The sequence below is a fragment of the Notamacropus eugenii genome, chromosome 6, assembly GCF_028372415.1.
Source record: "Notamacropus eugenii isolate mMacEug1 chromosome 6, mMacEug1.pri_v2, whole genome shotgun sequence".
Taxonomy (NCBI): Eukaryota; Metazoa; Chordata; class Mammalia; order Diprotodontia; family Macropodidae; genus Notamacropus; species Notamacropus eugenii.
In genome coordinates, this window is record NC_092877.1 from 317,696,215 (window position 1) to 317,831,607 (window position 135,393).

Here is a 135,393-nt window from a genome sequence, read left to right on the forward strand (position 1 = left end):
AGGAACAGGGCAAGGCACAAAACATAAATACAGGCTGTCGAAAGTAACAACAATTGACTTCTGTACGAGTCTCTGGATCCCTCCATGGGAATAGGCACTATTAGAAATATTTATTGAATGGAGGCAGTTTTCATTACAGATCAGTTAAGGAGCATGGGGTAGATATGGAGATTAGCAAGAGTGAAGCCAAAAGGAGGAGAAAAGGAAAAAAAAATGTTTCAATTGCCTTTTTGGCAATTGAAACATTTTGTAAATTTACAGAAAAAAACAGAAGGGAATTAATACCTAAGGAAAATCTGGAAAATAAAATTGAATGTATGATATACTTTTTTTTTAAAGCAAGCTATATAGGTGTCTGTTAAGTTTAGAATAAAAAAATGAACTTAATTTAAAAGTTTTCAGTAAAATATGAGATAAGGTCTTCAGCCAAGACAGTCAAGGAAGAGGTAAGGAGAGAAATGTCTTAGACACCTCAAGCCCTAAATAGTATAGAGAGTCAGTCTGTTATTGTTCAGTCGTTGCATTCATGTCTGACTCTTCACGATCCCATTTGAAAAGCCTCACCTTGCCGTAGTAAGGCCCCAGTAGATAAGGGGTTAGTAACCTTTTTTGTATCATGGACCACTTTGGAGGTGGGGGAAGCCTATTAACCCCTTCTTAGAATATTGTTTTTAAATATATAGTATATCGAGGATTACAAAGGAAACCAATTAAACAGAAATTCAATTATCAAAAAATATTTTTTAAAAACAAGTTCACAGACTTCAGGTTAAGAACCCTTGGTTTGGAGAACATACAAATCAACTTCCTCTAGAGCCATTCAGCAGCATGTGAGAACGGGCAGTTAGTAGGAATAAATCCAGGTTTGAGCTTTGTAAGACATTAAAAGACCCTTTTAACTTCTGTCATTTTTTGATTACACATAAAACAACCCAAAATTTTCTCCAATATGTCCCGGTAATTCATACAGCATTCTAACTGGAGTTTCTCATTGTTGTGTTCATCCTTCGTTTTCAGAGGACCATGACATCAGAGAAATGATGACATGATTTGCACTTGACTTTGTTTTGAGTGAGGGAGGGCTGTGCAACCTCACTTTCTCCTTCTAAACCATCTGGATTCAGTGACCAGATATTCATCAGGATGACTGGAGATGGCCCAGCCTTTTAGGCTAAGGCCTCTTCACATACTCACTTAAAATGAGGTGACACGCATTCAGTGAATAGGCCTCTTTAAGAAGTAGTCAGAGGATGGCCCCTTTAAATAGAAAAAAATCAATAAATCAATAAATCAAGATGGGAGGGGCCTCAGGAGCCTTGGGTTGTTGTTTCAAAGAGAAACAGTTACTATTGACATTCACTCTAAACCAGAAGGGTCCAAAAAACAGCCATTGAATGGAGTTTGGGCCGGGACCCATCCCATTGTTGCTCAGTTTATGGGCTTCAGAGTACACTGAGTACAAGGGTTTTAGGAAAGACAAGAAAGAAAGAAGGGAAACGAAGGAAGAACACAACCTGTGAGTAGACTAAGCTCCCGAATGGGTACCTAGCTAGCTGGACAACTCAGTTCATCCTCTCTCTCAACCTCTCCCTCTCCCCTTCCTTCTCCTCTCCAAAAAAAGGTAAAATTTGATGGCCAGTAGTTGCCCAGTTAACTTGGGGTATACTGGCTACATTTCTTTCTTTCTCTTTCTTTCTTTCTTTCTCTCTCTCTCTCTTTCTTTCTTTCTTTCCTAACACCTTATACTTAAAAGAACAAAAAAATACATTTACACTAGGCCCCAAAGATGTGTGGATCTCCCCAAAATGGATTCAGAACCGGGGTTTGAAATCAAATCCTTAAAGACTGCCCCCCCCCCTCCACTCCTCCAAAGACTCTGGACTTATGTGAACCTGGGACTGATTTCCCAGGGCTTACTCTCTCTCTTTGAATCATTGCCCTTACCCTGGAGTAAAATTCTGGGAAAATCTGAATAAAGCTTACAAATAGTTAGTGCCTATTTCCCCAGCAGTGAGTAAAAGGCTCTTCAACTCCCAGATCAACACAACATAGGAACAATGATTAGGTAGGGGATGAAAAATGTTCATTTTACCCACCAAAGAAAATATCCTGAATTAAATGGACTCAAGGTACCCATGAACAAATACGGAACCTAAACACTCCAATAACCCATCAGCTTGAACAGACTTCTCTAAGAAGGTAAAGACATTGTGGGTCTGTTGGGCAAATGCTTCCTATATACCTTGGATCTGCACCACACAATTCACAGAAATGTTATGAAGGGTTGGCAATGTCCAAGTCTCCTGGCTCCTCATGGCATGACATTAATCCATCAGGCTCAGGGCTAGTCTTTACAGAGGATGCTCTTCTCTGAGATTCACAATGTTAAGGAAATGTTTTTCCTTTTGGAGGCTGCTGTCCAAACACTCAAACTCAAGAATTCTTAATCTCTTGGGAACTCTCAAACTCAAGATGACTCATTGTGTAGCCCCACCCCCCAAGACTAGACTCATCCATTCTCAGTGCATGAGGGGTTGGACTCAAGTCTTTCCTATGGAGCAAAGCATACGGTCTGGTCCTTTCATTGGCTCAAGTGCTCCTGCCATTTGTTAAAGGACATACATGACTAGCAGCTCCTGATTGATCCCCATGTGTCCCTGTGACTGGAGACTGGGTTAAAGATTATTGTTAACTGAACCAGGAAGAACCTCACAGTGAGGAGGCTCTAAAATGAGAGAAAAAAGGCCTCGTTTCTTTTTTTCTTCCTCTCCTTTGAACACAACTTCAGACACTGTCAGATTTCTCTTGGATTTCCATTCAGCAAGGAGAGGGGCCTTTTCTCCCCTTTTCAGTCCCCCCGCCTCATGGCCATGGCAACTCTAAGCACATGGCAACCAGAATATGTGCTTGAAGCCCAGTTCAGTTAAGTTTAAATTTCAAGCCCATGACTGCCTCTCTTTTTTGTCTTTCCTTCCCTGAGAACAAGTCATGGATAGGGATCACAGAAAATAGATGTTTCCTGCCTTGGTAGATACCTCATGAACTCAAGGCTTCCCAAGTCTTGAGTTGGTACAGGTTGACTTTTGAGAAAGGCTTCTTGTGTCTCTACCAGATACACCACTATCAGGAGAAGCCAATCGAATAAACATTTATTAAGTACTTACTATGTGTCAAGCACTGTGCTAAGGGCTGGGGGTACAATTAATAAAAAGAAAGACAGTGCCTGATTTGAAAGAGCTTACAGCCTAAACAGAGGCAACACACAAAATGAGGCAGGAAAGTTTGTGTGTAGGATGGGACACAAAGGGATACTCAGCCCTTGTTCCATGGAGTTGAAACAAGACAGGGTAGCAGAAGCAAAGTGGAGTGAGCTCAGGGTCGTTTCTGTCCTCTATAAAGAAAGACACTAGGAAGAATTTGGGTACCTAGGTGGTGCAGTTGATAGAGTATGCTGGCTAGAAATCAGGGGAACCTGAATTCAAATTTGACCTAAGATATGTACTAGCTTTGTTACCCAGGCCAAGTCACCCAACACTATCTAGTTTCCTCATCTGTAAAATGAGCTGGAAAAGGAAATGGGAAACCACTCCAGTATCTTTGTGAAGAAAAAAAAAAAAAGCCCTAGTGGGTTCAGATTTAATCTACCTCAGACTCTATCTGGCCTGCTTGTCAATACCAAACGTCACACATGCTCAGATTTCTTAAGAGTCTAGCCAATATGGTGAATCTTAAATAGACTTGGTTTAAAAAAAAAAAAGTCCAAGTGAGGTCTTGAAATCAGACACTACTGAGAAGACTAAACAACAAGGGAAGCTCTCCAGTCGGTGGGGAGAAGAGGTGCTGAGGGAGGTAGTGTCAACCAAGGCTTGAGTGAGCCGCATGATGGTGGAATAGAGGATGCTGCAGCTGAAAAAGCTAAGGAAGTCCACCTAGGCTGTAGTTCAGAAGATCCATACCTATGAGTTGTACAGAGTTGTCAGAGATAAAAATAGAATACTAATTCATCAATACTGCAAAGTGTTTTTCCCCTTCTGGAGAGTAGTATTTAAGTGATGGATTCGTTTCATGTTTGACTATTTGCTAATGTGAAAGTGTGATTTTTTTTGTGTGTTTTGAGAATTTGTTTTTTGCGGTGGAGAAAACAAATAGCTGTCCAATATTCCATATTGATTTTGTCCCTTTTCTAGAAGAGACCCTGTAGTAATCCATTTTAGACACGACCCCAGAAAATGTGCCATACTGTGGTGGGAGCAGTTTTCTAAGAAGGAAGTCACTGACAAAAAGCATGGTTCCATATGTGGCAGATTTTTATAGCTGCATTTTTTGAGGTAACAAAGAAGGAGAATGCCTAAATACACTGTGATACATAAGTGTAATTGAATATTACTTTATTGTAGGAAACAACTAAGATGAATACAGAAAAGCATTGAAAGACTTACATGAACTGATGCAAAATGAAATATGCAGGTCAGAAAAATAGTAAACACAGTAACTACAACAATGCAAATAGAAAGAATGACAACCATGAAGTAATTAAAACTGAATATTGTAGAATTATGAAGAATAAACTTGGCTCCAAAGAAAACATATGAGACAAATCCTTCTTTGTGGAAATTAGAGTCCATGGGTGTGGAACACTTTAAAATATATGCAATATATTTTATGTTAATTTATATTTTATTAATATAGCTAATTATTACTAAAACATTACTATTAATATAACATTAGATTTTTTTAATATGTTGATCAGTTTTGCTGAATTTCTCTTTTTTCTTTAAATTTTTTTTTTTCAGTTAAAAAGAGTGTCTTTCTAAGGGGCCAAAAGGGAAGGGATATAAGGAAGAAATCTAAATGATGTAAAAATAAAAATATCACTAAAAATTTATTTTTTAAAATGGAAATGGTATTGAAACTATCCTTGAGATTTAATTGGTTTCTATGACTCTTGATGTTGATGTGGCTTCCTAATCACCTGAGTACAAAATAATTATGAGGTGCCTTGCTTGACCAGCAGACCATCATGGACGCACAGAGGCAGGACAATTGAGCTGAGTTCAGTCAATGGTGTCTTCATTATACATCCTTTGCCCTGCTGTGGAAATCTTTTTAAAAACTGCTAAATGTTTCAGAGATGTCTAATTCATTCCATTATTTCCCCTAAAGTACCAGGAGACACAGGTCTGTGTTTTCTACAACACATGACAAAGTCTGGTTTAAGAGATTTCCATAAGAAGTACATAGTGGAGGAATTATAAACCAGGTCGTGTGAGAAAAGTCTGACTTCTCTCTCCTTGGGACTACGCTGAATCCAGACTGTATGAATCAACAGCAGGAGCCCTAGGAGAGGGACAAATGATGTTTAGAGGATGAAGAAGCTAAGGGAATTCCTGATAGATCTTCTCAGTAAGGGAGAAGGATAAATAATGTTTGAGAGAAATTATTATTAACAACCAATGATTTTAGGAGACTCAGACTTCCTCCTTTTTCTTTTCTCATTTCAAGACAACAGTCTCCAAAGGTTGAGCCCCACTCAACCAAGTGGGGCAGCCTTTATGTTCCGCTCAGGTTTGGGTGGAGATAAGTTCTTTGAATAGATTGCCCACAGCTGGGGTAACTTAGAAGTAAAGGATGTAATCAAAGCTCAGGTCCAGCCCCTCCTTGCAATATGCATTCTCTCATTAATTGTTAACCAGGGGGCAGCTAGGTGGCATGGTGCATAGAGCACTGGCCAGGAGTTCAAATCCAGCCTTAGACACTTGTTGGCCGCGTGACTGTGGCCAAGTCACTTCATCCTCGTTGCCTCAGTTTCCTCACCTGTAAAATGAGCTGGAGAAGGAACTGAGCCTAAAGTTACGCTTTGGGATGTAACGACTTTCAGGTTTGGATCTCGGACAGCACGCCGCACTTCTCCTTCCTAGGTTCCGTTTTGTATTCTGATGATTGGACCGTCCCTCCTCGGACGCTGCAGTCTCCACGAGGGTGCAGCAAGCTTCTGGGCTCACTCTCCCGGCTCTCGTTGGCCTGCGGGTTGGTTCCTAGGTCAGCGGCCACTCTTTTATTGCCCCGGACGGCTTTCCGGCAGTGCCACCCGCGCACCTGTGCCTGGCACGCTCCGCGTGCATCAAGCGGCCAGGCAGCATCGAGGAGCTCGGGCACGGCCACTGACGACGCCCGTGGAACAGCTCCCACGCACGTGTTAGGGGCTCGCAGGTAAAGCGCCGTTTCATCCTCAGGACGGCTCTGGGAGAGTGCTATGACCTCATGCTTCCAGGCGAGGAACAGCCACGGAGGGGATGTGACCGTCCTAGGGTACCCTTCCCCGTTAGGAGGCAGAGGCGAGGAAGGATATCTTGGCGCTAAAACCTGTGCCCCGAGAGCGGCCACGGCCGGGGGAGCAAACGGCAGCCTGGCGGCCGCTGGCCCGGCTCTCCCCAGGCGGGGATGTGCGGCAGGAGCTGGGCACACACGCCGCCTCACACCGGGCACAACGAGCCGGCGATCCGCGGCCCGCGTGATATCGGAGAGCGCCTGGCCGGCTCGCTCGGCGGCTCAGCGTTCGCTCTTTCAGCCGCTGCCGGGTCTCCCGACCCGCGCAGGCTGAAAAGCCGGGAGTTTCGAGGGGGAGGCCGGGAACGCGCCCGTAGCCGTGCGTGCCGTGACGTCACCGCGCCCCGTGGCGCGGAAAAGGGGCGGAGCCGAGCGCACGGAGCCCGCAGATGCTGGAGGGTCGCCGGTGGCTGGGGCACGGAACGGACGGCGGTGGGTCCGACCGGCACGGAGGGCACCGAGGCGGAGGAGCCCTCGGGGGCGTGGTAGCTCTGCCCAGGTTTGAACCAAGCGCCATCGCTACGCTCCCTCTTCGCTTCCTCCACCCAGAGGCTCCTCCTCCCTCCGTCCCCGGCCATGGAATTCCCGGACCTGGGAGCTCACTGCTCCGAACAGACCTGTCAGCGCCTGGGTGAGGGGCGGGGCCTGGAGCCCGGAACTTGGGCCGGGGCGGGGCTTAGGAGATGACCGGCGGGGGCGGGGCCCGAGGGGCGGGGCCTGAGTTAAGGGCCGGCCTGTAGGGCGGGCGCCAGAGGCTGGGGACCGTGCTCTGACATGTAGGGGTACTAGGTGGCCGAAGCGCTTACCTGAGCCCCGAAGCGGAGCTGTAGTGCGCTATGTGTGCTACCCAGGCATGTGTGTATATATGCCCATAGACGTACACGCACACTGTGCGCTGTGTGTGCTGCAGACGTGGCACAGAGGGAAGGAATCGGGGCATGGGGGCGGGGGTGAGAAAGGATGCGCCTAGAGAAGGGAAAGGCTGAGCTTAGCGGGGAGGTGGGGGTGGAGAGAGATGGCCTGAAACTCGGGGAGACTGAAGCAAAAAAAGGAATTTAGGTTATGGTGGGAATGAGGCATGACTTAGACGTCCAGACACCGTCCCATCCTCGCAGATTTCCTGCCTCTCAAGTGTGATGCCTGCTCTGGCATATTCTGCGCAGACCATGTGGCCTATGACCAGCATCACTGTGGCTCTGCCTACCAAAAGGTGAATCTCGGGATCCCTCGGGGCTTCTGCCTTTTGTAGGGTGAAACAACCCAGGACCCTACTGACACTCAGACTGGGCTCCTTCTGCAGCATTAGGCATGGTTAAAACACCTCCTCCTTCCATTCCCGTGACAGTTCTGGCTCTTCTCTGTGGTCACTCCTGTCTCTGAGGGCTTCTTTTCATCCTTCCCCTCCCTAATCAAGGCTTTTTCTCTCTGTACTTTGTCCCTTGATAATTTCATCTGGTCCCATGCCTTGAGCCCTTACTCCTGTGAGAATGAATTCCCCATCTGCAGCCTCACATGACCTGCTGAATAATTTCTCCATTTTTCTCTTAGCCACCCAAGCTCAATCAATCAATCAGTCCTCTTTGGCTCTACCCTCTCTAGTCCCTCATGTTTATTCAGTCTACAATCGCCATCAGTTCTGCTTCTAAAATCTCTCTCAAGTATCTACTCCTTTTGTTACTCCCACCTGTTCAGACCCTCATTGTTATTCCACTGGCCTAATTGGTCCTTGCCTTCATTATCTCCTCCTTCTACCATCCTGCACCACCTTTTGCCAGGTAAGTCTTTCCTAAAATTTATTACTAATCATGTGTTTCCCATAGCCGAGTCAGTTGCTCAAAAGCCTTCCAACCTGCTTTCCTAGTCTTGACTTCTACTAACGTCACACATCTTAAAACTTATCTGACCTATCCTGGACCTTGACGTGTAAAATTGCCTCCCCCCAACAAAATTGTTTAAATCCTGCCTTCCCTTCAGTACCCAGATAAAATGCCATTTCCTAATTTGAGCATATTGACAGGGACTGTCACTCTGACCCAGCACAATGCAAACACAAGGTGTGGGAATTCTGCTAGCTGTTCACCTGTGAGGGAACCAATAGGAAGGCCTGGGAGGTTTGCTCAAATTTGTTTTGCATCATGGTCATTTGTGTTTACGTGTCTTCATTCGTTCATGTCATATAATAGCTAGCATTTTAGGTTTAAGGTTTGCAGCAAGGCTTAACAAAGATCATCTCATTCGATCCTCACAGTTACCTTGGGAAGTTGGTGCTGTTATCCTCATTTTATAGGGGAGGCAACTGAGGCAGACAGAAGTGAAGTGACTTGCCCAAGGTCACAAAGCTAGTGTCTGAGGCCAAGTTTGAACTCAGGAGTTTCTGACTTCAAGTCTAGTGCTCTACCCACTGCACCACCCAGACACTCATATTCCTTGATCAGTGTCTCCATATATACCTAGTATAGTTTGTCCTACATGGTGGGTGCCCTAGTACCATAGTAGATAAATCTCTTTACTTTATCTAAGTGAGGCTATGCCATGGCTGTTGTTTGATAAAAGAGGGAAGGGTTCCCAGGGTCCACAGTTCACATCCTGGGGCTTTACTAGACTTTATTCATTGCCAGAAACATAGTAGCATAAACAGTGGTCCCCAAGATGTGCCTTCCCTTCTCTTCTTCCTGGCTGTAGGATGTACAGGTGCCTGTGTGTCCACTATGCAATGTACCAGTGCCTGTGGCAAGAGGGGAATCACCAGACCGTGCTGTGGGGGAGCATATTGACAGGGACTGTCGCTCTGACCCAGCACAACGCAAACGCAAGGTGAGGGAATTCTGCTAGCTCTTCACCTGTGGGGAAACCAATAGGAAGGCCTGGGAGGTTTGAGAAAGTTAGCTTTTCAGCTGACAGCCAGGAATGGTTGGGTGGGAAATAGAGGTCTTTGTTGTAGAGTGTCTTGTGTCTGTCCCATTAGATCTTCACCAATAAGTGTAGCCGCCCCGGCTGCCGGCAACGGGAAATGATGGAGCTGACTTGTGAACGGTGTGGCCAAAACTTCTGTCTCAAGCACAGGCACCCACTGGACCATGAGTGCTCTGGGAACAGAATGCCAGCCAGCCAGACTGGGTAACTCTAGGAGTGTGATTTTCCTACCCTGAATTTGGGAATTGCCCTGTACTCCTGTTGGGTTGGAATGCCCTTAGTGTCTTCCTAGAACTACAGTCCCCCCAGTCTGGTGGAGGAAAGCCTTTGTCTTCCCTTAGGTTGCTTGCTATCATCACTATCTCCCACTAACTCCCCGGAGAAGAGGGAAGTGGAAGGGAATTTGTTCTGGGGTGTATGTAGAAGGTGTCTCTCCCCTGCAGACTGGCTGCTATCTCCAGAGCCCAGGGCTTAGGTTCTAGCACAACCCCAGTCCCTGGCCCAGGGTTGGGTAGGACCTCACCCCCTTCTCACAGCAGGTATGTATATCTCCACTTCTCCCTGACCTTGTTTCTCATCTACGCTTCCATCCCCATGCTGGTTTTTTCTCCTTTCTCCTAGAGTTGCTGAGTCATCAACTCATGCCTTACAGAATGGCCTGGTGAGTTTAGATAGGAACAGAGGAGGGGGAGTTGAATGGGTGGTGAATGAGAGAAGGCTGGATAATTTGTCTTTCTCTGTAGAGTGAAGATGAAGCCCTCCAGCAAGCACTGATCCTGTCTCTGACTGAGGCCAAGCCTGTCGCTCCCAGGTAGCTGCCCTGAGGAGGACTGGGAAGGTGGTAGAGGTGGAGGAGCTGAGTTTGGGGATGAAGGGGCTAATGATACTGTCTCAAGCTACTCTTTACTCTCAGCACTCAAGAGGAAGAAGACTTGGCTCTGGCTCAGGCACTGTCAGCCAGTGAGGAGGAATACCGAAAACAGCAGGTACTGTGCTCCACAGGAACAGACGGGGAGGGCTTTCTTCACAGGCTTGACCCTAGGGCTACCCCTAACTCTATCCCTCTCTCTCTCTCCCCTTCCCTTGCTCCAGGCCCAGAGCCGAAGCCTGAAACCTTCCAACTGCAGCCTTTGCTAGGACCCTGGGAGTGGGGGGGTAGGCTTAGCTGAGAGGGGCTGTGGCCCTCACACTTCCAGTGTTCCCTGGAAGAAGCTAGAAGCTCTGAACAACAATGACAATGGGAATCCAGAGCTAAGAGTGAGGAAGACCACACCAGGAGTGCCTCTGAGTTCAGGGTGGCAGGAATCTCCACTGCTTACCCATGTCTGAAGGGGTAGGTGGAATCTGGCTTGCAGAGGACCAACCATCCTCATCCCTTTTTTCTTCTGTGTCCCCCATGGAGGGGTCTTCCCTGGAGCTGTCACCTCTGTACCTAGAGTTGGTGAGCAGGCAGAAAGGACTTGGAAAGGAATAAAGCATCTTACCAAACAATGGTACCCTTCTGGCTATGACTATCTTTCTCTCTCGGGAGGGTATAGGAGAACCAAGCTTAAGAGTCTATCTCTTTAATTGCAGAATGGAGCTCAGGTTTCACTCCAAACTTTTATTTCTGAGGTCCCATTTCCCTTGATGGGTGAGGTATACCATTCTCACAACTGTACCCCAAGAATAGGGTAAAATGGAGTGAGGAGCTGGGTCTCATGGTTGTATGGGTCCCATGAGCCTGGAAGGATGAGGACTCTTCCCCCAATCTTTATTATGGCCCTGGGGGCTGAGGATCGCCTTTTGGTGACTGGCTCTTTGTGACGTCAGTGGCTTCCTCATCCTGTCCCTGTTGCTGCAGGTGCCACATGTCAGCATATACCCCTCCTCGGGCCAGCAATGCCTCATGCCTAGGAGAGGGAGGAAAAGAATAAAAAGTCAAGGTTGATTATTGCTCAATCATCTTTTCCCATAGAGTCTTCTCTTTTCTTCAATCCCCACGAATGGTCTTAGGAAAGAGATTCCACAGTTAATGTATTAGTTGGTTCTACTGAACTTATTTTTCTAGATATTTTAAACTTTGTTACAAGGGATGGCTTGATGGGGAGGGGAGGGATACAACTGCAAAATAAATATATCAATAAAAAATAAGATCTTTACCTCCCTCTTTCTACAATGCAACCATCCTTGAGCACTAGAATCTGGTCAGCACTGACCACCGTAGACAGCCTGGGAAGTCAAACATACTAGTGAGCATGGCCCCCTGTCCCCAGGCTAGTGAAGTCCTTGTGCCATGTTCCGTAGGCCCCAGTTCCATACCTGTGTGCCACCACGATGGTGGTCCGCAGGGCACAGACTTTGGCTAGGGAAGCCTGGATGGCCCTCTCAGTTGATGTGTCCAGTGCTGATGTTGCCTACAAACAAAAAGCTGTCACACTAACCTCTGCCAGACTGATTTTAGGGAAGCTGCCCACAGAGGCTGGAGCTTTTGTGATAGGAAGGAATACTGAGGTCTGAGAACCAGAGTGGGCCATGAGTCATGGAGAGGGGGGTGGTCAAGGACCAAAGAGGACTTGGCTGTCTAGGAGTCTTACCTCATCCAGAAGAATGATGTCGGGAGCCTTGAGGATGGTGCGGGCAATGGCCACACGCTGCTTCTCCCCTCCGCTCAACTTCAGCCCTCGCTCGCCTACCTGGGTCTCATAGCCTGCAGACACCCCCGGCCAGCCTCTGGTCAGTGTCCCACTTTCCCCAATCAGAGGCAGAATCATGTGCCTCTCATAACTCCCACAGCAGAGAAGACCCAGAGCAAAAAGCAGAGCTCTGCTTGGGTCGTGTGCCCTTCTCACCTGCTCCTCGTCATTTCCTTGAAATCTTTCAAGACTCAGCTCACATCTCACTTTTCCCTCTGAAATTATCTTTCATCCACTCTGTATTTATCTTGTATCTATCTGGGTATTTATGTATTGTCTTCCTTCTTATAATGTGAACTCCTTGAGGCAGGAATTACTTTTTTATTTATTAGAAATACTAGGAAATATTTATATAGCATTTACTATGTGCCAGAAGTAGCTACGTGGTACCATATAGTGCCAGGCTTGCAGTCAGCAAGACTCATCTTCATGAATTCAAATCTGACCTCAGACATTTAATACCTGTGTGACCCTGGGTAAGTCACTTAAACCTTACCTTCTTCAGTTTTCTCATCTGTAAAATGGCTGGAGAAAAAAATCGCTCATCTCTTTGCCAAGAAAACCTCAAATGGGGTCACAAAGAGGTGGACACAACTGAACAATAAAACTGGCCAGGCCCTGTGGTAAGGATTTTATAATTATTACTTCATGTGATCCTTACAACCCTTGGGAGGTAGGTACTATTGTTATCCTCATTTTAGAGATAAGGAAACTGAGGCAAACAGAGGTTGTGACTTACCTAGAGGTCAGATATGAACTCAAATCTTCCTGACTCTAGGCCCAGCTCTCTATCCACTATACCACCTATACCCAGCCCTCAGCACAGTGCCTGGCACATAGTAAATACTAATAAAGCCTGAGGGCTGACAACAACAGAAGGCAGGGGGGTGGTAAAGCCTTTTAGTGGCTCAAAGCTGGTGGGATACTGCGCTGGGCTGGGCAGGGGTCTGTGCTGGGGAAGAGCTCCCACCTTCAGGGAAGGTCAGGATGGCATCATGGATCCCAGCAGCCTGGGCAGCAGTTTCCACCTCTTGGTCTGAAGCCATGACTCGGCCATATCGGATGTTGTTTGCAATGGTGTCATTGAAGAGGACAGTGTCCTGGGGCACAACTCCAATGTGGGAACGAAGTGAAGACTGGGTCACCTGAAGCCGAGAGAGCGTAGCTGTCCTGACTCTCTAGGGCTGATCCCTCAAGGTCTTGGTCAGCCTTGTTCCTAGTCAGACAATGCCTCTAACCACCTCTGTGGGAAGCCAATAGGAAATGACTTCCAGCTCCTGGTTCAGACCCCTCTTCTGAACTCACCTGTGAAATGTCTTGTCCATCTATACGGATGTGCCCAGAGCTGATGTCGTAAAAACGGAACAGCAGACGCAGAACTGTGCTCTTTCCTGCCCCTGAGGGCCCCACCTGGCATGTTAAAAGTGATAAAAACACACTGAACCCCACAGAAGCTGCCAGACCCACTGCCACTGCCACCCTCTGCCCCTACTCCCCCAAATCAATCACCTGATTTCTCCATTCCCCTCCCAAGAGACCACACAAATTCTCTCCCATTCCCACCCAACATATCTCGACCCCAGGAGGGAACCAGGGACTGTAGTGTGTACTCTTGAGAAAGACTTTCTTTACCACAACCTGGTGAACAGGTGTGTATTATTCCCATTTTACAAATGTGGAAGATGAGGCTTAGAGAGGAGGCAGTATGCTTTGGAGTGAGGACCTGTTTTTCCACTGTATCACAGTGGACAAGTCTAAGGAAAAGGGGGTGAGGCAAGGGAGAAAGAGGACACATCTCTCCTTACCAAGGCTAGTGTCTGTCCGGGCATCACAGCAAAGGAGATATCTTGCAAGGTCTCCCGCCTGGGAGAACAGAGATGGTTAGCTATTGGGTCATAACCTTCTCAGTTCACTCCTCCCCTCTCCCTTAAAGAGAAGATAGGGGCAGAAAATGCCGATGAAGAGGGTGATGGTTGGGGATGCCACGGGAATGGGGGAAGAGATAGAGGATCTCCCTTTCTGTGGAGGCGGATGGGGTTAGGACAGCAATGTTGGGGAGCTGTGGAAGCTTGCTTACCCATCTGTGTAGCTGAAATGCACATTCTCAAACTCAATGTATCCTTTCTGGAACTGCAAGGGTGGGGCCCCCGGGATATCCTTCACCTAAGAACACCATGAACATAGCTGTGGCTACAGGATTCCTTACAGAGCCCAGGTGACTGTCCCCTGTCCCTCATACTAGACTAGTTCACTCTACTCACTTCAGCCTCTTCTTTCAGCAAGTCAAACATGTTCTCCATGTCAATAAAATTGGTCTGAATCATCCTGGGAGAGGGGGAAAGGAGCATAGAGAAGGGGAGAGGGATGATGAAAGAGGTGACCAAGAGAGCAAAGGTGACAGATCTGGAGGCAGGGACCATACTACCTGTAGTAAGTGCCAAACCAGTTGAGAGGCATATAGAGCTGGATGATGTAGGTGCCAAACAGCACGAAATCTCCAACCTTTAGACAACAAGGGGAAAAGGTGTCAGTGAGCAAGGAGGGTTAAAAGCTATCTCCCAATTTTTTAACCTGTTCTTCACCCACCACCTAGATAGAAGCTCCCTTTCTGCCTTTCTTCCTTCATGGTCATCCTCCCATAGCAAATTCCTATGTTCCTCTTCCTTTAAGCCTCACTCACCTGGAGCTGTTGCTCACTGACAAAGTAGGCACAGAGGAGAGAGCCAGCCAGGAGCCCAAGCCCAATAACCAGATTCTGTGTCTGGTTTAGCAAAACCAGTGATGCGTTTGACTTCCATTCCAAACTCTGAAGGACAGGTGACAGCAGGGGAAAGTATGTCACATACCCATGTAACTGTGACAAGATGATCTCTACTGCTAGAATCCACAAGCTGCTCCAGTCATCGCTGGTGTCCCATTAAGTGATCTGAAGTGTCCACCTGCCCAGACCTCTTCCCTGGGAACCTTACCTGGTACTTGATGATAGCTTCTTTATATCGCTCCACCTCGTAACTTTCTGCATTGTAGTATTTCACCTATGGAGGGCAAAACCTACTGTAGCACCTGGTGCTTAGCTCTAGGCTCCTACCAATGCTTCCCAGAATCACACCCACCAACCACGGCTATAGGATGGTAGGAGATACAAGCTGGAAGGGACCCTAAAAGTCATTTATCTAGTCCAACTCCCTCATTTTACAGATGAGGAAACTAAAGCCTAGAGGTGAAGTGACTTGTCTGCAGCCATGAAGAAATGAAGGGGCAGAGCCAGATTGGAGGCCAGCTCCTCCCAATGTTGCCATCATCCCAGGCTCTAGGACTTGCTGACTCCACGTGTACAGTCCTGAGTGCTAAATATGCCCCATTACCGTCTCGAAGTTGAGCAGAGAGTCCACTGCTCGAGCTCTGGTTGCATTCTCCTGTGTATTCATATCACGGCGAAACTTGGTTCTCCACTCAGTGACTAAAATCGTCAAGGCTGGAGAATGGTAGGAGCAGTTGGGGGAGGGGAGAAGATACAGCAGTTTCCCCAAAAATTCAGGCCAGGATCAATCAAGTGTATTCACCACTTATCACAAGATTAAATTGATTACAAAGCTAAAACAAGCTGATGCTCCAGAGAAGGCACTAAGCAGACACCGCTGTGACTTTGTATCTCCCACCCCCAATGGTGTCTCACACATTTACTGAGCACCTTTTATATTTTTTGAGTAATTTCACGAATGAACAAACACATGCTGTTTGTGAAAATTGATTCTCCCTGACCCTATGCCTGCATCAGACTTGACAGCGAATGTATTCATTATCTCTCTCTCTCTCCCTCACTCCATCCCTGAATTCAACTGATGATAATCAGGAAAATCACAGTGAACTACCACAGTGACTTTTCCTTGAGAGTAAGCAATAAGATCCTATTGGAAACCACTGCCCCTCTGCCCCACAGGGAACTTGAGTCAGGGAATGGGAACTCACTGAGGTAGAGAGTCATGCAGACGAAGACGATGAGGCCAAACCAGGCATTGAAGAACATGCTGAAGTAGATGATGCCAATGATGATGTCCGCCAAGGTTGGTAAGATGTTAAATATCAGGTAGCTGCCCAATGGGTCCAGAGAGAGTAGAGGATGAATGGAGAGAAAGGAGGCAGTCCCAAAGCCCTGCTCTGCTTCTTTCAGGGCCTCTCTCCTACACTTCCTTCCTTCAGATCCTGCCCATTTCTCTACCTGAGCAGCCCAGTGACGCTAGCTGTGCCTCGGTCAACAATTCGGAGCACTTCTCCTGTCCGCCTTCCCAGGTGCCACCGTAGGGCCAGCCCATGCAAATGGGTAAAGAGACGAAGCTCTACTTGACGTGCTGTGAATTGCTGTACTCGAATCCATAAGAACGTTCGTAGGTTGCTCACAAATCCTGGGGAAGGGACATGTACATGAGTAGGAAAGGCCTGAAAGCCAGGAAGTAGGGTACATTTTTTTTAAAACCCCCCCATGAAAATGAGTTAAAGGGAGAAGGAAAGGGCAATTATGGGGGAAGGTTTGTGGATCCTAAAATTGGAGGTAGCTTTAGAGTAACTACTGTACCAGTACTGCCAGTGCCACCTCCTTGCAAGAACTTGAGGAAGACGTAAGTGCAAACAATCCAGACCAAAGAGCTCCAAGGGGCCTTTGCAGTTAGTGCATTCACTATGAAAAAAACAAAAACAAGTCAGTACCAGGTGTTAGCCTCTCTAGAGAAGTCTCTTGAAAAACTAGCCATTCCTGCCTCCCCACCACCAAAGTGCCATGATGGACTCTCAGTTATCCTCCCCCCAGCCCCAGTTATTATCACAAGGACCCTACCCAACATCTAATGTAGGACCAGGACTCCATTCCTACCCTATATTCTAGACATACTGGATACATTTGGTGCCCTTCTGCCCAAATGCCTTCACCCATACCGTTTTTTCAGCTTCAGGTGTCCTCTCCACCAACTATGATCATTTTTCAAGACCCAGTTCAAATTCCCCCTCTTTCAAGAAGGCTTTGCTGGTCTCTATGGCCAGAACTGATCTCTCCCTCCTCTGGAAACCTGCACCCCTGGGTTTTTATGTCTCTTCCACAACCTTCTGATTTACCTTATGTTTTGTAAGGAATAGTACGTATTTGATACAGGTTTCTAGAATGGAACTGACCAACATGTTCAGTTCAATTGACTTCTACAATTAAACGGCTACTATGTGCCAAATGCAGTAGAATCAGAGAAAGCTTAATTGGTCTTGGGGTGGGGGGTGGGAAGGCCAGGATGTGTGTGAGACAGAAAGAGGTGTACACAGAAAAGCATGATATAATGGGGCAGAGAGAAACATTTGAAACACTGGTGGGATGGGAGTGAGGGGGCACCTTCCACCCTCTCCCTAGGCCTCCCCTCACCAATGTCCCTGTAACAAATTGGGACTAGCACGTTAAGCCCCCGCTCCAGGCCCATGAGTGCCAGGCAGACCAGCACAAGGAGCTGCAGGGCCGGGCTCCCTCGAGGCCACAGGTATCCACTCAGCAGCCGCAGCTTCCGACCAAAGTCTCGCCATGTGGAAGGGCGTCTGGAGGAGTCTGTAGCTGGTAAAGGCTGTGGAAAGAAGTTGTGGAATTGAGGGGCGGCAGGAGGTAAAGCTGGGGCTCCGGGGAAGGGTATCGCCAGCTTAGGCCCCCTGCCTCTCCTCTGCTCCGGGGACAGATCAGTGGCCTGGGCAGGGACTGACTGGCAGCGGGAGAGAGTTCAGAGTGCCCCGAGGGCAGGCGCGTGCAGGCACCTGGCTGCTCTCCACGTCTCGCTCGTCTCCGTTGACCTGCAGGGCATAGGTCCCGCGCCGAAGCCCAGGGGCGCAGAGCCCGAGGGCCAGGAGCCCGGCGAAGACCAGATAGCGCAGCACCCACAGGCCGAACTGCACCTGGAGCGGACACACACACACACAGCCGGGCTGGAGGAGGGTGCGGAGGCGCGGCGCCCCGGAGTCACCGTGAGTCAGCACTCCCCTCCCTCCCCCGCCCCGCCCCGCCCGCCGCCCCACCTGTTGCCCCAGGCTCCGCCGGGACCACCACCACAGGGGGCTGTTCCAGGACACCAGGGCCAAATTCTCAGCCGCCAGGGCCGCGGCCCACAGCAGCAAGAGGCCGGCGCTGTGCCCGGCCCGGCCCGCGGGCCGCGGCCGCTCCAGCAGCTGCAGCGCCAGCGCACAGGCCCCGGCGCCGGCCCCGAGCAGGCCCCCGAGCAGCACGTAGCCCGGGAGCGGGGCGCCGTTGGGGGCAGCGGCCCGGGCCGTCAGCGCCGCCAGGGGCAGCAGTGGCTGCAGCCCACCCAGCAGCAGATGCAGTCCGGGCAGGAGGCCCCGCGCGGCCGGGCCCGGGCCCGGGCCGGACACTGGCTGGGCCCGCGGCGCGCACGGCCACCGCAGCCGCAGCCCCAGGGCCGCGGTCCCCAGCCCCAGGAGCGCGGCGGGCGCGGCGGTGAAGAAAAAGCAGGGGCTCAGGCCGCCGCTCTCCCAGCGCGGGCTCAGCGGCCCCTCGGCCCCGCAGTAGCTGTCCAGCCTCGGCATGGCCGGGCTCCGTCGGTCAGCGGCAGCGCATGCACCCGGCTCTCAGGCCCCGGCTCCCCCCGCCCCGGGCCGCGTTCCCACTTCGCCTCGCCGGCTCCCGGGACCGCCCGGCCGGGAGCGGCGTGGGAGAGGCTAAGCTCCTCACGGCCACCCCGCCCCGTGGCTCCACCCCCAGGTTCCGTTAGAGACATCCTATTGGCCAATTCTGCCGGAGGAGCGGGGGTCACGCTGCACGCGGCGGAAACAAAATAAGGAGAGGAGAAAGGCAGCACGTGACGGAGCTAGTCTAGAGCCTGGGGTCCCGGATGTGAAAACCGGCCGATCACAAATCCTCTCCGCGACGACGTTCCCCCGGAAAACAGCTAGCCTTCTCCCGCCTGCGGGGGGAAGGAGGGGCGGAGAGAGAAAGAATTCGGCGCTGGGCCAGGCACACCACTGAAGGAACCACAACCGAATCAAAGTCCCTCTTTTATTCAATGCCGTCCAGCTGTACACGGCCCTACAGGGCGAGCTCCGCCACTCCGGACCCAAAGTCACCCTAGCAAGTCGGTCGGTAGATACAGGTGCCCGGCGTAGCGACACTGAATCCCAGCATGCAACGCGCCAGCGAGGGGCTGGAGGGGAGCGGCCACCCCGCCCCTATGCGTTGCATGCCGGGAATCGTAGTCCTGATGGGTAGTTCGTCCGCATCCTGAAGCAGAGCCTGCCCCACTTCCAAAGCAGTAGATGGGGGTAGGAGGAAAGGGGAGGTGGGGTGGAGGCAGGGCAGGGAGCGACCAGCAGCAGCAGAACTTAGAATGGAAGGAGCTACGCGAGGCCCCAAGGGGCCCATCAATGACTGGGGGAGGGCCAAACCCTGGGAAGTCAGGAGCTCCAAAGTCCTGCTCTTGTAATTAAACAAAAACCAAACCCAAAACAAAAGGCAGCCTTCCCCCAGGGTCTGACGGCCAGTCTAGGCCAGAGGGAGCTGTGCAAAGCAGAAGCCAAGCCCTGGTAGGGGCAAACACACAAGCCCCGGGGGCAAAGGGGCAGGCAGGGCCAGGAGGGAGGGCAGGACGCTTCCTCAGTCACTCAGCTCCCCTCCTCCCACCGAAATGAGGAGGGGGAGGTGCCTAGGCACAGCCTCCTCATGGTTGGCACGTTCTGGGCAGGCAGGGTGGGCAGCAGCAGGGGAGAGGTGGCAGTGCTGTGGCCGGGGACTTGGGGCTGGTTCCTAGCACCACACTTGGAGAGGATAGGGGTGAGGGGCCAGCAGTCAGGGCCCAGTGGTGGAGACAAAGCCAGCGTCCAGTGTCCCTGGGCCCTCCAGCTGCCAGGGCCGGCCTTCCACTCTCTGGAACTACTTTTGAGTATAGAGTTGGCACCTCCCTTGGCCCCACTCATAAACACAGTGCAGAGCCAGGCAGCAAATCCTGAGGGAGTCCTCCCATCTGATCTCAGCCACATGGTGGGCAGGGACAGCTTCTGTTCAGTGAGGCCCTGGGGCCTTCCACAGCCATGGCTACACCTGCAGGGAGGAGAAAGGGAGGGAGATTGGCTCAGAGGTAGGCCTGAAACTCTCCCACCCCTTCCTTGCTTCCCTTCTTTCACAAAACTTTAAACACAGTTCACTCCAAATCTCATAGATTAGACCACAATAGGTCCCAGCCCAAGCTCCACTAAATGGCTATATTTTGGGCTCTCCAGGCTTAGAATAAATGAATGTCAGTGGTAACTTCAGAACAGCAATCCAGAGGGTCCTTTCCTGCCTGGGAGGATTTATTTTTCTTTCAAATTAAAGGGCCCTTGACTCATTTCTTAAAGAAACCTAGTCACTGAATGGGCTTTACCTCACTCAAAGTGAGAACCTGAGAAGGTCTTAGCCTAAAAGGGCCAGGGTCTCCCACTGTATCCTGGGCCATCTCCAGTAGTCCTGATGAATGGAGAAAGTGAGGCTGGTGACCTTGCACAGCCCTCCCCCTCCCTCAAATCAAAGTCAGCTGCAAGTCAAGTCATCATTTCTCTGGTGTCATGGTCCTTTTCAAAAACGAAGGACAAACACACCACAACTCCTTTGACAGAGACAAAGAGAAAAGCTATATCCTTCAGTCTGTGAAAGGAAGCGAACTGGCAGCATGATTTTACGGTACTGCTAACAAACAGTGTGCATTTCCTGTGTGCTGGGCAATCACTCTGACTGGAAGCACTTGTTTTTTCTCTAAGTGAAGAAATCCCCTGCCTTAGCCTCAATCCTCTTTTTGTTCTGGGAACCTGGTGGTACCTTTTCTCAAGGATGTCTTTTTATCTGGGGTCAGCCTTTACCTTGTGTACCTGGGGTGGCAGCTCATCCTCAGAGCCCTCCTCTGGCACAGGCTCAGGGTGCCTTGCTGCTGACTGCCCATCTTCTGCCCATCCCCCAAGGGGGAGGCGGGAAAAATGAGAGGGAGCCCGGGGTATAGTGCCTGAATCTAGAGAAGAAAACCACAGCTAAGATGAAGGAAAATGGGGGCAAGGAGCAGTATCACTGATATGCACAGCAGCATGATTTAAGGCTTTCAAAGTGCTTCATTCACAGGCTCTTACTTGAACTCCATCCCGTGTGGTAACTATTCTATGAGTCATTATCCGGGTTTTGCCATTTCACAGATGAAGAAACTAAGGCAGTAAGTGATTTGCTTATAATCTTGGGATGCTCAAGTGTAAGAAACAGAACTGGAATCCAGGACTCAGTTTTCTTTTGTCTCTTGTTCCCAAATGCTCTCCTCCCACCAAGGGCTTTGTCTCCTCACTGGACTCTCTTTTTCCACCTCACCTCAGGACATCTCATACCTGTGATCCCCCCATAGCGTCGCTGGAAGGCCCCTTGTAGAGCAGTGGTCTCTGGGGCTCCAGGCCGAGGAGCAGCACAAGGGTAGCTGGCAGAACGAGGCAGAGAGGGAGGTGCCCGGGCCCCCTCTGTTCCCTCTTCTGGGGCGCTTTCTCCACTTTCATCACTCTCTCGTCGGTGCCATACATGCCGCTCTGGTTCTGCCTGGGCTTGCTGTTTGTGCAACTACAGGCATTACGGGACTCAGTCAGCCCGGCCTCAGAGGAAAAGGCCCATTCCCAATGACCCTTCCGTTGTCAAGTTTGGTGCCTCCAGTCCCGGCGTACTAACCTGGTGCATGTAGAGGGCATGAAGGCTCATCTCTGTGGAAGCATACTCAGACAACACAAGGCTCTGCAGCTGCCCCTCCCACACGCTGCTTCCAGAACTGGCTGTCCGGGCATCCACTCTGTCCCCCAGATCCCCAAAACACAATTCTTACCATGAGAGCCTGAGAAGTCTGCTTGTCCAAAGCAGTGCCCTCTTCTTTCCCACTGGAGACCCAGACAAACTTCCTATAGTTGTCTCCCTCTCCTCCCTTTTCCTTCTCAAAGGAGAACCTTTGGATGTGCCCTGCCCCTCACCCCTGCTCACCCAGAGCCACTCAGAGTACCAGGCGCTCGGGCTGTGGGGGCCTGGCTAGGCTGCAGTGGAGAGAAAGAACGAAGGGCGGAAGCAACTTCAGCCCGATGCCTAGAACCCTGCAGCTCTCGGGGTAGTGGGGGTCCTCGGCATGATGAACCTGCCACCACATTCGCAATCAGGCTTAGTGGCTGCAAAGGAGATGAAAAGCAAGCGTAGAAGATTCAGAGGAAGAGATGATCCCCTCATTCTCAAGGTTCCTTCCCCTAGGAGAATGTAGGAGGGCCTGCCTCTAATCCTGTCTTCCCAACTCTAAATGTCACAGACTTAAGGCCCGGATCATCCTCTCTACAATGAAGGTTGGACTGGATGAGGTTCTGATGCTGTGTGCACTGGGCAGGGTCTGTGAGTTTCTCTGCCACCCCAAACCACATGGGGCCCATACATAGACACCTTCATGCTAAGGCCTTATCTCTCCCACTTTCTTATCCTCCAGACATACCTCTGACTCAGATTGTAAGGATTGGATAGAAGTGAAGAGGGCATTTTCAGGAAGGGGTCCCCCTGAGGGGATCCCAGCTGCAGCTCCATCTCGCTGAACCTGTTCCTTGAGGAAACCCAGGAAGGCTGTGCTCTCACGAGGTGGCTGCCAGCCAGGATTAGTGATGGCAAAGTGCATAAGTGACAGCTCTGTCTTCCCATCCTCTGCCTGTTGGTAAACTGAGGCCTCTGTCTGGCCCCCAGACATCCACTGCAGATGGAGGAAATTGTGATTTAGAGAAGCTATGGGTATCCCCGGGAAGGAGCCCCTTCACTTATCCCTGCCATGATAGCCTTCCCCTGCCCAACAGGCAGCCATTCGGCAGCTCTATAACTTGCTGGGGAGGTAGCCTCACCTGAGGATGGCCATGCTGTCGAACATCCATCTGAGCAAAAGAGCAGGTATCCCCAACTCCAACGACTTCCACAGTGAAGTTTCGGAAGAAGTCAATTATTTCCAGGGCACGTGGGCGCAAGCAGAAGATTAAGATGAGAGGAGTGACGATGGGACTCAGCAGTTCCTCCACAATGAATACCTGAAATGGAAGAGGCTGGATCAGGTGCCAGGAAAGGCTCAGGAGAGACCCAGGGGCTCCTCCACTGACCACTAACATAGCCCCAACATCAGCTCTCCTCACCGCCTTATATTGAAAAAGCTGTGCAAACTCATCACGGGTCTGAGAGCGGTGGGCATTGCCCTGCCAGTGGTCAGGCATGTAGTGGATGTGAGCCAAGATCACTCGAAGCAGCTGCTCCGGGCAGAACACCATGTGCTGATCAGGTATGAATGATCTAGAAGAGAGATGAGTTGTGGTAATCACTCTCAGAGAATCAGGGGGTTGGTCTATTCGCCTGCTTTCCAGCAAACAGGGGAGACCTTCCCCATTCCAAAGCTCCCTCTGCTGACATCTCCTCCCTCAATCCTGGGCCCCCCCACTCACCTGCACACAGTGACAGCAACTCCCAGGAGTGTAACAGTTGTGAGCACGTGCTCCACAGCCAGCACATCTTCATCATAGATGGTGAGGGCAATGAGCACGGCCAGGATGGAACCAGCAAAGAAAGCACCATTCTTGGCCAGCAGCGTGAGAAGAGGAGAAAGAAAGCAGTTCATGTACTTAGAGGCTGGCTTGTAGCCCCTGTTGAGGCGTGACTGCAGCTCATGTTCCAGCTCATTGAAGTGGCGAAGGTAGCATCGACCATAGAGGGACCAGCATCGGGCACCCAGAGCCCCTGGCTCCCGTTTCAGCACCTCTGTGTAGCTGAAGAAGGCATAGAGAATCTGCCAGATCAGGATAAGGGGGCAGAGCAGGAAGTTGGCAATGCCAATCCAGAGGATGCGGGTGCTGAGCCGCTGGGCCAGCTCCAGACGCTGACCACTTCGCTTGTACTCAGCCTTAAGGCTCCATTCATTAAGAAAAAGGGAGCCAGGTCCCCAAAAAAGAATGAGCTCAAAGTTGTACTTGAGGCCACGAGTGAAGAACACGGCTTCTCCCAGGCCAGGCAGCCGGAACCGCAATGGCAGGAGGGACTTATTGACCAGCGCCACCATATAGTTTTGGAAGCGTAAGATTCGGTGGTAGATGTCTAGCTCCGTCAGCTCCCGCTTGTGGATGCAGATCTGGTGCTCCTTCTGCGTTTGCACAATGCGAGCCTGTACCTCTTGCCATGTGCAATACGGAAGTGTGGACTGAAAAAAGCAAGGGCAAGAGCCCAGGAGCCTGAGTTCCTTTGTCTCCTCCCACTATCTCCCCATCTCCACCTCCCCTCCCTCAGACCATCTTACCATGGGGATGCGCAGTGCCTGCAGGTAGAAGGAATGAATTTCCCAGTAGCAGCAAACATTGTAGATGAACTTGATGAGTCGGTGGATCCAGAAGACGCCAGCAATAACCAGAATGGAGATGAGTGAGCCATTCTCTTGGATCCTGGTAAGGAGGGGAACAGGCACCCTGACCCACCTGCCTGCCTAACTTTTGTACAGACTGCCCTCAAAGGCCATTCTGCAAGCCAGTTGCTACACCTGAACTTGTGTTCGAAGGTCAGGCTGGCATCCTACACACACATGTTCCCCAGAACTGACTGTATGACAGTAGCCACTGCAGCCACCATTTTTAGCCTCAACATGTACTGAGCTGTGCTAAGAAACCAAAGTAAAATGTGCTTGGGCACACACACACAGACACACAGACAGACAGACAGACAGACAGACACACACACACACACACACACACACACACACACACACACACACTCTCTCTGACATTTAGACTTAAAACTTCTCTTCCCAAAGGGCAAGTTTATATATGTTACATACAAGAGAAATACAATGTCATCCATTAAAAGCAATTTACAGAAAAAGGGCACCTTCAAAGGAAAGGAATATCAACTAAGGTGTAGCAGTCTTTCTGTTATCAGCAGGGTCTTCCATAGTTAGGACAAAAAGTCTCTTAAGCTTAAAATGCTATTTTGAATTCCTGAAGCTGCTTGCTGTCTCCTCCAGCTAATGCACATTATCCAAATAACAAGTGAAACTTAACAGCACTTTTATCACCTTGGGTCCTTACCTGGCACTGCACACCTGGGCAGGCAGGAAGGCATCTGGCAATGTGACTTTGACAGGATCACTAGGGTGCAGACTGTGATTCACCATCTTGTTAGCAAAGAGGATGTCATAATCCACACAGCTGACCAGAAAGGTGGTAAAGGCCACCACAAAGAGAAACTGCCTAAGAGAAAAAGAAGTAGGAAGGTGCTTGGGTGTCTCCTGGTGTTGAGGAAACAACAGTGAGACATAAAGGAAATTAAAAGGACATGTGGGAGGTGAAGGATAGGCTTTTGTTGAGAAAGAGGCAGAAAGGAGCTAAGTGTGGCCCCAACTCAAGGCCACATCCGCTTCTTTAGGCTCAATGACCTATATGAAATCACTGAAATGGAAGCAGGAGGATGAAGCCCTTCCCCCTTCAGTCTACTTACATGAGTTCAAACACATCCCCAATGAGCATGCATGTAAAGCCATTCTTCTGGTGCAGGTTATAGACGTGTGGCCGTTAAGAAAGCACTTGGGATAGGTGAGGGCCTAGGATCCCATAAAGAAGGTAGGTCCCAAACACCCTACAATAAGGACATCTTCCTTAGTCCCTCTTAACCCTTCAGTATTCTCCATCTTTGTTCCTAGGAGTACAGTCTCAATCCCATCCCTACTTCCCCCCTACCCTCTCAGGACTTTGCTTAGAGAGTATCTGAGTTTGGGTACAGTCACCTCTCCTGTAAACAACAACAAAGGATATCCGAGAGAAAAAGAGGTCAAGGTTTTCAATGTGATGCCAAGGGGCTGTGGAAATAAGGAGAAGGAAGTCAGGACATCCCTTCCCTGCCCACTAAGGGACATCCCAAACTGCCCCAACATCCTCTTTCCAGGGACTCACACTTGCTGCCCTCAGGGACATGTACTAGCAAGTCCTCTTCTCCAGGGGGTGAGTCACTGTAGGAGGCCTCCAGCCGTTGGTACTCTGTGTCAAACTGTGCCATCACCACCGCCTACCTGCCTTGTCCACCTCAAAAGAATAAGGGAAAAACGGGGGCTATTTTTGATTCAGCACATGAGCAAAGAGTGGAAAGACTTTCAACTCAATCTTTGTCACCAGCTTTTCCTTTTGGAATGGGGCTTTATTGTGTAGCCTTGATTTAGGAGTTATGATTCCTAGCTTCAGCTAAATCATTCAACAAGACTTTATGGAGTTTTTACTGGTCTTTGCTAGGATACGGATGATTTTTAGGTGTGGCCTGTCAAGTGGGAATGAGTTTCACTTTCACTTAAGGGGATGATTCATGTTCCCCCTCCTCTAGCAGAAGGTATCCCAGTCTTTTATAAGAATAAAAGAGGCAATCCAGATTGTGCTTGATTGATTGATTAATCACTGGTAAGGAAGCACGTCGTGAACAAAGGGTTTATATAACTCTCAGGGCACCTACCAGCTCCATGGACAGCATTTGTTCCACTCCACTGTTGGATGCCCAAGTGGTTCTGCAGCTGCAGGAGGAGGTGTTAGGCAGACAATGGAGGTGGGAGAAGGGATGAGACTAACAGAGGAAAATGAAACTAAGGGCAGATCACCCCAAGATGAGGCCAGCTGGGCACTGGTGGTGGTGGTAAGTACTTCCTCCGGCTATGTGGACAGCCCAGCTAGCTACTCGGAGCTTCGGGGCCCCAGAACACGTTCTACCCGCCTTAGGAGCACCAGGTCAGGGTGCCCAGGCTGCCTCTTCTCCTGACCCTTATTAACTGACCTTCTAGGAGCCCTCAGACCAGACCCATACGGGGCTAACGCGAAGCCCACTTGGAATAGGCTTCCCTATTCCCTAGATCGTGACGGCGGCCGACCCTCCCACGGCCCCGGCAATGCCTGCCAGAGCAGACCCAGAGTCAGCGGACTTGGGGCTGGCAGGCTCAGCCTCAGGGTCACCGCAACCACGGGGTCAGGTTTCCCCGGGGCCGGCTCCCTCCCGGTTTGGCCTTACAAGCCCGACGAGGAGGGGCCTTTCCCATGGCCGCTCCTGGGCCTCCGGGCCGCTCGGTCGCGGACAACTGGCCGCGCGCTCCCGGACCCCCACCTCCCGCCCCCTTCCCGGAGCGCGCCCCCGCCCGCGTGTGCCCAGTGATCAAAACACCCGGAGCGCGCGTCCCCGCCCGGTTCCCCCCAGTTACCGCGCCCCCGCTTCTCCTCCCCCACAACTTCCCCCCCTCCAGCCTCGGTCGTTCCAGGCTCAGTGGGCACGTACGCCCCGTCCTGTCCCAGGCCCCCCGTCGCCGGTTACCGGTCCTCTGCTCCTCCTTAAGCCCAGGCAGCGGTGGAAGTGCTGGCGTCCAGGGCTCCGACTCCGGCCCCAACCCGAGCACTAGGCCGGGCGGATGCCACTCATTGTCTCCCGCAGCCAGTCGGACCAATGACTACAGGGGGTGGAGATGCGACAACCAATCCCTTGCTGCGGGGGTGGGACATGTGGCGCGTAGCGGGTGGAGCTTTAGTGGGACCAATACAAGGCTCCTTAGAGGGCGAGGCTAAGAGACGGCGCCGCGGAATGTCCTTCTTGGGGCCCCGTAGTGACGGACCCGAGGTGATGTTTCTGGGAGCTGAGCGGGACTGAGACGGCCTCGGCGCCGAGGGCCTTCCCGTGGGCCGCACCGACACTGTGCAGTCACCGCTGGAGCCAGTCGCCCTGGTAACGCGCAGGTGGCCGGGGGTCTCAGTCGCGCCCCGACTGCTGGACGTGGAAGCCGAGGCGCCCGCCCGCCGCCGCCATGCCGCCCGGCCCAGTTCGAGCCCAGCCTCAGGCCTCCGTGTCCGTGTTTGACCTCAGGGCAGGCGACTCGCTCCTGCAGGGCCTACGCCTGGTGGGCCGGGCGCAGGGCGCGGCCTTGCCCCGGGCCCCGGCGGGTCCAGGTAGCCGAGGGCCCCGGGGAGGGGCGGTGTGGGAGGGACTCCCCCGTGGGCCTCGGCCTTTCTGTGACTGCCCGGGGAGGATCCCCCGGGGAGCGCGGCGAACTTACTCTGCGCGGTCATCTGAAGTTACCACGCGGGTGCGCTGGGGTTTTGTTTTTGTTCGGCAAACCTACAGAATTCCCCCTGAACTGCCGGCAGCCACAGTGCTCGGATTTTAAGATTGTCCGTGGGCAGCGCCCCTCCCGAACACCCGCAAAGCCATGGCCTTGTGTGGGTGTGGCAAAAAGGGCTGGAGATCCAGTTGGCCCCGCTGGTTTTAGTGGGCCCTGGCCGCCCCTGAGGTTCTCTCCTTCCCTTCATTCCAGACTCCGAGAAGGAGACCAGCCCCGGGGGACAGGAGGTCCCCAAGGGGCACGCTGAAGTCTCCGATCGCATGTTTTGCTCGGCCTGCATCCAGTCCTTCCAGAGCCGCCAGGATCAGGTACCCGGATCGGACTGCAGTGCGCGGGGCAGGACTGGGCAGGGGCAGGGGCCGGTGGGCTGGAGCTCATGCTGAGTCTGCATTCCACCAGAGGGAGCATTACACTTTGGATTGGCATCGTTTTAACCTGAAGCAGCGCCTCAGGGGCCAGCCTCCCCTGTCTGCCCACGAGTTTGAGAAGCAGAGCTGTTCAGGTGACCAGTGGGGACAGGTACAGCCCGTGGAGGGGTTCAGCCAGGGAATTTGGGGAAGGTGAGGGGTATGACATGAGTCCCCCCACCTTGTCCCCAGGAGACTTTTCCAGTATCTCGGGTTCAGAAGAAGACTCGGACTGGGACTCCGAGGCAGAAAAGGCCAAGTTGGAGGAGCTGGTGGAGCTAAGGAGACCAGACTCCCACCGTGGCTTTCACCCACACCGTGTCCTCTTTTGTAATGCTCAGGGCCAGTTCCTCTCTGCCTTTCGATGCCTCCTGGGTCCTCGACAGGCAAGTAACCTCCTCAGTTTCTTTGTTTGCTCCAACTCTTTTGTCCCCTCTAGCCTAGACTTCCATTTTGTACATTTGTCTCTCACCTCTTCCCTGAGTTTGGATGGATAGAACAAACACTTATTAAACACCTGCTGTGTGCCAGGCACTGTGCTAAAAATGGGAACAAGTGCCATGGGTTGAGCTAGTCCAGGGGTGGGGAATCTACTACCTCAAGGTCACACGAGGCTCTCTAGGCCCTCAAGTTTGGCCCTTTATATCAAAACCTCACAGAACAAATCCCCAGTCAAAGGGCTGCACTTGAGGACCTAGAGGGCCAAAGGTTCCCTAGACCTGAGATAGTCTGTACTTTGATGGTGGCATGGTAATAATAATAGCTTGCATTTGTATAGCACTTTAAAGTTTGCAAAGCTTTTTCAAATATATCTATCTTCACAATAACCCTGGGAGGTTGATGGTATTATTATCCCCATTTTACAGATGAGGAAACTGAGGCTGAGAGAGGTTAGGCGACTTTCCCAAGGTCATACAGTGTCTGAGGCTGGATTTGAACTCAGGTCTTCCTCACTCCAGGGCCAGTACTATACTGTACTACCTAGTTGCTACTAAGGGTGAATTATTAAGTTCTGAGAGCAGACTGCAGAAGATACAGTAGGTTGAGCTAATGTTTTCTTCCTTATCTTTGTAGGACCCCGCCAAGGAGGCAGAATTGCTGTTGCAGACCCTACAGGGTGGGGGTCCTCAGTGCTGTGTGGTCCTCATGGCTGCAGCTGGTCACTTTGCTGGTGCTGTCTTCAGAGGGTAATAAGCAAAAACTGAACAGAGTGTTGAGATGAGTGCAGGATTAGTTTCTCAGAAAAGCCCTCTCACCTTCAGGACTGAATATACTGTTTGTAGGAGAGAAGTAGTGACACACAAAACATTTCACCGCTACACTGTCCGGGCACGGCAGGGGACAGCTCAGGGACTTCAGGATGCCCGTGTTGGAGGTTCTCGTTCTGCTGGAGCCAACTTGAGGCGCTACAACGAAGCTGCACTATACAAGGTGGGTCATGAAGCTCCTTCAGAATCTTTTCTCAAAATTTTCTTCTCCCTCAATTTAGTTTCTTCTAACATAAGTGGAATAGGAAGGATTTTGCCCCCACTCCCCCTTTTTTTAAAAATAATTACCAACATTGCTTTTTCCTAAGAAGAAATTTTAGAGTGGAAATCTCCAGGGGCATTACTCCCTTTAATTTTTAACCCTCCTATGTCTTCCCTCAATCTATGATTCTTGAGTCACTGCCTGGCTGGAGGATGGAACATAGCCTGTGGAGCTGAGCTGCTGTCTCTTCTAGGAGGTTCGAGAGCTGCTGGCAGGGCCAGGCTGGGCAGGGCCACTGGGGGAGGCAGGGACTATACTGCTTCGAGCTCCCCGGTCTGGCCAGGCTCTCTTCTTCGGGGGCCGTGAAGCACCACTGCACCGGGGGGATCCCCGTCTGTGGGATATTCCCCTTGCTACCCGTAGACCCACCTTTCGAGAGCTTCAACGTGTACTTCAGGTGCTGGCCATGGTGCACATTCATGGTGAGAGCTTAGCCCAGATCTTCAGGTTATTTCTTCCTACTTTCTGACCCAAATTCTGGTAAAAGGGAACCATTTGGTGCCTATGGGGCTCCCCAGCCACATCTTCATGGTGAGGACCTTGGTATTCCTTCTTCTAACTGAGCCTACTAGGGAGCCTACTGGTCACAGCTTTCTGTTTTGGTACAGGAGAAGACCCAAGGGAAATGACCAGATTGGATTCTCCTCAGACAGACTGGAAAGTGAAAAGTGAGAAAAAGAAGACCACCAGTCAGAAGGGTCCAAGTAATGATGATGAGGTCATTAGGCTGAGTGGTGAGTCTCTCCTTGTGAAGTAGAGTTTTTCTCATGCCTCAAAGAACTCTTCTTTTCCAGGTGTTTCACTCAAAAAGGTACCAAAATTTGAGTTCATCTTCCTCTTTTTCCATGAGGATATCTATTTTTCTGTTGCATATATTGGACTCAGTCCTGTGCAGATACTTTTCGATCACTAACTTCCCAACTCAAATTTGTGCTTTCCTTTGGGAGAGACAATAGAGATGGGTCATGTCTGCCAGGGAAGCTTTGGCTTCTCAGGGTAGACCTCCTGTAAAGTTTCTTAAAGTCCCTGATCAAGAGCTACTCTACTGACACGATGTTATTAAAACAAAGCTATGAGCTTTTGATTTTGCTAGTTTCTATTCTCCTGGGTTTGCCTCTATTATGAGTCACTTTCTTCCTCTGTCCTTGCTGGGCCAATCTTCACAGCGTAGAGTGGCGGTTTCTGTATTTAAAATAGTAGTTACCATTAATGATTGACAATGTGCTCTTTTTTTATGTTCTGAATTATAGTGTTTATCTATCTTTATACATTTTCATTCATCTAAGCAGCTCACAGATGCCAGAACCATATCTTTCTATCTGCTAATGTGACCCTCCATTTTTTTCTTCAGAGTCTGAAGGAGAAGGCAGCTCCCCTGTGGAGCTGGAGCTGGTAGAGTTGACCCTGGGAACCCTGGATCTTCGTGAGTTTGAATTACTGCCCAAGAGGAGAAGAAGAAAAAGGAAGAAGAAAAGCCAGGAGGTTGGAGCTAGGATAGAGATGGCTTTACACACCCCCCAAGAAACTGTGCCTCTTCCACACACAGCCCAGGAAAACATGGTGCCTCTGCAGCCTTCCCAGGAGGAGGCTAGGATCACAGGGCAGCGAGAGCTGTGGGACACTCTTTGGGCAGCCTGCCGTGCAGGAGACATTGGAAAATTGAGGCAGAAATTGGAAGCTCTCCCCTCTGACACAACAATCCTGTCTCTGCTCAGTGCCTCATTGGGCTCTGCTGGTTCCACCCTCTTACATGCAGCAGCTGCAGCCGGCAGGGGCCTAGTGGTCCAACTACTGCTGGAGAACGGTGCTGACCCCACAATCAGGTTTGTGAAGGAAAGTGAATTCCAAAACGGTGTTGGGAGCAGATCCCAACACTGAGAGCCTTGAGTTGGATCCTTTGTCTCCCTAGGTGAGCCTGGGGAGATTGGGAACTGACCTGATTTTCTCTCCACTCCACAGGGATTCCTATGCCCGGCCCCCTTATGCAGTTGCAGCTGACAAAATGACACGTAATGAATTCCGCAAGTTCATGGAGAAAAATCCAGATGCCCACGATTACAGCAAGGCCCAAGTGAGAGCTGGGAGGGTGAGACTAAGCTTCATGTAGCATTGGGATCTGAAAGCTGCTCTAGATCCTTGTGGAGAGTTTCCCCTGGGCTAGTGGGGTGGCTTAGCTTATACTTGCCTTGAACTTCCCCAGGTCCCAGGTCCCCTGACAGCAGAGATGGAGGCACATCAAGCTGCTCGTCGGCGTGAGCAGAAGGCAGCTCGGCGGCTTCGGGAGGAGCAGCGTCGCCAACAACAGGAGCAGGAGAAGCATGAGCAGGAGGAGCAACAGAGGTTTGCTGCCCTCAGTGACCGTGAGAAGGTGAATGGTAGCTTCAAGAGTTTTCCTTCTAACCAGCCCTGCCATTTCCTCAGAAATGTGACACTTTATCCATTCTGAAATTGTTTCCCCTGGGTCCCTTCTGCAGTGGTGGGTGTCTCATCCTTACTATGGCTTACTCTTCTTCTCAGAGAGCTTTGGCTGCTGAGCGCAGACTGGCTGCCCAGCTTGGGGCCCCAGCTCCTCCAATCCCTAGCCTTCCCAACATAAGGTACAGAGGATGGGGTGGGAGTGGGGAGAGCACAGTATCCTCATGACTGGTGGGAAGTGGGGTGAAAGGACAGGGCAGGGGAGATTTGGGAGGAAATTGTGGGGAGATTTGACTATCTGCCCAACTCTTTTTCTCTTCAGGCGCTGTTGGGGTTGTGGAGCCTCTCTTCAGGGACTTGTCCCTTTCCACTATCTTGACTTTGCCTTCTGCTCCACGAGATGCCTGCAGGAGCACCGCCGGGGAAGAAGGCCACTGTCCTGACCTTCCAGCAGCTCTCCCCAGGGAAATGAAGGGATCAGGCTGGTTTTCAGTCTTTCCCCCAACTCTTGCTTCACCCTCACTCATACCTCTGCTATGGTACCAAAAAAGGATTCAGAAAGTCAGAGGGAGGAAGTAGTGTCAGAAGAGTCCCAGCAAAAACAGGGACAGAGATGTGGAGGGAGAAGGGTATGGTCTTTCCGAAATTTAATGTAATAAAGTTGGATAAAGAAACAGTATTTCAGTTGGACATCACCAGCCTCTCTGCCAAACCAGGTGTCAGGAAAAGCTACAGAACCACCTCACACCCAGGCCTTGGGCAGTCAGCAGAAGGTCAGCAGCAGTATTTTAGTGTACAGTGGCATTGAGGAGAGGTCTGTCCAGAAACTGGATTTGAGTCTTAGGAGGTGCATGCTCCAACTCCAGCAGTTTGATGCTATTGGGGGCACCTGTGGGTAAAAGTAGGGGTCCTGGCACGTAAAGTGATCGTTGTGGGCCCCGTTTTGTCCAGTAACGGCCCAGATTAAACCCATTGATCCAGACTTGGCCCTGGTGGGGGAAGGGAAGGGTCAGTGTTTCTTGTGAATAGTCAAGTCCCCTCCCTGGGACTCCCAGATAAGGTAGGGAAGAATCTGTCCTTCCCTTCACATACCCCATCCCTCCCCGCCCTACCCTTTTCCTCCAATACCTTGGTCCAACCTGGAAGGTAGAGAAATGTGTCCCAGGCAGGACCAGGGAGTCGAAAAGTAGCAGAGTAGAAGGCAGGGCCAGAGGGAGACTTCATGTCACGCTTTTGGGTCTCAAATACCCTATTCTCCGAGTCCATAAGGTCATCAACATTCAGGGGAAAGAGCTGCCAGTCAGTGAGGACAACTTTGCCCAGTACCAAAGGCTGTACCAGGCCCTATGGGATAGGCAAATGAAACTTAGTCCCTACCTACCAAACTCCTAGACCAAGCCTAATCTGGCAATTCCAGGTACACAGGCAGGAAGAAGCATCTCTCCATGCCATTTTCTTTGCCCCACCTCCAGCTGCTACCCTTTCCCTACAGAATCTCAATGGGGTGAGATGCAGCCCTGGTTCCATATCCAGTCAGTGATGTGACTTTAAAGGATCTACAGGGGGGTGGGGCAGAGTGATTCCTAGCTATCCCACCTTAAAGTCCCTGGTGTTGAACCCGAAGCTGATCCTCCCCATATTCTCGAGCAGCACATCCAATGTGGATCCCGCCTGCCCCGTCAAAAGCAGTGCTTCTTCCCTATCTCGTTCCATAATCCCCTGAAACACCTGTGAACAGGATGGGCAGTGAGAGGAAACTAGAAGGTCCTTCACTGCTGTTTCTCTGCCTTGTCACAGAAGCCATACTAGGGCACCTCCCAGGGCAAGGAGAGCTTTCCCACACCTCCCAGTCACCCACCCAACGTACAACTTCCACCCCCTCAACACAAAAGAGAAAGGTTCAGCCTAACCATCCTGAAATAGGGAGGGGAGGGCAGCAAAGAAGTGTGGGGAGGTTTGCCACAGTGGGAAGCAGGTGGGCTCAGGAGGTGGAGACCTTGCAGGGTCCAGGAACTGAGTTCTCACCCCATCCAGCATCACATAGGCACGGTCATGGATACCATTGTTCTGGACCCAGAGTCGGGTTGGTTTTGTCAAGTTCTGGGGCAGCCATGTCCGGTACAGTAAGAAGCCATAATCCTGGTATTGAGGAAAGCAGAAATTAAGGTGGGCTATGAAAAGACTCATGGGATATTTTAAGGGACTCAGAGGAGATGGAGCAGGGTTAGACATTTGGGTAAGGCTGTTGAAGGGTATCTGGCCAGCTGGAGAAGGGTAGGTTACCTCACCTGCTTGACAGCCTCAAAAGTTAAGGGTAAATGAGTGCGGATAGGCTCATCAGGACATAGCACATGTAGAAAGTCCAGCAGATCACCGTCCTATTTAAAAGCAGATGGAAATTTGGAAAGAACAGAAGAGGGGAACTAGGGAAGAGGGTCAGTGTCCTCAAAGACAAACTAAATGAAGTGGGATGAGGTCTCACCAGCTTCAGGGTCACAGGTCCAAACTTCATCTTAGGGCTAGGGAGGGGCAAGGGTCCCAGGGGAAGTTCCTGGAACTAAGCCCAACATTGATTTTTGTCAGGAGCCATCAGGAATAAGAAAACCACAACTATAATGCCCCACCCCTCCCCAGACCTACACAGGATCCCTTTAAAATCTCCCCCTATGTTCTAAGCCCCTTAAACTCCTCAGGAGAGTATCAGGGATCCATAATATTGACAGGCACCTTGCTGATGACACTTCGGATGGCAAGTAATTTGGGTGTCAGGTCCCCAGCTTCAGAGATAGGTGCATCATAGTCATAACTGGTTGTGACTGGTAGGTAGACCTTCTTCCAATCAGCACCTGGGAGATTAGAAGAATAATTTAGCCCAGTCCAGCAGCCAGGGGAGCTCCTGCCAGCAGAGAGGAGCAGTAGCAATCAGCTTCGTCGTACTTCCCACCCTCAGCTTGTCCTTCAAAGGCAAGATTGTCTCCATTCCCCTAGTTTTGCCCCTGGTTTGTCCTGGACTCACCATTCCAGTAGCCAAAATTGGTGCCTCCATGAAACATGTACCTGAGACAGGGAAGGGCAGGGGTGGAACATGGTGTGACTTGCCTAAGTTATCTGCATTTGGAAGCTCAGTTAACCATCCCTAACCCTCTTCCACAGCCCACTTACATGTTCACATTTGCCCCCAACTCCAGAATGTCCTGTAGTGCACTGGTCACAGATTTTACATCCTTTGTCGAATGACTGCCACCCCAGTAGTCCAGCCAGCCCGTATAGTACTCTGAGTTCACCTGGAGATTTAGATGAAGAGAAAAGATGAGGGAGAAAGGAAAAGGGAACCAATCGAAGCCCTCTCTCATGGGCATTGTCTTCTGGCTCCCCTTCCCCGCCCCCCTCACCAGGGGCCCATGGGGCTCATATTTCCGTTGCATGGCAAAGATCTCAGTCATGTTGTCGGCTGCAGTAGGAATGAAGGGGTACATGATGTCACAGGTCGGAGGGCATCTTCCCCAGACCCTACCCATACCCACTCCTGAGGTAACCTGGGCCAAAGTCCACAGTGGAATAGAGTCCCTGTAGGGTGCCACAGCTGAGCCCTTGAGGCCCATCTGTGGTAAATAGGAAGATCTCATCCCCCAGCAGTGCCCGGAATAACCCAGCCAGGTGTCTCATATATCTGTAGTCACAGGCATAATAGCTGCCATATTCATTTTCCACCTGTCAGAGAGATGGGACAGTAAGTTTACACTGAAAGACCTTTTTCCCTACCCTCCCAGACACCTTTGCCTCTGCACCTGGACACTGATGATGTTGCCTCCATTGTGGTAGAGCCAGGGCTGCACCATGGGCAGCAAGACATGGAACCAAGAGTCCACTGCAGCAAGGAAGTCTAGAAGGAAAGAAGTCTGCCTGAGCTCCACCATGACCTTTCTCCCCAGTCAGCCTTCAGCTCTCCTGGAACAGAGATGGTCACAGACCCAGAGCATGCTTCACCTTGGGCAAAGGTCTCTTCCAACTCTCCTACCAAGGAATGTGGGAATCACTAAAAACTCAGAACCAAGCAGGGACCCACCTTACAGCTCACTGAGACTCTGACACAGGAAGCCTGGAAGTTTAGCACCTTGGAGTGCTACAAGAAGGAGGTAAAGCCATGCCCTTGTTATCAGTACAGGCATAAGGCTCCAACTGAGGAAAACAGGAAGGAAATGGAAGAGTAAAAGAAGAGAGAAGAGCAGACAAAACCCAGAAACACAGAGAAGGTGGCAAGGGTGGCATGCCACCAACACTGATGCCATTCAACAGGAGGGAGTTCCTTTCTTCTTCCCTAAAGACCAACCAATGCATCCTGTACAGAGTCAGATAGGACAGACAAGATATTGAGCTGATGGCCTTTGGCACCAGAGCCATTCTGTGTAAGCATTATAAAACCTGCTCTACTTAGCATATATATGCTTAATGATTTGCATCTTGGAAGTCAGAGACTACGTTTTGTCTGTTACCAATGCTAGCATTGTGCCTTTAAATACTTGTTGGACTGGATTGAAATGGACAGAATACTACCTAAGGAGGTGCTTAAAGTGCCACCATAAAGGAATATTAATTCAAGGAGACAGTCACTAACCCAGAGATTCTGAGCTTCAAAGAGGAACTTTAAAAAAAGGAACTATTAATGCCACTAAAGTGTGAAGAGACAGATTTCTCTCCCCTATGAACAATAAGGAACTGTTTGAAGACTTAAAATCATAAAATCATAATACCATCTATATTATTTGAATGTAGTATCTTTGAGTTTCCTAGGAAATTTTCCTTTAGCTCTAAAGCATGGAATTTTATGGTTAGAAGAGAACTGAGTTATCTAATCTGTTCTCGTTCCCCCCCCTCCCCTCCCATGAATCATAAAACTCTTGATAATATCTGTAACAAGTGATTGCCCAAGCCTGGCCTTGAAGGCCTTGAAGTGATGGAGATTTTCCCCAAGATCCACTGACCCACTTCTGGATGACTCTAAGGACGAGGTCTGAGTATCAGCTCAGGGCAGTACTTTTCAACCCTTTTGTCCTCATTCTTCCTTTTGTCCCCTTTTCAATACATTCTGTAGTACTTGAATATGACCTTAGTCAAGGAAACTTCCTAAGGAATTCTCCATAGGAAGGAACCTTATTTCCTGCCCTGCTGAATGACTTGATAAGAGCAACTGACACAGGTTCTGAACCACCATGTAAGGTGGCAGGAAACGTGATGGGAAAGGCCTCCCTACATCGAGGTTCCCTGCCTCATGCTATCTGGAGCAGCTGGATCAAAGCCAATTTCCTTTAGGTAGCAACCCAACTACATGAGGCTAAATGCCAAAAAGGCTTTCTTACTGGTTGAAATGTGCAGGTTAGGACCTGCTAACCAGGCCCATTTCAAAGTATCTGGGATGTCCTAATGACTTAGCAAACTTTTGCCGTCTCCTTCTGATTTTGTAGTGCCTGACCAGCCAAACTTCTGGTCTTCTATATGTTTTAACTCTGACCTTTAGTACCCAAACTCACCTGGATCTGAGGTTCGAAGGACAATGTCAGGTTTTCGAAGCAGCCAGGATGGGAGACCACCCTGAGGAGGACATAGAGACAAATATAGAAATAGATACAAATGGAAGTAAACAGTAAAAGAAGAGCTGATGAGTGAGGGTGGAAAGGAATGGGCTGGGTTGGTCGGTGAGAAATGACATGAATGATCTTTGTCCCGCCCCTTCTCCCACTCACCATTTCCCACTCTGCACAAATGTAGGGTCCAGGCCTCAGAATCACCAACAAGTCCTCACTGGATGCTGCCTTCAGAAAAGCCAGCAGATCCCGATTGCCGTGGAAGTTGTAGACTCCAGGCTGTGGCTCGTGATAGTTCCAAGGCACATAACTGGGGAGAAAGGGGTTAAGGGGCCCCACAGTGGGAAGGGGCCCAGGGAGGTTCCAGGTAATAAGCCCTACCCCCAGGAGCCAGGGAGCCTCAGGGGGTGAGGACATTCTACCATTCTTTTTCTCCTGTCACTACCATTGGGACAAGACTCTTAAGCATTGCGAGCCCCAGATTCCCCTCTGTGGATGCCTGGATGGCCTTCACAAAGCTGCAATCCTAGGAGCCTTTCTGCCACCGCCTGTCGTCGTCCCCTACCCCACGGTCCGCAGCCATCTCCCGCATGCATGCTGCTCGCCTCTGTCCTGCCCAGGCCCCGAAGAGGGGGTCTCAAGGATCAGGGTTCGGGGAGCCCCTTACACCTGCACCGCGTTGAGGCCGCTCATGCGCATCTTGTGGAGCCGGTCGGACCAAAGCTGGCTGGGGACCCGGGAGTAATGCAGGCTGCCCGACACGTAGCGGAACGGGGCCCCGTCCAGCAGGAACACGCCCCGCTCCCGATCCACCACGAAGGATCGGGGCGCTGCCTGGGGGGGCAGGAGAGAGCTGGGGAGCACGGGGGGGTCGTGCGCCGGGCCGCTCCTCCCCCAGCTCCGCGGCCCGCGCGGGCTCACCTGGGTCAGCAGGTGGAGCAGGAAGAGGAGCCAGAGCTGCCGCCCGGGGCCCATGGCGCGGCCCTGGCTTCCGAGCTCCAGGAAGGCCTTCGGCCACCTCTCGCGGCCCCGCTCCTGGGCGGGAGCAAGAGCGGCTGGGGGGGCGGGCCCCGAGCGGGAGACCTCGAGCCCCGCCTGTAGCAAAACCCAAGCCCACGCAACCCGAAGGCCGAGTAGGCCGCCCGTACTGGAAGGGGGATGAATGGGTGCCTGGAGCAAGGGATGAAGGCGCCTCGGGGAGGGGGCCGAGGGAGGGCGGCGGGAGGAGCCCGGGCCCGACCCCCGGAAGGAGGAGAAGGCGCTCCAAGGGCCTGGAGCGGAGGGGGAGGCTGGAGCCCAGCCCTGCGGCCCCCGATCCCTACCTCCGGCATGGGGGGGGCTGCCAAGGGCGTGGTAGGCTAAGGCCTGAGGCACCAGCACCCGGAGCCGGGCCGCCCGAACCCGGGCTCTGGGGTTCCAGGGGCTCCGCGGTCCCGGGGCCGCGCGGTTGCCAGGATGCGGGGGGGGGGGGGGGGGGGGGCCGTTACCGCGGCGCCGAGAGATGACGACACGCCGCCGCTTCCGGTCGCTGTCGCCGCTCGCGCGCCTCGGCCAGGTTCGCAGCAGCTCGGGCTCCCGGGCGGCCATCCCTGGGGCTGAGGGCCGCGGGAACTCGTCCCCCGGGGTGGGGAGGGCCCAGAGACGGGGGCAGGGAGGGGCCCCATCCCCCTCCTCCCTCGATCGCTGGCTGCAGCCCCTGCTGGGCGGAGAGGCACCGGCCCTCCTCCCCGCCTCCCCCACCGATCGCGGGGCGCCCTGGGGCCCCCCGGGAGGCCGGGGGACGGAAGGACGGGAGCCTCCGGGGGCCTCGGGGCCCGGCCTCAGCCCCCTTGTCCCGTGATCCCTTCGCAGCCCCTCGGACCGTCCCTGCCCCTGTTGGTGGGCAGCGTCCGCCCCTGCCCTGAGGATGACTGAGGCACCATGGGCCACACGCTGTGTATCTGCTCCCGAGGGACCCTCACTATCGACAACAAGAGATACCTCTTCATACAGAAACTGGGAGAGGGGTAAGTGCGGCCTGCTCACCTTCCACCCCCAGGCCGGGCAGACAACGTAGGCTCCCATATCTGTCGGAGACCCCCGCCGTCTCCTCCGGCTCCGCATTTTCCAGAGGACTAAACCTAAGCCCAAGGAGATCAGGTGACTTGACCAGGGTTCCATAGATGGTGTCAGAGATGGAATTTGAACCACCTCTGGCTGTTCTAAGTTCATCAGTCCAGTCCTAGAATGTAGGATCCAGAACCCGTTGGGAAAGCCTTACCCGGTCTGGCCAGCACAGACTCCCCTTGCCTACTGGGAGGGCTTGGTCTTGCCTTCAGAACTTCTGGAGCCCCCACCTAGGGAGGTCTCTGCTCTGGGGGGAAATATACCCTAGGGAACCTCTCCCCACATGGGTATTGTATAATGTGTCCATGGACCTTTGATTCTAAGTGGGTTCAGCTACGTGGACCTGGTGGAGGGACTGCACGATGGGCACTTTTATGCCCTGAAGAGAATCCTGTGCCATGAGCAACAGGACCAGGAAGAGGCCCAGAGAGAAGCTGACATGCACCGACTCTTCCAGCACCCCAATATCCTTCGCCTTGAAGCCTATTGCTTGACAGAACGGGGCTCCAAGCAGGAGGCCTGGCTGCTGCTACCCTTCTTCAAGGTGAGACTGGCTCCTAGTTGGGGACTGGGTAACATGGTTCTCTGGGGACTCTGAAAGTTTTAAGGAAGGACACTATGAGAAAGGAAACATGTGAATTGATGGAATCAGGATTTGTGTTTTGGGGCTTTGCCCATAGGCACTTATGGTTACTGAGTGAATGTGTTTGGCGTTTTGGGTTTTCATATTGAAGACCCTCATCACCTTTGGCAGAAGTCAGAACCCGAGCCTGGTAAATGGGGAGCCCCTTCAAATGAGAAGGAACACGTAGCCAGTCACGGTGGGAATTGGAAGAGACTTGTGTTTTGCAGAAGGGTACACTATGGAATGAAGTGGAAAGGCTGAAAGACAAAGGCAACTTCCTGTCAGAGGATCAGATCCTGCTGCTGCTGTCAGGCATTTGCAGAGGCCTAGAGGCCATTCATGCCAAGGGTTATGCCCACAGGTCAGTGGGAAGGTATCATATGCCTGCTGGGGAAAGGTGTGAGAGGAGGGATAAAATGAATATTTATCACGAGATAGGCCAAAGACCTTTTTTTTTCTGCTTTCTTAGCCAGAAGCCTGCCTGTGCTTCTTGAGTACATATGATTCCAGTAACACTCAACAGGGGGCCATCAGTCCTACTTCCTTTCTTACAGGGACCTGAAACCAACCAATATTTTGCTTGGAGATGATGGGCAGCCAGTGTTAATGGACTTGGGTTCAGTGAATCAGGCACGAATTCGAGTGGAAGGCTCTAGACAGGCACTAGCCCTGCAGGTGAATTCTGTTTATCGATGGAGATGGGGTGGGGTGGAACTAGCGCTGCAAGTCAGGCTACACTCCTCAGGATCTAACATGTTCCTTTTGAACATGGTGGTAGTATGACCCTTAACCCACTCCTACCTCCTGGGATCATTTTTTCCAGGACTGGGCAGCCCAACGTTGTACCATCTCATATCGTGCCCCTGAGCTCTTCTCTGTACAGAGCCATTGTGTCATTGATGAACGAACTGACATTTGGGTGAGCCTACAGGGAATTAGAGGCTTCTATCTACTTTGGAATGACTCAAGGGAAAAATGGGGAACATTTGCCTTACTTTCTACAGTTTGGGGCCCCAGGAAACCTGTCATGCTGGTCTTTTCCTCCACTTCCTTTCTATAAACTGGTGGCAGTGCACAGGAAGTGGTATAGCCAGGGTCTCTGAGCAGGAGTATGTAGGCCTGGAGGTGTTCAGCCAAAGCGCCATCTGTCCTCCACAGCCAGGGAAGATTCTAAACCCAAAGGGCAGCAGAGCTGAATTAGATCCCTGCTGCCATGGTGAGATGACTTGCAGCCCTTCTCACTTTGGCTTAAGCAGTTTCCTTTGCCCACATCAAGGGGCAGGAGGACAGAGCACTTGGCAGTGTCTGGCCCAGTACCTAGTAGATGATTCATAAATGGTTGCTGAGCAGTAGTTCCCTGGGTCCTATTTCCTAAGAAATCATAGATGTGTGCTTAGTCCCTAGGTTGTGTGCTGTATGCTATGATGTTTGGGGAAGGTCCCTATGATATGGTGTTCCAGAAAGGGGATAGTGTGGCCTTGGCAGTACAGAACCAGCTGAGCATTCCCCAGAACCCGAGGTGAGTACATGGAGGTGCAGAAGCTGTGGACTTTCTATGACATGGAAGACCTTATGCCTTAGGGGGTGGAGACAGAGAGAGAGAGAGAGAGAGAGAGAGAGAGAGAGAGAGAGTGTGTGTGTGTGTGTGTGTGTGTGTGTGTGTGTGTGCGCGTGTGTGTGTGTATGTGTTGTGTGTGTAGCTTGCCACATCTGTACTCCTCAGGCATTCCCCAGCATTACGGCAGCTACTGGCCTCCATGATGACTGTGGACCCCCAGTGCCGGCCACATACTTCTCTCCTCCTCAGTCAGTTGGAAAGTTTGCAGCCCACAGCTCCAGGCCAACATACCACACACATCTGAGAGAGCATGCAGTTTGAGAACACAGAACTTTCTATAAGAGGGAAGTATTTTGTCTTCAGTGGAACTTGGAGGATAGCAGAGTCCCAAACACAATCCCAAGAATGCATAGGTGCTTCTGAGCACAAAGAGAACAAAGAGGATTCTTGAGAAGGGACCTGGCTGACCCAGAAGTGGAGAAATGGTTGCATACTGTACATTTGGACCTGCTGGGCACACATCATGGTCTGCCCCCAAATGTGGGGAGTAAGGAACAGCATTTTCAGAATATGGAAATATAGAAGTAAAGCTAAAACATGTCCATTTGTCTCTTGCTTTTCTTTGGGTATTAAAGTCTATTTGTCCGTTCTAGTGATAGTAGATGAGAAAGAGTAAGGAACTTAGAGGGCAGGGAAGAAGTAGCACCCCCGTCCCCCTTAGGATGTAGACTAGGATGTCAGCCTTTTACATGGGTTGGAACAAGTTCAGGTTGTTCACTTGTAAAATTAAGGCCCCTCCCATCTAAAAGCAGTCATTCTTTTCCTTTCCTTCCCTGATCTCTAGGGGCGTAGCTAAGCCTGAGTGATTTAGCTAGTAGGCCAGCTGCAAGCTTTGGCCTAGCCCAGTCTTGACAGCCCCAGGGTGCTGATGGTGGCAGCCATTTTATCCTAGGCTTTTTTCTAATGTTTCTACCACACAGTTAATGATTAATAAGCAGGCTGTTGTGGCAGTACACAGCTGCCCTTCCTGCAGGGCCTGCTGAGTAAACAGGGACCCAACTTTGGCTGCTGCCTCTACTCTACTCTCTGAGGGAAGGGCACTGTGTCCCTGAATCACCAGAGAGGGCAGGGCTGGCGCCCATTGCCTTGTGACACAGGCTTTTTCCTCCAACTACACCCATCCCCCCTGGCTGACGCAGGGCTGGGCCCTGGGCCGCCTATTAGCGTAGCTGTCATTTCCCCTTGGGCCCTGGCAGAAGGCCCCCAGAGTCGAGGCTCAATCTGGAAAGAAAGCACAGACAGAAGGGGAGAGGACCTGACTTTTAATGCCATAGCTCAAGGTCCCCAGCAAAGCAGGGGGAGAGACTGCAGAGGCCATGCAGAGATGGGAGGTGCAGAAGGGACAGACACACAACCACTCCATAGCACCACTGCCCTGCCCATCCCCCAGGCTTGAGGCAAGGCACCACACCCTGGGACTCTAGACCAACCCTGCCCCACCTACACCCTTCCTATGCAGATCAAGCTTTTCTTCAAAAGCTGGAGGATGCAGAGGCCGCAGGAAGGTAGCAGGGACCTCTTTATCACTGAGAAGCAAAACCGGTCTTTAGTTTTCATTCTGAGGTGAGCACATCCTGCCAAGAGCAGGCAAGGTTGGCTGTGGTGGTGGAAGGAGCCCACACCCAAGACAAGTCCAACTTTTTGGTCCTCTTTGGCCAGATCTCTGTGCCATAGGGCCTTGGATGCAATAGACTAGGGCTAAGCCCTCTGGGCAGGGACAGGGATCATCAGCAGTCCTTACCTTCAGCCCACAGGAAAGAAAAAGGAATGGGCAGCAGGGAGGGAGGGCAGTGGTGGCGGCAGCAGCTCACAAATGTGGCAAGAGTGCACAGCACAAGGGGTGGGGACAAGTTTAGTTTCAAAACACAGAGACTCTGTTTATTTCGAAAGGATTTTGCAACAAACAGTAAAATGGCTTCAGGTGGCTGCTCTACTCTTCCCCCTCATCCTCATCCTCGTAGGAGTCGATGCCCACCTCCTCGTAATCTTTCTCCAGGGCTGCCATGTCCTCCCGAGCCTCAGAGAACTCTCCCTCCTCCATGCCCTCACCTACATACCAGTGAACAAATGCCCTCTTGGCATACATCAGGTCAAACTTGTGGTCCAGGCGAGCCCAGGCTTCTGCAATGGCTGTTGTGTTGCTCAGCATACACACTGCTCTCTGTACCTTGGCCAGATCCCCACCAGGAACCACAGTGGGTGGCTGGTAATTGATGCCAACCTTGAAGCCAGTAGGACACCAGTCTACAAACTGGATACTTCGTTTAGTTTTGATGGCTGCAATGGCGGCGTTGACATCTTTGGGCACCACATCGCCACGGTACAGGAGGCAGCAGGCCATGTATTTGCCATGACGAGGGTCGCACTTCACCATCTGGTTGGCTGGCTCAAAGCAGGCATTGGTAATCTCGGATACTGAGAGCTGCTCGTGGTAGGCCTTCTCAGCAGAAATGACAGGTGCATAGGTTGCCAGGGGGAAATGGATTCGAGGGTAGGGCACCAAGTTGGTCTGGAACTCTGTGAGGTCCACATTAAGAGCACCATCAAAACGAAGAGAGGCTGTGATGGAGGAGACAATTTGGCTGATGAGACGGTTGAGGTTGGTGTAGGTGGGACGTTCGATGTCTAGATTTCGGCGACAGATGTCATAGATGGCCTCATTGTCCACCATGAAGGCACAATCTGAGTGCTCAAGCGTGGTGTGGGTAGTCAGGATGGAATTGTAGGGCTCCACCACAGCTGTAGAAACCTGGGGGGCTGGATAGATGGAGAACTCTAGCTTGGACTTCTTGCCATAGTCAACTGAGAGCCGTTCCATCAACAGGGAGGTGAAGCCAGAACCAGTGCCACCCCCAAAGCTGTGGAATACCAGAAAGCCTTGGAGTCCTGTACACTGGTCAGACTGAAAGGCAAGAAAGAAGGATGGTCAACACACACCTAAGTAGAAACCTGAAGCTGAATCCTGAAGTGAAGTCAAGCTTATTTTAGGAGGGTGTGACCAAGAATCTAACACCCCATACCTATACAGCATCATGCTTCAGAGAACATGGACCTTTTCTATTCTTGCCTGAAAATTGCTCAGAAGAAACTTGTGTCACCATCAGACCCTCCCAAGCTTCCATCCCTAACCCAAGGAACTCACCAGTTTGCGGATTCGATCCAGCACAGGGTCAATGATCTCCTTGCCAATGGTGTAGTGGCCACGAGCATAGTTGTTCGCAGCATCCTCTTTACCAGTGATCAGCTGCTCTGGGTGGAAGAGTTGTCTGTAGGGGCCGTTTCGGATCTCATCTGGAAGGAAGTTTGTCATGTAATCAGGGAAAGAGAGACTATGCTAAGCACTTCTCACTCTTCCACCAAATATTGTGTTAGAATATGCTGGGGTATATAGTGTGCAGTTTAGCCTGTCACGAGATACCAGCAATTGTATTCATTGCCAAGTCTAGCATCAGAGGTCTGTGAATTTTTCAGACAGGAGTAAGAAGGTAGGGGGTAGAGTCCAAGGATCTAATTTTATGAGTTTATCCTAGATTTTCCCTTATCCCAGTCACCCCAAGCCTTCCCGTCTTACCGATCACTGTGGGCTCCAGGTCCACAAAGACAGCCCGAGGCACATGCTTGCCAGCCCCAGTTTCACAAAAGAAGGTGGTGAAGGAGTCATCTCCTCCCCCAATAGTCTTGTCACTGGGCATCTGCCCATCAGGCTGGATGCCGTGTTCCAGGCAGTACAGCTCCCAGCAGGCATTGCCCATCTGGACACCTGCCTGCCCCACATGGACTGAGATGCATTCACGCTGAGGGATGAAGGAAAGGTGATAAAATAAGCCCTAAACTCAGCAGACTGTCCATCCTGTCATCAGTTCTAAGCCTTTATTTAAGATGGACGATTCTTGGGAGATTCAGGACTTTGTAACAAGTAATGCATTATGTAAGCACACATTCAGTACACCATTTGAAACTACAGACACAGGATAAGACTGACTCCACAATCCCCTGAGATGAGAAAGCAGTCAGCAAGAACGCCCATAGGATCACCAAAAATGGGCTAGATATGCCTAAATGTCTATAAGAAATTAGCAGTAACAGAGGCAAATTCTCTTACATATTCTAGATGTAGGACACCAGGAGAGCAGCACAAAATCCCTACTGCTTTTTATTTTTGGAGGCAATCTGGGTTAAGTGACCTGCCCCAGGGTCACACAGCTAGTGTGAGGGCAGATTGGAACTAAGGTGCCTCTATTCACTGCGACATCTAGCTGCCCCTCCTAACACATTTTAATACAGGAACAAAACAGCCTTTTCATCAAAAGACTCTCAGACCTTGGAAATCTGCATAATCATCTTCTCTAATAGATTCTTAGCTTTGATGAAAAAGCAGGAGCAGCTGGATTTTCTCCCATCCATAATCAAGGCAATGACATTGGTCAGGCTTATGTATTCTATACTTCTCCCTACTTTCCAGTTTAAGTCCCATCTTGAGAGAGAGAGAGACAGAGAGACAGAGAGACTGCAGTTGCTTTTCCCACCTCCACCCCCACACTCTGAAGCCCAAAGCACCACGTCAGCTTGTCACTGGGTACACCAACCCAGGGAAAGCAGAGCTAAAGCTAGGGAGCTGAAGCAGACAAGTACAACACATGGGGGTTAGAGGGATAATAACAGATGTTGTCCAAGGAGACGGTTCTTTTTAGTGCATGATTAACTTCTGAAGGGCAGGGTAAGAAGAATTAAGGATCAGAGGGCAGGCGGGCCTCCCAACCCCCACTTCAGGATGGCAGAATGAAGGTTACAAAATACTCAGCAAAGGAAGCGGAACTTGTGGTGAGGCCCCAAGGCAAGTGCCCCCCATCCTCCGCATTCCCCTTCTGCAAGGGCCACTACATCACCCCACCCTACCCTCCAACGATATAATTTCCAGTGAGGTTCCAGACTAAACCCGGGATTATATTACAGAGCACCCCACCCCTCCCCCCACCTCCAGCTAAAAATACCATCCGCCCTTCCTCCCCCCCCAACCTGGACTCAACCCCAACTCTCTCCATTCCGCATCCCCAGCTGTCCTTGCCCATCATTCCGTGCGGGCTGGAGGGGGAGGGTTAACTCCGCGTGTTCTGAAACCCTTTCCCGCCGTCCGGTGAGCTCCTCCTCAGCATCCCCCCCAGCTCTCCAACTTAGAAGAGGGGTGCTGAGTCACTGAGGAGGGCTCGTGAGGCTTCATACCAAGACGAAGAAGAATGCGTGGCCAGATCCCCGGAGGAATCCGGCCGGACCCCCGGCCAAGCACGTGTCCCATCCATTAGGGGTCCCAGACTAGGGGCAGCCAGTCGGACTTCCCTCGCGCGGGCAGGCCAAGGTGCATGAGCAGCGGAGGCCGCGTGATCAGCCCCGGGAGAGGGGGAAGGGACACACTTGTGCCTGGGGAAAAGGGGACGGGGAAGAGACTGAGGCCCTTTCCTGTCAGTTCGGAAAGCAAGCCCAGTGCCCCCACCCCTGACCCCATCCTGCCTTTTCCTGAAGGTCGTGAGATTTCTGCTCCGGCCCGTCTGCCCTAGACAGAGCTCATACCAGCATCCAGAATAACCATACACTTATAAATACACACATATATTACATACACACATATATGAAGGAATTTTAAAAACAATCTATGTGCCCAGGAGCGGGGGCTGGGGACCGTGGGGATGGGGACCTTAGAGGGCTCTGGGGGTGCTCTATTTTAAAAAAGGAATAAACAGAGGTCGTGGCGGCAGGGATGGGGTTCCAGCCCGGGCCTCACTCACCATGGTGGGGGTCCGGGCCGGAATGTCTCACGTTGAGTCAGCGTGACGGATCTCGGTGAGAACTGCGCCAGCTGCAGTGCCGCACTGCTTTTGTATGATTGGGGTGGGGCCAAGCGCATCCGACACGCCCACAAAGGCGGGGACGCTTAGCCGGATGGCCACGCCCACCAACATTGTGGGGAGGTCGCTGTCCCGGAGACCACGCCCTGGTGGCTGGGGGCCGGTGGGGCCGGTTTCACCAGCTCTCCTTCCTCTGTCCCACCCTGGGGAGGCTCCAGTCCTAAGACTTTATTGCTTTGCAACACCCGGCCTTAACCCTTCCACCGTTTGCTGCATAATGTTTGGGAGTACAAGCCCATTTAACACTTTATTCTCAGGATAGAGTCAGGGTCAAGAACTCTGCCAGATGGGATAGAGAGAAGCAGGGAAACTTCTCATTTTATGGAACTTCCTTTCCAAAACGCTGGGGGAGGGTGTCTGCACCTGAAGCCTCTAGCCTCTGACTAACTGGACTTCCTGATCCAGACCCGGGGTCTGTGGCACGTATTCCAGAGGAAAGGTGCTCTGTTCTCCTTTATTTCCTTCCCATCTTTTTTTCCCAGGGCAAGGTTCCATGTAGCTGCAGCATCATACAGCTCTGGCCACGCCACGAGGTAATCCCAGCAGGAACTACAGTCCCCAGCGTTTCAAAAAACTATGAAGGGTGGCGAGTCCAAGGGATTGGAGAGAGGAAGTCGCAGTGCTCGACTCTAAAAAATATTGCCTGAGCTTTCTTTGCTAGAGTAATTGCGTCGGCTTCCCCTTCCCAACGCGCAGACACCAACGATTTGAGGCGCGACTCCTTATATAGGTAAGGGATGCTACTAGATCTTAGCATGACTTCACCATCACACCACTCACCGCCACTCCAAACAATCATCACTGTCACTTTTAACATTGTCTGCTCTCCATGCCCTAGATACTAGAGAGATCTGTCTCACCTAGAATTCAGTCGTCCCTTTCTGAGTCACATTTCCTGATTGGACCTTCTTATTTGGATCATGGGAAACCGGCTACTTCTATTTTTGCTGACTAAGGAAAGAAAAGTGTAGGTCAGTAGGGGCAGCGTGGTATAGAGGACAGAGCTGGTGTTGGTGTTACTAAGAGCTGGCTTCAAGCCCTGTCTCTGGTATGTGTTGACCATATCAATAGACATAGACCTCTTAGCATTTTCAAGACTATAAAGTTACAGAAAAGGCGAGCCATCTACATCAGATGAAATAAATTACAGGTGCAATTTTTAAAAATATGCTCAGCACTGTGGGGGCACAAAGAAGGGAAACCCCAGCATCAGCTTTCAAAGGGCTTACAAATTTAGCACAGTGGTTCTCAAAAAAAAATTTTTTTCCCACTCCCAATAATATTACTCTTTGCCATGAGAAACTGAGGTAAGGTATCTGATTATCAGTGTAAGTTACACTTACACTGGGACAAACTTAGGAAAAAATTCAGGGTACACCCTTTGGAACCATTGATCTAGTTGGAAGGGGAAGGCATATACATGAAAAGGAAATTAACAGAACCACAGTAGTATATAATCAGTAACTAATGAGTTATACAGACAACATATAATACAAAGTTCAAAAAAAGGATGACAATGTCCAAGAAAGGCTTTAAAGAGGAGGGAACTTGAGTTAGGCCTTCCTTGGAAGCAGAGTAGGGTTCAGATAGGCAGAGAAGAGGAAGGAAAATGTATGTGGGAGAGAGGACATTTCTGCCCTTGGAGCCTTTGGTCTCCAAGACTTAAAGACTAATTAAGCCATATTTATTAACCTAACTTAATAATAGCTAATACTTAAAAAAGAATTAAGGTTTGCAAAGTGGGATACTAATGTTTCGATTCTAACAACAACTCTGTGAGGTAGGTGCTATTATATCAAAATCTTCATTTATGCTATATTATCTTCATTATATTATAACAAAATCTTCATTTTACAGATGAGAAACTGAAGGCTGAAAGAAGGCTGAGGCTGAAAGAAGTCAAGTGACTTTCCCCAGCTACCAGACCTGCTAAGGAGAGATAGGTAGATATATGATGAAGGTGCATTTGTGAGATAGTGCCAATTTGGCCAGAACCAGTGGTTATGCTCCCTAATGTTATGTTGCTTCCCTGCCAGATCTAGTTTGCTTTTTAGAGGAGTTTCCCTTTCACATTAGATAATGATCAGGCTGAACTATAAAGTCTAATCATCAATCAATTGGATCGTAGATTTAGAGCTAGAAGGGAAGTTAGAAGTCATTTAGTACCTTCCCCTTATTTTACAAATAAGTTTTTTTCAGAGCTGTTCATCCACCTTTGGTGTCTGCCAGGTACTCAACTCTCACCTATGGCTCCAAGAAGATGTGGCATGGGCCACACCCTGGTAGAACCATCTCAGCAGACAGGCTAAATCAGGTTGAAGGAAACTGACTGTGAATTTGGGGGATGTTTACCCCAAACATGTGAAGATTTCCCCCTGAAGAAATGTGCAGAGAATAATTTGTTCCAATGGCTATGAAGGTAGCTGAAACAAATGCTGCGGTGCTTAGAGCTTGGTCAGACCGAGAAGACACCAAGGTCATCCACTGCATCCCAGTCATCTTGACTTTTGTCTTGCCACTGGCCTTTGATGATTCTGGAAGAGAAAGTGAGGCTGATGACTTTATGCAGCTCTGCCTCACTTAAATCCAATTCACACATAAGTCTAGACACCAACCATGGTGTCACTGATCCTTGAAAATAAAGGGTGAACAACAACAACAAATAAGAAACTGATGATGAGAGGCCACAGAAGAATTAATAACAGAGAAAGGTTTTGAACCAAATTCCTCAGTATACCCCTCTATCTTGTTGTCTTTCTAACTACAAACCTAGTTGGGAAAAAATTAGGTACTAGAAAGCTTCTGGAAAGTGAGCCCTGATATTGCCTTCTTCAAACAGGAGTCCCTTAGAACCACGTATCCACAAAGGAAATATCCTATGTAGCTGACTCCTTTATTTTCTAGAGTATCTAGTTTTGTCCAAAAGTGAAGATTTTTTGCACCTCAGTATTTTGGTGGGTGATGTCCTCTATGTAGTCCCCCCTCAACCAATGCAGTTTTCAAATTCTGAACTTCAAGTAACTAAATGTGGGAAAGAACATTTCTACCCTTGGAGCCTTTGATCTATGGCCATACTTACACACTTAACCTAATAACAGCTAACATTTATATAGCATTTTAAGGTTTACAAAGTGCTGTGCAGATATTTTTATCCTAACACCAACCATGTCAGGTAGGCACTATTACATATAAAATCCTCATTTTACCGATGAGGAAACTGAAGTTAAAAAAATTAAATGACTTACCAAGGGGTCACATAGTTAATAAGGTACTGATACAGGATTTGAACTCAAGTTTTCCTGACTCCAGGTACAAGGATTTGACCCTCTGTGCCACCTAGCTGCCCACTGGGATTTGAGATGCCCTAGAAAGACCCTATTTATTGCCTTAAATTATTTCAGATACCACTGTGTTGGAAATAATACTATGAGAAAATCATTTTGGAAGGGATTCCTTTTCTCTTTCTAGGGAGTCCTGCCAGGGACCTCTAATCCTCAGTTTGGGCTCCTAGACAAGCTTCCAAGATGTAACTGTGTCCTAGCAACCTGGTCTCTGAGCTCACATGGACTGGGTTGAATCTAGGGTTCAGTCCTCCAAATCACTGTCTCTGACTCATTATGTCCCCACTGAAGAGTCAAGCATTTATTAAACTGAATTTATTTATTGACTGAAGAGTCAAGCATTTATTAAATACTTATTATGTGCCAGACACTGTGCTAAATGATGGGCATACAAAAAAAGGCAGAAGCATTCCCTGCCTTCAAGGAACTCAGTCTAATGGGGCAGACAACATGCGAAGGACTATCATCAGAACAAGATATATACAAGATAAACTGGAGATCATTTCACAAGGAAGGTACTAAGATTAAGGACTGGGAAAGGCTTTTTTGTAGAAGAATGGACTTTAGCTGAGACTTGAGAAGCCAGGGAAGCCAGGAGATGGAGATGAGGAGGAAAAGTATTTCAGGCATGGGGGGGATAGCCAGAGAAAAATGCCTGGAGCTGGCAGATGGAGTGTCTCCTTCAAGAAAGCAAGGAAGCCAGTATCACTGGATTGAAGACAATGGGGCAGGGAGAGAGGAGGGAGAGGAAGGGGACAAGAAATAAGAGTTCCGTTTTGCAAATCTCTAAATATAGTCTGGGCTTCTACAGATGTGGTTAAAACGTCCTTAACTCCTATATAAATATTCATGGTTACAATGCATATATTGATCACAAGACAGCCTTCTTGCCACAGAAAAATGAAGAAAACACATGAAGGCCTCGTAATAGTCCATAATCAGTAGACACCATTTACCTTTCCTCTCCTGTCGTCCTGCCTTTCTGGTTTTCCCAGTCCTCTAGGGGCATAGTACACCATGTAGTTTGTTTTTTAACTTGAAGTAGCTAATACTCCAATTAGCCTTTTTGCCCTAGAGAGCAGTATAAGCCATTCCAAATTGATGATACTGATGAAGGCTTAGATTCTCAAAAAAGACTTGAGGCTACTAGAAAGGCAGCCTCCCACCTCACCTCCAATTGGCTGTACTCTGGAAAAGCCCTGATGTTTCTGGCCTAGTTTTTGTTTGTCCAGTGATCTCTATGTTCCCTAGTTATTTCGTCTGCTCATGACTTGGACCACTCCCTTATTCTCTATCCTTTCCCTTGAGCCTCTATGGCTATATATCGAAATCTCTGTAGAAATATTCCAGGCTAGAAACTCCCAGTTTCCTTGTTGATTTCTCCTCTGGAAAATGAACCTGTGGGTTTGGAAAGCAATCACACAGTCCTTAGCAGGACCCCTTTCCTAAAATGTCTGAGGAGCTCTGTCTCTCGATTATCAGCACTCCTGTAGCTGTCCTGACCTCCAAGCTGAATATATTTCTTTGAAGCATGGACTTGGGAGTCCTAGTACATGGCAGAATCATAGGATCATAGGTTGTTAGTTGGAAGTGAGCTTAGAGGCTATCTAGCACCCTTCATTACAGTGGAGGCCTAGAGAGACTGAGTAGGTGATTCACTCAAGGTGAGGCAACCAGGAAATGACAGGACTTGAACTCAGGTCCTCTGACACCAAATTCAGCACTTCCTCCACCATACTTCCTTTCATGGCCTAAAGACCACAGTGCCTCAAGCTCCTAGTGACATCCTTGTTTATGTCTGTTCCCTGCCTCTTCCCATCCTGCCTTAGAGATATCAGTCTTGGCCCCAATGTAAGAGAGGTATGGGTGAAATGCCCTAATTTGGGGGTGTCAGTCCTCTTCCAAGTGTAAAGAGGGGATCAGACTCTTCCCTGTGTCAGGGCTCATCTCATCCCTTCAAGTCACCAAAGTCCACTCTTTGCTCAGAACAGGCTGTTCTCAAAAAATGGGGAAAATGCAAGAAATAAAAGGAGCCTGAATATGCAATATGATACGTGTTCATGTATGATAACATCATCTATGTATGATAACATTCCCTTTTATAGGTCTAGCACAAAGTCACTTCCTCTGAGTCAACCAGCTCATTGCCAACCAGCTCATTGCCAACCAGTCTCCTCAATGGATGAGACTTAAGCATTCTTCTTCTCATTTTTGATGAGCTGTTACTGGACAGGTCCCAGTAAATGTTTCCCAGTGCTCTAAATAGGCAAATCCACTTTATCCATAGAACAGGACAATCAAGACTTAAAATACAGAAGTCATATCATCATGTTAACTCCACACCCCTAAATCCCCCTCCCTCCAAACATTACTATGTCCAGATAATCTTGTTTTAAAATAATACAAGGAGAGAATAAATATATCATCCCTAATAAGGTCAATAGCTTACTGGCTACTTTTAATCTTAATTTTTGCCTTGAGGAGAAGGAGTGAGGGGAATGATCTATCATAATAACAACTTACATTTATATAATTCCATAAAGTTTCTAAAACATTGTACATGGACATTCTAATTTGATCACTAATAGAGTCCTGTGAGGTATCATTATCCCCATTTTGTGGATAAGAAAACTGAGGCTCAGGGATGCTAAATGACTTGTCTAAAGTCACACTGGTAGTATGTTTCTGAGGCAGGATATGAAGCCTTCCTGACTTCAAACTCAGCTCTTGATCTGTTATACCATGAGTGCCCTATAAGAGGGAATGTGGACAAAGTGGTACAACCGACAGAAAGGCAACAGAAAGGTACTAAAAGCCAACCTGGAGTATGTCACCATTTTGCACAGGTACAATCTTTCAAAGCTTCTTTCTGTGGTAGAAGAAGACTGACTACAGTGTTTATGGGAGAGATGAGTTTCAGAAATGTTTTACCTTTCATATTTGTAAGATTTAGAATTGGAAGTCACCTTAGAAATTGTGAAATCCAACCATCTCATCTGATAGTTAAGAAAACAGAGATGGAGAGAATAACTTGCACGAACTAACCCAGTTAGTAATTGGGAGAGTTGCCATTTGAACCTAGACCTTCTGGAATCCAAAGGTCCTTTGCACTATACTGTGCATGGGGAAATGAATGTTTCTAGAGTTCCAGGTCTCCTTCAATGCTCCTCCATACCTATGGACTATGTTTGCTTCCCTTTGGCTTTGTTTTGGCTCTATTCAGGCATCTCACCTCCATCCCAAAACTCCAACTAGCTATTTGGAGCTAGAGTTTAATAGAAGAGTTTCCCTAGTTTGTGAAGGCCTCCAGGGTGTAACATCAGGAAACAGGCTGGGGCAATATAGGCTCTGTGTACCTGCCCTGTTACCATGCCCACTGTTACTGAAGCTCAGGGCACCTTCTCCACACTCCACTCCCCCTCTCTGTTTGGGCTGTGGGCCAGCAAACTCAAACTCAAGCCATGGTAACCAAGTCAACGAGTCTGACCCCCCTGGGGTTGTTTCTAACAACACACCCCCCTGGGAGCCTAACCCAGAGTATAAGGAGAGATCTCTAGGGCTGTTCTCACCATTCAGATCATCAACACTACCGAAGCCTCACTTGGCATACAACATCAGAGCAGGATGGTAAGTCTGAGGAGGGGCTTAAGTGCTGACAGGTAACACAGGATGAGGGTTAAAGAGTGGGGCTGTTTGCTAGTATAAGGGAAATCTTCAGAGTATTGGAGTGTGTGAGTGTGTTGGGGTGTGCTGTGGTGTGTTGCTAGGGGGAAAAGCAACTGTACAATATACAATATATGGCTCTGTAAAAGGATGAGAATGTCCCAGAGGCAGGAGAGACTAGCAGTAAAGAGGAAAGGTGGGTTTTTTCTGAGGGGGGAGGAGTTTTAGGAATGGGGAGATAGGTTTTGGGAATGGGACACTGGGGTCTGAACCATATTTTTAGTCCTCCAGCTAAGAATAGCCAGAACAAGAAAAAGTTCAGATCTTTCCCCCAAATGGGTAATGGCAATTAGAGGGAAAACAGAATGAGCCCAGAAAGTTTGATTTCTTTAATCATTAAAACTCCAAACCTTAAACTCTATGGAGTTTGGCCTTGAAGAATCTGCTGTAAAGTTCTTTGAAATGAACTCACTTCAGCCTCTTTCCTGACCAGCTGGTTGTCAAGTAAGACAAATTTTCTTTAGAAGTGGCTTCCTTTCAGGCTCATGAATTCCAATGGCACTACCCATCTGCTTCCCTTTCCTTTTGACCCCCACCTCTTGTTTTTATCTGAATGCATCTCCTGCCCAGTGCCTCCTTCAGACAGCTTCTTTTGAGAGTACTGGGGTGTGTGTGTGTGTGTCTGTGTGTTGGGTGTGTTGCTAGGAGAAGGAGTAACTGCAGAATAAACTCTACATTTATATTAAAAGTTGATATTGTGTGCTCGAGGTAGGAGAATAGACTTGCTAGTCAAGAAAAAGGGTGTTTTTGGTTTTGCTTTTTGTTTTTTAGGGAGGTGCAGATTTAGAAATGGGGAGATAGGTTTTGGGAATGGGACACTGGGCTCTGAACCATGCACTCTTTCAACTAAGGACAGTAAGTAAGCACAAGAAGTTCAGGGTTACCCCAAAAAGGTAATACCAATTACAGAGAACACAGAAGGTGCACAGAAATTTTTTTAATGGTTAAAGCCCCCAAACCTAAACCATATAGAGTCTGATCCTCCAGAAATATATTCTAAAACACTCTGAAATGGACTCAGGTCAGGCTGTTAACTGATCCCCTGTTTATGAATTAAGACAAATCCTCTTTAGAAGTGGCTTCCTTTATTTTCTCCACAAATTCCAATGTATATGTATGTGCTTTCCTTTCCCTTTGATCCCTCTGTTTTCATCTTAATGTATCTCCTCCTTAATATCTCCTTCAGACACCTTCTCAGGTAATTGTCCCCATGCACAGATAGAACAACATCAGACCCTTACTTGAAATTAGCTCTTGGTAGCTATTGTCTATACGATAAAATATAAATCCATTAGCTTAATATTTAAGGCCTTCACAATCTGACTCCAATCTTTATTCCAAATCTTTACAGCTTTACTGAATCTCCCTAAGGTTCAACTCATATCATTCAATGCCACAAATATCAGATCATTATAACCTCATGGAACTCCTTCTATACCACTGGTATTAGGGGACAGGATGTCCTTATAGGTCAATATCAACTAAGACTTCATTGTATTTTTACCCTGGGATAGGAAGGCAGTGTAGTACAGTGGAAGGAGATGTAAGATATAGAGTTAGAAGACCTGAGTGTGAATCCTAGCCCTACTATTTATTAACTTTAACTTTTGATAAGTCATAACCTCTCTGGGCCTCAGTTTCCTTTCTGTAAGATGAGGGAGTTAGATTAGTGTGGTATAGTGGAAAGGGCATTGATCTTGGAGTCAGAGATCCTTAGTTCAAATCCCAGATCTTCTACTCTCTACCCATGTGTGTATACCTTGGCCAAGTCACTTAGTCTCTTTGTGCCTCAGTTTTCTTATCTGTAAAATGAGAATGTTAGACTAGATGGCCTCTAAGGTCCCTCCCAATTCTAAATCTATGATCTTATGTTATCTAAGATCCTTTTCATCTCTAAATCCCAAGAAATCTGGGAGTTGGGGCAGGGCAAAGCTGGGAGACAAGAAAAGGGCTTAGCTTCTCTAGTCACCACAGGATGCCCTGCGGGTGCATGGAGGAGGGGAGTTGTGGGGGTGTACTTTTTTCTTTCTCTTATTAGGCCTCAAAAACTATTCCAGATCTGCTTCAGACCAAGGATTAAAAATTCAGCTTTGCATTGACCACCAGTCTTAGGTCACATGGTGAGGGGATCAGGAGACCTTTTCTGAAGACATATTACACTCTAGAAATATGCATGGCTAAGAGAGAGAAAAGCCTCTATATGTTGACTGAATCCTACCTAAGTATTCCTAGATTCCAGGCCCACTTTCTACCTTTGTATGGATTTTTCTAGCTTAAACATGAACAAAAAAGCCTCTCTTTCACTTTTCCTCATCCTTATCTCTTGTCTCCTGCAGTCTCACTTGGATCTAGCTCACATTTCTCAAAGGACGTCTCCTTTCCTCTCCGGTAGGAATTAGCTGTATCTTTCCCTGCCAGGCCCTGCAGAACTTTCTCCAAGATGCTTAGTCATTGGAGCTAAGACTTCCCAATCCACAACTCCTCTGCAGGGTTTCAGCCTTCCTACTCAGAGCTAGGTTGAGGGGTACCCTAGAATCTAATATCTAATGCCTTCTAGTTAACCTCTGATCTCCTTCAGCTTTAATCTCATGTTTCCACTTGCATGTTCAACAAATCCATCTGAACCCAATCAGCACTTCAAATTCAACAAGTCATTATCATCACTTCAAACCTCCCCTTCCAATATTCCTAGTTCTAATGATGGCATTAACCATTCTTCCAGTTACTTAAGCTTAAACCTCGAAGTTGCCTTTGACACTTCCCTCTCCTCTCCCCCCCACTCCCCCCATTCATTGCCAAGTCCTTCTCATTCTATCTTGGCAGTAATATCCCTGGCAGTCATTCTTTCCTCTCTATTCACACTACCACTATTGTATTTCAGACCCACATTATGTTTTACCTGGACCAATGTAATAGCTTCCTAATTCTTCTCCCTGCATCATTCCTTCCCACCCTTTTCTCCCCACCCAGAACTTCTCACAGCTGCCAGAATCCTAAGGCACATGTCTGATCATATCACTCCTTTGCTCAGACATTTAGTGGCTCCTTATTACCCTCAAGAATAAAATATGAACTCTTTCAATAGTCGCCCTCCACAATTTGGCTCCGACTTCCCTTCCAGTGCTATTCCATCCCTACTACTCCTCTTTTCAGTCTCTGTATCCCAGCCAAACTCTTACTGATTGTTTCCCTTCTCTCATCCCATGCTCTCATGTCTCTGCCATTTTACACAGGCTATTTCCAATGCCTGGGACACACTCCCTTTCAGTGTGATATAGTGGAGAGAGAACTGAATCTGGGATCCAAGGACCTAGCATCAGATTCTATTTCTGAGAAACACCTTAAGGACAAAGACAATGCTTTTTTTCCCTTTAATTCCTAATTCCTTGCATATAATAACCCCATATTGGATGCTTTATGCCTGAATTACTTTTTTCATGAATTGACCACCAGAAAATTCTTATGGCAGAAAAGAGATCGAATTATTTAGACCTTTCTCCCCATCCCAGGAACTTCAGCTCTCTCTCTCAGAATTCAATTTCCATATCAGCAAAATGAAGGGGTTGGAGAAGATGGTTTTCTACAGTCTTTTCTAGTTCTAAAATGATATAATCTATGCTCAGACATGAAGGGAACTGATTTCTGGGTAAGACCACCTTCTCTCTCCCACAGTACTCTTTCTTGTCTTCTCTCCTAGCGTGAGTGTATCTCAATCCATGTGGGTCAGGCTGGTGTGCAGATTGGCAATGCCTGTTGGGAGCTGTACTGCCTGGAACATGGCATCCAGCCTGATGGACAGATGCCCAGTGACAAGACCATTGGGGGAGGAGATGACTCCTTCAACACCTTCTTCAGTGAAACTGGGGCTGGCAAGCATGTGCCTCGGGCTGTCTTTGTGGACTTGGAGCCCACAGTGATTGGTGAGTTCAGCTCCATCTATGCCTTTCCCCTGGCCCTAATTACTGCATCCAGATTATTTATTCTGCTGGAGAATGTAGGAGCTGCAATTATTCCTTATTTTTAGTTTCCCTTATTACTGGAAATCATTGGAGCTAAAACTCTGAGGATATAGACTGTCTCTTAGTCACTAAGCTTCAAAAGTCTACCTAGGTTCAAGATAATCCTTTATTCACCCCACTCCCACCTTTGCTTCAAAGTAAAGCACACTGTCCTGCACATATTACCATTAGTAAGTGTTTATTGAATTGAATTGAAAGACTTTAGCTATAACTGCATTCTAGATGAGACTACAAAGGCAAGGACCCTTAAGCAGGGGAGCTTCAACACCCTAGTCTCTCAGGCTACTCTATCCCCCCAACCAGATCACAATATGTAGAAGTTTATGCTCATTGCAGATGAGGTTCGGACTGGCACTTATCGCCAGCTCTTCCATCCAGAGCAGCTCATCACCGGCAAGGAAGATGCTGCCAACAATTATGCACGAGGCCACTACACTATTGGGAAAGAACTTATTGATTTGGTACTTGATCGAATCCGAAAGCTGGTAAGGATTGCCTATTCAAAGAAGAAGAGGATCATGAGGGAATCAGGCAGCTAGGTTCTTTCCCCTTTCCAAAGAGAAGAAGCAGGACCAGGCAGGGAAGAAGGAAATTATAGTTTAAGAGGAAAGTGCCACTTTGAGATCCCAGAAGTAGAATAAGGACTGAGTGAATGCCTGTCCCCACTGAAAAGTGGGAAACTATTTTTTTTTTATCATGTCTTGTCTGTATCCCACTACAATGTAAGACATGGTCAGTAAGAGCTCAAGACATAGAGTGGATTGGTTTAGAGAGCTATGAAATCAGAAATACCCTAAGGAAAATCCTACATGGTGATTACAGATAGGTAGTTAGTGTAAAGCACAAGGATTCCAATCATTGGTAATCACGGATGAAAAGGATATTGACTACTTCCCTGGTCATTTGCTGATTACCCAGTGATTGACTTTAGCCACTCACTGGGAGTAAAATGCCACCCTTTTTTCTCATTGATCAAGTAATATATAGCACAGAGGGAGTGAAACAGAGGGAGTCTAGAGTTAGGGAGATAGTAGGGGATAGACTGGCTCTTAAATCATGCCTAGAGTGTTAAAGGAAAATTGATCCCTTGGGACATCAGAAATTCTTCCAGAACGAAAGAGGAGCAAGATGAGAAGATAGTATTTTTTCTTTGAGAGACAGCAAAAAGGAGCCCTTTGCTCACTTCAGATCGTTTCTTGTGGAGGTTTTTCAAAAGTCTAAAAAAAAAAAAAAAAAGAACTTTAAGGATTTTGCAACCTTTTCGTTCTTTTTCATGCTTGTGGTATCATGTTCCATTATTCTCTTTCTCATTCCCACACCCATCCTCATTTCTAGGCTGACCAGTGTACAGGACTCCAAGGCTTCCTCATCTTCCACAGCTTTGGAGGTGGCACTGGCTCTGGCTTCACCTCCCTGTTGATGGAACGGCTCTCAGTTGACTATGGCAAGAAGTCCAAGCTAGAGTTCTCCATCTATCCAGCCCCCCAAATTTCTACAGCTGTGGTGGAGCCCTACAACTCCATCCTGACTACTCATACCACCCTTGAGCACTCAGATTGTGCCTTCATGGTAGACAACGAGGCCATCTATGACATCTGTCGCCGAAATCTAGACATCGAACGTCCCACCTACACCAACCTCAACCGTCTCATAGGTCAAATTGTCTCCTCCATCACAGCCTCTCTTCGTTTTGATGGTGCTCTTAATGTGGACCTCACAGAGTTCCAGACCAACTTGGTGCCCTACCCTCGAATCCATTTCCCCCTGGCAACCTACGCACCTGTCATCTCTGCTGAGAAGGCCTACCACGAACAACTCTCAGTGGCAGAGATTACCAATGCCTGCTTTGAGCCAGCCAACCAGATGGTGAAATGCGACCCTCGTCATGGCAAATACATGGCCTGCTGCCTCCTGTACCGTGGCGATGTGGTGCCCAAAGATGTCAACGCCGCCATTGCCACCATCAAGACCAAACGTACCATTCAGTTTGTAGATTGGTGCCCTACTGGCTTCAAGGTTGGCATCAATTACCAGCCACCCACTGTAGTTCCTGGTGGGGATCTGGCCAAGGTACAGAGAGCAGTGTGTATGCTGAGCAACACAACAGCCATTGCAGAAGCCTGGGCTCGCCTGGACCACAAGTTTGACCTGATGTATGCCAAGAGGGCATTTGTTCACTGGTATGTAGGTGAGGGCATGGAGGAGGGAGAGTTCTCTGAGGCTCGGGAGGACATGGCAGCCCTGGAGAAAGATTACGAGGAGGTGGGCATGGATAGTTTAGAAGGGGAAGGGGAAGAAGAAGAGGGAGATGAGTACTAAAGAAAGAAATGGAAGTTTATTTCAAATAAAATGCTTTATCCTTATTGTCCACATGTGTGTGCCCTCATTTTGTCTACGTTCAAGACTTAGAAATTCTACCGGGAGTTGGGGTTCTGACTCTAAAGAGAAATAGCACTTGGTGCCTCTCTACCCCACTAATTCTCGATTCAGGCTCTGAATATGCTTCTCCCAGACAGGAGGAATTAAGGGGGATAAATCAGCCTTTTTAGGGTGGGAATTCATTGAAAAAGAGAACTTGACTCAGGGCACAAGATTTGATAATCACAAAGCAAGTTAAAGGATCAGCGACCACAGCTATCTTGGATTCAACTATTTCTGCATTTTTCCTGGAAGTGTAAGGAATGCACTGGGCCAGGGGTGGGTGAGGGTATTTCAAGATTCAGAGAGGTTGCACTCCCACTATAGCTCAGAATTCCTGGGCTCAATTGATCAACTAACTCCATTTTAGCTTCCCTGATGGCTGGGATCATAGGCATGCAACAGCATGCCCAGTTCACCTAGACTATTGCAATAGCATTCTAATTAGTCACCCTGTCTCAAGTCTCTCCCATCTTGCCCCACCTCCCTCCCTCAAATCAAAGGCAATTGCAAGTCATGTCATCATCTCCCTGATGTCATGGTCCTCTTTGAGAACGAAGGACAAGCCATACACAGCCACAACCTTGTATCTTGTATCTGCTTTGTATCTATCAACACTCTCTCTCCCTTTCTCTCTCTCTCTCTCTCTCTCTCTCTCTCTCTCTCTCTCTCTCTCTCTCTCTCTCTCTCTCGCTTCTACCATTAGAATGGAAGCTTCTTGAGAAGAGGGAATGCTTTTTTCTTAAACTTTCTTTGTATCCTTAGCTTAGCACAATGGTTGGCATATAGCAAATACTTAATAAATGCTTTTTCATTGCTTGTTTAATTTGATTGTCATTATCATATGACAGCATTCACTTTCAATCATTTTATTGAGGTTTAGGGGTGCTGGGATGCTGAAATAGTGATACGTGGTTCCTGCACAAATGAATTCCATCCAGGACTACTTTTGGCAAAAGAAAAACAAAGTTTATTAAAACACTATCCAAGGTGCACGTGATTTTCAAAATCCTCCATATTGGTCAGACTCTTAAGGAATCTTAGCATTGGCTAGACTCTTGTGACACTTGTATTGGCAAAGGGGGGCAGATTGAATCTGAGCACTTCAATAGAAACAAAATGGATCTTACATACAGAAAGACTGAGGGAAGGATCGAGGAGTGACCAAGTAGTCTGGGGTGCCCGGAGAAGGTGTCGAGGGAGGCTCTTGATGCCAGTGGCCAGTACACTGGGGTGACTGGAGATTGAACACCTGGACCAAAAAAATGGGGTCTAGAGAGGATCAAGGTTGGGAAGTAGCTCAGGCAATCCAGAGGTATCAGACAATGGAGGGCTGGACAACTGAGAATAGGAAAATTGGGTTTAGACTGAGATGAAAGGTCAGTGGAGAGGATTATAGCCTCAGGTGAACACCAGAGATTTACTTGATCAAATGGGAAAATTCAAGGAGAGTTTCAAGGTGGGATTTTCTAGGGCTTGCAGACAAATGGGACTCAAATTCTTTTGGGGTAAGGGGTGAAGATCTAGACTTGGGCCTGTTCTCAGTCAATTTTGTTTTTGTTTTTTTCCATTTATATCATTGTAGTCATTTATACTATTTTTCTGGTTCTGCTAGCTTTACTTTGTATCATATTATTTGTCTTTCAATGCTTATTGGTATTCATTACATTCATTGTTTCTTTTAGCTAAGTAGTACTCCCTTAGGTACGTGTACCACAATCTACTTTGTTTCCAGTCTCTTGATACTACAACAAGTGAATACTACAAATTTTTGGTTTATATGGAGTCTTTCTTTTTGTCATTGACCTCCTTAGGGTATATACTTAGCAGTGAGATCTTTGGGTCAAAAGATATGAACATTTTAATGACTTTCCTAATTCAAATTACTCATCAATTTACAGCTCCATTAACAGTGTATTATTATGTGCATTATCTTTTCACAGACCTTCCACCAAAGACTATTCCCATCTTTTATCCTCTTTGCCAATTTGCTCGGTGTGAGCATTTTTTAAGTCCTTACTGCTGGACAGACTCTGTGATGAAACACTGGGAAATTTTTAAAAGGTTTTTAAAAACCTTGAATTTTGATTTCATCAGTGTATGGAGCTCTAAAGAGCTACCTTTACTAATGTAACTCTGTTCTTATTCTATAACTTAGAGTCTTGGAGAGAGCCTGGAGCATTGAGAGATGACTTACCCAGGGTCACACAGCTAATATGTATCAAAAGTAGAACTTGAACTCAGGTCTTCCTAACTGGAAGGACAACTCTATTTATTCATGGTATCAGATCCCTTCACATAAAAGTTGGGGACACAGAGACAAAAGCAAAGAGTAGTTTTGGCCCTCAGAGTTTCTATTCTAATAGGGAATACAATGTATACCTAGATAGATATGTATGTGTGTATGTAGATATACATACATACACATATATCACACATGTACTCTATATATTCTTTATACATGTATATAAACTTATGTGTGTCTATACATATACATATAGTTTATATGTACACATACATGTATAGGCTTATGAGGTAGATAGCCGTAGTATGCATGTATGTGTGTATGGTATATGGTATATGTGTATATGGATGTGTCAAACATATATATACACATATGTCACACATGCCACATACTCTTTGTACATGTATATAAACATGTGTGTCTGCTTATACATAGTTTATTTACACACATATCTGTATAGGCATATGAGGTAGATAGACAGACATAGTATGCATGCATGCATATGTGTATATGGTACATGGTATGTGTATATCTCACACACATACATATATACATACAAATACACATATTTATGGCTAAGTGATGTAGTGGATAGAGTTCCAGGCCTAGAGTCAGGAAGATGTAGGTTCAAATCTGACCTCAGACAATTACTAGCTGTGTGACCTTGAGCAAGTCACTTAATCCTGTTTGCCTCAGTTTCCTCATCTATAACATGAACAGAAGGAAATTGCAAAACCACTCCAGTACCTTTGACAAGAAACCCTCAAATGGGTTCATGAAGAGTTGGATACAAATGAAATGACTGAATTTGTGTATACACACAAATATACATATATGCGCAAATATAGATACATACACATAGATACAAAGTATCTACAAAGTAGATACAAAGTAACCTTCGAGGGGTTGGTACTAGAAGCTGGGGGGATTAGGAAAGGCCTTTTGAAGAAGGGGATGCCTGAATTGAGTCTTGAAGAAAGCCGTGGAAACTAAGAGGCAGAGGTTTAGAGGAAGGGCATTTTAGGCTTGGGGAATATTTGCAAAGGCATGGAGAAAGGAGATGAAGTACTGTATGAAGAACAGGGCACATGGCATGGAGGGAAGAAAGAAGGAAGGAAACGTTATTAAGCCCCTACTATGTGTTAGGCATTGTATTAAGTGCTTTACAAATGTTATTTCATTTCATCCTCACAACAATCTGGGGAGGTAGGTGTGATTATTATCTCCGTTTTATAGTTGAGGAAATTGAGACAGATAGAGTAAAGTGACTTGCCCAGGGTCATATAAATATCTGAGATCACATCTGAACCCAAATCTTTCTGACTCCCGCTCTAGAGTTCTGTCCACTGAGTTGCCAGGAAATCAGGATGGGCCTTTTGAAGAACTTTAAATGCCAAACAGAGGGGTTTACACTTTTTCCTAGAGATAATAAGAGAGCCACTGCAGTTTTCTGAGTAGGGGGCTGTGGATGTAGAGGGGTGTGTGTGGGGCCGGGAAGAATGACATCATTTGTTTGTGCTTTTGGTAAATCACCTTGGTAGCTCTGTGCAGGATGGATTGAAGTGGGAAGAAACTTGAGACACGGAGACTAATTAGAAGACTATTGCAATAGTTCAAGAGGTGAGTGGACAGATAAATTCAAAAGATATGGGGTGATAGAAACAAAAAGATCTGGCAATAGATTGACTATGTAGATGTGAGTGAGAGAGGAGTGAAGTGTGGCACCAAGTCTTTCAGCCTCTGACTACCTACACGGCAGTGAGGAAGTCTAGAAGAGGGGTAGGTTTTGGGGAAAAGATTTTGAGTTCTATTTTGGACATGTTGAGTTTGAGATGCTTATGGGACATCTGGTTCAAAATATTGAATAGGCAATTCATGAAGCAGGCATGGGGCTCAAGAGAGAGGTTAGGGATGGATATATAGCTCTGGGAGTCATCTGCACAGAGACCAGAATTGAACTCATGGGTGCTAATGATACCACCAAGTGAAAGAATCTATAATCACTCTATCACCAACTATTTTCATTGTTTGTTGAAATAAATATAAAATACATAAATATGTAAAAAGGATGAATTTACAGAGCACAAAGTTCTCACTCAAGCACTCGAATTATCGCTGTTGTTTCACATTTGCTCCCCAAATCTCACACAGGAGCCAGGGAACCTCTGGAATCACTAGCCAGGATATGTATCAAGCTAAACCGTAACTAAGGCAAATAAAACTGTCATCTTCTTAACTACCTTGTAACATCTGGGATACTACTGTCTTAACAGAAGGAGGTTTGGTCTTCACTGACCATAAAAAAAGCAGAGCTGAGTGATGTCTGTCAGCATATACCAGGGGCTTCACCGGGGAGGGAGAGTGATTCTGGATGACTGTTACAAATACTTTAGACAGGATCACCCCCAGTGTGAAGGATAATTTGCCACATTACCACAGCTTGATGGAAGGATCCCTAAAGAAAATCTAACATCCTTTGTTCTAATTCTCTGCTCACCAAGAAACCTTCTGGTTCTTTGTAAATTGGTCTCTTAAGCGGACTTAACCACCAGGAGGGAGAGCCTATGTAGGCAACCAGCACTGATTTTCTCGCCAGCCAGATCTCCAATGTAAATTAACAAACTGGCATTATGGTTTATTATGTTAGTCTCTTGAGTGTCTACTATATGTGAACCAACTCCTCAGAGCCCCAGTGTAGGCTAAAAAAACATGAGCTGCTTAGCTAGTAAGGGCTGAGTACCTGGTCAGAAGTTTTCACACCAGTGATACCAATTTAAGGAGGTATAATCTTGACTCTCAGGCAGTCTCTCTCCTTACTCATCTCCCCTTTAACTTTGTTTGCTTTTCCTGATCTCATGCTGGGCTAACTGCTCATACCACCAGAGTCAGCCTTTCACATCACACTATTTTCTCTACTTCTCCTGGCCTCTGTGTTCACAAATCCCATTTCCCCTTAGTTAAGCTCAGACAGAGTGGGCTTTTTCAAAAGGAAAAGAAAAAATATAAAAGCTGTCAACCTTTATTAAGTTTGTTCTTAGAAAGAGACAAACAAAATTAGGCTTCATGCGAATATTTATTTCTCTTGGAAGTTTGTGGAATAAGCATATATATAGAGACTTGCACGGGAGCTCATTGTAAGACAATGAACCTAAGGATGGACTGACGGAAGGAGATTTTATATCTTCAGAGCAATTCCCTCCCACCCCTCCCTCCCTTCCTGGCTCAGGATGCTTACATTAGCTAAAATTATATTCTCCATATGGTTAACCAAGATATGAGAAAGGAATTTCTTAATTGGATAGGTTGTAAATACAATAAGATAGGAGAATGTCAAGGTGTCAATTGAAATTATAGATCCAGTTTGTCTGTGTTTCTTTTACCATTAACATGACATAATATGGCATAAGAAAAGTCCCATTATTTAAGTTGGTATCTGGTTCAAGATGCCTTGTCCTTGGTTGTAATAAATAGGAGAATAATCCTGGTCAGCTTTATCTGGCCTTGTAGTTGTAGACAAGGGAAAAGACATTATGAGTTCACTCAGAGAGCAAAGCAAAGCATGTCTGCTATGCCAGAACATGCAAAGCATTATGGTAGGTTAAGTTCAGTGTCAGCCAAAATGTCTCTCCAGATTGGCCAATCCAAGTTTTAGGCCTTTATCAGGTTTTGGGGGTTCAAAATGGTTTGGGAAGGGGTCTACAAAGCATTAAAAAGGAATGAGTTTCTGCTAGGCATATACCCTTAAAGAATTTTAAGACAGAAAAGTCCTTCATATATCATTTGCTGTCACACTGTGATATCAGAAAATTAAAAACAAAGCAGCTGCCCATTGATTGGGGAATAGCTAATTGTGCTATATGAATAAAATAGAATGTGACATATGGAGTGATGAATATGAGAATTCAGAGAAGCATGATTTTGTGGCTAATAGATGGGGAACGTGTTCTAGAGTCAGATAGACCTGGATTCAAATCCTACTTTAAGCACACATTAACTATGTAACCTTTGGCAAATTACTTCACTTTTCTGTGCCTTCTTGGCCTACAGATAGGCTTCTTATTTATAAAACGAGGCAGTTGGACTTCAGGGTCTCTCAGGTCACTTCCAGCTCTAAATGATTCTATGAACTGCAGAATGAAGCAAACAGTTCTAGGGAAATAATTTACAAAAAGGCTACAAAATGGTGAAGCTGTGAACTGATCCAACCATTCTGGAGAGTAATTTGGAACTATGCCCAAAGGGTTATAAAACTGTGCACACCCTTTGATCCAGCAATACCACTCCTAGGTCTGTATCCCAAAGAGATCATAAAAATGGGAAAAGGACTCAAATGTGCAAAAATATTTATGGTTGCTCTTTTTGTGGTGGTCAAGAATGGGAAATTGAGGAGGAAATGAGGAAATTGCCCATCATTTGGGGAGTGGCTAAACAAGTTGTGGTATATAAACACAATGAAATAGTATTGTTCCATAAGAAATGATGAGCAGATAGACTTCAGAAAAACCTGGAAAGACTTACATGAACTGAGCTGAGTGAAGTGAGCAGAACCAGAACACTGTACACAGTAACAGCAACATTGGGCAATGACCAGCTTTGACAGACTTAGCTCTTCTCAGCAACACAGTGATCTATGACTGTTCCCAAAGACTCATGATGGAAAGAGCTATAGAGTCTGAATACAGATTGAAATATACTATTTTCTCTCTCTTTTTGTTTCTTCTTTCTTGTGGTTTTTCCCTTTGGTTCTAATCTTCTTTACAACATGACTTATGTGGAAACATATTTAATATGATTGTACATGTATAGCCTATATCAGATTTCAAGTCATCTTGGAGAGAGGGATGGGGGGGGGGGGAGAAAATTTAGAACTCAGAATCTTATAGCAGTGAATGTTAAAAACCAAAAACAAACAAACCAACAAACAAATAAAAGAATAACAACAAAGAAGTATCCCAAACTGAACTCTATAATGATAAAGACTAAGCTAGTCTTGGGAGAAAAGTTGACAAAGTGTACCTCTCCAGTTTCTTTGACCAGGTGAGGGATTATGGGTGTGGACTAATGCATATACAGTCAGATTAGTGTAATTTTTCTGAGTTCGACATAGCTCCGAACCCACAACACATAGAACGGCTACAAGGAAGTAACTCACAGCGAATTCTGCACCCAGAGGCCACGGAACATTGGAGAGAGGGAGATTTCTGTTCCGGAGAGACCTGCAAACCTCTTGCGGGGGGTCCTTCGTGCTGCGGACTGGGCACCGGGACTGGGAGCTGAGTGCAGCCCTGTTGTGGCCACGGCACGGAGAGGAAAAGATCCGAGCAGGCTTCAGGGACGGGATCTCCAGCGGCCATGCGGGTCCCTCCACCCACCGAGGGACCTGCAAACCTCTCGCAAAAGGTCCGTCGCGCTGCAGACGCGGAGCCCAGCCTAGACCTGCTGAGGCCGTGGCCGGGGCACCGAGAGAAACAGATCCGACCAGGCTTCAGGGATGGGATCACCAGCGGCTGCACAAGTACCTCCACCCACAGGTGACAGGGGTCGGGGAGAGAGTCTCTTTGGCGGGTTGAGAGGGGAGTGGGGTGCCCCCATAATTCAGGCCCCCCCGGGAGGTAGAAGCTGAGAGGCGGCTGCAGACAGGGGCTCCCCAAGCAGGCGGGAGCCTGAATCCATTGTGGAAGGTCTGTGCATAAACCCCCTGAGGAAACTGAGCCTGAGAGGTGGCCCTGCCCCGACCTGACCACCTGAACTTAATCTCACACTGAATAGCAGCCCTGCCCCTGCCAAAAGCCCTAAGGCTGGAAGCAGCATTTGAATCTCAGACCCCAAACGCTGGCTGGGAGGATCAGGAGGTGAGGTGGGTGTGAGGAGAATATTCAGAGGTCAAGTCACTGGCTGGGAAAATGCCCAGAAAAGGGAAAAGAAATAAGACAATAGAAGGTTACTTTCTTGGAGAACAGACATTTCCTCCCTTCCTTTCTGATGAGGAAGAACAATGCTTACCATCAGGCAAAGACACAGAAATCAAGGCTTCTGTGTCCCAGCCCACCCAATGGGCTCAGGCCATGGAAGAGCTCAAAAAGAATTTTGAAAATCAAGTTAGAGAGGTGGAGGAAAAACTGGGAAGAGAAATGAGAGAGATGAAAGAAAAGCATGAAAAGCAGATCAGCTCCCTGCTAAAGGAGACCCAAAAAAATGTTGAAGAAATTAGCACCTTGAAAACTAGCCTAACTCAATTGGCAAAAGAGGTTCAAAAAGCCAATGAGGAGAAGAATGCTTTCAAAAGCAGAATTAGCCAAATGGAAAAGGAAATTCAAAAGCTCACTGAAGAATATAGTTCTTTCAAAATTAAAATGGCACAGATGGAGGCTAATGACTTTATGAGAAAGCAAGAAATCACAGAACAAAAAGAGAAGAATGGAAAAATGGAAGATAATGTGAAATATCTCATTGGAAAAACAACTGACCTGGAAAATAGATCCAGGAGAGACAATTTAAAAATTATGGGACTACCTGAAAGCCATGATCAAAAAAAGAGCCTAGACATCATCTTTCATGAAATTATCAAGGAAAACTGCCCTGAGATTCTAGAACCAGAGGGCAAAATAAATATTCAAGGAATCCACAGAACACCGCCTGAAAGAGATCCAAAAAGAGAAACTTCTAGGAACATTGTGGCCAAATTCCAGAGTTCCCAGGTCAAGGAGAAAATATTTCAAGCAGCTAGAAAGAAACAATTCAAGTATTGTGGAAATACAATCAGGATAACACAAGATCTAGCAGCCTCTACATTAAGGAATCGAAGGGCATGGAATAGGATATTCCAGAAGTCAAAGGAACTAGGACTAAAACCAAGAATCACCTACCCAGCAAAACTGAGTATAATAGGGGAAAAATTGGTCTTTCAATGAAATAGAGGATTTTCAAATTTTCTTGATGAAAAGACCAGAGCTGAAAAGAAAATTTGACTTTCAAACACAAGAATGAAGAGAACCATGAAAAGGTGAACAGCAAAGAGAAGTCATAAGGGACTTACTAAAGCTGAACTGTTTACATTCCTACATGGAAAGACAATATTTGTAACTCTTGAAACATTTCAGTATCTGGGTACTGGGTGGGATTACACACACACACATGCACACACGCACACATACATAGAGACAGAGTTCACAGAGTGAATTGAAGAGGATGGGATCATATCTTAAAAAAAAAAATGAAATCAAGCAGTGAGAGAGAAATATATTGGGAGGAGAAAGGGAGAAATTGAATGGGGCAAATTATCTCTCATAAAAGAGGGAAACAAAAGACTCATTAGTGGAGGGATAAAGAGGGGAGGTGAGAGAAAAACATGAAGTCTACTCTCATCACATTCCACTAAAGGAAAGAATAAAATGCACACTCATTTTGGTAGGAAAACCTATCTCACAATACAGGAAAGTGGGGGATAAGGGGACAAGCAGGGTGGGGGGGATGATAGAAGGGAGGGCATGGGGAGGAGAGTGCAATTTGAGGTCGACACTCATGGGGAGGGATAGGATTAAAAGAGAATAGAAGTAATGGGGGACAGGATAGGATGGAGGGAAATATAGTTAGTCCTATACAACACAACTATTATGGAAGTCATTTGCAAATCTACACAGATTTGGCCTATATTGAATTTCTTGCTTTCCAAAGGGAAGGGGTGGAGAGGGAGGGAGGTAAAGAAGGTGGAACTCAAAGTGTTAGGATCAACTGTCAAGTAATGTTCTTGCCACTAGGAAATAAGAAATACAGGGGCGACCCAGCCCCTCCCAGCCGGGCCCCGCGCCCATGGCGGCCGCCGTGCCCAGTCACCTTCACTGGCCCAAGGAGACTTTCCCCGAGCGCCGCGGGGGCCCGGGAGCGGCGGCCGAGCCCCGTGGGCTTCCCCCTTGCCCCGCTTCGTCCCACCCCGGACGGGAGTGCCCGCACCCTTGCGGCCCCGAGAATCTTCCGGGGTGGTGGGGGCCGCCCTGGGCCCAAGTCCCCTCGGCCCCCCTCCCCGCCGAAGAGAGCGCCCCGGGACTCCAGAGAACACTCCTTTCGACAAAAGCAGAAGATAATTTTTAAAACAAATCAGTATTTCCAGTCTGGACAGTTTTCAACGCACCAATCCCCGGGCCACCTCCGTGGGGGGGGTCACTGGTGACTGGTCATCCCGAGTGTCCCAACCTCCAGGGAATCTGGGGAGAGCTCGGCGGGGGCGCTGCCGGAGCGGGGGCGGCCTCCCCCGCGCACCCCCTTCCCTCCTCATGCCCTGCACCTAGAGGCACGCTGAGCCCGAGCCCCGAGGGATGCCCTCTGCCTGGGGCACGGAGCGTCCCCGTACCCAGAGGGGCCGCCCCGGCGGCTGCCGTGCCCAGGCCTAGGCCCCCCCATGGCCCAGACATGCATCCTCACAGGGGTCTCCCCTAAGGCTCCGTGTCATGTCGAAGCTTACATGAGCCGGGAGGTGTCCCCAGCCCCCCAAATGTGGCTGTGTTGTCCACGTGTGTTGGGTGCTGGCTCCCGGGCTCAGGACCCTCAGGAGACCGCGCGGCAGGCTTCCCCTCCGTGGGCTTCCGAGGTTTTGCCTTCCACCCTTAGGACCAGGGCTTATTTCGCACCCCCTCAGTCTCTGCCATACTCTTTTCCTCTTCCCTTCTACCCCAGAATATCCCTACGAACGGTGTCGTTTATGAGCGAAACTGAACCATCAAGTCATCTTCCGTCTCACCGGTCAGTACTGGACCCAAGGAGGGACTGTTTGATGGACAGGCACCTGGAGCCAGTACTGGACCCAAGGAGGGACTGTTTGATGGACAGGCACCTGGAGCTGAGTCTCCCTTTTCTCACAAACTACAGGTACAGGAGAGATCCTGAGGAAAGACGGGACTTGGCATGTCCGCTGCCTAATATGTGTGCCTGGTCAGGATGGGGTACGAGCCCCAGCCAAGACCTGACTGGCCTTGGGGAGGGGGGCTGAGCCCGGATACCCCTGTCTGATCATTCAGCGTTCTCTTCCTTTGACCCTGGCATGCTTTTCACATTCCCAACTACTTAGCATTCTCTCCAAGTCCAAGTTGCCCAGCCAGGTTCATAGATTGTCTGGACTAGCACCCACTCCCATCAGAATCCTGCCTGGGGTTGATCTAGGAAGACCATCCCTGGGACTCCAGGACTACCTGGCAACACCTGGATGCTTCCCTGAGGCTTTTTCTGTATTTAAGGTCCACCTTCCCTCCATGAAGGTGCTCAGATTCAATCCAGCTCAGCCTCTGTCTAGCTGGATTCTGTCTGGCCCACTTATGAATGCAAGCGTTACAAATGCTTAGGCTCCTTAAGTCAGCCCAGTGTGGTGAATCTATAATAAACTTTGTCTTTCTTTGGTTTAAAAAAAAAAAAAAAAAAAAGGAAATAAGAAATACAGGTAAAGGGGTATAGAAAGCTATCTGGCCCTACAGGACAAAAGAGAAGACGGAGACAAGGGCAGAGAGGGATGATAGAAGAGAGAGCTGATTGGTCACAGGGGCAATTAGAATGCTTGGTGTTTGGGGGGGGAGGGGAGAAAAGGGGAGAAAATTTGTAACCCAAAATTTTGTGAAAATGAATGTTAGAAGTTAAATAAATAAATTTAATAAAAAAAAATTAAAAAAAAATTTTTCTGAGTTCCTTTCCCCACTCCACCCCCAACTCAATTCTTCTTTGTTATGAAGGATGGCTCACAAATTGGGAGGAGGCATGTAGTCACAGTAGTGGTAATGGTGGAAAATGTAGTCAGAAAGGTAAGTGATATAAAAACAAAAGATATCAATAAAAATGAAAACATTTAAATGAAAAATCCCTCCCCCACCTACCTGACAAAACATAAAAGTAAAAAGCCTGCTAAGTGTAAGAAAAGAATGAGTTTATAGAGCACATACCTTTTACTCAAATACTCAGAATGATCTTTTGGTTCATTAATTAGGGTGATTTCTCTATCAGTGCAGGTTATGACTCATCCAATGTCATCCTCTGGGACTCTTGTTCTTGTCCTTCCATAAAATCACCACATGGGGTCCACTCAGCACACTGGAGGCCTTCTTATCTTAACTTTAGATACTGTAGAAGTCATAGGTTGGCATTGCCAGTAGGATTGTCCAGGGATGCTCCGGTCCCATTCCTCTATGTACTTTGAGGTTGGGGACTGTCAAGTCACTTTAAATTCCAGGTGTTGTTACTGGCTGTAACAGCATTCATCATTCCTTTCCGATACAGCTTCCTTTCTGTGCTGTGTTTCTGTCCCATTTCTGCTCTGTTCTGACCTTCAGAAAAGCATTCCCTTGTCTTTGGGTAAAGCAGCTATTCTTTCTTGGATCTCATAATTCTTCTATAGTATACCCTCAGAGTCTACTTTCTTGGAAATCTCTATGGTGCCAGGTCCCTGGAAGTCTTATTCTTGACAATGGCTTGTTTTTCTCTGCCTCATTCCCTTTCTTTGAGGCACATTTCCTAGTAGGCTGTCAAGGTTACATCAGCAATAAGTGGAGTTTAACTAAATTTGAACATTTAAATTGGAGTAAATTAATCTATCGCAGGGCTGTTGTAGTTTACTGGAAAAACAGAAAGTGTAACAATGCTTATTGGAGAAAAATTCCCTCTGTCTTCTATCTTGTTTGAACAGATGTTTCTTAGCTATAATCACCTGTACTATATTATCACCTATGTCCTACTTTGATTTTCAGTGCTATATATCACTTATACTCTGAGTATTTTTTTAAAAATTCATTTTATTTTTTCAATTATCAAGCATTAGTTTCTTTTCTCTCTCTTTCACCTCACCCCTTCTAACAGGGTTATGGGGGAGGAAAAACAACAACAGAATCCTTGTAACAAACACTGAGTCAACAAAAAAATTTCCATATGTACAAAATGTGTGTCCCATTCTTCAGGAGGTTCACTTATATCTTTCTAACATAGAAATTTCTTAATAATGAGAATGGTTATACACACACACACACACACACACACACACTTTGCTAGTGTAGTCAATCAGAATAGAGGGAGTATTTCTTTTGATTTTGTTGCTTTCCTATATAACAAGTTATTTTATAAAATCTAAATGTGTTTATACTGAGATATCTCTCTTTTTGGATCTTCCTTGCATTGCAAGTAAAAAAAAGGATTGTTGACTAATGACTGCATATTGTAGTTTTTCTTTCAGCTATCACAATACACTCTTTGACTGAAGCTTGGCTTTTTCAATAATTATTCTAAATGAACATCTGGGTTTAGTTTCCCAAGAATCCTTGTGGCCTTGATTGTGGAGATCATTTTCCTTGGAGTCTGCCTTCATTGTACCAGTTTCCTTCTATGTCAGAATCTCTGTTTTCTTGTTTTAAAGCTAAGGTTCCCTTTTGTGGGAAGCACCAGATTCTTGTCTGAAGGATACCTCCTACCCTCCCTCCCTTACAGAGCAGAGGACAGACATCTCCAGTTCAGTGATCATTCTCATTTAGTCTCAGGGTACAGGTCCCACCCACTTGTTCTGAGTTATCTTTAGTGACTCATTGCTTCCTCACAAACATCAGAATTACTTTCTTTTTTTAAAAATTTATTTGTTTTCAACATTCATTTCCACAAAATTTTGAGTTCCAAATTTTCTCCCCATCTCTCCCCTCCCTCCACCCCAAAATGCTGAGCATTCTAATTACCCCTACCACCAATCTACCCTCCCATCTAACATCCCTCCCTTCCCTTATTCCTATCTTCTCTTTTGTCCTGTAGGGCAATACAAATTTCTTTACCCCATTAGCTGTATTTATTTCCCAGTTGTATGCAAGAACGATACTCAACAGTTGTTCCTAAAACTTTGAGTTCCAACTTATCTTCCTTCCTCCCTCCCCACCCATCCCCATTGAGAAGATAAGCAATTCAGTATAGGCTACATATGTGTAGTTTTGCAAATGACTTCCATAATAGTCATGCTGTATAAGACTGACTATATTTCCCTCTAGTCTATCCTGCCCCCCATTTCTTCTATTCTCTCTTTTAACCTTGTCTCTCCCTAAGAGTGTTGACTTCTAATTCCTCCTTCCTCCCATTGCCCTCCCTTCCATCATCCCCCCAAACCTGCTTCTCCCCCACTTTCCTGTATTGTAAGATAGGTTTTCATAACAACATGAGTGTGCATTTTATTACTTCCTTGAGCCAAATGTGATGAAAGTAAGCTTCAAGTTTTCCCTTTTACCTCCCCACTTTTTCCCCTACATTGAAAAGTCTTTTTCTTGCCTCTTTTATGAGATAATTTGCCCCATTCCATTTCTCCCTTTCTCCTCCCAATATATTCCTTTCTCACCCCTTAATTTTATTTTTTTAGATATGATCCCTTCCTATTTAGGTTACCCTGTGCACTCTCTCTCTCTCTCTATGTGTGTGTGTGTGTGTGTGTGTGTGTGTGTGTGTGTGTGTGTATGTGCGTGTGTGTATAATCCTACCAAATACCCAGATACTGAAAAAAGTTTCAAGAGTTACAAATACTGTCTTTCCATGTAGGAATGTAAACAGTTCAACTTTAGTAAGTCCCTTATGACTTCTCTTTCCTGTTTACCTTTTCATGCTTCTCTTGATTCTTGTGTTTAAAAGTCAAATTTTCTTTTCAGCTCTGGTCTTTTCATCAAGAATGCTTGAAAGTCCTCTATTTCATTGACAAACCATTTTTCCCCCTGAAGTATTATACTCACTTTTGCTGGGTAGGTGATTCTTGGTTTTAATCTTAGTTCCTTTGACTTCTGGAATATCATATTCCAAGCCCTTTGATCCTTAACGTAGAAGCTGCTAGATCTTGTATTATCCTGATTGTATTTCCACAATACTCAAATTGTTTCTTTCTGCTTGCTTGCAATATTTTCTCTTTGATCTGGTAACTCTGGAATTTGACTACAATGTTCCTAGAAGTTTCTCTTTTTGAATTTCTTTCAGGAGGTGATTAGTGAATTCTTTTAATACTTATTTTGCCCTCTGGTTCTAGAATATCAGGGCAGTTTTCCTTGATAATTTCATGAAAGATGATGTCTAGGCTTTTTTTTTTTCATCATGGCTTTCAGGTAGTCTCACAATTTTTAAATTGTCTCTCCAGATCTATTTTCCAAGTCAGTTGTTTTTCCAATGAGATATTTCACATTATCTTCCACTTTTTCATTCTTTTGGTTTTGTTTTGTGATTTTTTGGTTTCTCATAAAGTCATTAGCCTCCATCTGTTCCATTCTAATTTTGAAAGGACTATTTTCTTCAGTGAGCTTTTGAACCACCTTTTCCATTTGGCTAATTCTGCTTTTTAAAGCATTCTTCTCCTCATTGGTTTTTTGAACCTCCTTTACCAATTGAGTTAGCCTATTTTTAAAGGTATTATTTTCTTCAGCATTTTTTTGGGTCTCCTTTAGCAAGTTGTTGACTTGTTTTTCATGATTTTCTTGCATCTCTCTAATTTCTCTTCCCAAGTTTTCCTCCATCTCTCTTATTTGATTTTCAAAATCCTTTTTGAGCTCTTCCATGGCCTGAGACCACTGAATATTTATTTTGGATGTCTGGGATACAGAAGCCTTGACTTTTATGTCTTTCCCTGATGGTAAGCATTGTTCTTCCTCATCTGAAAGGATAGGAGAAGATTTCTGTTCACCAAGAAACTAATCTTCTCTAGTCTTATATTTTTTTCCCTTTTTTGGGCATTTTCCCAACTAGTTACTTAATTTTTGGGTCCTTTGTCAAGAGTAGGGTATACTCTGGGGATCTGTAAGATCTCAGTTCCTCCAAGGTGGTACAGTCAAGCCTGTGAGCTGGTCTGGGAGCAACCAGAAACTTTTATGCCCAGAATCTGTGATAGAAGAATTTCCTCTCCACAATCACCTGACCTGCAGTTCCACCAAGCCAGTACTAGGGACTGAGATTCAGATAAGCTGCTCAATTCCCCCAGGGACTTTAGGTAGAGGGGGAGGGGTGCCATTCAGTGTTCGATTAAGATCAGCTGCTCAGGTGGGGGCAGGGCAGCCACACAGGGCTCATTTCCCCCAGGGGCTTTACAATGAAGCCTTCAACAATGGATTTGGGCTGCTGCCTGCCTTGGGAGCCCTGCTTGCTGCTGCCTCTGCTGCTGATGCCTGAGGCTGAAGCTATGGGGACACCCTGCTCCCTTCTTGGCCAGCTGAAAAAACCCTCTCACTGACCTTTGGTGCCTGTGGGTTGAGGGATCTGTGCTGCCACTGGAGATTCTGTCCCTAAAGCCTGCTCAGTCCTTCTCCTCCTGGTGCCCCATGGACAAAACTGGGCCTGGCTCTGCTCCCAGTCTGGTGTGACAGACCTTTCAAGTCACCCTGGGCTAGAAATCTCCTCCACTCCATTGTTCTGTGGCTTCTGCTGCTCTAGAATTTGTTGAGAGTCTTTCTTTACAGGTATTTTATGGGCTGTGGGCGAAGAGCTAGTGTATGTGTGGCTTTCCACTCCACCATCTTGGCTCCACCCCCCTCCCCCCAGGAGCTACTTTATTTATTTTATAGATAAAATGGCCATTTTTTTAACAGAACATTTTTTAGTAATACTCTTCAAGGAGCTTCCCTTGCTTTTTCTCACCTTATGGAAAGGCTATGCTAGGCCTAGTGCCTCTCTTAATCTCCAAGGGTCAAGGTACCAAGTGATTGGTAGAAAGAAAGAAAGAAAGAAAAAGAGAAAGAAAGAAAGAAACAAACAAACAAACAAAGAAAAAAGAAAGGAAGGAAGGAAGAAAATAAGAAAGTAAGAAAGAAAGAGAAAGGAAGAAAGGAAGGAAGGAAGGAAGGAAGAAAGAGAGAAAGAAAGGAAAAGAAGAAAGAAAAGAGGAAAGGAAGAAGGAAGAGAGGGAGCACATTGTTCTCTACTCTGACCAACTCTCCCTGCAACCCTGATCCACCTGCCCCAACCTTGACCTGTCCATCATTTTGAGACCCTTCCTCATCCTCCTGGTTATTGGCACTCTGTCTTTTGAAGTTGTATATACTTTGTGCTTACTTATATATATTTAGCTGTAAGCTCCCTGAGGACAGGGACTAGTTCCTTTTTTTAGTTTTTGTTCTTACTTTTTGTTTTCTATCCTCTGGGCATATCACAGCACCTTGACTATACTGACTATCTGAATAAGTATTTGTTTAATTGAATTGGATTGGAGTTTAAGTTTTATCATAATCTGAAAGACAAGGGAAGCAGAAGAAATAAGGAGCGTGAAAAAGAAGTGGGGAATGATTCAGAACACTTAACTCACTTCCAGAAGGAACAAGAATCAAATCACTGGAAGAGGAACCAGGGCCTTCATTTCTTCTCTTCCTCCTAAGCTCTTTCTTTGCCCTTTTGTAGCATTCCCTCCCTCTTAGGGGTAGTATAGCTGACCTTCAGTTACCTTCCCATGGTGGGGAGGGCTCCATCCTTCCTGATGCTTTTTCTCCTGGGTCCACCTGATAACTTTCATGCTCAGAGAGTCACCTTAGAGAGAGGGAAGGGTATTTGTCTCTCCCTGTTCAAGACATTGGAATATCAGGAAAGTAGGGACACCCTAATCTGGAGAGGGGGAATACAACTGTCCTGGAACAGGACCCTGAGCTTTTAACTTTAATTAGCAAGAGCTTCCCTAGCACCTGAGGTAAACCCGAAGCTGGAGCCACAAAGAAGGGAGAGATAAAGGATGAGATTGAAAAAAAGGGAAAGGAAGAGTGGAAATAGGTAAAGGAGAGAGAAAAATGGTTGCTTGATAGAGGACCTAGGAATTGGGAAGAAAGTCACCCAGGTCTCCCGTTTAAGAGGTTTGTGAATGTTCCAAGATTCAAAATATTACAATATTACAGTTTATTCTTATTCTGAAAGCATTTCCCAATTACCCAAATGCAGTCTAGCCCACTACCTTCCTTCCGTTCAATTACGAGCCCAACTCATCATGAACCTGAAGTGCCTGTCTTTGATATATTTACTCTCTTACTGGACTGGCTATTCAATTGCATGTCACAGTCTACAGAACAGACATGCTTTTGCCATCCTCTTTGAAATCCTCTATAGGTTGCTAAGACAATTTCTTTTGATTAATCATGAATTTATTGAGGAGGCCTGGAAAGGCTGGGGTAGTGATATAATCACTGTAATTGCTATAACAGTACAATCACCATATTTGGAGTCTTCAACACTGTCCCTGACATGCTGTGTGAAAAAGCAGAAATGGTGCTTCAAAATACAGAGTAAGGCAAAATGGCTATAATGGTCCAGTTAGGCACTAAAGAAATTTTGCTAGAGGTGATGTATTAAAAATATTGGGGTAATCATTCAAAAAGTTTTCTCAAGAAGTCAGATATCAAAAGAATGGAGAGGGGGGAATTCACATCTGCTTTTATTACCTAAAAAAGGAAAAAAACAGAGGGCATCAATAATTACTAAGCCCTACCCTACTTTTTTGTCTCAACACAATCTCTATGAGAAAAATCTACAACAATAGCAAAAATAACATCTGTGAAAACATAAGGGAACAAGGAAGTTCTATGAATTATTTTCTTTGAGGAAAAAAAAGTTTTAGTGATGTTGTTTTGGAATTTTAGAACACATTTATTTCTGAATATATATCCCCTTCACTCTGATCCAGAAAGTTTTATACAGTACCATTTTTTAAAAATCAGATCTTCAAAATCAATCAATTCATCAACTAGGTTCAACAGCATGTATTTCATTCCACCTTTCCAAGAAAAGGAGGGCTGTATTACAAGACTGGAGAATGAATGGAAGAGTAAACTACAGGCCAATGAGCTTGACTGTGATTACTGGGAAAATTCTAGAACAGATCATTAAAGAAATGGTAAGGACACAGCTAAGAAAAGGAGACAGTGATATAGCATCATGGATGTAACAGGAACAAGTCTTTCCAGACTAAATCTATTTCCTTTTTTTAGACAGGGTTACTAAATTGGTAGAAAAGAGAAATGCCATAGATATAGTGTACCTCTATTTGAGCAAAGCGTCTGAAAAAGTATGTCATACCATTCTCATGGGAAAGATGTGGAATAGATGAAAATGTAATTAGATGAATTAGAAACAGGTTGAATGCTTAGACTCAAAAAGCAGTTGTTAGTAGTTCAACATTAACTTGGTAGGCCACCATTCAAATGCCTCCGGGAAATGTACTTGGTTCTCTGCTATCTGACATTTTTATCAATGACTTGAACACAAGCCTTGATGGTATTCATATCAGATTTGCAGAGGATACTAGGCTGGGAGGGATACCTAACAGACCAGATGACATAAGACCTTGACAGGCTAGGTCACTGGGCTGAATCCAAATTCAATAGGGAATACATGTAAAGTCTTATGGTTGGTTTAAAAAAATCGACGTAAGAAATATAGGAAAATTTAGCACTCAAAAACATTATAAAAATGAATGTTAAAAATTGTCTTTACATGTAACTGGAAAAATTAAAATACTATTAAAAAAGAAATATAGGGCAGAATGGCAGTTTGTTAGCAATCAGTTTTAATGAACTGCATAACTTAATATGAGTCAGAAGTGTTGTGTGGCAACCAAAAATCAAATATGATCTTGGGCTACATTATTCTAGGAATAAGGAGATAGATTCTTAACCACAGATTTCAATGGGTTCATTTATTTGGATGGGAAAAATTACATCTTAATTTCATTAACCTCTAAATAAAATTTAGCATTTCCTTCTGTTACAAATGTAGGAAAGAAATGTTATTTTGAGAAGGGGTTTGTAGGTTTTTATCAGATGACCAAAAGGGTCCATGATGCACAAAAAGTTAAAAGACCCCTGACCTATACTCTGTCCTGACCAGGTCATATCTGGAGTATGGTGTTCCATTCTGGGTACTGGAGGTTACAATGGACATTGTAAGCAGAAAAGCATCTAAATGAGGGAAACCAGGATAGGAAAGGCCATTGAATCCTTGTCTCATGATGGATGTTTGAAAGAACTAGGAATGTTTAGTCTGGAGAAGAGAAGAAATGGGAAGACATAATAGCAGTCTTTTTCAAGCTTTAATTTCTTCATCTGTAAAGTGAGCATAAGAATAGAATCTACATCACAGGGTTGTTGGGCACATTAAATAAGATAGTATAGGTAAAACACCTTGTAAACACTAAAATATCTATATAAATATCAGCTATATAAGAATTTTGGCTACTAAATTTATTTTGGATTTAAATTTAATTTATGTTATTTGGGCCATAGAAGACATAACTAGAAGTAATGAATGGAAGGTGCAAGGAGGCAAATTTACATTTGATGTCAGGTGGGAAAAACTTCTCTACAATTAGAGTTGTCCAAAAATGGAATAAATTACCTCAAAAGGTCATGGGGTCTCCATTACTGGATGTCTTCAAGTAGAGGCTACCTGATCATTTCCCTAGTATATATACCCAGTGTATATATGTGTATGTATATGTGTGTGTATGTATATGTATGTATATATGTATATATATATATATATATATACACGTATATTATACTGGGAATTCATGCATGGTTTCGGACAGATTCAATGATGGCTGAGATCCCATCCATCTCTAAAATCCTGTGATTCTGTGGTTCTCTAGACTCTTCTCTCAGGCAAAGTTTGGTCATGGTCATTGCAAAGCATTCAGTTTCATTGTATTCTCTTTTTTCATTTACATTGTTGTCACCTTTGCGCACATTGTTTTCCTGGCTCTGCTTACTTTACTATGCATAAGTTGAAGTAAGTCTTCTCATGCTTCTCTGAATTCCTTACATTTGTGGTTTTGTATTCCCCAATACAATGCTAGGTGGTGCAGTGGCTAGAGCACCAGATCTGGCATCAGAGAGACCTAAGTTCAAATGGAGCTTACTTAGTAGGTATGTGACTCTGGCAAAGTCACTAAACCCTGTTTGCCTCAGTTTTGTCATCTGTAAAATGAGCTGGAGAAGAAAATGGCAAACCATTCTAGCATTATTGCCAAGAAAACCCCAAATAGGGTCACAAAGAGTTAGACATGGCTGAACAACAAAATTCTCCAATTAATGGATGTTCACTTGGTTTCCAGTTCTTTATGTAGCAAGGACTATTCTATGGATTACATGCATGCAGAGGTTTTGTTTCCTTTGCTGCTTTTGGTGATACCTGGCTCAGTGCTAAAGGATTTGTGCTTTGAAGTGAAAAAGCAATTTCCTTATCAGTTCTTTCATTCCTTGACAGGAGTAAGGAGAGTGGGGGTTTATTTTTAGACTATTAGCCACTGATCCAGAATGAACTGTTCATTCAGTAGACTGCACAGGGAGACAACTTCTCCTCTTGTTTTATTTTTCTTCCAGACTCTAGAAAGTTGGTATGGAACTATCTTTATTATTCCCTCTGAAGGTGGGAGAAGAAGGTCTCTTCTGAACCCTCAGCACTGATGCTTCCACATGACAGCCTGGGCTTCAGGCCTCTGGCTGCCTCTACTACTTTGGGTTTCTTTCTTGAGCATAGGTGCCTGACATGGTGCTCTGCAACCCTTGTGTGAAGCTGAACAGAAGCAAAAACTTCCTGCAACAGCATCCTCCTCCTCCTCCTCCTCCTCCTCCTTCTCCTTCTTCTTCTTCTCCTTCTTTTTTGGAGGCAATCAGTGTTAAGTGACTTGCTCAGGGTCACACAGTAAACAGCACTCTTCTTGAACATGACCACTGATAGGAAGCTGAATCAAGCCACTTGCCAGAAAATGTAGACTCAAAAATTGATACTTAGAACCTAACTCATGAGAAAGTGGAATTTCTGAACAACCATTTCACCTTCATCTTCATTCTGCACTGTCTGAACAATTCCCTCAAAGTTCACATCATCTGGTAAGCCAGATCAGGGGTTGGGGTCATCATCTTCTTCATGGTAATCTTCTCTGAGAAGGGTATAGTTCCAGAAAACTCCTACTGCCAATTGGTTCTGACCCAGGGACTTGGAATTTCCTGACCTCTTGAATTCACAAGGAAGCCTCTAAAGCTGAAAAATTCATCTCCAGATCACTGCTTAATCACTTATGCTCAGGGAGAGAAACATAAAGCTGAAGTGGCAGCTATGACCTCTAGATCCCAACTCAAGTTCACTTAGATGAATATGTACTCTAACTTTCTAGCATTTTAACATTCAACAAAGAGGTGATGGGGGAGAGGGGAAGAGAAGTACCCCTCACAGGAAGTCTAAGAGAGAGAGAGTCACAGAGTCCTTACATATTCAGTAGGTCAATAACAGACGTTCTCTCTTCCTGAGGAGGTGGTTCTTTCTGGCTCAGTGACCAATCCTCTTTTGAAGCATCACCCCTCTCCTTCTGCCACCACAGGAACCAAGATAGTGCTGAGTCATTCCAAAACACAAAGTCCTTCAGTGCCAAGTCAGAGCACAAGTGGCCTGCCAGAAGTGTCCAGGGAAACTCAGCTGAGCTCTACACATGCTCCATGAGTCATGCCAGAGCATGTAAGAGTGGGTCGAAGTTTGTAATGACCTGCATTATGTTGCTTATTATCTATAGAGCTTATTTTTACAACTATTGACTATTTGTATAGCATTCCTATTTACCCTTTCATGAACATTTCCTGCTTCTCAAATTAGATATTACAAGATCCTGAGGTACAGACACCATATCAAACCTCATTTTATCTCAGCATTCAGTCAGTGCTCTGCACATAGTAGGTGTTCAATAAATATTTGTTAATGTTGATGATGTAATGAATGAGAGGAAGAGAGATAATAGATTTTAGGATGCATTAACATAGCCTTAACTATGTAGAAGTAGTGAGGAACCATGAAAGGTTTTTGAGGGAGGCGTGATGGAGTATAGGTAGGAGAGTGACATAGTTAGATTTGTGCTTTAGAAGATTATATTTGCAGTTTTTGAAAAAGTAATTAGATTGGTGAGAGGCATAAGGCTTTTCAAAAAGTCTAAGTGAGAACTGCTGAGGATCTGAAATAGAATGGTAGCAGTGGGAGATGGAGAGAGGGGAATGAATGTGGAAAATGTATCGATCCAATTGACCCAGCTTGGCAACTAATTGATTGTGGCATGTGAGGGTGAAGGGAAAATATATGATGAGGCTGAGATTTTGGCCCTGAGTGACTAGAAAGATGCTGATGCATGCCCATGATAGAAAAGGAGAAGGTGAGAGGAGATTTAGGAAGTTGTCTGGTTTGGGATATGTTGAGCAGGAGGTGCTGGCAGGATGCATGGGTGGATATGTTCTGTGAGCAACTGGAGTTTCAGGATTAGAATTTTCAGAGAAGTGCTTAGGGCTGGGCTGGATGCATAGATTTTTAGAGTCATGTGCACAGAGATGACAATTGAATCCATGGAAACAGGATGAGATCACCAAGAAAAAGAGTGGAGCAAGAGAAAACCTAGGACAGAGCTTTGGGGGACACCCACACTTAGGGGGAGGGAAGAAGATGGTGAACCAGTAAAGGGAATTGGAAAGTAGCAGAGAAAGAAGGTAGGAGAAAAATTGAGTGAGTAGAAGTCCAAGGAAGAGAGAAGGTTCAGGAGGAGAGGGTGGGCAAGTATTAAATGTTACAGAAAACTGGAGGAACAGGACAGACAAAATCTATTCTTTCTCAATAATTTTTTTACAAGCTATTGCTTTATGAGTTTAATGTTCTTATCTTGACAATGGGAGTGTAAACTTCAATTTAATAAGCATTTAAGTGCCTACAAGGGGCCAGGCATTGGGATACAAAGTCAAAATAAAGACCAGTGCCTGTCCCCAAGCAGCTTTCTACTGGAGAGACAACATTTCTGCATGTAAGTCCATACAAGATAATTGGAGGAGAGAGCACGAATAGCTCAAGTCACCAGGACCAGCCTCCTCTAGGTATATCTTGAGTTGAGCTTTGAAGTAGGACAAGGATTGGAAGAAGCAGGAACACGGATGAATGGTCCAGGGGGGTAGGCTACCACTTATAAAAAGGCAGGATGAAATTCTGAATTGGAGGAAAACCACGTAGGCTAGTTTTAACTGAAATGGAGAGCACATGAAAAGGAGAAATTGGAAATCAATTTGGAAAGGTTGGCTGGAACCAGACAGGGAAGGGCCTTCCCTGCTAAGCTTAAGAGCTTGTAAATTATCCTTGAGGAACTAGGGAGCAGGAGAGTGACTTAGTCAGCCTTGTACTTTGAGAAGATAATTTTGGCAGATGTTTGGAGGATAGTTTGTTGAGATTAGGGACCAGAATCAGGAAATACAAGTAGGAGGTTATTTATAACAGTATTGAGGTCATGCTTCATCAATATTACATCATTTGATCCTCACTACAACCCTGGGATGTATGTGCTGTTACATCTCCATTTTACAGATGAGAAAACTAAGACAGACAGAAGTTAAGTGACTTGCCCAGGGTCATACAGCTTGTGAGTGGTCTGAGGCTGGATATGAACTTAGATTTTCTTGACTTCAAGTCCATCGCTCTATCCATTGTGTAATCTAGCTTTCTCTGAACTATTACACTAATCTAGACAAAGGCCCAGACTAAAGTGATGGCCATGTGAATATAAAAGCGAGAGATATAAGTAAAAGGGGGAGGGTGTTAGAACTGACAGCCCTTCACAACTCTTTGGGCTTAGGGGGGAGGTTAGGGAGAGGAAAGACTATGACAGAGAGGCTGCAAACATGGGGGACTGAAAGGGATAGATGCCCTAAGCAGAAATAGTGAAGTTTGGAGGAAAGGGAGAAAGGTGGGGGTGGGACTGGATAAGGAGTTCCATTTAGGGTATGTTGAGTTTGAGATGACCATGGCACATCTACAGGGAGATGTCCAACAAGCAATTTATAAGGCCTAACTAGAACTCCAAGGAGAGATTAGTGCTGGGTATATAGGTCTGGAAGTCATTTGCCTAGAGATGCTAATTGAACCCAAGGGTTCTGATGACATCAGTGAAGGGGGGGGAAGACAAAGGAAAAGAGATCAAGCCTTTGGGGACACTTAAGATTAGGGGGTAGGACCTTGAGGACCCAAACCATGTCTAGAAATCTTCTGTATCCCTCAGTTTCCAGTGCAGTGTTGGCACAGGGGAGATGTTGAAGATGAAAGTAAGCAGAGACTGAAACTGAGCTCTCTACACTTGCATTAAGCCGCGGAACCTGGTGATTCTTAGTAGGGAGAGAGTATAGAAAGGATAAGTTTGGGGAGAAAACATTAAATTTAGTAAACATCTCTTCGAACCTCGCTTTGAAGTATGTGCTATTGCCAGGATAAATTAAGCTCCTAGAGGGGGATTATTTAGACTTTCTTTGTTTTTAATCTCAGTATTCCCCACCCCTAGTACATTGCCTGGAACTCCGTAAATGTTTGTAAAATCGATTTGCATGGTAATATGTTTTGCATGATCGAACATGCATAACCCATATCAAATTTCTTATTGTCTCAGGGAGGGGAAGAGGAAGGAGGGAGAGAGAATATTTGAATCTCAAAAAATTTTTTAAGTCAATGTTAAAAGCTGTCTTTACCTGTAAGTGAAGGAATATAAAATATTTAAAAATCAATTTGAGTTGAAGGGACCGGTAGCGGAAAGAGTTCTGTGGACACGCTGATGCTGAAATTTGTTCTGGACATATTCACGATGGATTGGGTAAATCACCCTCTGAGCCTCAGTTGCCCTAAATTTAAGGAGGTTGGATTAGGGGGCGCCTGAAGTCCCGTCCAGCTGCGGAGCCACCCTGGGTCTGGGGAGGGCTGCTGCTCCATGGCACGCAGTGCATGCCAGAGGGAGATGGGCAGCTTGTTTGTGCGAGCCTGCTTGCCCGGCTGCCCTCGGTTCGGGAGCGTGCGTCATCCTCGGAGCGTATCTGGCTCTGCCTAGGCCTGTCGGTCCCGCTGCTGGTGTCGTCATGGTACGAGCCCAAAATAGCTTCGGCTCCGCCTCCCCCTCGGAGCAGCCGCGGCAGCCCGCCCTTCTCCCCTCCTCCCCTCCCTCCGGTCTCCGAGCGGGGCCCCGAGCCAGCTCTGCTCAGTCTAGTATTTTCCCTGCCTCGGGCGCATGCTCGGACCCTTTCCCTAAGCCAGCGCTGGGCCGAGCTACGCAGTTCGGGAGCCAGAGCCGGAGCGAAGGCAGCCAGTGTTAGCAGTTCCCCAGACAGAGGGGCGGGGGGCGGAGCTCCGCCGCACTGGAGGGCTGGGGGCAGGGGGGCGGGGGGGGGGGGGGCGCTTCGGTTTCCAGGGGGAGGGGGCTTCTGGGAGCGAGCGCTGGGAGCTCCGCTAGGGCTAGCAGGCCCTGAGCTCTGCTGCATGGGCAGCAGCCAGGGCTGGCATGCATTGGGGCTGCTTATTACTCCTCCTTGGAGAGGGAGGATGGTGTGGATGCCTCACCTTGAAACCCAGTGAGGCTCGAGCTGCCTTTCTGCCTAGGAATATTCCCGGGAGGAGTACGTTCCTCCCCATCACTAGGGGAAACTCTCAAGTGTCTTACTGACAGAGTCCTCTTCCGCAGCCTCATTAGGGACAGATAGACAGACGGGCTGCTATGGCATCCTACTACGAGATCCTGGATGTGCCTCCAAGTGCTTCCCCTGATGACATCAAGAAGGCGTAAGTGCCCCCATCCCTGGGCATCAGTGAGGCTTCTCCTACTCCCAGGAAACTTCCTCCTGGAACGCCAGCACCAATGGGTGTGCCTGGTAGCAGCGATGGGAGAACAAAGCCCTTTGAATCCAAGTCTCATGGATTGAGGAAGCAGTGTGAGAAAACTATACCAAATGAAAAAAAAGTACTAGACTTGGAGTCAGAGGTCCTGGGTTTGAGTTTAGACTCTGTTACTAATAGCTGTGTGATCCTGGGCAAGTGAGTTCATCTGTGTGGTCTTCTGGTCCCTCATCTGTAAAGTGAAGGGATTGGACAAGATGATGTAAGGTGCCTTCCTGTTAATGGGCATGATCCAATGAAAATGCTTGTGTGGCTTTAGGGAGGGTTCCTTTCTTACACCCAGTCCCGAATTAGATTTTAAGTTTCTCTCTTTGTTGGAGATGTCCCTGAGCAGTCTGCTTTCAGTCTGAGGGAACCCTGATTATCATGGGTTGGAGTAAAAGTGGAGCTGAGGTTGAGGGGGCAACAGTTAGGGAAAATGGAGAAAACAACTGCCTTTGTCTCCTCGCTGACCACTGTAGGCATGTGTAAAGACTCCTGATACTTCCAGGGAGATCCCTGGGAGGGATCAGAGTGGGGCTGCTCTTTCCTTGATTCCATCCTCAACAGACATTTACTCAGCACCTACCACGTTCAGGGCACTGTGCTACCTGTTGGAGGGGGAGGAGCAGGGTGGAGGGGTAGATACGAAAGCATAAAACACAATCCCTGTTTTCTAGACGCTTACATTCTAGTTAGGTGGATGAAATATAGTCACTGAAAACATATACAACAGAGTAAAAACAAACATGGCAAACCACTCCACTATCTTTGCCAAGAAAGACCCAAATGAGGTCACAAAGATATGGAAGCCACTACTACCACCACAAAGATGACAAATGGGAACAAAAAATAAACAAGGCAGAGATAGGGGGATGGGGGCGAATTGGCTAGGAAGGCTTCCTTGTGGAGAATGAAGTGGGAGAGAAGGAGCCCTGGCCACCTTGGCAAATACTAGAAACGAGGAGGAGATGGGAAGAGAGACCAAGGGGAGGTTCAGGAGGACCCCTCACGCTGCTCCCTATCCTCCCTTGTAGATACAGAAAGAAGGCACTCCAGTGGCATCCAGACAAGAATCCAGACAACAAGGAATTTGCAGAGCAGAAATTTAAGGAAGTTGCAGAGGCCTATGAAGTGCTGTCTGACAGTAAGGGCCTGCAGCCTGTTTTCTTTCAGACTAATTTTCAGCCATTACTCCTTCCACTATAGACTCCTTTCCCCTTGCCTGCTTCTGTTGCGGGTTTCCCTGGGCTAGTGTAGGTTCTGCCTCCCCTCTGAAGGGCACATCTGCAATTTTCTTTTACTTTTTGGGGCTCTAATCTTCATTTATCCATTCATTTACCCGCTGACTCTATACCTAAGGTAACGACAACCTCAACCAGCTCGTGGATGGTCCTAGGATTGTGGCAGTCAGGAGGGAGTAGAAGGACCACGGTCAATGGGGAGAGTTGACATTCACTTTTTTTTTTTTTTTTTAGAGAATAAACGGGACCTTTATGACCGCTATGGCAAAGATGGATTGTCCGGGGCTGGTAGGTAGAGTTGGGAGGGAGGGAGATTGGGTTCATGAGATGGTGGGACAGGGAGGGGAAATAGTTAATGAGAATGTGCAAGTCTAGTCACCATCTCTTGAGAATGTTTACTGCTCTTAGGAGCAGGTGAGTACGGCCTCCATATAGCGCTCCACCTGGAGCAGAGGGCCATATATTTGTCCTGTCCTGTCCCCACCCCTTAGCAGGTTCAGGATCTCCGTGGGCTGGATCTGGTGGATTCACCTTCACATTTCGAAATCCTGAGGATGTCTTCAGGGAATTTTTTGGGGGCCAAGACCCTTTTGCTGACTTTTTTGGTGAGTAGGTGATCATATATCCCTCTTCTATCCTGGTGACGTTTAAAACTAAGGGTGGGAGTGAGAAGACCTGAGTTCTTGAGGCAAAAGCAATTTTTCAGGGATGAGCTCTAAAGTAGTACTATAGGGAAAGAGGGGGATATCTTTGGAGTCTCTAAGGCAAGGGTTCTCAAGAAAGAAAGGAAAGCTAAGAGGGACCTTGGTGAGAATCTTTCTCTCCTTCCGGCCAGTCAATATTGAGGGAATTGTTTGCTGTTTGCAGATGACTTTGGCCCAAGTCAGGGACCGCTGAATTCCAGAGCATTTTTTGGCTTTTCATCTCCCTTCTCTTCCCGTCCAGGTAGATATTGCTCTCCCATCACATTCCAATCCCTAAATTCCATGATCCTTCAATTCTAACCTTCTGCTTGCTTTCCAATATTTGCTCAATTGATCTTCAGGGCCCCAGCCCACTCTACTCTGCTCCTGAAGCCTTCTCAGTCAGGAGGTCTCAGAAGGCATGCTCAATTGGTTCCATAGCTACTTCCTAAATCCAGTCCTTTCTTTGCTGGTGCCTCCAACCATTGGATGAGTCTGTTTTTCTCCTCTTTTCCCCTCATCTCTACAGCCTTTGCTTCATCCTTCTCCTTCAGTCCTGGGGCCCATACCCTACGTTCTGTGACCACCTCTACCACCTTTGTTGATGGACACCGAGTTACTACTCGAAGGTAGGGAGCTCCCTGTGGCATGTGATGTGACTTTAGACTTAGCTTCTCATTCTGGATCTGCCAAATGAAAGGGTTGGACCAAATGATCTTTGAGGCTCTTTCTGGATCTAAAATGCTGATTCTAAGGATGGGGAAGGGAAGGGTGGGTGCAGGACTTTGGAGATTATGGGACCCTGGGGAGGAGGATGTTGGTGAGTGGGGTACAACTCAGTGAAAGTAACTGTGTTATCTATTACAGAATCAGGGAGAATGGAGAGGAACGGGTAGAGGTTGAGGAGGATGGGCAGCTGAAGTCAGTCCTTGTCAATGGTAAGAGATGGTGTGGTCGTGCAGCTCCTAGACAGGAATTCCTAGCTTCTCTTACTCTTTCTGGGATCCTCATTGGAAGGGAGAAGTTGTCCTTTGGCCTGTTTATTCATAGGGCAGGAATTCGAGGGTTAGGGCCACCCATGGGCATGGGAAGGACTCAAGAATGTGCCATTTCCTTATGAGAGTATTCTGGTGACATGGTGCACAGGGGGAGAATACAAATGGAGATACGGAGGATTCTGCTAGGTACCTGGTCAGAGAAACATGTGGCAAAATACATGAGAACCTATGGCAGGTACTGGCCTATAGGTTAGGCGGAGCTTTGATTTTCTCCTACAGGAATCCCTGATGACCTGGCACTGGGGCTGGAACTGAGTCGCCGGGAGCAAAAGCCATTGACCAAAGAACCTAGTAGGACTCTTCCCAGGACATTTCGTGTCTTAGGCCTCTCCGACAGTGAACCTTCTGATGAAGACGAGGATATGCAGCTTGCCATGGCCTATAGCCTATCTGAGAAGGAGGCAGCCGAGAAGGCCGCAGGTGGGCGGTGGGGCAGTCAACAGCCTGAGAGTCTTGGGACCCGGGCTTATGAAGCAGTGGAGCAGAGGGCTGCAGGTGGGCGGTGGGGCAGTCAACAGCCTGAGAGTCCTGGGACCCGGGCTTATGAAGCAGTGGAGAAGAAGGCCACAGGTGGGCAGCCTGGCAGTCAGCAGAAGATCCCTGAGCCCCGGGCCCAGGAGGCAGCTGAGAGGAAGGCCACAGGTGGGCACCTTGGCAGTCAGCAGAAAAATCCTGACACCCGGGCCCGGGAGGCAGCTGAGAAGAAGGCCACAGTTGGAAGGCCTGGCAGTCAGCGGAAGGGTCCTGAGACCCGGGCCCAGGAGGCAGCAGAGAGGTCTGCAGGTGGGCGGCGGGGCCGCCAACAGCAGAGGACTCCTGAGACCCGGGTCCGGGAGGCAGCTGGGAAGAAGTCTGCAGGTGGGCAGCATCAGGGATATCCTGAGACCTGGGCCCAGGATCCGGGGGTGGAGGTGGTTCAGGAAGGGGTACAGAGAGTGGCCAGAGAGCCCAGCCTGGCTTCTGAGGATAAGGCATCTCGCTGTATCATCCTCTGAAGACAAGGTCCCAGTCACCTTAAGTCAGCTTTGCCGGGAGGAGCTCAGTCCATACCCCTAACACTGTCTAAGCTCCAGCCTTACCTCCATGGCCCCTTGGGCTTCCCTTCTTAACCATTAGCCCTGACTCAGGCTTGAGCCTGCTATGACCATGGGGTTTGCTACTACTGTTGCTACTGTTAATGCCCAGCACAGAAGAGTCAGGCTCTGTCAGGTGGGACCTGGGCTTTGTTACTGGGGAGGGAAGAGTTCATCAGGAAGGAATCACCCTTGGACATGGGTCAGTGGGGGCTTTTAGGAGGGCAGTGGTACGGGCTGGTTGATAGAGACTGAATTCTATCCCTGGGACACATTTCCATCTTATAGATATGATGGGGTTTGTAGGCAAGGTCTCAGCCTGGAGTTACCCCGGATCCTGTCTTGGGTGGCACACTTTGTGGCCTGGGAGAGTTCGTCCTAGAGTGATGTTGGGGAGGGATGATATGAGTATCAACTTCTGTTCCTCTTGTATAGTTGTAGGCCGTCCGCCCCTTGCCACATGGGTGGTTCTGGGGTAAGGACTAGGGTGCTGTGATGAGATCTGACTGTCTCTGTTGCTTACCTCCTACATTTCCTTGAAGCTGTACCTGCTGCTTCTCCTTCCTCAAACACCTCTCTCTTCCCCCATTCCTTGCTGGCTGGCTGGCTAAGATACCCCCTCCCTTTCCCTCTTCCCCCACAAGGCCTTGGCACTAAATGAGGAAGAAGACGGAAGGGCCGTGGGTCTCCAGGGTAGGTAGGCTAAGGTGACTAAGGCATCTATTCAGTAGTCCCTTGACTCCGAACACAGCTCCAGTCCATACTCCCTTCTTCCTCTAGTTATTCTTGTCCCCTGTTGGGCCTTTGGACTGGATGGAAAATGGGGTGCCCAGAAGAGAGGGGGAATGGTTTGGGGTAAGGGATGGTCACCAAGGCTTGGCCACATAGGGGACTATGTGTTCCCTCCCTTTATCTGAAGCCCGAGGATGAAGCTTCAGGGGGAGCCCCGGACCTGGCTGCTGTGCTGTGCTCCAGGCTGCTTGGCGCTGACCCTTCTTTCCTGTCACCCCTGCCCTGCTCTCTCCCCAGATGTTTTCTGAACTGGATGTCCGGGACCCAGAGCCATCGCAAAGCTCCTTCAGGATACTGCCCTTCCCTGGGTGCAGGGTGGGGGGATTCCCCTCCATTCCTCTCCCCCATCCATGCTGAGCTCTGAGCCATGGCCTGGATGGTGTGCTTCAGGGGCAGGTGGGCGGTGGGTTAGTAGTGGTAGACGGCCCTGTGTTCAGTAGTCCTTGGAAACTACATGTCCCATAATGCTATGTACCCCTTCATGAATTGCCTGGGTGAAACTGAGTGGTGTGGGAGCAGTGCATCTTAGGACATGCAGTTTCCCCCAGTACCAGCCACAGACTGCCTCTCTCCTGTCCTATGATGACACAGAGGGATCCCATCCCTCCTAGAGGTGGAGAGCGTGTGGATACACTGGGGAGAGAGGAGAGTCTAAGGTTGGAGCTAGCCTAACCCTTGGCTCCTCCCACTGTCTCACCGTTGGACTTCACTGGTTGGGGGAGGTGGAGCCAAGTCCCTCTAAGATGGGTTTGGGGGAGAAATAATGGGAGGGGGAAGCTTTATTTATCTGTGCAGGGAAGGGGCCTGGAAAACAAAACAGCTACGCCTCTCCCCCCCAACATGCTGCCCAAAAGGCAGTAGGACCAGCTGACCCAGGAGAGGCCTCTGAAGGCAGTGGCTGGGTGGGGTGGGTGGGGGCATGGGTGGAGCAGTTGGGTATTTGTTGGGTGTGGTGTGGAGTTAGGAATGGGGTGCGGAATGGGAAACTGGAACTGGCCCCAACAGTCTGTGCGTGTGAGTTGTGCTAGGGACAGCTGAATGGTGCTTGGGAGAGGGAGCTGAAAGGCATGTCACTGCTTGTATGGCCTCCTCCAACCTCAAACCCTCTTCCACTCTGGATGACAGAGCTGCCCTTCCTCTTCTCTGCCTAGTGGAGCCTCCGGGAAGGGAGGAGGTAGGGGTGGAGAAGGCAGGAGAGCTTCACCATGTCCATTGGGAGGGTCTACTGGACCAGTGTCTGCTTAACTCAGATTCATGAGTGAACCACTGGAAATCAATAAACCTGATGAGATTTGGAGACTGTATAGGGTGTCCTTGGAGCCTTCTGTTATGGGGGTGTTTGGCCTTCGTTGCTGAAGACCATGCCATCAGAGAAATAATGACATGACTTGCACTTGACTTTGTTTTGAGTGAGGGAGGGCTCTGCAGGTCACTAGCCTCACTTCTCCTCCAGAGCCATCTGAATCCAGTGACTAAATATTCATCAGGATGACTGGAGATGACCCAGGATGAGGCAATTGGGGTTAAGTGACTTGCCCAAGGTCACATAGCTCATTAGCATCAAGTGTCTGAGGTGAGATTTGAACTCAGGTCCTCCTGACTCCTGCACTGGTGCTTTATCCACTGTACCACCTAGCTGCCCCCAATATGGCAGATATGGGAGGGGCAGTTCAAAGGAGCCAGTTGCCTATTCAGGTCAGTTTAAGGAGTTGTGGAAGATTGATCTGCTCCATGGACAAAACTCACTTCATCAGAGTTGGGTTCAGTTTCTGAAAACTCTGGGCATACTGATCAGAAGCTGAGACTTGAGTCTAGTCTTGGAGCTGGAAATCAACCAAGTGGCTGATTATAGCATCTTTTCACTGAACACGGTGTGAGGAAGCATGGTGTATTGGATAGAATATTGGACTTCTGACATCAGTCTCAAATCACCCCCCTCACTCACTAGATGTGTGACCCTGGGCAGGTCATATAACCTATCTGAGTTGCAGTTTCTCCATCTGTACAATGGAGATAATAGCATCTATCTTACTGAGTTAAGAGATGATATGAGAATGTATATGAATTTTTACAAACCTTAAGTTGCTTTTAAAGTGAGAAGCATTACAGTTTTAGGCAGGTGGTCACCTTCAGGTGGGCCTGCTGAGCTAGGACCTAGAGATGCCCTCCAGGAACCCCAAAGGTTTGTGCCATCTGGCCAACACTTGATTCAACACCACCTGCTTGGGCAGGCTTGAAGAAAAAAGATGAATTGCTGTGTTTGCCCCTGACTGAAACTTCTCAAAACCAGCATCCATATTTTATAGTTGTAGGACTACAAGTGAATCTGTCTGGCAGGTTGTTGGTTTCAGAGGTGTGTTGTAGTGAAAAGAACACTCAATGGAAAACTGGCAGGTTCTGGTTTTAAACCCAGCTCTGATGCTGCCTGGGATCTTGGGAAAATTTCCCCTTTCTGTGCCACAGTTTCTATATCTGTAAAATGAAAGCACCACACTCAATGAGTTCTAAGGTCTCTTCTTGCTAAGAAGTATATGAAACAAACTTTGCTTTAGTTTGGAGGTTCATGGATGAAAGACCTTTAGTGGTAGAGAGACTGGGGTGATATTTGGGACCACAGGACATCAAGGAGGTCCGGAAGGTAGAGGAAGGAGGTTGATGCATTGGCACCGAAGGAAAGAGCTATTAACATTTTCTGTTAATGAGAGGAAGATAAAGCTGGCAGGTAATCAAGTCCCAGAACTGGGAGAGAGAGACAAGAGGCTGGGGGTGGGGCCTTGAAAGTCAGGCAAACAGAGATAGGCAGGAGCCAGAGTTGCAGCTGCACAGACAAAACATGGACTTTATTCACATAGATACAAAATTAGATCTTTCTAGAAAGGTTGATGTACCACTGGAGGAAAAAGGAGTCAAGAGGAAGACAGGAGGTCGGTCAGTTGTGGGGGAGGGGTTGGGAGAGGGATGACCCCAGTAAGGGCAGGATGCCAGAGAGCCTCAGTCCTGGGGCAGAGAGTTTGGACTCCCTCCTTTCCAAGGGGAGGTTGGGCAGCAGCTGTTTGGGCTAAAGCTCTTATAAGGTGGGAAAATGAGAGTAGGGCTGGGAGGATGGTTAGATAGGAGTGGAGTTCAAGGCTGGAAACTCCCCTGACCCCCAATACTTTTGCTCATACTAAAGGTGTACAATAATTTAGAGGCAATCCCTCATGACCTTGGGGCCCTTGGGGAGACAGGAGCTGGGAGGCCAGGCAGAGGAAGAAAGGAGGAAGCCTTTAGGTATAAGTTTATGCCCTCCCTTCCCTTCTCATCTTACAGACAGCTGCCCTTTAGTGGAGCCTAAGGTTCCTGAATGTGGGAACCCCTGAGATCTGGGGTATGTAGGAGAAGGGTCTGACTCCCACTCTGTTTTCTGGAGAGGGGCTCAGGTTCAGCCCAGGGTAGAATGGGACAGGAGATACAGAGTAGGGAATGCTGGCATAGGACAGAGATGCTTGCACAGACCATGAAGGAACACAGGGATCGAACCATGCCCACAGGAGGGGCAGGAAGCAGAAGCAGCAGGGCTGTTCACTGAGGGAGAGCCTTCAGAATGGCATTTACTTCCTCTGCTACTGCTGTCAGTGCAAATTCAAACTGGTCCTGGTGAGAGGGAGAGAGAATTGTGTTAGAGAACCAGTGGGAGGCCTCAGAGGGGAGAGAAAGTCCCCTACCCTGAAGAAGAGCTGTATAATTTGGGGACTGGTGATAGCAATAGCTGGGATCAAAGGATAGAGACATGCAGGAGAGAGTCAGGGATGGGGATGCAGATTGCTTTGTGTTTAACAGCTATACCAGCGTCCCAGGGGCCAAGAAGTGCGCATATGGTGAAAGAAAGAGAGGGGCAGTTAGGTGGTGCAAGGAATAGAACATGCCCTGGAGTCAGGAGGACCTGAGTTCAAATCTGACCTCAGACACTTGACACTAGCTGTGTGACCTTGAGCCAGTCACTTAACCCCAATTATCTTGCCTTTCCCCCTCCAAGAAACAAACAACAAAAACCAAAACAAAGAAAGCCAGGGAGAGTGGGCAGGGCAGTTGAAAGGTGGGATGAGCCCAAGGACAAAAGGGAAAAGAGCCACCTTGGTGCGGACAAGCCCAGGCCTCTGGTCTCGAACATGCTCCAAGGTAGCAGCAATGTCAATTTCCTTCACTCCTGGTAGAGGGGGAGACATAGGAAATTTGGGGAGGGTGGAGGAGACCCCTGAGAAAGAAGGGTCTCAGGCAATGTTAGGCATTTCCAGAGAGACACTGGAAGAGAACACTGGGGGATGACAACCTGTCCCTCCCAAGGCCCTAGATGCAGCAGTAGAATTGGATTTTGCAGATAGAAGTTAGGGAGGTTTGCCACTCAGATGTGCTATTGAAGACAAGCTAGAAGTGAGGGAAAGGGAAGGAAAAGGCCTCACCTTTTGCCATCCGGTTCAGTACCATGTCAATGAGGATGTAAGTACCAGTCCTCCCTGCTCCATCACTGAAATGAAATGTAGAGGGTTTGGGTGGGGTGAGAGCACAGGTCCAGTTTGAAAGGGGAAGGAAATACAGAAATCAGATTGGGGTTGGAAATGTGTGTTTGGGTCAGAGATTTGAGGGTTGAGATCAGACACTAAAGGCTAAAAGAAAGGCTTTCAGGAAAATGAAACATGGGAATCAGGGATTAAGTTGTGGGAGGCTTCCCATACGATTGGAAGCTATTCTGGGAACATCTGCATTAATAATTCTATTATTGGAGAAGGGTTTCTCTAATTTTCCATTACCTGTATTGTTCACTCCTCCCACCCCAATGTAAGGGGAGAAGAAAGGGCCCATGGGGTGGGGGTAGGGGATTAGAACAAGGAGCAGCCTGGGGTACACAATATGAACACCCACCCCCACTCTTATCCTGACTGCACTTAACAAATACACACACACACACGTGCACACACCACACACATGCACACACCACAATGCACGCACACACGTGCACACACATGCACCCGCACACACATGTGCACACATGCATGCACACACATGCGCACAAACACACACACGCACACGCATACCACACACGCACGCGCACACACACGAAGCCCATTACCTGCAATGCACAATGATGGGGCAGGATCTTCCACGGTAGCACTTGTTTACCTTCCTACAACAAAAGTCAAGTGTGAGCCAGAGTCACAAAACTTCCATTCATTTCAACAAACATTTACTAGGTGCTGACTACACATGAGGTCCCATGACCAGGTCTGGGAGGAAAAAGAAAAAAACCCCCAGTTTCTTGCCCTCAAAAGAGCTTACATTCTGCTGAGGGGGCACCATTGGTACGTATAATACAAGGTGATGAGTGGTGAAGGGGACAAAGGAAAGATCTTCGACCAAGACTTCTAGACATATTAAAAGAACAATGCTTATATCTGGGGGTGGGATTTGGGTGAATCAGGGAGGGTTTCATGAGGAAGGAGGCACTCAACCTAAGCCTTGAGGGAAGACAGGGAATCTAAAAGGTAGAGAAGGAAGTACATTCAATTGGGCATTGAGGTGGGGGATGGCTCATGTAAATGTACAGAGGGGGAGATGGGACATAGAATTTGAGGATAAGCTAAGTAATCCAGTTTGGCCAAAACAGGTTGTACGAAGAGTAATATCTGAAGACATGGGCTGAGGACACATCATGAAGAGCTGGGAAGGGAGGAATAGTTGTCTCCTATCATTAGGGACTGACATGACGGTATTCTAGGAAGGGCTGGGCCCTGCCATGAACACAGGAGAACATGGCAAGGTGCCTCATTGCCCTTAACGTCTTCCCATTGCTACCCTGTTTAATCCTATTTGGGTTGTGGCTTCAATTGTCCGGTGGCTTGATAAGACCCCCTGTGGAATCACTGGAACTATTCCCAGGGATGGATTGGAGGGGGACAGGAGAAAACTGGGGAGCAAGGAAGAGAAGTGGGTAAGCACTGGAGGACATGACTCTGTTCAGTTGATACTGGGGAAGGCAGCACCTGCCTTTGGGAATTAGAGGTGAGAGAACAGTCCAAGCCTCTAAAATCCCTATGTTGGGAGGATTCTAGATTTCTTATATGTCCCCATGGGAATCTCCCCCTTGCCCTGTTCCTTCCTCTCCAGGCCAGCTCATCACAGAGAGCAGTCCTTGGTCTCTCTTGAGATCACTTGATGGTTCTTTTTCCCCATCGACTCCTCCTAACTCCAGACTATTTTCAGCCTTGCCCAAACTCTCTTCACTTCTCTGAATCCCTCGCTAACTAAGGGGGTCAAAACCTGATGAAGTATTAGTATAGTGGGAAGACCTTCTACTCCAGCATACTGTGTGACTCTGTACAAGCTGTCCCCTTGTAAAAACACCCTTCATTTAGTAACATTTTAATTTTAAAAATTTGGATTTATGAAAGAATATGAGATTTTAGATGGTTCTGTTCCTATGGGTCTGAGTCATATGTCCATGACTCTTGGTTCATTTAGGTCCCAGACTTTTCTGACACTCCAGTCATAGCTCTTCCTTGCTTTATCTCTGTGACCAACTCAGCATTTGTCTCATCACACATCGTCTCTGTGGGATTCCCCTCTCCCCCTCATCTCCCTTATACTGGCAGTGCTAAACTCAAATCTGAATCTTCCTCGAGTTTAGGGAGGAAAGGTGAGTGATCTACAAGACCTATTCAGTTAGTCTCTGAAGGCTCTCCCAGTTCCCTGGGGCAGATGGACAGAGCTTTGAGCCAGGTTTGGGTAGGTGACTCCTGCAGGACTAACCTCCTTCTGAGACTGGTTATCCACCTTACTGGGAGAGGGAGTGAGTGGGGCCATATAGCTTTTCCAGCACGGGAGTCAGATAATATAGGAACAACACTGAACACCTTGCCAAATGCTCAGGATTTGAACCCAGGTCTCTCTCCTATATCAGCTTCAGTTTCCCTTTTCTCTTTTTCCAATGCCTAGAGATTTTCAGGGCAGGTACAATATAGGATACAGACTGGAGTGTGTGTGTGTGTGTGTGTGTGTGTGTGTGTGTGTGTGTGTGTGTATGTATGTATATGGCAGTAAGTAAGATTGTGGAGATGAACCCTACCATTCTGTCTGTCTGTCCAAAAGGGAGTGTCCCATAGAGGTGGTAGTAGAAGAGATACCAAGAGCAGCTCCATGGATTTTGTGGTTTTGTGGCCAGGTGGGGATTCCTTCCCACCCCATCCCCTGCCAAACAGATCCAGCAAAGCCCCAAGAAGCAAGAACAACATCTTTCCTCCCTCTCTTCCCTGCCTTCTGTCAGGGTCCCCCAGGGCCCTGTCCTCTCAGGTGGCCCGCTGGGGCTTTCCTGGGGCCCATCCATCCTGTCCGTGCGGCAGCCACACCTGCCAATGATCACTTTTGTGACTATGCAACTGAAGTCAGAATACTAGCTGCAGATCACAAAAATGACACAGGCAGCTGTGAGGGAGAGAGAGAGACAGAGAGAGACAGAGACAGAGAGAAAAGGGAGAGCAACTGAGGAGATAGAACAAGCAGGGAGGACAGGGAGAGATGGCAGTGGAGAGAGATAGACTGGCAGGGGAATCAAAGGAATTCAAATAGACCCAGAGAAGAGATGGACACAGAGAAGACAGTCCTGGATTGAAGGATGCAGAGAGGTGAGAGCAGCCCAGGGTGAGATGTCAGAGAGGGAGCCCCCAAGGCAGGACACAACATGGTGCAGTGGAAGGAGCTATGGATTTGGAGTCAGAGGACCTGGGTTCAAATCCTGGCTCTACTGTTTTATTAGCTGTGTGACCTTGAGTGAGTCACTTCTCTGGACCTCAGTTTCCTCATCTGGAAAATTGAGGGAGGTGGACTAGATGGCCTTTAGGGTCCCTTTCAACTCTTAAGCTCTGATCTTATGACTCAGCTAGTTCTTCACTCCTTACCCTCCCATTATTAGGCAGGGCTTCCTAGGTGTTATGAAAGTGATAGGCTGGGAGATAGTGGGGAACTGAAACCTGAGCCTCATTCTGAGTTCCATTTCACAAAATGTGCTGTCTCCCCTACCCTTCATCTCCAAACCAAGTAGTAGACAGTGTTACCAAGGCTTTGGGACATGAAGGATTTTTCCCCTAATCCTGATCTCTCAAGGCTCTAGGTGCCTCTGACCAGGGATGCGTGTGCTATTGCTTACCCTGAATTATTAAATTTCTATTCTCTTCCCTTCTCTCAAATCAGACCAAATCTATTTCTGGCTCCATCCCTTCCCTGGCCTCCTTTATCCCGCATCTTAGGGCCTGGTACTCACCTGCGAAAGTCCAGCAGGGGCCGAGTCGAGGTTGGGGTGCCCTCAGCTGGCCAGCTGAGGAAGTGGAACTGGGTGAGGGTGCGTGTCTCTTGGGACTGCACATTTTTCAGGTAGAAGCTGCGCACCAGGAAATCTTCACACCAGATGTGCTCCGAAACCAGGTTCACCTGCATGGAGAAGGGGCTCAGTCTCCAGGTGATCCTCTTTGTTAATGGGGAGGGGGGGGGGTTCCTTGCTGTCCCAAGTATGTATCTTGTACTTTCTAACTTTTGATCCCGCATTGTGAGTACTGAACTCCCCAACACCAGCAAAAAAGTCAACCCCAACTCCCATTCTGTTCTGAGTTCTTTCCTTTTCCCTAGCTGGTCATCATTGCCATCATGAATTTCACTTTGGTGTGACATTTATCCTGGCCCCAGCCCCTAAAAAACCTTATCTATTATTATCCTAATAATTATAGCATTAATTCACGTTTAGAAAATGCTTTAAAGACTGTGTACCACCTCACCTTTCCCTTTTCATCTGCTGGACTCTTTAAAGCCCAGTCTCTTTCTTGAAGTCTTTCTTAATTACCCTGGTTACCAGGAGTCTGTTCTCCCTCTTCTGAACTGTCTTGAACTACTCATTTGGCTTTTGTGATGGCATTTGCTGCTAGAATACCTTTGATTTACCTTGAACATATCTTGTACATACATGGTTTTCCCCCTTTAGAATGCAAGATCCTTCAGGGCTGGAACTGCTTCTGCCTTTCTTTGTATCCCTTGAGTCTGGTCTATAATACTTGATTATTAAAATGCTTGATGACTTGACTAAAATGGTCCTTAGAGATTAACTAGTAGTCCAACCTTCTCATTTACATGTGAGGAAACTGAGACCCTGGCAAGGGAAAGCTAGCAAGAGACAGGACCAGGATTGGAATACAGTTCTTCCCCACCTCTGCATCACTGGGTAGCCTTTGGAAAGTCACCTAAATAATTCTGAGCTTCTGTTTTTTCATTTATAAAGCGGAGATAATAAGACCTGCATTAAAGAGCTGTATAACCCACACATCCCTCTCCAGACCATTACTGAGGCCTTGTAGTGCTAGTTAATTTTTCATATGCGTGTGTCTGGTCGCCCAAGCTAAACTATAAACTCCTGGAGGGCATGAGTCATATCTTGAACTTCTTTTTATCTCCATAGGTGACCCAGTAAGGGTATGCAGCACAGTGCTGGGCAAAAGAGCAAGTCCTTAAGAAATAACTGATTGATAAATGTCAAGGGCTGGAGAATCTCTAATCCCAGTCTCCTTCTCTTCTTTTTTTAGAGGGTGAAAAGTTTGTGCCAGGTTCTGTTTCTTCCTTTTTCTGCATGCATGACTTTCCTCCTCCCTTTCTGTTTTTTTTTCTCCTTCCTTTCTCCCTCCCTTTCCTCCCATGGTCTCTTGGGGTCCTGCCCAACCTCATAGACATGATAAAGGGATGAGCCCTCGTCTGGCCAGTAGCGGTCACATTGCTTGACTCCATCCTCCACCAAGGGTGCCAGCATCACGATGACTGTGCAACCATTTTCCCACACCATCTGAGGGAGAAGAGATCCCACAGTGTCAGAGAGATCAGTAGATCAGGGGGCCAGGGCATCTGCACTATTATATCCCTGCCCACTTTCCCATTTCCTAGGCTGCACCCAGATGGAGATATGGATAGTCCCCCAAGGCAGCCCTCCTTATTAATCCCCACTTTTCTCTGGGAGCTCACCTGCCAGAAGTCCGAAATAGTGTGGGACAGCGGGCCCTGAGTGGCGATGTAGGCTGGCATCCGTGGATCGTGTTCAATCTATGTGAGGTACATGATGAGGAAGGGGAATCACAATTAGAAATAAGTAACAATACCAGGGGCAGTGGGGATGGGTTTGAACCTTAGTTTGCTGTCCTGTGTAGGACAGCAGAAAGAAGGTTGCACTTGGAGAAACCTGGGTTCAATTAGGTTTGAACCTCATCAGTGGTATGATCTTGGCTCCCAGTTTTGCTCATTCCTAACATGGAGATGATAATATTTACAATATCTACTCTCACTGGGCTTTTGTGAGGAAAACATTTTGTAGGCATTAAAGCATTTTCTAAAGGTGAATCAATGCTATCATTATTAGAATAATAATAGATAAGGCTTTTTAGGGGCTGGGGCCAGGATAAATGTCACACCAAAGTGGATTTCATGATAGAAATGATGACCAGCTAGGGAAAAGAAAAGAGCTCACAACAGAAATAGAATTGGGGTTGGCTTTTTTGCTGGTGTTGGGGAGTTCAATACTCACAATGGGGCTAGCGTTGATATAATCACTCCGAGAAGGACTGCTTTCCACCTTCAGCTTGATTCGGGCATGGTCATCTGCACAGAACCCCACCCCCATGCCACACCCCATCTTTGGGTCATCAGGGCACTAGCACTTCCCCCACCAGCCAACCCCTCCACCAAGAAAGGGTTTTCTGCTTTGGGATACCCAGGCTACTCCCTCAAGTCCTCCTGTAACCAATCACCCCTTGGTCTAACAACTTGGAACCCTGGAACCAAAGGGGGAATGGGCAGGGCCAGTTCCCTAATAGGTTGGGGCTAGGGGCCACTCACAGGGCACGAAGTCAGGGTTCCTGTTCTTCTTGAGGTTGGCATCAGCTTGGGCCATGCTACAAGCATTGGGTTCTGCCTGGTAGGCACATAGGGCTTGCCACTCCTTAGCCAGCCGGTCACGGTTTCTCAGGTGATCTTCCATGTATGACTGGAGAGTAGAAGCTACACCTTGGTACCCTTCTTTCCCACTTCCCATCAGACTAGTTCAACCCTTCATGTGCCAGCCCCCACCTTCCCTGCTGTGGCCCCCTTTGCTTCCATCCTAACCAGGATCATGTGTCCTGTGGAGATGTCCATGTTGGCTTGGGCGGGCTCCTCACACCAGGATGGAGTGCTGCTATGGGAGCTGGGACTGGCCTGGGCAGCATCGCTGAACTGAGAGGAGATGCTGCTCACCCTTGAAGGCTCTGGTGGTCCCTCTGACCGGCTAAACAGAGACTTGGTGGCCATGTGTTGGCGGCACAGTTCCTGCAGAACCAGAGAAAGTGAGACAAAGCTTAGAAGCCATCGGTAGGGCCCAAAGACATCTAGCCTCCTCATCAATATCTGAGTTTTATGTATTGGGATCTTTCGTTCCATAGTTTATTTATTGAAGAAATAATTATGAGTAACCCTAACCTTCAGAGCATAGAGTGATGGGTGGGGTTTGGGGGAGATAACAAATCAGACAGGATGATCCCTGCTCTTCCAGAGTCTACTGTTTGGTTGATTTCAAAATGAATACAGTTCCAGAGGGAAGAGCTCTATTTTTTCTGCTTCTCTTCTTACAGCTGAAGGCTCATTTGAATGGGATTTGTGACTCATAGCACCTTGGATTTGAAAGAGATGGGAGAAGTTATTCAATACCACCTTATCCCCAATGCAAGCATTCACTCCATAGCACTCTAGAAGGGAGGTCAACATTGAGCCTCTGCTAACACATATTCACAGGCAGGATATTGGTGATTCAGCTAACTTCCCATCTCATCTTCTCCATACTATGCCCTACTGTTTGCTTGTACATCTTGGCCTTTTCTAAGCTCCTCCCTCCTCCCATCTCATCTCCCATGAGTAGCCCTCGGGACACAGACCTGATATTCCAAGGTGGTATCTGCATGGGCTCCCTCGGGTCCCAGAGCTGCCAGGCGTTCCTTTTCTCGAAGTCGCCCATGTTGCCGCAAACAGACAGCCAAGGCTGCAGCCACAAGCAGCCCTGCCACACCTGCGAGGGCCACCAGGGTCAGCAGCACAGAACGAAGTGGGGGGGTCCCTCGAGCTGGCCGGGGCAGCACTGCAGCTGCTTCTTCTCGCTGTTGACACAGTGTTTTGTAAGGGAGATGAAAAGGAAGAAGCCACTCTTCCCAGGCCCATCCACTTTTCATTTGTCAGGGGGGACAAAAGCCATAGCCTCAATCTTAAGAAACTAAGCTGATACTCCTGGAAGGAGTCAGTTAAAGCAAATCCCTGATGATTCTTTGGTCCCCTGCCCAACATCACTCTGCTTGGTGGTTTAGGGTAAAAGCAGGACAAGTACTTGGAAAAATTGTGAAGTCATTAAAATTAGTGCCCAGATTCTCCTTTATAGTTGTCAGTCAATAAACATCTAATAACAATAATAATAATAACCAGTAATATTTATATATGGGTAGTGAGGTGGCACAGTGAATAGAGCTCCAGCCTTGGAGTCAGGAGGACCTGAGTTCAAATCTGACCTCAGACACTTACAAGCTGGGTGATCCTGGGCAAGTCACTTAACTCTGTTTGCCTCAGTTTCCTCAACTGTAAAATGAACTGGAGAAGGAAATGGCAAACCACTCCAGTATCTTTGCCAAGAAAACCCCAAATGGACCCATGAAGAGTTAGACTTGACTAAACAACTCAGCAACAACAAATGTGCTAAGCACCAGAGATGGAAGGAAGAAAAGAAGGAAGGAAGGAAGGAGAGAAGGAAGGAAGGAGAGAAGGAAGGAAGGAGAGAAGGAAAGAAAGAAAGAAAGAGAGAGAGAAAGAAAGAAAGAAAGAAAGAAAGGAAGGAAGGAAGGAAGGAAGGAAGGAAGGAAGAAAGAAAGAAAGGAAGGAAGAAGAAAGGAAGGGAGGAAGGGAGGAAGGAAGGAAGGAAGGAAAGAGTACCATTTCTGACAGTATACAAGCTAAAGAGGAGGGACTAATTCATCTGGGACCTTTTCTTGCTGGTACCTGGCACATAGATGATGGTGTTTAATAAATACTTGTTGATCAAGTTTCTTCCTCTCAGCTCTACTCAGATTGTCAGAGCTAGAAGTACCCTAAGAGATCATTTAGTCAAACCCTGCCATTTCACATATGAAAAAACTGAGGCTCAGGAGAGACTTACCCAAGCTAGTAAGAAGCAGAGTCAGGTCTCACACTCAGGTCTTCTGGCTCTAAGTCCAGGCTGCTTTCTCCTAACTAACTACACTGTCTTCCCTCCCTCTATCATAGAAATTAGAACTGGAAGACATCTCAGACATCACCAATCCAAGGGTTACTAGCCTGGCACCCATTAAGTTATTTTTTTAATAGTTTGTAAACTGTATTTTAATATAATTGGCATCCTTTGAAATCGTATTTGTAATTGTATGTATTTAGGCACATTATTCTGAGAAGGGATCCATAAGTTTTTACCAGGGAGAGGTTCATGACCCAGAAAAGGTTAAGAACCTCTAATCTAATCTGATCCTCTCATTTTGCACAGGAGGAAAATGAGATTAAGAGAGGTTAAGCAGTTTGCCCAAGGCCAACCAACCAATAAATGTCAAAGTCTGTATTCAGACTCTGGGCCCTAATGCCTTCCTGCCATGGCATATCTCCATTACCAATATGATCAACTCAGTCATGCAAATGTATAAAAACAGCATCTATTGTTCTTCCCAAGATTATCTACATTTTAAAAGTGCGGAGAAGGCGATGCTTAACCCAAAGCAAAGAAAGGTAGAATTTCAGCCATGGAAGGGGGAGGCAAGCTTCCCAGTCCACTCTTTCTCGGTATTTTCATTTTAGTCCAAGTAGTTATAAAAGAACTTGCTAAAAAAACCAAACCAAACCAAACCAAACCAAACTTATCTTAAGCTGACCCAAGGTTTCCCCTCTTTTCTCTCCACCTTTATCCCAAACTTTCTCATAGAAACCCCAAAGATGGTGCTCTCATTTGGCAAATCCAGCAGCACCCCCTGCTGGTAGTAGAGAGAACAATGTGTGAAAGGGGGTCTTTTCTCTGGCCCTGGAACACTTGGGCCATCACCACCTTCACAGAACCAAAGGATATCAGAACTGGAAGGGACCATAGAGGACATGAAGTCCAAATTCCTCACTAATAGAGGGATGTCTGAGTCTCAGAAAATGCTAAGAATCCGAAATCACACAACTCTCTACCACTTGGGGTTTGTCTTTTCTGTTTCTCTCTTCCTTGATTCCTCCTAATGCTCTCCCCTCCTCAAATTTGAATTTATTACCAGTACACTATATGTAGTATGTATGTATGTGTGTGTGTGCATGTGCGTAAAATCTATGTTCAACTTATATTTGCCCAATAATAATGTAAGTTGCAGATCAGCTTTATACTTTATCACTTATCACAGTGCTCAGTAAATGTTCATTAACTGCCTGGCATTAGAGCCTTCTGAGGTCCCTTTCAGGTGTCAGTCCTTTGATCCTAAGGCCATTCTCTAAGTTGTACTTCTGTCTCCCATGTGTACCACTAACACCCCTTCCTACATTTCCCAGAGACACTGACACTGGCATTAGCCCCAGGTTAAAGAGAAAGACTTCTTTGCATACCTGGCCCACCCCTGTCTGCACGATTCGGAACCCTGTCTCTGCTTCCAGCTCTGACTTCACCAGTCCTACAAGAAGGAGACATCTTAGGCCTTTCTCAGTCCAAAAGAATCCTCACACCGCCCCATATCATGTCCTCTAGGTAATCTGAGTTAGTCAGGATGATGGTGAACAGACCTGAGTAAGGGGTCAAGATGGGGCTGGGGGTGGCATTTACCAGCTTGCTGTGTCACGTCAGCCAGAGACATGTTCTGCTCATTGTTCCGGATTCGAAAGGTGAGGGCTGATCCCACCACACTGAAAGGCAGGAGCTAAGTCATGGTCTCAGCCCCCAAGGCTCAGTCACTGATGATAAAGCTGTATTTGGTAGGACTAAGGTTAAACTCTCTAGGGGAAACAATGAGAGATCTGAGGCCAGGTGTAGATTAGATAATGAGCACATACCCCTATGAAGTGTGCCCTCAAGCCCCCAACATGGCTCCATCTTAGAGAGAACGAGGAGCCACTTTGGCTACCGCTGCTCCCCAGACCCATCCCATGTCCAACATCTCAAGGAAGAAGAAGTAGACTCTGTGCCTTTTACCTAGCTCTTTATCTACCTCCCCTCCCCCTCTGCATACCTTCCCTCACCCAAAAGTTCAGGGCATCAGCACCACCTGATATTGATGAAATTCCCAGAAGACATGTGGATGTGTTCTGCCAAGATCTCTAACAGTCTGACACCAGCAGTCAGTCCCAGAGGCCTGGGGTGAGAGTGGGCAGAGGAAGTGGGAGGGAGGACTTCTTAGTTACCTTATCTTGGGAGAGACATTCATTCCATGACAACGAGAGCCCAATAAGCAGCCTCTGCCACTGCCTCCCTCTCCCATCATCCAATCATCAATCAGTCCCCATCTTCTTTCAGGACTAATGTTCCTTTTCTATCTACAATGATTTGTTGCCTTTATTTTATACAAGGCAGGCAGTCTACCTGTCTCACTTCCTCTATCCCCCTTGCCTGCCTCTGGATTCCCACCATCTTCCCTTCCCAAGAATTCTTACTTCTGGTCAGTGACTATGTAGCCATACTCCTCTGCAGAGGCAGCTGGGGGCTGATCTCCCCCAGAGAGTCCTTTCTGACTCAATGGACTTTTCTTCTCCATCAGGACAGGCATAACAAGGGAAGGTGGTGGCTCTGTGGGGCCTTCCACTTTGGCCCCCTGGGCATGAATTGGGGCGGTGCTATCAACAGGGAGTTCAGGCAAGGAAGCCATGGCAGAAGGAGATTCTACTCTATCTACTGTGTGCTGCATGTCTCCTTCCATTACCTGTCCAAAAGAGGAAAAGAGAGACTTGAGGGATTGGCCCAGACTAGTAGAGGTATTGCAAAGGGAATCCTGACATGCTTGTATCTAGGACTCTGAGAGTCCTGTCACATGGGTACCCCAGACAATGAGGCTGGAATGGGGTGGTGTGACAAAGCAACATGAAATATGGAAAGACCCTGGACTAGTAGTTGGAAGTGGGTTCTTGTCTTGGCTCTGCCTCTGATTAGCTGTGTGACCATCTCTCTATGTAGCATTTTCCCCATCTGTACATAAGGGATGCTGGATTAGAAGCAATAACTAAAGATCCTTCCCAATGATAATGTTCCATGATTCTATGAGAAGGTGGTGGATGGTGCTGGGGTAAGTTCAGCAGAGTTTGGGCTCTGTCTTACTTTCTTAGTCTCAGCATCAGTATTTCCAGCTTCACCTGTGGGAAGGATAGAAAAGGCTCATGAGGCTAAGGTGAAGAGAACCCAGCACAGAGAAGAGAGGGAACTTGAGATCAAGGTATCTATCCCATTGACATATTCCTGTCATTGATTAGGGTCTCATTAATCCCATTAGCCATTGATTACTGCCCTGCCATTGGTCACCAGTTCCTTCCTATCATCATCCTCCACTTTCTCCTTCCTTTTTGTCTTTGGTTCTTCTTTTTCTTAAACTCTTCCTACCCTTCTATTCCTTCTGCTCCTATCTTGCCTTTCCTTGCTCTGATCCTGCCCCTTTCCATGAGATATGCTTTCCTCCTCTCCTCCTTATTTCCTTCCTAATTCCTCATTATGCATAGTAGCCATGGAACACTGATCATCTCTCTAAAGCTGAATTTCCCAGGGACCTTGGATCTCTCCACCTGCACACTCACCCCGACTCTTCCCCACACCTTTGGGCAGCAGCTGCATCAGAGCGTAGAGGCTGGTGAGTTGCTCTCGATTCAGTTGCTTTAATTCTACCCCATAGTTAGCCAGTACTGCTGCCAGTCTCTGTAGAAGCACATCTACCAAGGAGTAAGAGAGAGAAAGAGAGAGACAGAGAGAAAGAGAGAGACAGAGAGACAGAGAGAGAGAGAGAGAGAGAGAGACAGAGAGACAGAGACAGAGAGAGACAGAGAGAGACAGAGAGACAGAAAGAGAGAGAAGGCTTAGAGCTGGGGATGGGCATGGAAGGGATGTGGTGCCAGAGGTATGAGGGATGCAGAGGAGTGGATGAGGAGGACCTAGAGATGAATAGCTTCTGCTGACATACTGAGGAAGCCAATCCACTCCCCAGTCCATCTCCAAGGATTCTGAGAAAACTACTTATGTGAAAAGGGTTAGAGGCATTCTGGATTTCTTCTAAGGGGTCACAGTCCTGGACAGGTTGAGCTCCCCATAAGATGGGGACAACTGACTGAAAGAAGAGAAAGACAGATGGATGGAAGAAAAAGAAGAAAGATGGAATGGGAGAGTAGAATGATGAGCAGGTAGAAGACTCAGTTACCTGGTTGGGGCCCTGGTGATAGGGATGCTAAAGCAGGAGGCTCTGGTTCCCGCTCTCCAGTGCCCCCTGTCCCTTTCTCCCCATAGGTCTTTGGAGAATCTCCTCCCTGGCTGTTGCCTCCCTGTTCTTGTAGCCTTTGACCCTTGACCCTGACTGAGGCAGGGGGCTCCTGAGCCAGGTAGAGAAGTCCAGGGTCCTGGAACAGTTGAGCAGGTACAGGCCCCGGAGGGTTTCTGTAGGAAAGGCTGGGATGGGCACCAAACATATTCTTAGAAGCAGCTCTGTTGAAGAAGGCTGGGGCCTCGGCCTTTGGCTGAGGGACGACTGTAACCAACCCTGGAGAGTTCTCCAGGGCCCGGGAACTTTCCTGGGAGGCAAACTGTGTGGGAAAGCAGAGTTTATGGTTAGAAGAAAGTTGGGGGTGTGATGGGAGGCCAAGGAATGGCTGCTCTTGGGTCTCACCTGGTGGAATAGGTAGGGCTGCAGCAGTGTGGGCTCATAGCTCAGGGCAGGGAGTGGGGGCTGTGGGGGCAGCAGCAGATGCTCCAGGAGTGGAGGCAGCAGTTCAGCTGGGAGGGAAGGCAGCAGAGCTCCACCTCCACCCCCACCCCCACCCCTACCCCCACCCAGCAGAGGCCTCTGAAGTCGCTGTTGGGTTGGAGGGGTGGAGCCTGTGGCTGAGCCAGGTGGAAGCAAATCCCCAGGGAGAGCAGGTCTCCTGGATACCAGACTGGACCTGGGGAGGAAAGCAATGTGTGTGGTGGGGAAGGACAGACAGGTAGCAGGTGGGGCAGGAAGTGCAATGCTACTGGGGGCCCTAGAGTTAACTGAAGGAAGAGATTGGGCCTTGAATACATGTGACTTCCACTACAAGGAGGCAGCAAGGCTGGGCTAACACCTCCCTTGATCTGGTCTCCTGGGCCCCACAAAAGCAGCTGCTAGGAACAAACAGTGTGAGGATGTGGAGAAGGGAGGGCAAATTTCTCCTTCCCGATCATGGCAGCAGGATCATATGCTGGGTTCCAAAGCTCGAGGTCACTAAGATGCCCACTATCCACCATGCCATTGTCTACTATATGTATTTCAATGCTCTTTGTCTCCCCATTTATGTCCCTCCCTTCCTCAGTACAGGAGAGGCCAACAAGGAGAGCTGAGCACCAGGAACTGCCATCCATACGACCCATCTCTTCATGGACCAGGAATGTCATATATGCATGTGAAATGAGGGGTAAGCAGAAGGGCAGTTAATTACCTTGTTACCAATAGTCAACTCCTGGAGTGACAGCAGGCTGGCTGAGATTGGCAAAACCATGCCACAACCTTGACTCGGCCCCATAATCTCCTGTACTTTTCTCAGATCCTTTACCCTCTCCTTTTTCAGCATAAAACCCTTTCAGCTGGGCCGCAAAATCCATCAGCCTAAGCTGGGGGTGGTGGTGAGTGCTCTCCTTGTCCCACATGTCCCCAGGCCTTACCTGTCTTTGGAGCCAGGGTCTGGCGGTCGAAGCCGGGGGATCCTCTCCATCTCCTGGGATATCACATACTGAGTGAGGTCATCCTGCCAGGATAGGCCTGAGGAGGTAGAGGAACAGGCTAGTTTATCCAGAGAACAAGAATGAGACTAAAAATGATTCCCAATAGGTATGCTGAAGAAAATATAGACCAAGAAGAGAAGGAGGACTCAGGGTCAGCTGAGATGGGTACATTTTAATCTATCTTTGAATGCTTCCTTCTAAACTATCTTTCTGTTATTTTGCTTTGTTTTTCATTGAGATAGAATCTCCTTATCTCATCCAGGTTGGTGTCTACTCACAGGTCCCCACTTCTGGGGACCCATCATATTGGTGCCAGACTTATTAAGTAGCTCCACTGCAGCTCAGGATTTCTGAGTTCAAGAAATTGACTAGCCTCAGCCTACCCTTTGAGCAGAGGTCATAGTACCACCATGCTGGGTTCTTCTAAAATGATTTCTGCTGATCCTGAAGCAGCTCTCATTTCTGTCTCTCCCTTGATAAGTAAGGGCTCCTTAATTTTATCTCCCTGATAAGCCAGCATATAATGAATCATATATACCCCATGTCTCTCCTTTCTTCTCCTCCCTGTGTAGTCTCCTCTGACCTTGCAAATCATCTTTTAAAAGAAGTTCTTCCAAACCTGGAAAGACTTATATGAACTGATCCTGAGTGAAATGAGCAGAACCAGGAAACATAATACACAGTAAAAGCCACAGTATTCGAGGACTGTTTCTGGTAGACTTAGCCCTTCACAGCAATGCAAGGACCTAAAACATTCCCAAAGGACTCATGAGGCAAAATTCCATCCACATCTAGAGAAAGAACTATGGAAACAGAATACAGAATGAAGCAAACTGTGTTCTCTTGTGATATGTTTTGTTTTTTCTCATGGTTTCTCCCATTTGTTTTAATTCTTCTATGCAACATGACTAATGTGAAAATGTGTTTAATAAGAATGTATGTGTAGAATTCATATAAGATTGCATGCTCTTTCAAGGAGGGAGGGGGAAAAATTTAAGACTTATGGGAGTTATTATTGAAAACTGAAAACAAATTAATTAAATAATAAAAAGAAAAACAAAACAAAAAGTTCTTCCAGTAAAATAATTCTTAGGTCCTTGGTCCCGATGCTCAGGCAGAACTAAAATGTGGGGCTGATCAAGAGCATGTATGCTGGTCCTCGTGGCCTCTGTCCTAATCTGGAATCCTCTAGTGTCCATTAAAAGGAAATTTCCCCGAATGCTGAGTTAACTTCACTCAGTGGTAAGAGACTGGATGATTAAAGATGTAAGAGTGGTTGAAATGTCAAGGATAGATTAGGAGAGGGAAGAGACACCTCTTTCTCAAGAAAAGCTTCAACTCACTTCTTTCACCCTTAACTGACTCCTGCCCCTCACCACCGAAGCTCTTTATACCTCACTTACCTTGGGACATGAGCTGCTGAAGCACACTTTGCAATCGCTGGAGGATGGGTGAGGTGACCTGCAGCAGGGGCCGGACTCTCCCTGAACCTGTCTGGCACTGTCCAAACAAACCATCTAAGGGGCACAAGGAGTGATATTACTAGGACACAAGGCTAGGTACCACATTTCATATATTCCAAAATCTCAGGACCACCCCCTCTTGACTCCTGAGAGGGCATGAAAACTATGCACCCAGAAGACCAGGTGAGATGGTACTCCTCCCCTTCAGCTCTTGATACAATCAAGTGTTCCCTGCTCCCACTCCCTCCCTTCCCTTCTTCTCATCCATAGCTCTCATTGCCACGTGGCTGACTTTCCTTTCTCCACTCACCCTGGATACAGACCTCTTGATGAGAGCAGAGCCTACGGTCAAACAGGCAGCCTGTGGATGGACAGATGAGTTCACCAAATTGCCAGTCAAGCAAATCAGATGGTTATACAGATGGAAAAAGGGAAGGGTGGAGAAGGTCATTTGGATTCATCCTAGGGGAGGGTTGCATATATAAGAGAAATGGTGCAGCAAGAGGTCTGGAATCCTTGGGGAAAGAAAGTATTAGGACCTAAATAAACCCAGGGCTGGTCAGGATCTTGGCAACATGATTCCTGAAAGTCTCAGTTTCCCCATATGTACAATGAAACTGTTTACACACATTCAGTATTCTATGGCTCCTCCTATGGGCACAACATTCAGGAGACCTGCAAGACATTGACAATGATGGGGGATGTTTTCATGACTGGGGGTTAGTGGGACAGGAAGACTAGCTCAGCTACTTTGTAGGGTCCTTCTGGGATGTAAGGCCTCTGGCACTGAGGGCTTGGAAATGGGGAGGGTCTTCCATTCTCACAGTGAATAATGGGGATGGGAATGTGGAAGGGGCGGAGACCAGTACCCTCCTATAGGGAAAAGGACTTGGGGGCAGGAGGGGCTTCTGGGGGTGGGAAACAAGAATTGTGGGGCTGATAGGAAAACGACAGTCCTCAGCGCTGCTCAAGAGTCGACAACCCGGCCAGAACACTCTGCCACTGTCCAGGGTGCTGACGTTCAGGACCGGGTTGGGCCGAGGGTTTGGAATCCGGCTGCTCAGGGCGGTGATGGGAGGTGGGGAGGGGAATGGGCGAGGCATCTGCGTGAGGCCTGTTAATCATCCCCAACGTCAGAACCCACTCGGCCACTGGATGCTTTCATCCTCGGTCCTCAAAGACAAGGACCGGCCTGGAAAGGGGGGGGGGGTGTCAGACTAGAAGTCAGGCTGCTCACTCCCCTTACCCATGCGCCCCCCCCCCCCCGCCCCCGCCCCCAGTTCGTGAGTCAGCGACTGACTCTTGTCTCCGGCCTCTCAGCCATGAGTCAGCGCCGGGCCCAGGGGATGGGGGGAAGGGGGGAAAGAGGGAAAAGACCCCCTCCTCCCTCTATCTTCTCCGGCTCCTACACCCTCAGCTTCCCTTTAGTGCTGGGGACCCCGAATAGGACTGACTCGGCCTCCCTGGGAAACCTTGGTCCCTCTTCCCACTCAGCCTTCTCTTTCAGAGCCCCTGAACCCCGCTAACCGGCTTCCCAGGTTCCTGCAGCCTGGGATACCCAAACTCTTATCTGGAACCTTTTTGCGATCCCAAGAGACGCTCTTTTCTTCTCCCCACTTTCCTGTCCCCGACTTCTTCCAGAGCTCGCTGTGGCCGTTGTATTTGCCTCGGTCTTAAACCCTTCAAATCTGAAGCCCGTTGTTTCCCCCCCCCTCCCCCCCCCCCCCGCCCTTCTCTGAAGCTAAGGCCCCATCACCTCCTGAGCCCACTTCCCCTAAGGTCCCGCCTCCGTATCCCGGGCCCCACCCCCAGGACTACGCCCCCTTGCTCCCTCCCCCTATTCCTTTCATCCCCCCCCCCTCCCCACCCAGTTCCTTCCCGAGTCCTTGCACCCTTCTCTCTGGACTCTGTCCCCCTACACCCCTTATCCTGGGATTCGCCCCCTTCCCATTTCCCCAAGCCTTAGGCTTCCTCCTGACCGTGGGCGCTGGTGGCGCTGCTGCCCGCAAGGCGAGCGGTCAATAGCAAGAGGCAGAAAAGCAATCGGAAGCCCCAGAACCCAGGAAGCCGCTGCATCCTCCTCTCGGCGCGCGCAGGTTCCCCCGGCAGCACCGCAGCTCCACTGGCGGGAGCCGGACGCAGGGGGGCTCGGGAGGGGCCACGGTACACCCCACCCACTTCAGAGGTGGGTTTCACACGCCCCTCACTGTGTTGCTTGTCCAATCATGGACGGTGCCAGCGACTACTCTCCCACCTCTCCATCCCTTATTTTCTCAGACTGGCTTTTGCGTCATCAATGTCGTCATACCCTTGCCCTCAAGGGGGTCTGCATCATGAAGACCCCTCCTTTTAACGTCTACCCCTTTAGATAAGCCACACCCCTAATTCAGCCTCTGCATCAGACTCTACCCCTAACTATGGGAAGAAGAGGTGGAGGCAGGGGTACGAGGGGCAAGGTGCGACCGAATTAGGGTGAATTAGCTTTCTGCATCATTCACATTTACTTTCTACCCCAGTCTCCATAAAGATCTCCCTTTAACACCTGCAGTCTGGAAGGTAAAAGAAGGCAATTTCTTTAGGTTATCCTACAGAGCACCCAGGCTAGAACCCAGGAGTCCTGACAGTGAAATAGGTCACAGTTAACCGGGAAAAATGAGGACGAAATCATCCATTCGGATAGTAAAGATGCTAGTGCCCATTCAAGTATAAGCAACTGTTCAAGGAGCCAGAGACCCTTTAAATAGATCTAATTGAGGAGAGACTCAATGTACTTTGTCCTAACCACATTGGATACTTGCACAAGGCAGCTCTACCCAATCTTAAATGGCGCTCCTAACAACAATGCTATCAAGTCAACTGTCTTGGAAATGGGCTCATCTCTCCTCCACGCCAGATTCATTCAAACCTGCTGCTATCAATAAGCTTTTAAAATAAGTAGAACAGAAGCAGCTGGTGGTGCAGTAGATGGATTGCTGGTCTTGGAGTTTACCAGCTGTGTGACCTTGGGCAAGTCACTTAACCTCAGTTTCCTCAATTGTAAAAGAGGGATAATAATAGCACCCACTTTTCAAGGTTGTGAGAGTCAAATGAGGTAACATTTGTAAATTCACTTAGCACTGGGCTTGGCTGATAATAGGCACTATGTAAATGTTTATTCCCCTACTATCCTTATACTCATTCTTAGAGAAAGCTGATGCTCAAGGAGGTTAGGTGACTTGCCCAAATTGGTGTGCCTCTCAATTATTGATGAGCTAATCACAATAATACCTGACAATTTATTTCTGGAGTATCTTAAAGTCTGCACAGTGTTTTGATCCTCACAAATTTGTGGAGTAAGTGCTACAGGCAAGATCTTCATTTTACAGGAAAGGAAAAAGGCTCAGCCAAGGTTAAGTGACTTGCTACTAAAGTGTTAGATGGAGACAAGCTCAGATCCAGGGCTCTTTCCACCAAAACAGGATAAACTAACTTGTCTTTGCCATCAAGCCTGAATCCGGGCCATCATTCCAAGGGAATAATAGAGGTGGTATGCAGGGCTTCTTAAAATTTTTCCACGCAAGACCCCTTCATTGTGCTAAAACCCACAGTTTAAGAAGTGCTAGATAGAGCAGGTCTATTAATTCTTTTAGATGGATACTTCCTCTTTAAGGGAAAGTTGGAAATTGTGACTTACAGGCAAGGAGTTCAACCCAGAGATTGTCCCAGTCACACACCTGACTCTAAGGATGAAAAATCAGAAGCATTCAAGACACAGGAACAAGTCAGACTTCACTTCAGCCTATCTAAAACCCAGCCCATCATCTCTCTCTGCCACCTCTCACTCTCAAACCAGCTTTTTCTGCCTTCGTAATTTCTGACACTAAATGCTACTGCAATTCGCCCAGCCTCCAAATTTGTCATCTTGGATTCCTCTCTCTCTCTCTCAACTACTCAGAAACCCAATTCTGGCTATTCCCTTCTTTGTAATGTTTTTCACCTCTGCCCCCCTCCCCCAACCCTACCAATTTGAGAAGGCAAAGATTACAAGAACTTGGAGTCAGCAGAAATCTCTGGCCAGATACTACCGCCTCTGACACTTAGTAGGCAAGCAAATCACTTAATCTCTCTGTGCCTGTTTCATCTTTAAAACGGAGACAAAATTGTACTAACTCCCCAAGGCATTTGGCAAATCTTAAGGCTCTCCATAACTGTTCAGTTACCCTCAACTGGATTATGGGTCTTCATGTCAAATCTCTCACTTCCAAGTCATTCTTCACACCAATTTTGCTAAACTACAGCTTTGATCACATCATACACACACCCACCTAGCTTTAAAACCTCCAATGGCTACCCACTGCCCATCAATTAATCTATTTAATTCAATGAAGTTATTCTAAATACCTACTGTGTGCACAACGCTGAAGCTCAGATAAGCTTACAATCAAACTATTCCTACATTTATTCTATATTCTAGACAAGTCACACTATTTGCTATTGCCTAGGAAGGTTTTAGGTTTGTCTGGCTTCAAGACTTTATTTGTTTCATCCCCCCAACCCTCCTTGTCCCTGTCCATGGAATTTCCCAGTTGGAAGGGACCTCAGCAGTCACTTATAGCCCCAACGAGTACCCGAAAAGGAATGCACACAACATATAAGTGGTCATCCAGTCTTTGCCTGAAGGCCTCCAGGAAAGGTGATCTCACTATCAAGTCTAAATTGTCCTCATTGATCCCCTAATCCTGCTTTCTGGGGGTCAAACAAAGAAAGCTTAACCCTTCTTCCAACTGTCTTCCAAATTTTGTACTTGAAGATACCTAAGTCCCACCTGTCTTTTCTTCACATTCAACAGCCCTAGTTCCTTCCACCCAACCTTGGTTGACATGGACTCAAGGCGCTTCACCATCCTGGATGCTTTCCAGTTGATCAATATCCTTTCTAGACTGTGGGGTCCCAAAATGAACACAATATTCCAAATGTGGCCTGAACAGAGTGCAGTATACTGGCTCCTTATTTCTGGAAGTCGTGCCTCTCAATGCAAATCGAGACTGTATTATGTTTCTTTGCAGCTCCCATCATTGTTGACTCATAGTGAGCTTGCAGTCCGCTAAATCCCCCAGATCTTTTCCAGACAAAATGCTAAGTATGCTTCCCCCATTTTATAGTGGTAAAATCCATTGGGAAAACAAAGTGAAAGATAACATTGTGTAGGTGTGTTTGGAGGTGGGAGGAGCCTCTACCTGTGATTTATTCAGTTCTCTAGAGAAGAAATTCTCTCCAAAGTTTACAAAAAATATTTAAATATAACTTATAAAAAAGTGCCCTGGGAAGACCACAAGGATGATTTATCCATGGTCACACAGCCCATGAATCTGAGGTTGGATTTCTGGACTCCAAGACCAGCCTTCTCTTCATTTCAACCTGTATTACCTCCTATTAAATTTCAGCTTGGTAAATTCACTTCCATGGTCTAGCCTGTTGGACCTGGTCATCCTTCAAAGGCCAGTTCAGATGTCACTTCTCCCATGAAGCCTCCTGACCACCCATTCCAGTCAGAAGTCATTTCTCCAGTGTCTGAATGGTTCCAGTTCTTCTCTTTGAACTGTTCTTATGGCATTATCACATACTGCCTTCCAATAGTGCCCTAAAAGTCTTTCAGAGTAGAGACCATCTCTTCCTTACCTTTTTTTCCTTCAAGGTATATTCTTTCAACAAAAGGAGACAAGACAGCAGAGAGAGGGTGGCCCTGGAAAGGGGGGGAGGGGGATTTAAGTGGAGGGACTAAATCTAAGCTAGCATGATGCCATGACTGTCCTATGCAAAACTGTACTCTGGAAGGCAGGACTGCAGTGAAGAAGCCACTGGATTCAGAGTCAGAAAAACCTAGATGCTAAGGGTTCTGAGAGCTCCTGCCCTCATTCACTATATCGTATTGGACTAGTCATTTAGCTTGTGTTTCAATGTCTCTACTTGTAAAGTGGGAACCCTGGTCATAGTACCCTTATCTACCTCACAGAATTATCGGAGATACAACAAGAACCAATTTGATCAGATTCTTTGCAAAGTATCACAAGTGCTATGTAAATGTTGATATCTCAATTATGTGGCTCTGGGAGAAGAGGCTTTCTCACTTTTTTCACTTCCTGCCTTCATAAAGGAGCATGAAAATCCTGGCTAATAAGCTAAAGCATACTCAGAAAATTCTCACTGATAGTGAGTTAGAATTTGTTAGTTAATTAGATTAGAAAGATCAAGTGAATGCACTGATAACGTTGAAGTCAGAGGAGTAACTGGGACTCCAGGGAGATTGCTCCAGGATGGCTCCTTCCTTCTGATGCCCTTTTGGTGAATCCCATGGACAAGCTCCTGTGATTACTTTGGAGAGGGACACTCATGCTGGGAGGACACAGCAAGGGCCTTGGATGAAAGAAGGAAGGAGAGAAAAGGTCTACATAGACAGGAAACTGGCAGGAAGGCAGCATCTTTGCCTCACTCCTGGGGAAAGAGCTAAGACATAGATTGAGAGTGGTCAGTCCCAACCACCTCATTCCTCCCACAAGCCCACTTCTGGGATAAAGACAAGAGATCAGAGGCCCCTTCCCTCTACCCACTTTCCTTTTGGCTCCTGCCCTAATCCTCTCATCGCAGGGACTTAACCCTCCAGTACTCCCCTCCCTCAAAAAACCCAGCAGGGCAAAAATGAATGAAAAATTCATTTTAATATTTCAATTCTGAATCAGGTGAGAACTGCCATTCTGGGCTTAATGGGATGAGGAAGGGAAGAGCAGCTCTCAAAAGGCCTCAGTCAACTGCAAAACTGCGGCTCACAACAGGAAACAGCTCGAAGAAGCCCTGGATTGGGACAAAGTGGGGTGACGTAGCTAAGTGTTGGTGTGGTATGACAACCCTCCCTCTTGTATCTTCCACTTTCTTTCCCTTGATTCCCCCTTAGAAGTCTAGGGCTTGGCCTGGATCCCTCAGCCTTAGGAAGGCTGAGCTGGTCTTCTGTGTGCATCCATGGCATTGCCATGGTGACCAGCCTCGTCACTTAGTGGGATGACGTTGCCCCAGCAACCAATGCCAGGGTCTGGAGACACAGCTGCCATGCTGAAGTGGATAAGGAAGGGCAGAGGAAGGATTACCTTAAAGAGAGTGAGGGTCTGCAGCACACTGGAGGTACATGCCATCTCACGGATGGAGTGCATGGCCAGCTGGGGGCTACCCAAATCGAGCACCCGCAGCCCCAGACGAGCAGCTAGGATGGGCCCAATGGTTGTGCCACAGGGAGAATCATTCCGAACCATGAACTCCTACACAGACAGGAAAAGGTATCTATGTGAGTATGCACACAGGTGGAAGGCTGAGATGTGAGGTCTGTCAGTGGCTTAAGACTTCTGAGTCATGGATGGAGAAGGAACCATGACCCACGTGAACTCGAGAGTGACTCAAATCTCTGATCTCTGTAGGAATCCTGGCTTTGCTGTCATAACCCCAGAAGCAAAGGACCCAGGGAACATGTAATGATACTTGTTAACCCTAAGACAAGTGCAGTAACTGGAATACCATGTGTCACTGAGGACTGGTACACATGCTGCAGCTATCCCTGTGTGACTGAGGAGGAGACTAGTAATTTTCCATGTAGGGCTCTCTATCAGTATGTTACCTACAATGGGGCCACCCTTTCCAAGTTAAAGGTCTGGCGCCAAAATGCTCACCTGAAGGGGCACCCCAACTCGGGCAGCCACCTCTCGGATCAATGCCTCAGAAACAGCATTGGAAGCGTAGCGTTGTTTGTTGTTCACCTTGATCACAGGTCCCTGGGCAGGTGGGTGGGTGGGGGGTTGGAGGAGATGGAGAAAGAAAAAAAGGGACACGAAGACCCAACCAATTGGTCTTAATCAGGCCTGTTAAGTGCCAGTGTAAAGCTGGGGTTGATGGTGAAGTCAGAGGAAGAAGGTGGGATTTGGGTGGGAGATGTAGACCTGAGGTAGAGTGAAAAGTGAAGGGAAGAACATAGGCTGAAGAGAAGAGGTCCAAGGCAAAAGGGAAAGAGCATCTGTGGAACAAGGAGACATAGGAAGGGCAAACATAAGGCTTCAGGGGGAAAGAGGAGGCCTATAGAGACAGGAGGGAAAAAGATAGGACCTGTAAGTAGAGGAAAGAGACTTTTGGAGGAAGAAATGGGGAAGGATGATTAGGGGGAGAGACACAAGGTCTGGCAGTGGGACAGGAGGCTGGCTGAGAAGTGAGGTGAAAGAAAGGGCCTGGCAACAGACAGATCCTTTTAAAGGCTGAGCTGGAGTGGGGGAGGAAGAGTGGTTACCTTGTGGAAAAAGGGTCGGTGGTTTTCTTCATGTTTATCCCTAGAGGAAAGAGATTAAATGTTCCACAACCTTGAACTTAGATTTACTATTAGGAAATCCTCGCACAGAGTTGACCTCTGAGAATCAAAAGAAGGTAGAAAAATGGGGCTATTATGTCATCTCTTAATTATCCATATTGTATTATCCCTTAATAAAAGGATTTGTTCTGTGAATTTCTGATTCACTCAAAGGACTGCACTTGAGAACCTAAAAGGTCACATGTGGCTTTGAGGCCACACATTCCCCACCCCTGGGCTAAATGCTTTTTCACCAGCAAGGGGATCCAAGATTACCAATCAGCCAGTCACGAACACCCAGAAAGTTAGGGCCCAAAGCAACAGCCTCAACGTTGGCAAAAGGGGGATCCCTGTGGACTCACAGGTAGTTAGGGTGCGCAGCATGGGCCATGTCGGCGCTGATCATGTAGGATTTAGGCATGGCCTCCTCAAACGCTGTCACATTCTGAGGTGAGGCCGATAGACGCCGAAGCACCAGCTCTGTCAGCAACGACTCTGCCCCTTGTGCACTCAGGGATCCAACCTGGGGGTGGAGGGGTGGGGGCTCACCTCAGGAATACTGGACCAGTCGGGTTGGGGGGGGCCTGCCCAAGGGAGGTGGACCAAAGGACCAGATCCTCCCCCATCTCCTCCTGCCCCAGTGCTGAGCAGCAGTCTGGGGGGAAGGCAAGCCTATTTGCTCAAAGTTCCCACCCCAGGGAATGGTTTCATCTCTGGCTTCATGAAAACTGGGAGGCAGAGTAATTCCCAGTCATTTCCAAGAGATACGGGTTTTTTTATTTATACTGTTCAACTGGCATTTGCCTTCTGGCTCTCTTGTTGGTAGTGGTTTGAAAAATATTACATATATGTCTGAAAAAGTTCTATAATTATTAAAAGTAATTCAATCTCCGCCACCACCCCCGCCTTGCCCCCTAGAATAGTGCTATGCATGTTAATATTCATTCAATAAATATTTGCTGAACGAAACACTGCTCTGCTCTCAAGGGTTTACAATATGTCCCTTGGTGCCACCATTAGAAATAGAATCCTTCCTCCTTCCCAACAGGTGACATTTACTGGGCATCTACTAGGGCCATGGTGCTGTAACTTGCCCTGGGATACAAAGGAGCTTAAAGGTCCAGCCTCTGAAGGTTTTACAGTCCAGCTGGGGAGAGAGTTATGGTGTAGTGGAGTCAGACCTGGGTTCAAATTCCAGAAGAGGAGGCCCTTTTCTCTGCCAACACCAAACCCTCCACTTGGGCCCTTGACCCCATCTCTCATCTTCTCCAGCAACTTGTTCTTTGATCATCCCCTCCCTCTTCGTCATTTCCCGCCTTTTCTCCGGCTAGGGTGGAAGGCGGGTGTCTTCCCTTGGTACCCAGGTCTCCACCCTTTTCTAAACCTTCACTTGATACTGTCATGCTCTCAAAATATCAAATATTGGATGTTTCCTCCTTTTCACAAATCAAACTCCTAGAAAATATGCAGTCTATATTCACTATGTCCATGCCCTTTTCTCACTTCCTTCCCTTTGCACTCAGGCTTCTGTGCCCACCCTCTGGCTCTCTCCAGTCACCCAGGGTCTCGTTACTAAATTCTCTCCTCACTATTCTCCCTTCTTGATTTCTCCTCAGTTCTGACAACAGTGACCACCCACTTTTGGATACTCTCCCCTTCCTCTGGTTTTCATGGTTTTCCTTGGTTGCGGTGCTCTTCCTACCTGTCTGATTTATCCTTCTCAGCCCTCTCTGCAGGATCCTTAGCCATTATCTGTACCCCAGGGTGAGGCAACTAGATGTGGTAGATGGACCCCAGGACTTGAGTTTGAATCTTGCCTCACAAACTTATGAGTGACCCTAGACAAGTAACTCAACCTCTTGTTTATTTACCTGTAATATAAAGGAGTTGGATACTATAGTGTTTTCTAGCCCCCAGTCTATAATCCCATGGCTTTGTCTTGAGCCATCTCCTCTTACCTCTATACTCTCATCAACTATCACATGTATTTCACTAGCATCTTTAGGTGGATGACTCCTAGATTTACATTTGGAACCCTTACCTCTTTTCTGAGCTCCAGTTCCATGTCTCCACTTGTGCACTGGACACCTCCAACCTGGATGTCCCATAGGCATCTCCAACTCAACAGGTCCAAAACAGAACTCCTCTTTCCCCCAAATTCTCCCCTGCTCTTAACTTCTCAATTTCTGGGGAAATTCCTCCAGTCCCTCTGGTTTAAAACCCTGGAGACATCCCTGTCTTCATATCCAATCAGTTCCTTAAGTTTGTTGGTTCTACCTTGTGAGCATCTCTCAAATCCATCCTAATCTCTCTATTCACACCACAGTCACCCTCAGGTAGGCCCTCAAACAATCAGCTCTTGCCTGGCCTCCCAAAAGGGTCTCTTAACTGGCATCTCCTTGCCTACCTAGCTGCCATGTGGATAATCCCTGAAGCATGGATCTCACCACTTGACTTTCCTATAGGAGACAGTTCAGGGGCTCCCCATCTCCTCATTCCAAACTTTTGCACAAGCTTACTCTCATACCTGGAATGCTCTGCCTTTCTCACCTCCCAACCTCACCTCTCAAAACCTCTAGCCTAAGACTTGGTTCAAGCACTGCTTCAACAGGTCTTTCCTGGCTCCTTGTGTCAATGGCTCCAGCCCAACTCACCACTATTTACTTATAGTGTTTTATTTTTTCCAATTACACATAAAGACAATTTTCATCATTCATTTTTTGAAAGATTTTGAATTCCAAATTTTTCTCCTCCCTCCCCAAGATGGCAATCTATCTGCTATTTACTTATTCTGAGTGTGCCATATTCTCTCAGTATGGTGTTAACTCCTGGAACACAGAGACTGACTCATATCTGCCCTTATGAGCATTGTGTCTGACACATAACAAGTGCCTGACAAATGCTTGTTGGCTGGACGAACTTTTCCACCTCCGCTCACTCATCTACGCAAGAGAGATGGTAACCTGCATCACTCATTTTATAGAAAGGTAACAAGGATTTATTAAACACCTTCTGTATGCCAAGTGCTTTACAATTATTATCTCATCCGACCCTCACAACAACCCTGCAGGAGGTGTGGTGGGTGCTCTTACCACCTCCATCTTACTGACAAGAGCAGACAGAGGTTAAATTACTTTGGGGGGGAGGGTACTAGTATTTTATGTATAAAGAAACTGAAGCAGAGAGAGGCTAATTTACTTGCAGGTGGGGGGATAGTTGATAAACTGAGGCAGACGGGGGTAAGTGACTTGCCCAGGGTCAAACAATTAGTAAGCCTCTGAGGCCAGACTTGAACTCAGGTCTTCTAACTTTAGACCCACTGCCTCATCTTGATGGCACCAAACTGAACTATCAAACAAGATACAATATGTAAAGTACTTTATAAAGTGTAACTGTCCCATCTCTCCTGGTTCTATTTGTACAGGATGTCCCAAAAGTCTCAGTACAATTTTTCACTAAGATTTCTGGTTCATGCTACTAGCGTCTGAGGCAGAATTTGAACTCAGATCTTCTGACTCCAAATCTGGCATCCTTTTTACTACACTAAAACTCTCTCCCCAGATGGCCTGTTAACCTTTCAGAGACTGGCCTTCATCTTAGACTCCTTTGTTATCCCAGGGAAAATCACAGGGTTCTGATCTCACAGATGGCCAATCAATGCTAACTACAGCTGAGGGAGGAGTCTGCCTCTCCTGAGGCACCATGTTATGTGTTATGGGTGATCTGAGGCTAGGAATCAGGTCTTTCATATATTCAGAAACCACGTGGATGAGACCTATGTGCAAGGCACTGTCCTAGGCACAATGGGGGAAACATAAGAACTCTAAGATCTAGCCCTTGCTTATAAGGTGCTGATAGTGTAGTGTAGCAGTGGCTAGGAGGGATGGAGACGGAAAAAGAGAAATATAAAATAAGGTAGGAGGGATTAGTTGGAAAAAGAAGTGTAAACAGATAACTTTGACCCAAAGAAGACTCAAATCTTTATTTTGGGGGGGTCCAAGTCTTGGATTTCATCAGTGTAGGGAGATTCCCTCCAGATCTGCATCTCTGGCTTAAAAAACCTCCTGGGGGAAATTACAGTTCTTAACTACGATGCTAAATGGTTTGCCAATTGATTCAAGCAACCAGTTATGTGTCAGGGGGAGGAGAGGGGGAGGAGGAGGGAGGGGAAGAGAGAGAGGGGGAGAGAGAGAAGGGGAGAGAGAGAGAGAGAGAGAGAGAGAGACAGAGACAGAGAGACAGAGACAGAGAGAGAGAGAGAGAGAGAGGAAGAGAAGGAAGGAGAGAGAGAGGGAGAGAGAAAGACAGAGAGAGAGAGACAGAGAGAGAGAGACAGAGAGGGAGAGAGGGAGAGAGGGAGAGAGAGAGAGAGAGAGATAGAAAAAGAGAGAGAGAGGGAGAGAGGGAGAGAGAGAGACAGAGAGAGACAGAGAGAGAGACAGAGAGAGTGTGTGTGTGAGTGTGAGTGTGAGTGTGTGTGAGTGTGTGTGTGTGTGTGTGTGTGTGTGTGTGTGTGTGTGTGTGTGTATGTAGGAAGGCTTCCTACAAGCGGCATTTCAGCTGGCCCTTGAAGGATGGGTAGGAAAAGTCTGGGCAAAGATGGGAGAGAAAAGTATTCTAGGTGGAGCAAATACTGGGACCTACCTCTTCCCATCTCCAGTCCTTTCCACAGGTCCTTGCACAGAATAAATACTTAGAAAATGTTTGTTAACAGGGATAGACAGATGCTCACCAATTCCCTGTCCTCCTCTTCCCTCCCTTTCCCAACTGGCCCTGTCTCACCTCCTCGTGGTCATACAGTGCGATCACTCTAATGTGAGGCTCAGAGGCAAGAGATGCTGGGGCCGAACAGGAATCGATCAAAGCCTGGAAGTGGAGACAGAATCAGTGGGTCCACATGCATTTAAATGGCTACTATATCGCTGAGCATTGTGTTGTGTTTTTAAAGGAAAGGCGACTTCTGGGGGCCAAAGTGGCTCTCTCCTTCTATTCCCCAGCCTCTGTCACCAAGGCTATGACAACTGGGGTTCCTGAAGCATGGCAACTATCTCCTCACACCTCCAACCTACCCTTCCTCAGCATCACTGCTATGAGGAAAGGGTGAAGGATAGGACTGGCGTTAGCCCCCTTGTTTCCTTCCATACCCCCTCGAGGGTCTGAGACAGAAATGCCAGCCCTCCTCAAACCCTTTAGGTTTGCACTAGTGACTCTCCCCATGTGTCTAAGGCTTTGTGCTATGGGATGAAGTAGGGCATACGGGTCTGCCAAGCCCCTGGCTCCACACCTGGAGGGCACAGAAACAGCTGTGCAGGTTGTCCAGCCGAGGGGCAAAGATGAATTCCTCATAGGCGCCTCCCAGGACCTGGAGAGATGGATGGAGAGATGGAGAGAGACCTGGGTCAGCTCTCCTCCCTCCTTCCCACAGTCCCACACTTCCACTGATCCTTAACACGAAAAACCCCTCCTGTTCCTTGTTCAGCACTTAACCTCTGAGCTCCCCTGGGGTTTGGTATTTATCTCTACCATGCAGGGCTGAGCCCTCCCAGTACTGGCTGGAGGTGAGGGGGGTCCATTCTCTTCTTACCGCAGGCTGAGTGTCTGCGAGACACAATTCCATTTCCAGGATATCCTCAGGGCTCTGCTCCAACTGGGTAGACAGCAGAGACATAAGCACTGACTGGTGTCGGTCCACCTACAGGGAGAGGTATGAGTCAGAGATGGTCACTTGGGGGCACTTTATTCCAAGGTTCCTATGTGCTCCTTCCTACCCCCAACCCCCAAATCATCCTATTCCTTCGCTTCTTGCCATCCTCGATGGCAGTCCCCTTTCTCACCTGGGTAGCAGGAGATCCTGAATCAGGCATCCCTTTCTCCAGCTCCTCCTGGACCGCAGTAGCCAGAATGGGTATTCTGCAAGGAGGTGGGGGAGAGGCTGGTGTGGGGGAGACAGCAGAACGAGGGAGGGTGGGGTAGGGGAAGTGCCTCTGAATTCAGAGGTCTGGCTGTGTGCTGGCCCTGCCCGCCTGGTTCCTAAACAGTTCTTCATCCTTCATCCCTGTAATCTCTTATCCTCACCCTTTAGTACAGAGGTTCCCAACCTATGGACCCCTGGGGGTAAGGGGACCCTCAGAGTTATTGTAAGAGGGTCTGGTTTATCAAATGACTCACAAGAAAAATAATCAAACATGCTCTGAATAGAATAAATAACCTCACATAAATATATGTCATTATTAGTCATTGTGATTAGTAACATACTGAATTCACAGGAGCTTTCTGTCATGACAGGTTTTCTCAGTCAAAACAGACAGCCACCATGTGGACGTTCTCATACTGGTACACCATCACAGCTGGCACTGATAGCATTCCTAATCCCCTTCACCCAGCTGGCCTCATCCTGACCTATGTCCCTCAGGATGTAACATCACCCCCACCCCAAGTGCCCCATCCCTAAGCCCTTTCCTTACAAATGGGTCTCAGTGTTAGGACTGAAGTTCTCATTGACAGTCCGATGAAGATGAATTGCCAAGTGTGGGATGCGCAGTATCGGCCTCTCCAGGTGCACCAGCCGCTGCTCAATTTGGTTTGAGGTAGGATTCTGTAACCAGTCATGTAAAGTTAAATACTTAAATAACCCCATCTCAGAAAAAGAAATTGAATAGGCCATCAATGAACTCCTTAAGAAAAAAATCTCCAGGGCTTGATGGATTTACAAGTGACTTTTATCATTGTTTTCAGTTTTCTACAATCACTTCCATAAGTCTTAGATTTTCTCCCCTGTCTCCCGAGACAGAATGTAAACATTTAAAGAACAGTTAGTTCTAATACTATATAGATTACTTGGGAAAATTGGTGATACAAATATGGTGCTTAAACCTAAAGCAGGAAGAGCCAAAACAGAGAAAGACATGGCCAACCCAGACCCCATACCCTTCTGTGTGTGGCCTCAACAAGTCAATTTAAACTTCTGATCTTCTGAGTAGCAGAGGCCGGGCCTACCTCTCTCGAATCCCCTGACCCTGAGTGTCCTCACCTACCCTTTCCTCAGCAGCTCTCTAGAAAGAATGCTGTAGGCTCTCTTCATGATGGGAGTGGGGGGGAGGGGGCAAAGGGGAGAAAATTTGGAACTCAAAAGCTTGTGAAACTGAATGTTGTAAATTAAAAATAAATAAATTGATCAAAAACAAAATAAAAGATGCTGCGGGCATAGGAGGATTGGTTCCTGACTAACCCCAGCTGCTGTCCCTACCTTGATAATGACTCGTCCGGCCAAGGTGAGGTCACGGTCAAACCAGGTACTCCAGATGCCACCCCCATAGGTTTCTACACCAACCTGCAGAAAGCCTGCTTGGTTCCTACGGGACCTGCGCTTCACCTAGGAAGGACACACACCATCGGGTGACAAAAAGCTCTAAGACCCTGTATTTGCCTCAAGGAGATTAGTCTGCCTGGGAAGACCAAACATATACAAGAAAAATTATGTATATTTTATAAAGTTGGATGAACTATTATTATATTATTGATGGAGTACGGAAGAGGAAGTATTCAGAAAGAATAGGAAACAAACCCCTCCCCCAGGGTCTCCAACCTGGTCTCCTGGTCTTCTTCTCTCTCCCCACTTCTTTCCTTTGGAGGTCTGTCCATGGGTCCTCCCATCCCATCTCAGGACCCTGAGCTGGGGCCCTAGAGTAGGAGCCCCCCAGATTTCCATACCCGAAGGGAAGGGCTGTCCGTGTGGGCTCCGATGATGCTAAAGCCATTGCCTGGAGAATACTGGCCCCCCACTGCAAAGGCGATGATGGTGGAGGAGTTCCTGGTCACAAAGTACTAAGGAGAAAAGTGGAAGGAGCCCTCAGTGTGACAGCTTCAGGAAAAGTCCAGCTCCACCCTCCAGACTCTGACCTCTCCTCTCACATCCACATGGTTGGTCTTTCATACCTTGCGTTCAGGCTGCAGGTCCCATTTCTCCGTCTCTTTGAGCTCTTGGAAGCCAGCCTGTAGGAGCCTGCTTTTACATTCAGCCACCACTGTAGTGGGGGAAAGGTGACCTCCATCACAGAGGCCTGGGGAGTGGGGGAGGGGGAGGGGACTATAGAATAGGGCTCAGCTCTCTCTTCTCCCAAGGGCCTGGCCACTTACCATGAAAGGGGGAGGGTCCTCGGTTCACAAACTTGAGCAGCTCTCTGGCTGTGGCCTGAATGGCTTCCTTTCTGGCTAGAGATGTGACTGAAGCCTGGGAAGGCAGATACTGATTGCATCCCTCCTCCCAGGACCCTCTGCTACAACTGTCCCTTGTATCCCCCTCTTCCGGAGGCCTGCTAAGGCGATTCCTTTTCCCACCTCCATACCTTTAGCTTCCAGGGTGGAGGCTCCTCCCATCCTGCATCCCTGGGCCTGCTCCCCTCCCCATGCCCAGCCCAGTCCTGACTCCCAAGACCTGAGACTTCTCAGCCTCCCTTCCTCCCAGCCTAGACACTCTCCAAGTCCTGCTTCTCAATCTGAAAAAACTTCCCTGGCCCTAAATCAGGCCCTGGCCCCAGGTCGGGCTCTGGCCCTCGCCCCCCGCGCTCAGTCCTGGCCCCAGGTCGGGCTCTGGCCCCCGCCCTCGCCCCCAGCGCTCAGTCCTGGCCCCAAGTCGGGCTCTGGCCCCCGCCCCCGCCCCCGGCCCCCGCGCTCTGCCCTGGCCCCAAGTCGGGCTCTGGCCCCCGGCCCCCGCGCTCTGCCCTGGCCCCAGGTCGGGCTCTGGCCCTCGCCCCCCGCGCTCAGTCCTGGCCCCAGGTCGGGCTCTGGCCCCCGCCCTCGCCCCCAGCGCTCAGTCCTGGCCCCAAGTCGGGCTCTGGCCCCCGCCCCCGCCCCCGGCCCCCGCGCTCTGCCCTGGCCCCAAGTCGGGCTCTGGCCCCGGCCCCAAGTCTGGAGACTTCTCGAAGTCCAGACTCTCAAGGATGAGCCCCGCCCAGCCTCCACATTCAGACACCCTTCTCCCCTCCCCCTGGCGTCAGGTCCCTCGGATCCTAGGACCAGCGCCCTTCCAAGGAGGCCCTTCCCCCACCCGGCCCGGCAAGCTCAGGACCCCTTCCCCAGCCCAGCTCGGGCGCTTTCTCTTTCACTTTTGCCCGCAGCTCCGGGGCTAGGGGGGGGCGAGGCGGGCCTCGCAGCGTGGGGTCGGGAGGCTCCCACGTTACCTGCATGATGCCTGCCTCCGGCTTTCGCGGTCCCGATCCGAACCCGACACCAGCCCCTTAGCCCGCTCCGGCCAGTGCTCCGGCTCCGGCTCCGGCTCCAGGCCCCGCCCTCCCGTAACGGAGGCGGGCAGCCCGGAGCCCTCTGCTGCCTGGGAGGAGCTAGGACAGCCGGGAATCCCGGGTTCTCCAGCCCGGCCCCAGGCCCGGGCGCTGTGGGGCCGGGCAGTGCGTGGGCGGGGCCTCGAGGGGCGGGGCCGCCCTGGAGCCCGAGGGCGGAGCCCGAGCCACTATTAAGCGCTTCCTGGGTACCGGAGTCCTGCAAGGAAATTCCGGGATCTTTGCTGAGTTATTTTAAAAAGTTTCTCTCTCAGTTACTACTTTTTAAAAATAGCTTTAAAAATTTTTTAAAACAGATTTACTTACCATTTATTTAAAACAGATTTTAAAATATTGTCTAGTTTCTTATTTTAAAAAAGATTTTTGATATACATTTTTAGTTTCTCACCATTTATTTTAAAAATAGATTTAGTTTTTTAAAATATACGTTTTATTTTTAAATTTCCCACCAGCTGTTTTTTAAAATAGATTTTTTTTTAGTTTCTCACCAACTATTTTTAAAAAATGTTATTTACTATTTTATTTTCCCCCACTTACATGTACACCAGCCATTTCAAAAAATAATTTTTGATATTTCTTGTAGTTTCTCACCAACTACTTACTTTTTAAAGTAGATTTTGGTGTCTTTTTTAAGTGTCTCACCCATCTTTTTTTTTTTTTTTAAATAAATAAATGCTTATGGATGTCTCCTGTTTTAAAGCCACCTCTATCTTCCCTTGGATCCCTCCAGTTTCCCATTACAGAGAGCCATACCTTATAACAAACCATTTTAAGGAAGAAAAAAAAATTAGTGAAAGGGATAAATGAATTTATTTTTTCTCTTCCATTTCATCTTCCAGTGCAAGGGTGGGGGGAAGGGAAGGAGGAAGAAAACTCTTGAGAGCTGGGGGTGAGGGGGGCATTGCAAGGTCTCCCTAATTGTGCTTTACATGACAGCTATGTGGTCCTAGTCACCCTCTCTCTGCCTCATTTTCCCCATCTGGAAAACATCAGTCAATATACATGTATTAAGCACCTACTTTTGTAAGAAACAATGCTAAGCTCTGAGGATAAGAAGAAAGGGAAAAAATAACAGTCCCCACTCTCAAGGATCTGTAAGGTTAATAGAGATGATATACAAACAATTAGGTACAAATAAGATATACATGGGATATATTAAGGTGTGTTCATTCTTCATGGCCAAAGAAGACCATGCCATCAGAGAAATGATGACATGACTTGCACTTGACTTTGTTTTTTGAGTGAGGGAGGGCTGAATAAATTAAAGGTAAGTTTAGAGGAAAGACTGGCATTAATGGATTGGGAAAGACTTTGCAAAGAAGATGGGATTTTAGCTTTGAGTAGAAGGAAGCCAGGAGGCAGGTAGGGATGAGGGAGAGCCGAAATTCTTTGCTTGGACTCATTCCTCAATGGTTAACACACTCCCCACTCCATCCTATTCTTACTCATCCTAGTGATTCTGAACCCCCAGATGTCAGTGTACACTCACTGGGATGAGTACAATAGGATGGAGTGGGGAATGTGTTAACTGTTGAAGAATGAGTCCAAGCAAAGAATCCCAGCTGTCCTCCATCCCTGGAACTGATTCCTTCATCTGTCTCCTGGCTTCCTTCGAGTCAAAGCTAAAATCATCTCCCTCCACCCTAAGCCTCTTCTGCCATGTCCCATCTCAGGTCTGGCCATTTCTTTTGCTGTGCTCTTTGGAATGCTTGGCTCATAGTTAACACGTTAACTTTCATCTTCAGCCTTTTCCTTTCCCACCCCTTTCATCTTCTGACATGGTATCACCCATACCCTTTTCAGTACTAATTGCATTTGTACTCATTTGCCTCTTTTTGTATCTACAGTGTCTGGCAGCTAGTGTGTGTTCATCCTTTGTTGCCCAAGAAGACCATGCCATCAGAGAAATGATGACATGACTTGCACTTGATTTTGTTTTGAGTGAGGGAGGGCTGTGCAGGTTACCAGCCTCACTTCTCCTCCAGAGCCATCTGAATCCAGATATTCATCAGGATGACTGGAGATGACCCAGGATGAGGCAATTGGGGTTAAATGACTTGCCCAAGGTCACACAGCTAGTGAGTGTCAAGAGTCTGAGGTGAGATTTGAACTCAGGTCTTCCTGGCTCCTGTACTGGTGCTCTATCCACTGCACCACCTAGCTGCCCAGGCACTTAATAAATGCCTACTGATTGATTGGTCATAACCCTTGACTCTTTTTTTGTGGTGAGGGAGTTGGAAAACTCCCTGTTCCCCACTGGCACTTCCAGGCTTTCCCTCTGTCACTGTTACTCAGTAATTTCTCCTTCTTTGAGGTTCATTCATTCAATATGTAATTATAAAGAGTCTGGTAGCTGTTACACATGCACGCACATATGTATGTATACATGTGTATATACATATGTATACATACAAATACATATGATATACATGCATATATGTGTGTGTGTATATATATATATATATATATATATAGAGAGAGAGAGAGAGAGAGAGAGAGAGAGAGAGAGAGAGAGAGAGAGAGAGATGTTGATTTTCTTTCAAATGCTATAATTCCCCACTTACTCAGTTTTACCTATTTCCCCATTACCTAATCTTCAACTCCTCTTCAGCTATGTACTGAGCTGGTCGTACATTTGATCTTTTTATTTTTTATTTTTTTATTTTTAATACAGTTTATAACAGATAAAGCAATTCAGACTTTTGGTCAGGTGATACATCTTTTTAAAGCATTTACAATATGGACCACAAAAGAATTTTTTTTTTAAACATAAGCCAACTGAGAAACAGATAATATTTATGTTGCTAACTTCACAATCTCTTGATCTAATTGTCTCCCCACTATTACTAAGAATTAAAGGACCCTAACTTATTGTTGTTGGTCTAAAGTCCTAAACCTAATAGCTTAATTTTAGATAGCCTCAAATGTTCCTCTATCCATAATCTATAATTGAATAGATCTGGTATTAAGCTTACAAACCTTTTGACTATAGGAAATTGCCACCAAGAGTAGGGACATTGCAGGGAAACAATATCTCCCCAACTTCATGTCTATTCCAGGCAGGAGTAGATTGTCCACTTGCATTCAGTCAGGCTTAAAGTCTGCCAGGTGTCAGTGGGGAAATTGAGTCCAGAGAATCCCACCTCAGCCCATGCTGAACAGCTGCTCTCCCACTCTTCCCTTGAGATCACCTATGCAGTTCATACCAGCATCTCATGAGCATACTGGCATCATGTAATGGAGTTTCGGATCGCCTTTCTTGCTTCCCATTCCTGGAGTGAGACTCAGAAGAACAGTCACTTAGTAGTCCCATAGCATCTAAAAATGGCAAGTTCCTATAACCAGGTTTAAAATATGATTATAGTTTCACTTTGACTAAGGAACATCTTTTAGGCAAGTCAAGTGGCTTACATGTCTTTCTGTACATATTCTAGTTCCTGATTAAATGGCAATCATAAAATCAAATTTACCATTAAAACCTTGACTTTTCCATCAATGCCAAATTTTATCAGAGGTTACCTTCCTCTTGGAAAGTTAGACTGAAATTCTTTTCTCCAAACTAAAGATGTCATTGATTTATTCTCAGTAATTAATTCAGTCTATTGTTTTAATACTAATTGCTTTTACCTCACTTTGTTACATGACCAATTTTTCTCCCCATCACCCCTCTCCCCTGCTTCCTAATATCTTGCATTCTGGTTGCTCCTTCCCTCAATGTACCCTCCCCTCCATCACACCCCACCCCTGTCCTATCCCCATCTTCCTTCTTTTCTTGCAGGGCAAGATAAATTTCCATACCCCTATCCCTATAATTC

At 47.6% G+C, this 135,393-nt stretch overlaps 11 protein-coding genes and 1 long non-coding RNA gene across 40 annotated transcripts; 6 read left to right on the top strand and 6 right to left on the bottom strand.

Moving 5' to 3' along the window:
* Positions 1-6,541: 6,541 nt before the first annotated feature.
* ZFAND2B (zinc finger AN1-type containing 2B) lies at positions 6,542-10,731 on the top strand. 2 transcript variants are annotated; one of them, XM_072617863.1, is made up of 9 exons: positions 6,542-6,958; positions 7,443-7,537; positions 9,010-9,141; positions 9,293-9,444; positions 9,684-9,779; positions 9,862-9,901; positions 9,984-10,051; positions 10,154-10,226; positions 10,333-10,731. In XM_072617863.1, exons 1-9 carry the CDS (start codon positions 6,904-6,906, stop codon positions 10,375-10,377), a joined length of 756 nt encoding a protein of 251 aa, XP_072473964.1. In that variant the 5' UTR covers positions 6,542-6,903; the 3' UTR covers positions 10,378-10,731. The 2 variants fall into 2 exon arrangements, with proteins under 2 accessions (XP_072473964.1, XP_072473965.1); XM_072617864.1 differs by lacking the exon at positions 9,684-9,779.
* Positions 10,732-10,804: 73 nt separating this feature from the next.
* ABCB6 (ATP binding cassette subfamily B member 6 (LAN blood group)) lies at positions 10,805-18,599 on the bottom strand. The gene is made up of 19 exons (XM_072617841.1): positions 17,952-18,599; positions 17,694-17,831; positions 17,317-17,509; positions 16,489-16,590; positions 16,135-16,318; positions 15,885-16,006; positions 15,281-15,390; positions 14,885-14,950; positions 14,596-14,721; positions 14,341-14,417; positions 14,177-14,240; positions 13,993-14,078; positions 13,721-13,778; positions 13,221-13,325; positions 12,886-13,060; positions 11,817-11,929; positions 11,542-11,636; positions 11,383-11,451; positions 10,805-11,132 (listed from the first exon to the last, which is right to left on the bottom strand). Exons 1-19 carry the CDS (start codon positions 18,474-18,476, stop codon positions 10,997-10,999), a joined length of 2,544 nt encoding a protein of 847 aa, XP_072473942.1. The 5' UTR covers positions 18,477-18,599; the 3' UTR covers positions 10,805-10,996.
* A 332-nt stretch (positions 18,600-18,931) lies between these two features.
* ATG9A (autophagy related 9A) lies at positions 18,932-27,352 on the bottom strand. Of its 4 annotated transcripts, none has more exons than XM_072617842.1 (16): positions 27,262-27,352; positions 26,419-26,476; positions 25,872-26,000; positions 25,734-25,777; positions 25,420-25,484; positions 25,011-25,172; positions 24,230-24,371; positions 23,385-24,133; positions 23,082-23,235; positions 22,800-22,979; positions 22,406-22,654; positions 21,916-22,094; positions 21,613-21,730; positions 21,285-21,507; positions 20,778-20,923; positions 18,932-19,983 (listed from the first exon to the last, which is right to left on the bottom strand). In XM_072617842.1, the coding sequence occupies exons 3-16, from the start codon at positions 25,972-25,974 to the stop codon at positions 19,978-19,980; spliced, it is 2,520 nt and encodes an 839-aa protein (XP_072473943.1). In that variant the 5' UTR covers positions 25,975-26,000; positions 26,419-26,476; positions 27,262-27,352; the 3' UTR covers positions 18,932-19,977. The 4 variants fall into 4 exon arrangements, with proteins under 4 accessions (XP_072473943.1, XP_072473945.1, XP_072473946.1 ...); XM_072617844.1 differs by having other exon boundaries at positions 26,419-26,526; positions 27,262-27,348; XM_072617845.1 differs by lacking the exons at positions 26,419-26,476; positions 27,262-27,352 and having other exon boundaries at positions 25,420-25,557; positions 25,706-25,777.
* A 263-nt stretch (positions 27,353-27,615) lies between these two features.
* On the top strand, positions 27,616-33,091 carry ANKZF1 (ankyrin repeat and zinc finger peptidyl tRNA hydrolase 1). 2 transcript variants are annotated; one of them, XM_072617855.1, is made up of 13 exons: positions 27,616-27,887; positions 28,253-28,368; positions 28,460-28,562; positions 28,660-28,853; positions 29,542-29,654; positions 29,751-29,898; positions 30,191-30,419; positions 30,606-30,731; positions 31,349-31,820; positions 31,957-32,083; positions 32,198-32,365; positions 32,515-32,594; positions 32,735-33,091. In XM_072617855.1, exons 1-13 carry the CDS (start codon positions 27,746-27,748, stop codon positions 32,853-32,855), a joined length of 2,139 nt encoding a protein of 712 aa, XP_072473956.1. In that variant the 5' UTR covers positions 27,616-27,745; the 3' UTR covers positions 32,856-33,091. The 2 variants fall into 2 exon arrangements, with proteins under 2 accessions (XP_072473956.1, XP_072473957.1); XM_072617856.1 differs by having other exon boundaries at positions 31,957-32,068.
* Positions 33,045-39,747, bottom strand: GLB1L (galactosidase beta 1 like). Of its 7 annotated transcripts, none has more exons than XM_072617850.1 (17): positions 39,482-39,747; positions 38,916-39,029; positions 38,662-38,828; positions 38,154-38,304; positions 37,941-38,001; positions 36,201-36,295; positions 35,949-36,123; positions 35,805-35,863; positions 35,575-35,696; positions 35,429-35,469; positions 35,140-35,258; positions 34,895-34,969; positions 34,701-34,790; positions 34,438-34,551; positions 34,009-34,140; positions 33,541-33,756; positions 33,045-33,401 (listed from the first exon to the last, which is right to left on the bottom strand). In XM_072617850.1, exons 1-17 carry the CDS (start codon positions 39,656-39,658, stop codon positions 33,201-33,203), a joined length of 2,109 nt encoding a protein of 702 aa, XP_072473951.1. In that variant the 5' UTR covers positions 39,659-39,747; the 3' UTR covers positions 33,045-33,200. The 7 variants fall into 7 exon arrangements, with proteins under 7 accessions (XP_072473951.1, XP_072473953.1, XP_072473950.1 ...); XM_072617852.1 differs by lacking the exon at positions 39,482-39,747 and adding an exon at positions 39,317-39,434; XM_072617849.1 differs by having other exon boundaries at positions 33,045-33,301; positions 35,575-35,863.
* On the top strand, positions 39,452-42,885 carry STK16 (serine/threonine kinase 16). Of its 4 annotated transcripts, XM_072617860.1 has the most exons (8): positions 39,452-39,549; positions 39,846-40,000; positions 40,425-40,644; positions 40,953-41,086; positions 41,280-41,400; positions 41,549-41,644; positions 42,123-42,244; positions 42,449-42,885. In XM_072617860.1, the coding sequence occupies exons 2-8, from the start codon at positions 39,915-39,917 to the stop codon at positions 42,585-42,587; spliced, it is 918 nt and encodes a 305-aa protein (XP_072473961.1). In that variant the 5' UTR covers positions 39,452-39,549; positions 39,846-39,914; the 3' UTR covers positions 42,588-42,885. The 4 variants fall into 4 exon arrangements, with proteins under 4 accessions (XP_072473961.1, XP_072473963.1, XP_072473962.1 ...); XM_072617862.1 differs by lacking the exon at positions 41,549-41,644 and having other exon boundaries at positions 39,462-39,549; XM_072617859.1 differs by lacking the exon at positions 39,452-39,549 and having other exon boundaries at positions 39,773-40,000.
* A 1,309-nt stretch (positions 42,886-44,194) lies between these two features.
* LOC140509855 (tubulin alpha-4A chain) lies at positions 44,195-48,223 on the bottom strand. Of its 2 annotated transcripts, XM_072617858.1 has the most exons (5): positions 48,124-48,194; positions 47,564-47,758; positions 45,915-46,137; positions 45,486-45,634; positions 44,195-45,245 (listed from the first exon to the last, which is right to left on the bottom strand). In XM_072617858.1, the coding sequence occupies exons 3-5, from the start codon at positions 46,093-46,095 to the stop codon at positions 44,274-44,276; spliced, it is 1,302 nt and encodes a 433-aa protein (XP_072473959.1). In that variant the 5' UTR covers positions 46,096-46,137; positions 47,564-47,758; positions 48,124-48,194; the 3' UTR covers positions 44,195-44,273. The 2 variants fall into 2 exon arrangements, with proteins under 2 accessions (XP_072473959.1, XP_072473958.1); XM_072617857.1 differs by lacking the exon at positions 47,564-47,758 and having other exon boundaries at positions 48,124-48,223.
* A 6,854-nt stretch (positions 48,224-55,077) lies between these two features.
* On the top strand, positions 55,078-61,694 carry LOC140509859 (tubulin alpha-1D chain). The gene is made up of 4 exons (XM_072617865.1): positions 55,078-55,211; positions 59,005-59,227; positions 59,663-59,811; positions 60,662-61,694. Exons 1-4 carry the CDS (start codon positions 55,209-55,211, stop codon positions 61,643-61,645), a joined length of 1,359 nt encoding a protein of 452 aa, XP_072473966.1. The 5' UTR covers positions 55,078-55,208; the 3' UTR covers positions 61,646-61,694.
* A 23,666-nt stretch (positions 61,695-85,360) lies between these two features.
* On the top strand, positions 85,361-94,785 carry DNAJB2 (DnaJ heat shock protein family (Hsp40) member B2). 10 transcript variants are annotated; one of them, XM_072617877.1, is made up of 11 exons: positions 87,954-88,070; positions 88,441-88,538; positions 89,669-89,778; positions 90,110-90,163; positions 90,367-90,480; positions 90,743-90,820; positions 91,088-91,187; positions 91,426-91,496; positions 91,836-92,474; positions 93,334-93,382; positions 93,609-94,785. In XM_072617877.1, exons 2-10 carry the CDS (start codon positions 88,474-88,476, stop codon positions 93,348-93,350), a joined length of 1,248 nt encoding a protein of 415 aa, XP_072473978.1. In that variant the 5' UTR covers positions 87,954-88,070; positions 88,441-88,473; the 3' UTR covers positions 93,351-93,382; positions 93,609-94,785. The 10 variants fall into 10 exon arrangements, 8 of the variants coding, with proteins under 8 accessions (XP_072473974.1, XP_072473975.1, XP_072473978.1 ...); XM_072617876.1 differs by having other exon boundaries at positions 93,719-94,785; XR_011968949.1 differs by having other exon boundaries at positions 91,836-93,382.
* Positions 94,786-96,293: 1,508 nt separating this feature from the next.
* PTPRN (protein tyrosine phosphatase receptor type N) lies at positions 96,294-119,011 on the bottom strand. 3 transcript variants are annotated; one of them, XM_072617867.1, is made up of 23 exons: positions 115,906-119,011; positions 114,237-114,287; positions 113,867-113,980; positions 112,404-112,500; positions 111,391-111,664; positions 110,929-111,307; positions 110,315-110,446; positions 109,845-109,879; positions 109,187-109,452; positions 108,802-108,888; positions 108,363-108,442; positions 108,149-108,213; positions 105,445-105,663; positions 104,642-104,842; positions 104,375-104,522; positions 104,064-104,137; positions 103,508-103,585; positions 103,212-103,331; positions 101,772-101,938; positions 98,589-98,642; positions 97,921-97,985; positions 97,594-97,667; positions 96,294-97,114 (listed from the first exon to the last, which is right to left on the bottom strand). In XM_072617867.1, the coding sequence occupies exons 1-23, from the start codon at positions 116,000-116,002 to the stop codon at positions 97,043-97,045; spliced, it is 2,949 nt and encodes a 982-aa protein (XP_072473968.1). In that variant the 5' UTR covers positions 116,003-119,011; the 3' UTR covers positions 96,294-97,042. The 3 variants fall into 3 exon arrangements, with proteins under 3 accessions (XP_072473968.1, XP_072473969.1, XP_072473970.1); XM_072617868.1 differs by lacking the exon at positions 110,315-110,446; XM_072617869.1 differs by lacking the exon at positions 97,594-97,667.
* Positions 100,556-105,450, top strand: LOC140509864 (uncharacterized). 2 transcript variants are annotated; one of them, XR_011968952.1, is made up of 3 exons: positions 100,556-101,136; positions 101,702-101,966; positions 105,145-105,450. It is a non-coding gene; the product is annotated as an uncharacterized lncRNA (long non-coding RNA). The 2 variants fall into 2 exon arrangements; XR_011968953.1 differs by having other exon boundaries at positions 101,882-101,966.
* A 103-nt stretch (positions 119,012-119,114) lies between the features above and the next one.
* Positions 119,115-131,672, bottom strand: DNPEP (aspartyl aminopeptidase). 2 transcript variants are annotated; one of them, XM_072617871.1, is made up of 15 exons: positions 131,462-131,662; positions 130,419-130,512; positions 130,218-130,306; positions 129,993-130,106; positions 129,529-129,654; positions 128,747-128,877; positions 128,117-128,192; positions 127,867-127,974; positions 127,567-127,644; positions 127,065-127,148; positions 122,645-122,805; positions 122,226-122,265; positions 121,618-121,719; positions 121,045-121,212; positions 119,115-120,319 (listed from the first exon to the last, which is right to left on the bottom strand). In XM_072617871.1, the coding sequence occupies exons 1-15, from the start codon at positions 131,465-131,467 to the stop codon at positions 120,275-120,277; spliced, it is 1,422 nt and encodes a 473-aa protein (XP_072473972.1). In that variant the 5' UTR covers positions 131,468-131,662; the 3' UTR covers positions 119,115-120,274. The 2 variants fall into 2 exon arrangements, with proteins under 2 accessions (XP_072473972.1, XP_072473971.1); XM_072617870.1 differs by lacking the exon at positions 119,115-120,319 and adding an exon at positions 120,603-120,754 and having other exon boundaries at positions 131,462-131,672.
* Between the last annotated feature and the right edge of the window lie 3,721 nt (positions 131,673-135,393).

Coding starts and splice junctions, on each gene's coding strand:
- STK16 (XM_072617860.1), top strand. CDS start 39,915: ATGGGCCACACGCTGTGTATCTGCTCCCGAGGGACCCTCACTATCGAC. Junction 41,645..42,122: donor ATGAACGAACTGACATTTGG/GTGAGCCTACAG, acceptor ATGTGTGCTTAG/TCCCTAGGTTGTGTGCTGTA. Junction 42,245..42,448: donor AGCATTCCCCAGAACCCGAG/GTGAGTACATGG, acceptor TGTACTCCTCAG/GCATTCCCCAGCATTACGGC.
- PTPRN (XM_072617867.1), bottom strand. CDS start 116,002: ATGCAGCGGCTTCCTGGGTTCTGGGGCTTCCGATTGCTTTTCTGCCTC. Junction 114,288..115,905: donor CAGCGCCACCAGCGCCCACG/GTCAGGAGGAAG, acceptor GTCCATCCACAG/GCTGCCTGTTTGACCGTAGG. Junction 109,880..110,314: donor AGGTGTGGGGAAGAGTCGGG/GTGAGTGTGCAG, acceptor TCCTTCCCACAG/GTGAAGCTGGAAATACTGAT.
- LOC140509859 (XM_072617865.1), top strand. Junction 59,228..59,662: donor CTTGGAGCCCACAGTGATTG/GTGAGTTCAGCT, acceptor TGCTCATTGCAG/ATGAGGTTCGGACTGGCACT. Junction 59,812..60,661: donor TTGATCGAATCCGAAAGCTG/GTAAGGATTGCC, acceptor CCTCATTTCTAG/GCTGACCAGTGTACAGGACT.
- ZFAND2B (XM_072617863.1), top strand. CDS start 6,904: ATGGAATTCCCGGACCTGGGAGCTCACTGCTCCGAACAGACCTGTCAG. Junction 10,052..10,153: donor GCCAAGCCTGTCGCTCCCAG/GTAGCTGCCCTG, acceptor CTTTACTCTCAG/CACTCAAGAGGAAGAAGACT. Junction 10,227..10,332: donor AGGAATACCGAAAACAGCAG/GTACTGTGCTCC, acceptor CCCTTGCTCCAG/GCCCAGAGCCGAAGCCTGAA.
- LOC140509855 (XM_072617857.1), bottom strand. Junction 45,635..45,914: donor CCTGGAGCCCACAGTGATCG/GTAAGACGGGAA, acceptor ACTTCCTTCCAG/ATGAGATCCGAAACGGCCCC. Junction 45,246..45,485: donor TGGATCGAATCCGCAAACTG/GTGAGTTCCTTG, acceptor CTTGCCTTTCAG/TCTGACCAGTGTACAGGACT.
- DNPEP (XM_072617870.1), bottom strand. Junction 129,655..129,992: donor CGGACAGCCCTTCCCTTCGG/GTATGGAAATCT, acceptor TGTCCTTCCTAG/GTGAAGCGCAGGTCCCGTAG. Junction 121,213..121,617: donor GAGTTGGGGTGCCCCTTCAG/GTGAGCATTTTG, acceptor CTGTCTGTGTAG/GAGTTCATGGTTCGGAATGA.
- ABCB6 (XM_072617841.1), bottom strand. CDS start 18,476: ATGCCGAGGCTGGACAGCTACTGCGGGGCCGAGGGGCCGCTGAGCCCG. Junction 14,241..14,340: donor TGGTTTGGCACTTACTACAG/GTAGTATGGTCC, acceptor CCCCTCTCCCAG/GATGATTCAGACCAATTTTA. Junction 11,637..11,816: donor ACATCATTCTTCTGGATGAG/GTAAGACTCCTA, acceptor TTTTGTTTGTAG/GCAACATCAGCACTGGACAC.
- ATG9A (XM_072617842.1), bottom strand. CDS start 25,974: ATGGCACAGTTTGACACAGAGTACCAACGGCTGGAGGCCTCCTACAGT. Junction 22,980..23,081: donor AGCTTTTTCAATATAAGGCG/GTGAGGAGAGCT, acceptor CTTCCATTTCAG/GTATTCATTGTGGAGGAACT. Junction 20,924..21,284: donor ACGCTATGGGGGGATCACAG/GTATGAGATGTC, acceptor TTTCTTCTCTAG/ATTCAGGCACTATACCCCGG.
- GLB1L (XM_072617847.1), bottom strand. CDS start 39,658: ATGGGGCCCCTCCCTGCCCCCGTCTCTGGGCCCTCCCCACCCCGGGGG. Junction 35,470..35,574: donor TTGGGGGCAAATGTGAACAT/GTAAGTGGGCTG, acceptor TCCCTGTCTCAG/GTACATGTTTCATGGAGGCA. Junction 34,970..35,139: donor TCCGAAGTGTCATCAGCAAG/GTGCCTGTCAAT, acceptor TGTTGGGCTTAG/TTCCAGGAACTTCCCCTGGG.
- DNAJB2 (XM_072617873.1), top strand. CDS start 88,474: ATGGCATCCTACTACGAGATCCTGGATGTGCCTCCAAGTGCTTCCCCT. Junction 89,779..90,109: donor CTATGAAGTGCTGTCTGACA/GTAAGGGCCTGC, acceptor TTTTTTTTTTAG/AGAATAAACGGGACCTTTAT. Junction 90,821..91,087: donor TCCCTTCTCTTCCCGTCCAG/GTAGATATTGCT, acceptor TCATCTCTACAG/CCTTTGCTTCATCCTTCTCC.
- ANKZF1 (XM_072617855.1), top strand. CDS start 27,746: ATGCCGCCCGGCCCAGTTCGAGCCCAGCCTCAGGCCTCCGTGTCCGTG. Junction 27,888..28,252: donor CCGGGCCCCGGCGGGTCCAG/GTAGCCGAGGGC, acceptor CCTTCATTCCAG/ACTCCGAGAAGGAGACCAGC. Junction 31,821..31,956: donor GGTGCTGACCCCACAATCAG/GTTTGTGAAGGA, acceptor TCCACTCCACAG/GGATTCCTATGCCCGGCCCC.